Source organism: Rhinolophus ferrumequinum, chromosome 7, assembly GCF_004115265.2.
Source record: "Rhinolophus ferrumequinum isolate MPI-CBG mRhiFer1 chromosome 7, mRhiFer1_v1.p, whole genome shotgun sequence".
NCBI lineage: Eukaryota > Metazoa > Chordata > Mammalia > Chiroptera > Rhinolophidae > Rhinolophus > Rhinolophus ferrumequinum.
The window spans coordinates 51,757,686-51,864,695 of record NC_046290.1 but is presented as its reverse complement, the minus strand read 5'-3'; the positions used below and the strand labels follow the sequence as shown (position 1 = coordinate 51,864,695).

Sequence of the window (107,010 nt, the reverse complement as noted above, 5' to 3'; positions counted from 1 at the left end):
ACGAACGTCTTCCCAAATATTTTCCTATGTATATAAATGCACATAGACATTCAATTTTACATAAATAATATGATACCATACATCTGTTTTGCAGCCTACAGTATGTTGCAACACATACCTTTGTACATTAATAATGTTGATTCTCAGTGTCTACACAGTATTGTATGCATTCTTGTACATTAAGGCTTTTAATAATAATAGCATTTAATAATCAAATTTTGAAGTGTCTGTTCAAATCTTTTGCCCATTTTTAATTGAGTTGCTCAACTTCTATTTAAAAATCAGTTTATGGTTCTTCACAGATTCTAAGTATGAACCTTTTGTCATACATGTGTTAATAAACATCCCTCCTTATTCTCTTCTAAATGTTTTATAATTTTAGATTTCACATTTAGGCCTAGGATCCAACTCAAATTACTATTTGTGTATAGTATGAAGTAGGGATGATTTTTTTCCCATATGGCTATCCATTAAAATTTTACTTTTCAACAGAATATATTTTATAATTCTCTTATATATTTTTGTTCCTGAGAATACTTTAAAATATACCTTTAAATCTTAATCTAAGTGACACTCAGTTAATATATTTCTCAATATAAAAGAATTTTGCCATAAGACTAATAGTTTACAAAATATTATTAAGGGTAAGATAATCAAGTAGTAAAAATAATCTGGACAACTGAATTTTATTTTAAACTTCATTAAAATGCAGTTCACTTATAATTCAACTCTCTTTATAAAAGTATATCATGATCATTTTAGAAAATTTATAAATTATTCTTTGTCACAATTGTTAAAATTTTGTAATTATGAAACTACACCTTTTGTTTTTAGCAAACAATCATAAAAAGTGAAGTTTTAGTTACAGCATAAGGGAATATAGTCAATAATATTGTACTAACTATGTATGGTGTTAGATGACTACTAGACTTATCAGGGTGGTCACTTGTAAGTTATATAAATGTCTAGTAACTATGTTGTACACTTGAAACTAACATAATATTGTATGTCAGCTGTAATTGAAAAAAATCTTTAATATTTAAAAAAGAAAGTGAAGTTTTACATGTTGACAATATTGCATTCAGTTGGAGCTATAATTTAAAGTACAAATATAATTGTTTTAAGTATTCATATGTCTATAATGTTTCATGTTATATTTCTTACCTCTACCTACCTACCTACCTACCTACCTACCTACAATGGCTATGAGCACTTGCTACGTGATGAGCACTGAGCTAGATGCCTCCATCCATGTCCCTTAATCTTCACAACCCTACAAGAGAATCCTCATTTTCCCCACTATTTTATAGATAAGGAAACCAAGACTCAAGGAGGTTAAATATTTCCACAAATCTATGGCTAGTAAGAGACTGTAGTGGGGCTATAAGGGAAATCTCTCTGAATTAAAAACCCAAGCTCCTTTTTCTAAATAGAACTACTTTATTCTCTGGGAGAAAATAGTCGATAAACAAAAGGTAAATTACATATTTTAGGACATTCATTGGTAAATAATTTTTCAATAAAATAAATCAAAGAAGCAACATGTTTTCCTGAATGTCCTACTCAGTACTATGCCAGGTACCATAAAGGACAGTTCAGAATGTTCCCTTACCATGAAGGACTTCATGATCTAGTCGAGGAGATACAACTAACACATATGCCACAATTAGTGAACAATATTAAATAGTCAAAATTAACTGCTAAAGTAAGATCTAGAGACCACGGATGTAGGCATTTTTGAAATGAAGGGCTGTGTTGGAGGACAGCGAGTTGACTTTCAGAATGGGACTACATTACGAGTATATAAGGTCTTGAAAGAGTGAAAATCAATCAAGTTGAATGTAGGAAACTCCTGGAGGCTTTTGATTTGGCATAAAGAAAGAGGTGTTTTTAAAATTTTTCTTCAGCAGAAATACTCAGGGTATCTCTGAGTAGAGTGGGAAGAATGAAATCACAAAGAACTAGTTTTTAAAACTCTAGTAGCAGAACAAGTGCCTGGACTAAGGTGGTACTGGTGAGAAACTTGAAAATTAAATGATATGTTACCAGGATTAAAATTCTCCTCTCCAAAACTATTTTGTTCACTATAGAGAAGATATCATTGAAACAAAGAATACAAAAATACACACAGCTGTCACTATATTCCCAACAACATGGAAATTCTACATCCATCTGATTAAATCTATATTGTTTTCAGTAAATGGATTTGATTTTGTTATGAGAAAGCTATTCACGCCTGTGAAAGTTAAAAACTTTTTTAAGACTTCTTACTCTTTTGTAGTCTCTGAAATAACCAGTTCTTCAGGAAAAGGAAAAAGGGTGCCATGTTTCTGTGGAATCTCTGGAATGCAAGTGCCAACAAAATGTGATTTATACCTGTTTTATGACACATGGATGCTTTCAATTATCTTCAGTCTATCAAAATTATTTTTTATAAAGGGTTTTCAAGTATCATTTTCCTAAATTATTATTAGACAAGGCCTACTGAAATTTTTCTTTCCAAATCTTTTAGATAAGTACAGTATTATAAGAACATATGCCTAATACAGTGCGTATTGGTATTTTTTGATTGGAAGAATTGGAGCATAAATCAATCATTGTAATTTATATGATAATTAATTTAGACCAAAGCAGAGAAGGATTATGAAACCAAAACATGAAATAATTTAGAAGAATCCTCTTAGAGATTAACTTTGATTCCAATGGTTTGTTTAAATTCATGATTCTGCGGTTCCAAGATGTCATAGAAAACTTGCTTTCTGTCGAAATGGTTTCTAATGCAAAGTAAATCATCAATGGAATAGTTATCATTTTTTCCAGTCCAAACAGTCAGGCTGTATCTGCATTAAAACAAAACAATTATATAGTTAAAAGTGAAAGATAAGAAACAGTGATGATGAATTCCAATAAGCCTGAAAATAGTTACTCTCATTTGTCTATACCCCAAATTCACACAGATGAATAAAATCAATTAGCAATGGTGGAACTATACTTTCCTGTTTCATTCCTTCATCAAGTCAAATGGACTAGAGAGAAAAAAATTCACATTTCTGTTGCTTATCTGAATCGCAGGAAGGTTAAACGGCTTTAGAAACCCAGACTGGGTAGCACTGAAAAAGAACTGAGGAGATCACACTGCTAATCAAAGAATCTGTTCGCTACACAAAAACTATAGCTCTAACCTGGGTTTCTTCAGTAGCCTCACCAGAGTCAAAAGCACAACTGGAAAGGGCTGTGAAGAGACAGAAATTTCACTGACATTCCCAACATTCATATTCACTAATAAGTGGCTCCAATATCCCTTCTGGGGGGTTCTGTATGAGATACAAGAATGCCGAGAGATGCCACTAAGAATGCCAAATGGAATAAATTTAGATCCATTTTTGGAGTTAAAAAACAATAATAATATATGCAGATTTACTATGAATAGAAGAATATGCTCAGAATTTTAATGTTATTTAAATTGTATATTTTCATTTCTTCTAGTGACATTACTATTACATTACCCCTATTGCACTGGAGTCTAGGGAAATACAAAGCTATTAAGTAGTTTCATATTTATTTTCCCCATAAACCGTCAGACTCCAGGGGGAAATCTCCAAGCATTTTTTCTACTGCTAATAAAAAACACTCTAACCAAGGTACATATTCTTGTTGACACATTTCTGTCCTAAGGATGGTGACACTATTCTAGAAATGTAACAGAGGGAAGTACTTTGGATTTTTTCCCATAGAAGTAGTATGTGACAAATGAAAAAGAATTTTGAAACTATACCTGAGAATACAGAAAAGAAAAAATGAGAATTACTTTAAAAACCTGTATTTTTTGCTAAAATGGCAAACTATATTTCAGCACCATGGTGACAAACCTTATAAAAAGACACAGATACGAATTTAGGTTAAAAGAAGAGTATTCCAGGGGCCGGCCCAGTGGTTCAGGCAGTTAGAGCTCCGTGCTCCTAACTCCGAAGGCTGCCGGTTCGATTCCCACATGGGCCAGTGGGCTCTCAACCATAAGGCTGCTGGTTCAAATCCTCGAGTCCCGCAAGGGATGGTGGGCAGTGCCCCCTGCAACTAAGATTGAACACGGCACCTTCAGCTGAGCTGCCACTGAGCTCCCGGATGGCTCAGTTGGTTGGAGCGCGGGCTATCAACCACAAGGTTGCCAGTTCGATTCCTCAACTCCTGCAAGGGATGGTGGGCTGTGCCCCCTGCAACTAGAAAACGGCAACTGGACCTGGAGCAGAGCTGCGCCCTCCACAACTAAGACTGAAAGGACAACAACTTGAAGCTGAACGGCACCCTCCACAACTAAGATTGAAAGGATAACAACTTCACTTGGAAAAAAGTCCTGGAAGTACACACTGTTCCCCAATAAAGTCCTGTTCCCCTTCCCCAATAAAATCTTTAAAAAAAAAAAAAAAATGAGAAAAGTTAGAGGATCAGGAAAAAAAAAAAAAGAAGAGTATCCCAAGTGTTATTTTGCGTCTTTTAATCTTCCCTGTTGTATTTAAACTGAAATAGGAAAAATAAAATTGCCTAAGTGTTTCTTAAACTGTTTTCATTCAAATCAATTCTCAAGCTTTATTTTTAAAGCCCTTTTTATTGTGACATTATATAGAAAAAAATGCAGAAAACATAAATGTACATTTTAACTGATTATTATAAAATGAACTCCTGTGTAACCAAAACACCAATCAAGGAGAAGACCATCAAGAGCACTCGAGAGGCACCAGATGTCAGGGCTCCATCACCACCTTGCCTCTCCCTGGCATCCTCACAGCCGTGACTCTGCTGGTAGCCATCTTGTTTCTACACTTGATCTTAGCCAAAAGGCCGAGAAGCGATGCCATCTTGTTTCTTTTCTTTATTAACCACCTACATATCCATCCCTAAACAATACAGTTTAATTTTTATCTGTTAATGAATTTTATATAGATGGAATCATATGGTATATAATATTATGCTTGGTCTTGCTTCCTTTGCTGAATATTATTTGTGAAATTTATCCAAGTTAAAATATGTAGCTACAGTTTATTCATTTTTTTTTTTTTTGGAAAACAGTTTAGCATGATCTACTAAAGTTGAAACTATGGATACCCTATTACCTAGAAATTCTATTCCTAGAAATTTCCTTCTGATATAACCTTTGTAAATGCAGGCACATGTGGTCCATGATATGTATGTATGTGTGTGTGTGTGTGTGTGTGTGTGTGTGTATGAATGTTCAAAGCAGCAATCTTTGTAATAGCCAACATCATTAAACAATCTAAATGTCATTCAATAATCGAGAGAATAAATTGTGACAAATAATAGAATGGTAATTCTTTATAAATTCTGTATTGAAGCCCTTTTGAGTTACAAAAATCTTCCCCAAATCTGTGCCTAACCTGTTCATGTTACTGATGAAACATGACAACCAATGCAATGCATGTTCTTGGAGAGTTTCCTGAACCACAAAGAAGTAAAAAGCATTGTTGGAATGGTTGGTAAAATCTGAATGGGGTCTGTGGACTGCATGGTAATGCTGTGTCAATGCTGATTTTCTGATTGGGAGGCTTCATAGTAGTAATATAGAAGTGTATCCTTGTCTGGGAGGTACCCACTGGAGTACTTAAGGATAAAGAGGTATCATGCCAGAAAACATATTTAAAAAAAGAGAGAGAGAGAGAGAGAAAGAGAGAGAGAGAGAGAATGGATAAATGCAGGAAAATGTTAACAATTTAGGAATCTGAGTAAAGAAAATGTATTAGTTTTTTGCAACTTTTCTGTAGGTCTAAAACTATAAATGATAAATCACCTTTTAAAAAGTCAATAAAAATAAAACTTTTTCAAAGAAAGGATAAGACAAAGTTATTCAAGACAAACAAACAAACAAAAAAAAGACTAAATTTGGTAAAAAAAAAAAAAATCATTAAACAAGTCCAAGAAAGAGATCTTTTAATAATAAAGGTAAAATTCCTCAAGCAGATAAAACAGATATGAATATGCACCAAATAATGTATCATGAACATTTCATAAGTAAAAACTACAAAGGTAGAGGAGGAAACAGACAAAAACACTTTAATAGTTGGAGGCTTTAACTCTCTTTGTCTATAAGAGCAAGCGGCCAAATATTAAAGATGCCATATATTTGCACATATACAAAATGGCACACATTGTTTGCAATATCAAAGATTAGAAACATCCTTTATGTCCATCAATAGGAGGCTGGTTAAATAAATTATAGTACATATATAAATATGATGCACTTAGGAAAAGAAAAATGCAGAACCTTGGAAAGAAATTCAAGATGTATTGCTAAGTAAAAAAAAAAAAAAAGCAAAGAACAGAAGAGAAGAAAGGTATGTAATAGGCTATCTTTTGTTTTAAAAAGGAGGGGAAATTAAGAATCTATGTTTGTATTCACTCTTCTATGCATAAAGAAACGACTTAGTATGGTTGTATAAGAAACAAACAACTGTGATTAGAGGTTGGACAGGACTGGGTAGGAGAGAGGCTTTCCACAGTGTAACTCTATTCTTTGGTTTTTGAGTCATGTAAATGTAGAATCAAGTTAAAAATATTTTTAAAAGCAAACAAAAAGGCATAAAAGACTTATATAACATAACCAATAATGTATGTTAATGTGTCACCGAAACCTAGTTTACTCCAATATCCATTCTCCTTTCTTTCTTACATAACAAGCCCCTGAATTCTAACTAGGCAGAGGAGTGTACAGAATAACAGCTACATTTCCCAGCTTCACCTGCAGCGAGGTATAGGTACAAGACTAAGTCACGCCAATGAGTGTGTGCATGTCCAAGCCGTGCCCTTGAAGGAGAGGGCCAGGTCCTGAACTTCTCTTTTTCCCCTCCTTCTTACCAACTGGAACTCAGACACGCAGTAAGCAATCTGACCACACATAGATGAGGTCAATCTCCTAAGGAAAGTGGAGCACTGACATAAAAGGCATTTATCCCACAGGGCCCAACACTGTGGGGTCATCAAATCAGCCCGGAACTACTTTATGCTTTCCCAGTTACGTGAGAGGGAAATACTTATTTAAGCTATTGATAATTTAGGTTTCTGTTTATAACAGCCAAATAGTATCCTCAAAAAAATACATTAACTTATACAAATACCCATATATTAAGCCATTAATTAAAACCTTAATAAAGTCTACAAAGTAGAAATAATATAGACATTATCTGATTACAATGCAGTAAGCCTAGAAAACTATTAACAAAGCCAAAATAAAAAAAGTAATTCTACCACCTAGATCCCTAAAAAAATTTCTCTTAAAACAACTTTTGAGACAAAGGAAAAAAGCCACAACTGGAGAATATTTAAAACTAACAGTGATGAAAACCTACACATAAGTACAATGAGATAGAGCTAAAGCTGTGGTCCGAGAAAACAAGTATAGACTTGAATATTTATACTAATAAATATTAACATATTAATAAAAATAAAAACGAAAATAAATAAGTATCTAACTCAAGAAATGAGAAGAAACTATGTAAAGCAAAAATTTTAAAAGATAAAAGGCAGAAATTATTAAATCATAAACCAAAAAACTAAATAAATCCAAGATCTGGGTCTTAAAAAAAAAGGAGAGATATGTCACTGTCTAGTTTAATCAAGAAACAAGGGGAGGTACGGGGGGCAGCCGGATGGCTCAGTTGGTTAGAGCAGGAGCTCTGAACAACAAGGTTGCTGGTTCAATTCCCCCATGAGATGGTGGACTGCACCCCCTGTAGCTAAAGGTTGAAAACGGTGACTGGACTTGGAGCCGAGCCACGCCCTCCACAACTAGATTGAAGGACAACGACTTGGAGCTGATGGGACCTGGTGAGAAACACTGTGCCCCAATATTCCCCCAATAAAAAATTTTTGAAAAAGAAACAAGGGGGGAAGATCAAATTAAAAAAATTAGGATATTATTTTAAAAACACAGAAGAAACTAAAAGAATAAGAAACTATTTTAAATATCTGTGTATAAATAAACTTTCAAACTTGTATGAGATCAACAATTTTCTAGGAAAATGCATAAAATTGGCTCCCAAAGAAACAGAAAATTGAAATAGACCATTTACCATATAAGAAACATGAAAGGTTATATGAGTTAAGCTTTCCCCAAAGCATAAGATTAGAGGGCTTCATAGCTGAATTTACCAAAACTCAGGTATAGGCCATTTCAATGTTATTTTTAACATCTCAGAACACATAAAAAGAAGGAAAGGTCTCTAGTTTTTTTTTTTTAATGAAATGTACATGACATTGATATCTAAAACTGAGAAAGAAAAAAACCTCTAGATTAAGTTTATTTTCAAATGCAGAAATCCTAACTAAAATATGCAGCAGCATATTAAAAAGAATAATAACTCATGATCAAGTGGGGTTTATTCTGGAAATATGAGGATGGTTCACCATTACGAAATATTAACATATTTTACAAATAGATATAGGGAGAAAAATATGGTTATTTTCATAAAAAGTACTTAATAAAAATTCAGTATCCACAGAAATATGGATATTTCTTTAATGTATGTGTCTGTTTCCCTTACTCGCTACAATGTAGTGAATTATCAAACTGGGTCTTTCTCTGGATAATTTGTGAAAATTCTCTATTTGTTAGAATTCTTTACCCCCGTCTGACATATGTATTGAGGATAGCTTTATCAGAATCTTTCCATTTCTATATATTCAAATGTATCAAACTTTCCTTTCATAGTTTCTAGGTTTTGTGCCTTACTAAGAAAGGTCTTCTCCATTCTGTACCTATATAAAAACTCATCTCATTTTTTTCTTTATGCATGTAATGTTTAATGTTTGATGTTCAAGTCTTTAATTCATCTGGAATATATTTTGGAAGAAGGACTAAGGTACGGTGCTAGCTTGGTTTTTTCTACATTGTTGGCCTGTTGTCCCAATATGAGTTATTGGACTTTTGCTCTAATGACTTAAAATGCTAGCTTTTTCCTATACTAAATTCCCATGAATAGATTTGGGTTTATTTCTGGACTTTCCCTGCTATCCTACTAACTACTCTACTAAAAAGATAGTATCAAAACTGCTTTAATACTGTACCTCTGTACTATATTTTAATATTTAATAGGTGGCCCAACTAATTTTTATTACATATTAAAATAAAATGTTTATATGGAAAAGACTTCTGAAATTATGATCGAATTCAGAGGAAAAGTTTTATCCACTTACAACTTTTTGTGAATGTGGAACATAATGAAAACAGTGACAAAAACATTTACTGGCCATCTACTATGTGCAAAAACTACTGTGAGGAATAGACATTAAGGTAAGGTTCCAGGAGCTCCATTCTAGTGTGCTTACAGAATCCGTATTCATTCTTGCTCCTACATCTTGATGTATTCAGTATTCATCCTCCTTCTGTCTCTGTCTCTCACACACTCACATGCACATGCACACACTATACTGTTAAACTTATACATACCTGTTTGAATTCCTTAATAGCCAAAGTAACTGAGAACAAGACTGCCTGACTAATGCTGCTCTGACAGGAAATGTTACAGGCTGATTTAGTTCACTACATATATATTCCATCTCTTTTACCATTGTCCAACTGTAACCTGAAATGAAAAGAAATAAAATTTAACTTTTCTAATTGGAATCCTAAAAGTCAGTTAAATTAAAAACTAAATTACCTATGAATAGGTCAATTCATGGGTAATTTATAAAAACTCGCACTTGGATTTAGGGTGAATTAAAATACTACTTAATGCAAGAAAATGTTTCGAGTGGAAAATGTAGCTAAAAAATTAAATCTAAAATCAATTTACTAATCTCTCAAGTGAAAAAAACAGCAAATTTTGACCCTAGATTTACTTTAAAGAGTCTAAGGCTCTTAGGTACATCTGCAGCGTTAACATTCTCTATCAACTTAGATTTTGCATTTGTGATAAGTAAGTTTCCAAGAGAAAGATGGCTGCTAGGTGTTTACTAGCTGTTTAAGTAATAATTAACTTCAATTTGGGAGGGATTAGTCCAAATTTCTCATACATTTTATCTAAAATAGAAATAATGATAAAATTGACTTTTATGTATGTGTTTTAAATCATATTAAGACATTGTGGGAAAAAAAAAAGACATTGTGGAAAACACACCTGCATGTTTATAAACAACTTCAGAAAATAATTTATACTTTTTAAATAACCCTAAACTCTATCAAAAGCAGGTTGTAAAAAGGATTGGTCAGTAAAGGTGCATTTTACAGAAAAATGTTAGTTTAGCAGCCAAATTTCTCATGAAAGAAGGGAAATGTCTGCTTTCCTTTAAAATCTGGAAAATTCTATCTTTGTAATTAGAAAAAGGGGCTGCTATCAGAAGCTATACTTACGTTACTATAAATTTATAAACCCTTTTCTAAAATCTGTGGCATAAGAAGTAAGGGAGGATAAGGCGCATGTTGGCCATGACAAGAGGCCAGCGGGGGAAGAGCAGCCTGGAAACATTCAACACCGTGACTCAGGTGTGCTTTCATTCGGGCCAAGCCTGGGGATAAAGTCAGGGTGAAACTGTGACTGAAAGGATTTTAGAATCAGTCAGGAAGCTACTAAATTGCTTCTGGTTTACCTTCTTTAAATTATATGCTATATTCTTTAATGAAACTAATAAAAATTAAAATGATAAAATTAAAATAGAATTAAGTTAAAGCATATTCTTTTTTCTCTCAATCATATCAATTGTTGAACCAGGGGGTTATAACTTAAACGTCACTACTCACTAGATAGCAGTTTTTCTAATCTCATGTTAGACTTAAAAGGTTTACATCTAAAAATGACAATAGCAAATTACATTTAGATGTAACAGCAAATTACTACTAAAAGCAACACTAGCAAGTAACACAATGAATGCCCTGACACAGGATGAAGACTGACATCTCCATACCTTCTTAGTTCATTAGTTTTATCACAAGAACAGGTATCCCAAGAGCATCTGATTGCTTACTGGCTGTTTACCTGGGAATCACTACCTAGGGATGTATGAAGAAATAGAAAGATGAATCTAATAGTGTAATAAGTTTCAGCCAGGAAAAAGCAACTGAATATCCGTCCGTCCGTAGGAATATATTAAGGAAAGAAGGGATCCAGCCTGGAGGAGCATCTCAGGGTCACCCACTCCCCTGTCCAGCAGAAGAGAGCACGAGAGCAGCAAGGTTCCAGCAGCCAACGTTTGGAGGCCCTTCCATCGTCTAGAGAGCACAACTTGTGCTTTTCAGCCACACTCCCCTACTTCTGGCCTCACATCACATGAAAAGCTTTTATTACTACTTCTTTATCTTTCATCTGACATTGAGGATTTGCTCCAAGGTAAAAAGAAAAAAAAAAAGGCTACAGAATGTTTTACAAGTTCAAAGAGTCCAATATAGGATTTGTTTAGACCATGTAAAGAGGCAGTTTTCATTATTCTAGACCTGCAAATAAATATTTCCTATGGAAGCTTGGTGACTGAACATCACTAATGAATGTAGTGTGCATCTGAAATCACAAAAAGAAGAGTCATACACATATCTTCCGGGCCAGGCCTTTCTCTCCATCAGGCTCTTAGTTGTTGTGGAATGTGTTTTTTGTTTTATATTCAAGGTATTTACTTTTATATTTGGAGTATATTTAATTTGAACAATTTAAACATTTTGAACATTTTTTAAATTATTACCTTCATTGACTTTCTCAGGATGCCATCCTGTTGTCCAACCAAGGGAAAATGTCACATCTGGAAAGAAAGATGTCACAGTGTCTACAAAAGGTTTTGCATCCACTACTCTGCTATTTCCATTTGGACCAGGAAGAATATCAGCATTAATCCACACAGGACGCTTCAGATGCCTCTTCACATTTTCCAAGAGCAACATGGATGGTGCTACAGCTGCCAGACTGAAAACAGAGTTTGTTGTCAAATTAAAGGACAAAGAAATTCTTTTAGACTTTTAATGTTCTCAAATTAATAATAAAAGTATAATACAATAATGCCTCAATTAAACAAAATCAAAGCTCCCATTGCACCAGAGGGGAAAGTTAACATATGCCATCTCTCAATATGGTGGTTTGTACTTCTTATTCATGAAGGTATCTTAAAGGTTCTATAAACATATGAACAATGTCACTTGTGGACAGATAGAGGTTTCAAAATTCTGTATTAGGATCACTTAGTATAAAAACAATTTAAGAAAAGACACAAATAGTCACTCATCAGAGAATATACAAGTATAAATAAGATTTAAAAATGAGATACTTATAATCTGCAAATTCACATTTTTGAAAATAACCAAAGTATACTCAGGCACCATGTCTATAATACTCATGACACTGGAGAAAACAAAGAGCCTCTTTTCCTTCGTGTATTCTTGTGTGAGTCTGGATGCATAAAGACATTTCTAAAAATGATTGCAAAGTGTAAAATTATAACATTTCCTTAAAGCTTTTATAAACTTCATTTTTTCCCCCTTTATTGCAAATTCCTCTTCTGGAAACTAGAGACAACTACATTTTAGTTCCTTTTAAATAAAAAAGCAACTTCACTTCTTTTTACTTTCCAACATCTAATTGACACCTACAGATTATGAAACAATAAGGTTTTAATCACCCCACATAACTTTTACTTTTAAAACCTGTATTCTCAAACTTTACTGGAAAACCACGCTATTGAATAATTCTGAACCTTTAACGCCTACGCGCATTTTAAGAAAACTAGCTTTTAGTGAATACTGTGATGGAGGCTAAGAATCTGGAAGACAGATGTTGGAGGTTAAAACATTCAGCATCTGCTTCTCACACTTTCACATTTCTTCCTAAGGGACTGGAATCCTGCCTATGCTTAGATCGCTGTTCACTCCTCTTGGGCCCTCTACTTGCAGAACAGACACTCATTTCTTGGGTTATGTTTATTAGTGAGCAAGGATACTGCGATTAAAACAAGAGGAACCCAGCCTCTAGACTTTCACTTCTATTCCCATATCAGAAGCTTCTTTTTTCTCTCTTGACTAATGCTGGACCTTGCAGACTCTGATGGAGATGCTGTCATTTCTCCGTCTCACGTGCTTTTTGCCTTGAAGGGTATCAATACCATGTTAAAACCACAATTCTGTGACTCCAAAGTTTGCATGTCTGCAAGTCCTAGAGCAGCAGCCAAGTCCCTGGGGAGTTCTGTTCCTCATACATGAGGAAGGGGAAAACCCTCAAACTAATCCATGCATGTCTGTTGCTGACCTCTCTTTTTCCAAAAACGACTGATTTATTAAGAAATCTGGTGTCTGTAGAGGATGGGCTAAACACTAATTTCCAGTTTACATTCCATAGGGAACATTTTAGGCTTTCTCAATTTACTAAGCTGACATAGGGCTATTGAACATTTTTTTCTCCATCTGATAATATCTAGTCTCAGATTTTCTCCCCAAACTTGAAATCCCACCATTATATAAGTGTCTACTATATATTTCTTTTTCTTGCCTGACTGCCTTGGCTAGGACTTCCAATACTATGTTGAGTAACAGTGGTGACAGGGGGCAACCCTGTCTTATTCCTGATTTGAGAGGAAAAGCTTTCAGTTTTTCACCATTAAGTATGATATTAGCTGAGTGTTTGTCATATATGGCCTTTATTAGGGTGAAGTACTTTCCTTCTATACCCATTTTATTAAGTGTTTTAATCATAAATGGTGTTGCATCTTGTCAAATGCTTTTTTTGTATGTTGATATCATCATGTGATTTTTATCTTTATTTTGTTTATGTTGTGTATCACACTTATCTATTTGCATATGTTGAACCATCCTTGTGCTCCTGGAGTGAACTTGGTCACAACTTATAATTTTTTTAATGTATTGTTGTATTCAATTTGCTAGTATTTTGTTTAGAATTTTTGTTATCTGTATTCATCAGAGACACTGGTCTGTAGTTTTCTCTTTTTTGTATTATCCTTACCAGGTTTTGGAATCAGGGTAATGTTAGCCTCATAAAATTAGTTAGGAAGTATTGCGTCTTCTTCAATTTTTTGGAAGAGTTTGAGAACAGGTATTAAATCGTCTTTGAATGTTTGGTAGAATTCATTAGTGAAACCATCTGGTCTGGGACTTTTGCTTTTGGCAAGGTTTTGGATGATTGTTTCAATTTCCTTATTGTTGATAGGTCTATTTAGATTTTCCAAATTCCATGTATTTTTAATTAAAAATACCAGTGGCTAACATTCTCAATTCTTACACATATTTGTATTAAGTTTCCTATAAAGAACTGCTGAAAGGTTTGCCAATTTGATCATTTGAAGAGAGAAGACCTGATCAGAATATTATCTAAAATTTCTCTTTGCTTAGTACTTTTTTAAACCCCTAGGAAAAAAATATAAACTTAATTTTTATAAAGTAGGCTTTTTCCCCCTCAAGACTTACTTATAAGTCAAAATTCTGAGTTTCACATCCTATTTTCCTATTAAATCTCATTTAGAAATTGGGGATGACAAAATAATCATACTTAAAATTGCAATAAACTATTTAAAATTACATCCTAAGAGAAAATAATTTTTTGCCAAAACACAGGAGTTTGCTAAAACTCCACATAAAATTTAAAAATCATCATATATGACTTAGTTATTATTTGTTTACTAAACAAAATATCTTAGAGGTATAATACAAGAACGAGTAAAACCTGACTAACAGATTATGCAGCTACTCTTACACAGGTAAGTGGTAAGTGCAGAGTTCTGGTTCAGAGTATGAACTCTCTAGTCAGACTGGCAGCTCTGTTCAAATATGTTATGACCAAAGCCTGCAAATCTTTTTTCTGTGGCTCAGCCCTTTTAGATAGCTGTCAGTGTTTAGGAACAAACAAGCTGATTTGACTGGTGAGGAGCCAAAGAATGTATCACAGGGAAAGATTCAAATTACAACAGAAAACACAGAAAAAGCTAAGCACATGAAAAGACAAGGAGATCTAAAACTTTGAGTCAAGCATTAAAGATCAAATGCTTTGTTTCATGGTACAGAGAACTGGTTCCAGGAAACCTGGGATCTAGTCCTAGCTCAGATGTCAAGTTTAGCTGTTGTCCTTGGGTAAATCACTTAATCTCTCTGGGACTAAATTTCTTTGTCAATAAAATGGAATTGGACCATTCACCACTCTAAAAGCTTTTCCATTTTAAGTAGCTCTTTCATTCCCCAACAATATAATGAAGTTTAGCGGTATATTTAGCCCCACAACGAATGATTAGAAACATTTTAATAACCCTACAAGAAAGGTTTCCAAATCTTTATTAATTCTAGATAATTCAATTTAAAAATATTGTTCAGAGAAAACATTATTGTCCAAATCTTTATTAATTCTAGATAATTCAATTTAAAAATATTGTTCAGAGATGGGGTAGGTTTACCATAAATCCTAGATGTTCATACAAGTTGCCTTCAGGGGCTTATGGTTAAGGTTTTGTGGTGTCACAACATATTCCTAGGTTTACCTATAAGTTTTATGCTGCCAAAATACCACAAAAGTAAAATCCCCTATGATAACCACTAGGAGGGAAATGATACTTAAACTTGCTCTTCATCATCAATGCCTCCCAAATACTATTTTTAGGTAACATTTCAGGTATTGAAGAATTCTAAATGATTCCATGTACACAAATATGACAACACAAATCAAGTAGGATATGCATTAACCAGCCCAACAAAATGTTCTCAACTCTCTCTCTCCTGAACTACTTTTAATGAAAGTAGCATTTTAAATGTACTCTTCTGTTATCACAATAGTCACATATAATAAATTCTTTTATAAAACTTAATTTAATTTTAGCCTCAGATGATCCCCAAGAAATAATTCAAGCAAACAACTCACTGGTTCTTAGGTCCATTCCTGAAATATATTAATGCACAATTCCACTTCCAATTCAGATAAAAGTACAAAGTTAGTTAGTTAAGCACAGATATGTGAGGCTATTAATTTCTTTCCCCAAAGTTATTCTGTAACAACCAAAGATTGAACATATTTGACCAATACCTCTTGAAATCCAGCTTGATGCCTTTATTGCTTTTCATGACTTCAGTCAGCCATTCCTGCAGAGTATTATCACTGTGTGTTTCAGGAGGATGGGCCATGATTGGTTGGCCATGTTCTGATCCATCACTTGGAAGAAGGACATCAGCCTCTATCATGTGAGCAGTACCTGTCCAAATAAAAGAAGTTAATGCTAACAAAACAGGGACTGCAGGAGATGCCCTGCCAGTATCCTTGTGATAAAGATGAAAGGAAGGACAGAAAACTAACAGTGAGTAAGTACTAAGTGCCAGGTACTGTGCTAGGTCTTTACATGCTGTCATTTTTTACAGATGAGCAGACAGGTGATGAGGAGTTAAGTATCTTTCCCTAGATCACACAGCTCTTAAGCTATTGGCATATTGTTTACTTTCTTCCCAGTACATAGTAAAGTGAGTAAACAAAGGGAGGCTTAAAAACAACTTGTTTAAGTTTCTGAGAATAAAAATAGTCCTTTTTTCCTTCTCACTCCTCAAATTAGAAACTACAGCTATTTATTGCTTAAGTTTGAAATCCTATGTTACAGGTTCCATTCTGTGACTTAAAACTTAACTACTATTTAAAAATACACATCCCTGGACAAGCTAATAAGCCTCACCAGTCACTTAAGTGTGAATGTGTTTAGGAGGCCATGGTAAGCCGACTCCAAAGATGATTGGCAACGAGTCCTCCCATACAGACATATTTTTCTTCTCATGACTTTCTTCTCCCCTTGAGTCTGGGCTGGTCTTGTGACTTGCTTGACCCAAAGAAGGTAATGGAAACAAAACTGTCAGTAATAGTTCTAGTCCTTAAAAGGCCTAGCAGCTTCTGCTTTCATCTTCTGGTAAGCCAGCCACTATGCAAAGAAGTTCAGGCAAGATTACCGAGGACAGTAACATGAGTGTCCCCAGCCTACACCACACAGAACAGAAAAGAACGACCAACCAGCTAAACTCACAAAATCATGAGAAATAATACATCACTGTTATTTTAAGCCACAAAGTTTGGGGGTAGTTTATCACATAGCAATAGAGTACAAACAGAAATAGTTATCTAGAAGTAGAGCACTGCCATAAAAACCTGGAACATGTGACACTGGCTTTAGGATCTGGCGGATTCTAGAAAGGCAGGGGGTGCACTGTTAAGGCAGTTGTAAGAGCAATGAGGAAATTCTCATTGGAAGCTTGAGAACAGACCACCTGTTTTATATAGTGGTGAAACTTTTGGTAACATTTGCCACTTATAGCAACTGGTGAAAGAGAGGGTACCTAATGAATTTGTGGATTTGGCTAAGGAGGTTTCCCTGCAGAATGCTGCACGTGCCAACTGGCTTCTGTTAGCTGCCTATGATAAAGAATGGGAAGACAGCTGAGTTAAATAATTAACTAGTTAGATTTTAAGCAGGATATAGAATATTTCTTATTTAGGATTTGCATTTAGTTAGAAAATAAAACCTATCCTCTCCAGCTGGTAAAAGAATCTCAAAGTAAGAGACAGCTTCACTCCAAAAGTTAAATCCAGGATGCTGCCAGTAAGCTGTGGCCTCAGGGTCAAGATCAAATCAAGGGTGCAACTACAAGACCATTTGTTAAGACCTCAGAAAGATGGTGCCTCATATACCCATACATCTACACAAAAAAACTTCTAGAATCTGAAGGGTGCTACCCCACAACACCCTAACTAGCAGACCAAAGCAGAGAAACGCTTACCTCCAAGAGTTTTGGGGGTGAGGTTTTTGATTAATGGAACAGTTTATAATTTGACATACAGAAATCCTAATACACTTTTAATGGAACTACCCAAAGAGACAGAGGTAGTTCAAAATGAAAAGAGGTCTGTGGGTTTTTAAATTTCTACAGGCGGGAAACAAGCTGAAAAAGGCCACTCAGCTGCAAATATGGGCCATTACCCAATAAGCAAATGGACCATTTCCCAAAAAAATGAAGAGATGATCAATATCATTAGGCTTTAGGGAAATGGAAATCCAAACAATGAAATACTAATACACACACGTTAGGATGGCTATACTGAAAAGACAGACGGTAAGTGTTAACAAGGAAGTGGAGAATTCCAAACCCTCATTCATCCTGCTAGTAGGAATGTAGAAAGATACAGCTGCTTTAGAAAAGTCTGGCAGTTCCTCAAAAATTAAACATAAGAGTTACCATGTGACCTTGCAATTCCACTCCCAGACATATAATACAAGGGAAGTGAAAGCATGTGTACTCACAAAATCTGTATACAATTGTTTATAGCAGCATTATTTATAGTAAACAAAAAATGGAAACAAACCAAAATGGGTAATAAAAACATAGTGTAACCATACAATCAATATTATTCAGCCTCCAAAATGAATGAAGTACTGATATACAGAGGATGCCAAAAAATATATATATACAGTTTAAGAAAGGAAAACTGAATTAAAATTGTAATACTCAATATACACCAATAACAAAAGATGAATGCAAGTCACATTTGACTTCTGCAATTACAAGAGGTGCTCAAAGTGGTTACCATCAGCGTCCAGACACTTCTGATTACGGCAAACTACTGCTTGAGCAACGTTGACCAAAGTGTCCACTTATATACATTTTTTTGGCACTCCCGCTACGATATAACATAGATGGATCTTGAAAACATGCTAACTAAAAGAAGACCGTCACAAAAGGCCACATATGAAGGAAAAGTACAAGGAATACCCTTGAGTTTTGATTCTGGGGTCAGGAAGTCTTTGGGGAAGTGGCAATTCAGCTGATACCCAAGGACGTGTAAGAGATTAGCCAGGCAAAGTGTGGGGAGAGAACATTCCAGGAAAGCATATTTATGATGGCCCGAGGAGGAAAAGGACTTAGCCATATGAGAAACTATAAGGACAGAATATTTGGAATGTAATAACCCTGTGACAGGTAAAGTTGGAGAAGTAAGCCAGTCTATGCAGGGCTTTACAGGTTATTGAGGTGGTTTGAAGACTCCAATAAATACCGTGTTTCGCCGAAAATAAGACTTAACCAGAAAATGAGCCCTAGCATGATTTTTCAGGATGATATCCCCTTAACATAAGCCCTAATGCATCTTTTGGAACAAAAATTAATATAAGACCCGGTCTTATTTTCGGGGAAATATGGTAGCACCCATTCTGCACATGGATTCTGAGAAATAAAATAGCCATGCTGGCAGATGGGGCTCACAGTATTACCTTAATCACCTACAAAGCTAGGTCAGAGGATGCAGCTTGGTTGAGAGCTAAATGAGCGTGCCAAGTCCAAGTGAAGCAAAGGCCCAGCTTATACAAATACCCACTGTCCAGGTGGAAGAAGAGAGAGGAGCGCACTCCTTTGCCCAGTACCTTTCATACATCAGCTCCACCCAGTCAAAAGCACAAACCTAAACACTCTCTTTACCTCTGTGAGAAGAAAATAATCAGTGAGGAAGAGGCCAAAGCATTTAGGGGAAAATCTTTCCTGGAAGCCAGAGTGGTGGAACTAAATGAGTACCCATCTATAGTTATATTAAGGACTTTAAAAGGAATTAACATTAAAGGGTTTTGAGCAAAAAAAGGCCTGATGTATGTTTAAAAACACCACTTTGGAGGCTGGGTGGAAAATGAACTGGACAGGAGCAAAAGTAGAAGCAGGGAAAATGATCTGCCAAATTAGGATTGAGTCATGTATCTACTAGATGCTTCTGGCCACAAGCTAACAGAAATTCAGATTCAAGCTAATAAAGGAACTTATCATCTTATATAACTGGGAGTCAAGAGGTAGGGTGGACTCCAGGTGTGGTATAATCAGCAGCTCAGTGATATTATCAAGGTCTTTATGTCTCTATTTTTCACTGCCCTTATTTTGTGTTCACCTTATGGCTGATCATTCTATTATGATTGTAAGATGGCTACCGATGTCATGGGGGCTACATCCTTCATATTCACATATTTAGTTTAAGATAGACATCTTCTTCAGTAATTATAGGTTTCAGTATTATACTTTCCTTGGGTCTGACTGAGCCAGGTTAGATCACCTGCCTAACATGGAAACATGAATCATCAAGGGAATTCCAAGTACTGATTAACTAATTCTAATCAATCCTTAGAATAGAAAAGCGGTCAGCTTCCACACGGCTGTATGGGGCAGAGATGGATACCTCAATAAAACTGAGTCCTCTCCAGAAGAAAGGGGATGGGGTAAGCAGCCAATGGTGTCTTGTTATATCTCTCTTCCCTAGGCTAGATCATATTTAGGTTCTTTTGGTTATAATGAGATAAAGTACAGAATGAGATACGAAAGCCAACCATACTCCCTTTGCTCTGTACAAATGAAATTCTAAGCAATATCCAGGTGTTGTCCAAACAGCTTCTAGCCCTCTGCCAAAGATGAATTGTTCACATGGTTGAAGAAGCTTGTGTGGCTTCCTTTTTTCCATTTTTTAAATTGATATATAATCTATATACTATAAAATTCACCCTTGTAAATTTTACCATTTAATGGTCTTTAGAATATTCAGAAGGTTGTGCAATCATGATCACTACCTAATTCCAGAAAAGTTTCTTTATGCCCAAAAGAAACACCCTGTACTCATCAGCATTCATTCCCTGTTCCCTACTCCTGCCAGCTCCTGGCAAGTATGGATCAACTTTTTCCTGAAGCATTGCTTTTGCTAAAATTCACTTATTAAATAATCACTGTGCAGTGATTATGTGCCAGGTACTGCTTTAGGTATCAGGGATTCGATATTAAACTAGACAAAGTTCCTCCCTTTGAGGAAGAAAGAAAAGCAATTTAAAATAGTATCTTTACAATAAAAGAAATGGGAAGGTGAGGGGATTAGAAAGCACAGTCGGTAACCACAAGATGGCCATGGGGATATGAAAGTCAGTTTGGGGAATGTAATCGATAATGTTGTAAAGATTTTGTAGGGTACCTGATGGACTCTTGCCTCATTAGAGAGACCACCTCAGGGATGATGTAGATGCCTGATCACCGTACTGTACACCTGAAGCTGAAGTTGAACAATAATGAATGTCAACTACAATTTTACATATATATATATATATATATATACATATATATATATATATATATGTATATATATAGTTACAAGAAGCGGAGTACAGCATTAGGAATAGAGACAGTGGAAATGTATTGGCTCTGTGCGATGTCAGAGGGGTAGTGCATGGGGGGAGGGGGGTTGACACAGTGTGAGGGATATAAATGATAAATGTCTAACTATTACATTGTTTTGTGCACCTGAAACTAATAAAAAAAAGAAATACATATTCAGATACATTATCCAGATATATAATTGAGTTGGATGCAAAAGAAAAAACATACATTTTAAAATAAAACATAGGACTTCAAGGAATTTTCCTTGTTGGACCAGATCACTTCAAGCTATGACCCAGCCCTCTGGTGATAGGTTTTCCTTCTCCTCTGCTGATACAGTCAACAGGGGTACTTCCTAGGAAAAGGCTGAGAAAATGCTGTAATGTTCCTCTGTTATATAATGAGGGGAGATAAAAATACATGATTACAGAATGAGTTAATAAACCAAAAGGCTTGGTTTCCAGCCTAGGCCTCAATTTGGCCCACGGCAATTAATTATAAATTAGTACACAATGACTTCATCCAGCCACTCAACAAATATTTATTGAGCCTCTCCTTAGTACACTGTGAAAGAGAAAAATATGTAAGACACACAACCCTTAAAATTTTTACTTAAAATTTTTACTCAAACCACTACAATATGTAAGCAAATGTAATAATATATAAGAGTCTCAAATAAGGCATAGAAAAGGCAAATCACTTCTGGAAAATAAGAAAATTCTTCCATTATGCAAATTTGTTCATTTAGTAAACAAAATGAGATCCTTTATAAAAATGTTTATGTCAGCCTGAATTTACACTTAGATCATCTAAGTCTCTGGTACCTGGCAAACATGTCCAGATAGCAAAAAAAAAAAAAAAAAAAAAAAAAAAAAGTTGAATTCATCTAGTATCCCGTGTAAACACAAGTAACTGTACTGACTTACTTTTCAGTGCCTCCTCCACTTGTGCCTTGTGGTTGGCGGCGTGATACCAGGTGATCTGAGCGCCATCTTCTGTTGTGATCTGGTTATTTCTCAGAAAATATTCCAGTATATTTTCACTCCAAGATCCTAAAATAACAGCATTTATATTAAAAAGAACAGATTGTTTTTTATGGGGTAAATTTTTATTTTTTATAAAAAAGGGCACAGCATATACTGAGATAAAATAATAAAGTAATTTAACTGGGAAAAACACAAGCTCTTAAAAACTGAGAACAAGTATTATGAAGTGGCAGGCATTTAATATATATATATGTACAAATATATATAAACACACATATATACACATGTATATACATGTAAGATGTAATTAATAATTAGTAAACATATAGGATAGTATGAACCTCAGAAGCATGAAAAAGTATGCCGGAAGAAACAGACTGGTAAGAAGCAGATATTTTTAAAGCAGGAATTTCACATCCTCTCCAAGCCCCATAAATAAGTAAAATATATGTAAAACTAAAGCTATATTAAAAACTTTAAATTGTGTACCATGTAATCGTTTTCTCCACCTGAAGTCCCATTCTATATTTATATTAACAATTTAGAACCTTAAATTACACATTTAAGCATATTTACTTAAATTACACATTTAATTTAATTTAGAATCTTAAATTACACATTTAAGCATATTTACTTTCAGATTATGAGTCTCAGCAACATTTATATGAGTGACTAAGAAAACTCCTGAGTTAATATTAACAGATTTATCTAGTATGTACAAATATACATAATTCTCTATCTCTATAATATCTATCAACTGCTTTTTGGCAGACCAGATTTTCTCTTAATTAAGCATTAAAATATGTGACTGAGACTAAAACACTTGAATGTAGGTCTACTCAAAATTATGCCATGTCCCAGTATAACAATGAGAAAAGGCTGAAAAACAGTGAAAACAGTTAACCATAATCTTTCCTCCCTAATTCCTGTTCATTTATTTAAACATATATAAGTGCCTACCCAGTGGCTGCAAATTGCCTATGCATGAGATTGTGTCTTCTGTTAATCATTTGCTTACTAACTCTACCTTACAACAGGTAAAAACTAAAAATGGCCATCATTAACTGATGATAAGACATTGAGAAAAAGTAAAATTTAATTAGAGAATGGAGGGGCATTAAAGATAACTTCTAACTAATGTGCATGGAACTTAGCAACCACTCTCCATGTTGGGCTACAAAATTAAGAGAGAATCAGCCTGTAGCATCCACTATACCCCAAGCAGTCTCCCACCCAAAACACGTGGCCCTATTTAGCATGTACGATAGTCAGACTCTTGAATGAAAATATGTGGCCATTATTTTTGTCAGTATTTAAGTTAAGCATTTTTAAAAGACACATTAATTACTGGCTACAACAGAAATGTTCAACAATGGGAAAATAATTAAATCATAGTATATTGTCAAGATAAAATATGTAACTGATCTGGCTGTTAAGAATGAAGTTTTTGAGATACACCAAAAGACTCACAAAAATGGTAAACATGCATGTTACCAGAAAAAAACTAAATGTTAGCTAATGGTGCATTATGGATGTGTCCACAGCACCTTGTGGACACATCAAAATTTTTATAAGAGCATCTTACACATTAATAATAAAATACCATACCATGACTCCAGAAATTTAAAATTTTTAAGTGAAAAGTTCTCCTTGACCTGTTAATGAGTGAAACTGCTACCTTATACTTAGCCACAACTATATATATATATATATACATATATATATACACATATATATATGTGTATATATATACACACACACACACACACACAGAATTTAAGAAGACTCCAATTATCTAGGATTTAGTATATTATTATTATTATTTTAAGTAGGCTGCAACTCTAAAAATAGGACTAATAGAAAGGCAAAATTATTTGCAATTTTTCAAAGTAAGACTTTTGGGGGAGCAGTTTTAGGTTTACAGAAAAAACAATGAGCTAAACGTAGAATTCACATATTTCCCCTCCCATATTTTTTACATCTTTTTGTGGTGATGAAAATGTTCTGAAATTGACTGTGGTGATGGTTACATAACTCTGAATATACTAAAAACCACTGAATTACATGCTTTAAATGAGTGAATTGCATGGTATGCAAATTATCTCAATAAGAAGCAAAAAAGAAAAACGTTTTTTAAGAAGAAAAATATATCTACCCTGTGACCCAGAAATTCCACTTTCATAGGTTTTCATAAATGTATCCATAAACAGATATGCTTATATGTGGGACATGACATCTGATACAAGGATATTTATTGCAGTATTGTTTGTAATAGCAAAAGTGAAAAATAACCTAAACATCCACCAACAGTGAATTCACTAAATAAATTATGGTGTATCTATACAATGGAACATTATGCAGCCATTAAAAAGAGGCAAGTCTATGTGTAATGATATACTCGCAAAGATATGTTAAGAGGAAAAAAAAAGCAAGGTGGAGACAATATGTATAAGTACTGTAGCAGGAAGAATAACGATCTCCCAAAGATGTCTGTCCTAATCCCTGCAAACTGTGACTATGTTATATTACTTGGCAAGGGGGAATTAAGATTATAGATGGAATTAAGTTTGCTAATCTGCTGATTTTGAGGTGGAGATAGTTGCCTGGATTATCCAGGTGGGCCCAATGTAATCACAGGATCCTTGTAAGTGAAAGAGGGAGGCAGAAGAATGAGTCAGTGTCAGAGTGATGCAGTATCAGAAAGACTCAACTAGCCATTGCAGGCTTTGAAAATGGAGGAAGAGATCATGAACCAAGAACTCAAGCAGTCTCTAGAGGATGATAAAGGCAAGAACACGGATTCTCTCCTAGAGTCTCCAAGAAAATGCAGCCATGCCTACCGACACTTGGATTTTATAGCTCAGTGAGACCCACTTCAGACTTCTGACCCCTGGAACTATAAGATAATAAATCTGTGTTATTCTGAGCCACTAAAAACTAATGCTTTAATAAACTACTTTGTTTTTAAAAAATGGGAGAAAAATAAGAGATATATAGTAGTATATGGTGGCATATATACTATGATCTTAACTATATTTTCTTAAAAGTCAGAATTGTTAGAAAATATACCAAAAAGTTATTAGTGCTGCCTCTGAGTATTGACAATACATGAATTTTTGCCTACTTCAATATACTTTATAAATGTTCTATAATGGGCATGTATTGTTTACAATCAGGAAAAATTTTAATCTGAAAAAGGTTGAAGGATATAAGGTTAATATATGAAAGTCAATTGCTTTCCTACTTACCAGTAATGAACACATGGAATTTGAAATGAAAAACAATACCATTTACATTAGCACAAAAAAAACCCCTGAAATACTTAGGTATAACTCTAACAAAAGACGAGTATGTACAAGATCTATATAACGGAAACTACAAAACTCTGATGAATGAAATCAAAGAACTAAATAAATGGAGAGATATTCCATGTTCATGAATAGAAAGACTCAATGTTGTCAAGATGTCAGTTCTTCCCAACTTGATCTATAGATTCAAGCAATCCTAATCAAAATGCCACCAACTTATTTTGTGGACATTGACAAAATGATTTTAACATTTGTATGGAGGACAAAAAAACCCAGAAAAGCCAACACAATATTGAAGGAGAACAAAGTAATGACACTATCCAACATCAAGACTTACTATAAAGCTACAGTAATCAAAATAGTGCAGTATTGGTAAAAGAATAGACAGATCAGTGGAACAGAATGAAGAGCCCTGAAATAGAACTCCATAAAGAGAGTCAATTGATCCTTGACAAAGGACCAAAGGTAATACAATGAAGCAAAGACACTCTTTTCAACAAATGGTGCTGGGATAACTGGACATCCATATGTAAAAAATGAATCTAGAAACAGACCTTACACCCTTCACAAAAATTAACTCAAAATGGATCATAGACCTAAATGTAAAATGCAAAATTATAAAACTCCTAGAAGATAACATAGAGAAAACCTAGATGACCTTGGGTGGAGCAATGACTTTTTAGATACATACCAAAGGCAACATTCATGAAAGAAATAATGGAGAAGCTGGACTTCATTTAAATGAAAAACTTCTGCTCTGAGAAAGACAATGTCAAGAGTAAAAAAAGCCACAAACTGGGAGAAAATATTTGCAAAAGATACATATGATAAAGGACTGTTATCCAAAATATACAAATAATTTTTGAAGCTCAACAATAAGAAAACAATCCAATTTAAAAAATGGGTCAAAACCTTAACACCTCACCATGTAAGATAAATAGATGGCAGGCATATGAAAAGCTGTTCCAAATCACATGCCATAAGAAAAATGCAGGTTAAAACAACAAGGTACAACTACACACCTATTAGAATGGTCAAATTCCAGAATACTGACACCACCAAATGCTGGTGAAGATGTGGAGCAACAGGAAATCTCATTCATTGCTGGTGCAAATGCAAAATGATACCGCCACTTTGGAGGATAGTTTGGCAGTTTCTTATAAAACTAAACATTCTCATACCATATGATCCAGCAACTGCACTCCTTGATATTTACCCAAAGGAGATGAAACCTTATGTCCACATAAGAACCTGCACACAGATGTTTATAGCAGCTTCATTCATAACTGCCAAAACCAAGATGTTCTTCAACAGGTGAATGGATAAACTGTGGTATATCCACAAATGAAATATCATTTGATGCTAAAAGGAACTGAGCTATGAAGTCATAAAAAGACCGTAAGCATGTATTACTATGTAAAAGAAGCCCACCTGAAAAGGCTACGTAATGTATGCTTCCAACTATATGACATTCTGGATAAGGCAAAACTATGGAGACAGTAAAAATATCCCTGATTATCAGGGATGGGTAGGGGTGTGGTAACATACTTTGTATTCTACCATAATCGTGGCTACATGTCATTATACATTTGTCTAAACCCATAGAATGTAAACCCAAGAATGAACCCTGTGGTAAACTACGGACTTTCGGGGGTTATCATGTGTCACAATGCACGTTCACAACTGTAACGCTCTTGAGGGTCACTGATAATGGGGACGCTACGCCTGTGTCCAGCTAGGGGACATACAGAGAATCTATTTCTCCCCATTTCCCTATAAACCTAAAATATCTCAAAAACATCATTTTAAAATGGAGCACAATATTCTTTCAATTCTTAGCTGCACCAAACGCTTTTCTCTTAATGCCCACAGCAGCCAATCCAGTGTGGGCGCGCTAAGAATGCCGACCCCCAGGATCCGAAAAAGGGAGCTGTGCTGCCAGAGGAGTCTCTCAAAACGCCCCCCAAACACAAGCGCGAGGCCGGGGAAAGTGCGGGACTTCAAGCCAATCGTGGAGAGCCCAGCCCTAGCCCCAAAGCCCGGAGGGCGCTTACCCGGGCCCCCAGGGGTCGCTGCCATGGTGACGGAAGCCCTCAGCCAGCGCAGGCGCTGAGCAGTGGGCCCCCCGCCAGCGACCCGTCACAGGTGGCGTGAAAACCCGACTCAACAGACCACAGGCTGCAGACAGACGAGCCAGCAGACAGACGAGCCGCCTCCAACTGCTGCGTGAGCGGGAGCTTCCCAAGCGGAGGCGGAAAGGGAGGTGGAGCGGCGCGCAGGCGCGGAGGCTGTGGCTCGAGTTTCTCTCGCACGCAGACTCCGTGGTGGGGTCCGCCGGCCAAATATCGCGCTAATTGCTCTTGTACAAGGTAGTCAGAAAACAGGTAGTTCCCCCAAAAAGCCGGGTCACGGAAGACTGAGGCAGAAAGTGAGAGCCAAGATTGCAAGCAGTTGCTGGGGTGGGGTACGAGTTTCCGAAGTTGGACATATTTTCTTTTTAATTTTAGTAACATTCTGAAATGACATGTAATCATTTCTTCATAAAAATGAGGGTTTCTGCATAAGGATACTGAACTGATAACGTGAACGTTTTCTCTCCCCGTTCTTGTCTCCTTGCCGGGGTTGACTCAGAAAACACTCCCAGCAACAGGATTCTCCCACTGCCTTCTTTGCCCTCTACTACTTCCTGCAGGCAAGCTGGGGCTGGGTAAAGGGCGCCAGCCACGTCAGATTTATCAGAATTAGCAACACAGCAATGGCATTTTCTGGTTCTGTGACTAATAGAATTCACTCTGTCAGTTGTAAAATTAGGATAATAATACATCACCTGATACATAACGCAAAGTCTTCTCATCCAGCCCTTTAGGTTTTAATATATTTAAGTCTTTTCATACTTGAGTTGTAATTATTTAAATCTATCTTCAATCAGGCTTCCCTATTATCTGAATGTTCTCTAGCTTAATCAAAAAGATTCCTTGAGTTTCAGAAAACACTAACTTTTAATGACTTCAGTGGTATTTTCAGAAAGTTCTGTTGAGATAGACAATTGCTTGATTTGTATTTGATTTCATTTGATTTGCATTTCTTTAATGATTTAAAATGTCATACATTTAAACTGTACAATATATTCATAGTGTAGTCAAAATTGTGCAACCAGCACCACCGTCAACTTTAGAACATGTTCATCACCCCAAAACAGTCACTCCTCATTTCCTCCCCAGCCCTATGAAACTAGTAATCTATTTTCTGTTTCTAGGATTTACCTATTCTGCACATTTTGTGACTGGCTTCTTTCACTTAGCATAATATTTTCAAGGTTCATCCATATTGTAGTGTGCATCAGTACTTTATTCTTTTTTTATGGCCAAATAAAATTCCATCGTTTGAGTATAACACATTTTATTTGCCCATTCATCAGTTGATGGACATTTGTATTGTTTCCACTTTTTGGCTGCTAATGAATAATGCTGCTGTGAACATTCATGTACAAGTTCTGTGTGGAAGTATGTGGACGTATTTCTCTTGGATATATACACAGGAGCAGAACTGCTGGTTCATATGGTAGCTCTATGTTTCACTTTTTGAGGAACTGCCAGTTTTGAAAGCAGCTGCACCATTTATATTTCCACCAGCAATGTATGAGGGTTCCAGTTTCTTCACATCCTCACCAATACTTGTTATTATGTGTTATTTTTTTCTTTTATTGCAGCCATCCAAGTTGATATGAAGTAGTATCTCACTGTGGTCTTGATTTGCATTTCCCTAGTGATTAATAATGTTGAGCATATTTTCAAGTGCCTGTTGCCTATTTGTATTTTTTTCTTTGGAGGCATGTCTATTGAAATCATTTGCTCATTTTTACTTGGGTTTTTGTTGATTGTAAAAATGTAAAGTCTGACTACAAGTCCCTTAACAAATACATAATTTGCAAATATTTTCTTCCATTTTTGAAGATTGTCTTTTCACTTTCTCGATGGTATCAGTTGTAGTACAAAAGTTTTTATAGCCTATTGATCACAATAGTAGGTCAATATTTTCATAGATTTTATAGTATCTGATTCAATTAAAATTACTTTTTACTGTCCATTTTTTTTTAGAGCTGCATACTAAAGTACGTGGCATGAAATGATGATGAATGAGATTTGCTTGAAAATAGTCCAGGAAAGAAATATACAAGGTCTGACAATTATGTTCCCAAACTTGTTGCAATAATATTGCTAACCTTTTTTGATATCAAGAGGGATTATTCATTGTGAATTTGTACAAAGTGGACAAACAGTTAACCAAGTTTATTATTTGGAAATGCTGAAAAGGCTGCGTGAAAAAGTTAGACGACCTGAACTTTTCGCCAACAATTCATGGCTCTTGCATCACAACAATGCACCATCTCACAGAGAACTGTCTATGAAGGAGTTTATAGCCAGTAAACAAATAACAGTATTGGAACACCTTCCCTACTCACCTGATCTGGCCCCCAATGACTTCTTTTTTTACCCAAAGATAAAGGAAATATTGAAAGGAAGACATTTTGATGACATTCAGGACATCAAGGATAATAGGACAACAGCTCTGATGGCCATTCCAGAAAAAAAGAGTTCCAAAATTGCTTTGAAGGGTGGACTAGGCTCTGGTGGGGGTGCATAGCTTCCCAAGGGGAGTACTTCGAAGGTGACCATAGTGATATTCAGCAATGAGGTATGTAGCACTTTTTCTAGGATGAGTTCATGAACTTAATTGTCAGATCTCGTAGGTGTCCCACCCTTTTTGAAAGTTCACTTTACCCCACTTTGCTTTTACAAAAGACCTACGTTAGTACCTGTTTTCACTAACCTAAGGAAATCTGAAGAGGATTTTCACTTTTAAGGGAAAGCAAAAATAATGTTCAGCATTTGTTTTGCAGTGAGCGCTTACAGAGGCAGCACGCACCCCAAGCAGAGAGAGTGGCACCTCCAAGCTTCTGACCTGGAACCACACTAAGCATCTCAGCATCAAGCCATCATAGCTTTGAACTATGTCTGTGAGTATCTGTGCTTTATGTCAATTTATTTTGTGCAGCCATCAACAAGATGTGTCCTAAGGTAACTGATTCTTCGCTTTACTCTATTTCTGCTTATGAAATGTTTCATAGGAACACTCTACTTTCAGATAGTGGAGGAAACCTGCAAAGGGATCGATGAAGCAAAAGTGGAAAACCTGGATAATTGTTGAATCTGAAGATGGTTGTAGTACGAGTATACAGAATTTCATCATACTGTTTTCTCTACTTTTGAGTGTTTGGAAATTATTATTGCAAATATATGTCTAATAACTTTTCTTTTGGCACAAAGGGAGAGGTTCATATGTTAAGGATATTTGGTGTATTGAGGGAAGAATAGCAGATATGCAGAGTCTTAAGATTAGAATATGAAAAATGGGCATTGACCTGAGGTTTGGCGCTGCTTTTGATGATATATATGTAAACAGGAATAGTATATTCGTTCTGGTTCACCGAAACTGGGTAGAGGTAGTGAGATTATGTATTTTAGTGGAGTGGAATAAGATGCAGTCCTCTGTTAAAGTATGATCTTTGATTCAGTATAGTTTTTTAATTATTCATTTCTTTTTTTTCAGTTACAGTTGACATTCAATATTATTTTGTATTAGTTTCAGGTGTACAGTATAGTGGTAAGACATTTATATAATTTATTCAGTGATTCCTCTGATTAGTACCCACCTGTCACTACACAGTTATTACAATATTATTGCCTATATTCTCTAAGCTGTACTTTACATCTCCATGACTGTTTTGTAACTACCAATTTATTTCTTAATACCTTCACCTTTTTTACCCAGCTCCCCAACCCGCTCCCCTCAGTTTGTTGTCTGTATCTGTGAGTCTCTGTTTTATTTGTTCATTTATTCTGTTCTTTAGAATCCATATATAAATGAGATCATATGGTATTTGTCTTTCTCAGTCTGACTTATTTCACTTAGTATAATAACCTCTAGGTCCATCCATATTGTTGCAAATGGTAAGATCTCATTCTTTTTTATGGCCAAGTAATATTCCATTGTATGTATGTACCACTTCTTCTTTATCCAATAGTCTATTAATGGGCACTTGGGTTGCTTCCATATCTTGGTTATTGTAAATAGTGCTGTAATGAGCATAGGGGTGAACATATCTTTTTGAATTAGTGTTTTGGATTTCTTTTGTTAAATACCCAGAAGTGAAATTGCTGGGTCATAAGATAGTTCCATTTTTAATTTTTTGATGAACCTCCAAACCGTTTTCCAGAGTGGCTGCACCAATCTACAATCCCACCAACAGTGCACAAGGGTTCCCTTTTCTCCACATCCTCACCATCATTTGTTTGTTGATTTACTGACTTGTTTGTTGATTTATTGATGATGGCCATTTTGACCACTGTGAGGTGATATCTCATTGTGGTTTTGATTCGCATTTCTCTGATGATTAGTAACGAAGAGCATCTTTTCATATGTCTAGTGGTCATCTGTATGTCCTCTTTGGAGAATGTCTGTTCAGGTCCTCTGCCCATTTTTTAATTGGATTATTTGTTTTTTTGGTGTTGAGGTGTATGAATTTCTTATAACTTTTGGATATTAACCCCTTATCAGATCATCATTGATGAATATCTTCTCCCATTCAGTAGGATGTCTTTCCATTTTGTTGATGGTTTCCTTTGCTGTGCAAAAACATTTTAGTTTGAGGTAGTCCCATTTGTTTTGTTTTTCCTTTATTTCCCTTAGCTGAGGAGATAGATCAAAAACAAAATATCACTAAGAGCAATGTCAGCGAGTTTACTGCCTATATTTTCTTCTAGGAGTTTTATGGTTTCCGGTCTTACATTTAAGTCTTTAATTCATTTTGAGTTTCTTCTTGTATATGGTGTAAGAAGATGGTACAGTTTCATTTTTTTTAGCCTATACCTGTCCAGTTTTCCCAATACCATTTATTGAATAGACTTACTCCATTGTATATTCTTGTCTTTACTCCATTGTATATTCTTGCTTCCTTTGTCATAGATTAAATGACCATATAGGTGTGGGTTTATTTCTGGGCTATTTGTTCCATTTATCTATGTGTCTGTTTTTATGCCAGTACCATGCTGTTTTGATTACTTTAGCCTTGTAGTATAGTTTGAAATCAGGTAGTTTGATACCTCCAATTTTGTTCTGTTTTTCTCAAGATTACTGGGGCTATTTGGGATCTTCTGTGGCTCCATATAGATTTTAAGATTATTTGTTGTAATTCTGTGAAAAATGCCATTAGTATTTTGATAGGGACTGCTTTGAATCTATAGATTGCTTTGGGTAGTATGGACATTTTAATGATGTTAATTCTTCCTAGTCATGAACACAGTATATGCTTCCATTTATTTGTATCTTCTTCAATTTCTTTCTTCAGTGTCTTATAGTTTTCCAGGTACAGGTCTTTTACCTCCTTGGCTAAATTTATTTATTTATTAAAAAAAATTTTTTTTTTTAATGCAGTTGTAAATGGGATTGTTTTCTTCATTTCTCTTATTTTAATCATGTTCCATGAAGCAAAAGTAAACACTATTGAAATGAATAGAAAGATAGCAGTCCTTTACTATCTCATTAGGATGCAGTTTTCATATGTATTAGATCTATATACATTGAAATTCCCATCAGACAATGTTATGCATTTTTTTATTTCAGCAGTTATACATATTTTAACAAACTTAAAATGTGAAGAAAAAAAGTCTATTCTGTTTGCTCAGATATTACTTTTTTTGTTGCTCTTCCTTCTTTCCTGGCATTTCAGGGTTTTCTCTGCTGTCAATTCCCTTACCAGTGAACTTTCTTTAGCATTTATTTAAAAGCCGATCTACTGGCAGTGAATTCTGTTTTCCTTCTTTTGAAAATGTCTTTATTTCATTCCTGAAAGAAGAATTTTCTGATTAAAGGATTTTGGGTTGTTGTTTTAGGCTTCTAGATTGTTGTTTTTAAGCATTCAATATTTAGTGTCTCACTGTCTCTGGCCTCCATGATTTCTGATGAGAAATCTTTCATAATTCAAATCTTTGTTCTTCCACATGAACAGTGTTGTTTTCCTGTTTTCAAGATTTTTTTTTTTTTATGTTTGGTTTTGTCAATTTGGTTGTGATGTGCCTGGGTATGGTATTTGGATTTTTCCTTTATGTAGTTTGCTATACCAAGTAGACCTGTTATATAATTTTACGTAAATGTATACATTACATAATTCACAAAACTTTGGAAGTTTTCAGCTATTATTTCTTCAAATTATTTTTCTTCCAATCTTTCTTCCCTTCCTTTGGGACTCTGATGACATGAATATTAGACTTTTTGGTATTGTCCCTTATGTCTGTGAAGTTCTTCACTTTTTACACTTTTTTCTCATTTTATTTAGACTGGATAGTTTCTACTGATGTATCTTTAAATTCACTCACTCTTCCTTTGGTCCTCTCCATTCTACTATTAAGACTCTCCAGTAAATTTTTGTTATTGCATTTTTCAGTTCTAAAATTTCCATTTTTTTATAGCTTTATTTCTTTGGTTAGGACTTCTATCTTTCTATTCATTTCAATAGTGTTTATCCTTGCTTTGTGGAGCATGATTAAAATAATTCACGTTAAGTCTTTTTCTAATAATTCTAGCATTTGGGTGACCTCAGAATTGGGTTTTGTTCATTGTCTTTAACCTTGAGAGTTGTTTAGATTTCCCTAGTGTTTTGCATGTTGAGTAATTTTGGATTATTTCCTGAACATATTGAATATTATGGAACTTTCAGTCTTGTTTAAATCTTCAGAAGAATGCTATTTTGTTTTGTTTTGTCTTGTTTTAAGTGGAAGTCAATCCAGTTAGTTCAGACCACACATTCTGGCCAGCTTTCTGTGAGCTCGTTCCAATGATAATTTAGTTTTCAGCTCCCTTGCAATGCCGTTCTAATCTGCCCTATTTATGCACCACTCGATGGCCAGTCTGAAACCTGGATAATGACCTACACTGTAGTTCAGTGTCAAAACCTTTACTCAGCTGCTTCTGATCAGTTTCACACATGCACAGCAGAGGAGGGGGTTTCCCAGTATTTTATGCACAAATTGAGAGGTTCCCTTTCTTCAGCTTCCTTCTATTTATGATTTCCCCCCACACTCTGGTTCCAAGATCCCCCTTCTTGGTGCTCTGGCTGGAAATTCAGGGCTCTAGTCTCCCCACACCATTACTAGTGTTCTGCCCTGCAGTGTCTGCCACCATTGCACCAGTGGATAGAGACGGTGTTTCTGCCTTTTTGGTGTCTCTAGCTTGGTGTAGAACAAGGAAAATCTACAAGGCTCCACCTCAAAACGTTTACACATTGCTCTACAGGGTTTATATATAGTGGAGAGGAAGGAGTCTTGTTGCTTTTCTGCAGCTTTCCTGGAAGAAAGCAGGTACATTCAAAAGGATTCTGTCTCATAGCTGCCAACCCCTTCCTGGACCTTTGATGAAAGAACAAACTGTTCCTTGGGCTCTGACTGTGCCAGCTGGCAGTTCCTGTTTTCCTATTAAGTGTCTATGTGTAGATTCCTGTTTATTTATTTTGTTTGGGATATGTTCATCATCTTGAATCTGTGGAGTCATATCTTTCGTTTTGAAAAGTGTACATTATATCTAAAAATATTTGCTCTGTCCTATTCTCCCCTTTCCTTTTGCAACTAATTAAGCTTGTTAGGACTTCTCACTATATCTTTTATGTCTCCTGTTTTCCCATCTGTCCATCTTTTTTGCCTCTCCATGCTGCACTCTGGATAATTTCTCCTGATTTATATTCATTTATAAATTCTCCCCATTTGCTGGATTCTATTCTGCCATTAAACTTACTGTTTTAAAGTTCAGTTTTTAATAGTCTTGGAACATTTGTATTAGGTTCTTTCCCAATTAGCTCCACACTTGTTTCCCATTCTCTACAGGTACCTCACACCTGATTTTCTTTAAACACTGAAAGAAAAAATCTAATGCCTAAGTCTATATGACTTAGTTTTCATTGTTCCTATTAATTCTTGCTTCTAGAGTCTAGTTCCCATATGTGCTTTTATTTTTACTGTGTTTTAGATATTATATTTGAAAAGTCATCTGAGGCCTACGATGAAGTTACTTTTCTTTGGAGAGGATTTACATTTTTATTCCTTTAAGCACGTGGGGACATCACCAGTGTGGGATCACCTTAAAAGCAAGTTAAATGCTTAAGATTCTTTGTGTGATGTAGGCAATTCTAAACTTAGCTATGATTTTACATAATTTATACTCATCCAAAGGCTGAAACCCTTTGGGGGTGTCTCAGCTTATTGTGGGAAAGTTCTGTGAGATTCATGATTCCTGTTAGATTCACCACCTTGTGTGAGCCTTGATCTTTGCTACCTGTCCTCCTTACTCCATAAGGTTGTCATAACAGGGTCCTATGTTCACTTCTCTTTATACTTTTAAACTGGACATCCCTTCCTGTCTTAAAATCTCCTTTTTGTTTTACAGTGGCTTTTGTATTTTAATCAGCTTTGGTTTTCAGCAGGAACATTGGTCTAAATATCCTAGCATGTAATTTCCAGAAACAGGAAATTTCCCACAGTTGCATCTCTCTTCCCACATGGCCAAATCCTACTTTTTGTCTTGGTATTCTCTGCACTTAAGAACATACTATTTGTGACATGGAATCCATAAATCCTGACAAGAAATATGCTAATTCTGCCAGAGCAATTAACCATTTTTAGCAATATTTACTTTTAGCTGCTCAATGATATAGGTATCTTGTATTAGTTATCTAATATAAGTTACTGCAAATTACAAATCACTAGAAAACTTAGCAGTTTAAAATAGCAGATGTTTGTTATTTTACAGTTTCTGAGATTCAGGAATCTGAGAGTGGTTTAGTTGAGTAGTTCCCATAAGACTGCAAACTGTTGGCTGGAGCTACAATTTGAAGGCTCGACTGGGGTTGGAGGATCCACTTCCACGCCTGTGACTATTGTCAGGAGACATCAGTTCCTGCCTCTCCATGAGGCTGTCCACGCCTGCAACTGGCTTCCTCAAGAATGAGTGATCCAACAGAAAGAGAGGGAGAAAGGTAGGGGAGAGAGGGAAAAAAAGAAGAGAGCGGGGAGAAATGCACCAAAGATAGAAGCCATAGAGTCTTTTATAACATAATCTTGGAAATGACATCCCTTCCCTTCTGCCACTTTCTATTAGTCACAGAGATCTACAATGGTACACTGTGGGAGGGGACTACACAAAGGTGTGAATGCCAAGAGGTAGGGATCATTGTGAGCTATCTTGGAAGCTGTCAAGCACCTTATTTTACCCAAAGAAAGAGAAAAAATATCTTTATTATATTCAGAGATTCATAATAAAGCACTTGTATTAGACCTATTTCTTCATTTGTAAAAAGCATGAAAATGTTTGTAATTTTATCCATGCAAATGCAGAAAATATTTCCCAACAGGTGTTAATATTAAATTGTGTATCATTCCAAGCTAAATCCAAAATTCAGAATATAAAGATTTAAAACTACTAATAATCTGATGTAAAAAACTATCAATGTGTCAATTAAGTGGTAAAAGATAAATTTGGATGGTGTCTGGAGGCTTAGTGTCTGGTAGGAAAAACAAAGGTTTTAAATAGAGCTCAAATAAAAAATAACCTTGCAAGTTTCAGTAATAAAAATTTTGTCACGAGAAAAATAGTCCTCCTACTGAAACATATGGTCATAATTCCAATAATGGATTTTCTTCTTGCCGTTCTGCAATAAGATGCTTTTATCAATCATTGAGTAAAAGTGTTTGAGAAACAATGAAACCTAAGATTCTAAATATAAACCATAATTCAATGTAATTAAGGAATAACTGACAATGTGATCTTCAGTGTAAACAGCATGCTACATTTGTATAAAAAATGGAGGAAAAAATATACATCTTTGTATTTGCTGCTACTGCACCTAAACCTTGGGAAGATACACAAGAAATTAATTAAAATTATTACTTGTTGAGACTGGGGAGTGGGAAGAACAAGGTACATGCACACAAGGTAGAAGATAAAACTGACATTGATGAGTTTTTAATATTTTTTCTGATATTTGAATAATGTATATATATTACATATATGAATCTTTTTTTCTTAAATCACAAATAAAAAAATGAAAACCTAGGATGGTTTGGAGGTTTCTTATTTCAAGATATTTTCTTTTAAAATTTAAGTCAGGTTATCAAAGTTGTTATGCCTGCTATTGAAAGAAAGTTCTGTTATATACTTATAACATAGTATCTAAGTCCAGGCTGTTATAAACTTAGGCAATTGAGGCACCAGTCAGGCTACTACTTTTATAAATTATAAGGTAAGATATTCACACAACACAGAAGACTTTAAATTGCCTTAAAATGGAAAGTTGTCTTTTTACATATTACCTGCTTTTCAGATTTTCAGCTTTTGCCTAGACAAGTTTAATGCCCATTCGCTAACAGGTTCTCAGGCTGCCTTCTCATTATTGGTAAGGCTGGGTTGTTTCTCCACCACCTAGTCAAGATCCATATCTCGATTATAGCAATGACTTTTACTTTGTTAGATCTGCTTCCCACTTTCAGCTCCAAGAGGAGAACTACCTTATTCATCTTTCAACCTGTGAAGGTTAATAAAGTGCTCTGCATATCGCAAGTATATAGACATGAAGTTTGGTGGATGACTGCATAAAACAATGGCCAAGATTTTACTTCATTATTTCAAAATTTAAAGAAATAGAGTATTAAAAGGCATAAGACTGAAAACAGATCACTGCAGACTGAGTACAAAGAACCTGTAAAAATTTTAAATTTTAAATTAATGCCTATGTGAAGAAAACTACCAAATAAGTAACAAATGCATTCAGAAACATACATCTACAAAGAATACTTCAAAATGTACCTCCAAAGGCACATAATTCCAATTTTTATTAAATATGTAGATTTTTTGAAAAAATCCAAAGCTATCCCATCATTGGAAAAGCCCTCCATTTGGTTATTCTAAGCAAGCTTCAATATTCATAGACTGTGCAATTACTTATATTGCAAAAGAAACATTCTATATAAAGAAAAAATAAATTGAGTTTGATATATAATTGTTTTTACCTTATACCATTTCAATAAATTTCACAAATTATGTGTTGCCATTTAATATTTGCAACATTTTACATTATTTATGAAGTAGCTACTTCCAGAAGACTGATATTCTCTTCCATACTGTATCTCTGCCTAATACTATAGAAGTGATTCAGTAGGAACCATATGACCAATCTGATTAAAATTCTTAGTCTCTCCGAGCCTGAGACCTCACTCAGTTCCTGAGTTATAACGCTGACTTGGTCTTCAAGTTGAGATGCTTCCTAAATATTTTTCTTAAAACAGGGCTATTTAATGTGGTTTCTTCTTCTTAAGATATACAAATGTTTTTGATACAAAAACATATGTATTCCACATAAAACATCAAAATAATGATTATATTTTATATAATTTAAATGACAGAACTAAAATATGCCCATTATTTTTTTTAATGCAACATACTTTCTTATTTTGTTGTTTGAAGTAAATAGGAAACCTCTGTAACAGTTTTAAATGCATAGAATTTAACTTATGTTAATATTCTGTTATAAAAAATAACTACCATATAAAGAATTTAAAATATGCAAAACTAATCAGTTCATTAAAATTTATATTTAATACATTTGTGTTAATGAAAATATGTAGACTTGCCAAGAAACTTCTAAGGTTTAAAGGAGAAGTAAAAAAAAAAAACAAAAACCTGTTTCCGGCTTCATTTATTGCTACATAATAATGACTACTTCAAGGGTCGTCTGGCCTGTCGTCAATCACTCTTAGAAGTGGTAAATACAGTGGTATACTTTGGAAAGAAAGGAGGAAAAATAATGCACTGCAATACAAAAATATTACCTATTTATAAATTATTAAAGATTTATAAAACACATACTGAATCATGTTCTCGCTATAAAAACAATATACTTAAATATAGAAGCACAAAATCCTGAAGCACCCACAATTATTTTAAGAATACCCATTTAATCAAGAAAAAAACATATATGTGTGTGTGTGTGTGTATATATATATATATTTATACATACATATATATATATATATATATATATATAAAATTTGAGAAGACAAAAGGCAAAATTCTGATTTTAATTCAAACAATCAAGAGTTTATCTAGTCATGGAGGTAGGTCTCCACTCCAATTATACAAATAAGTTATCTGCCTTGTTTAAAGAATTATCATATTAAGTCTAAGATCTAGAAACTGGTCTGTGCCATTGAAATACATTTTTAAGACTTTAGAAACCAGTAATCTAACTGGCATATACAGAAAACAGATAATGCCATTACAAACAAGGTTACATCTGAAAAGAGCCTTCATTAAAATCCATCTTGGCATAAAGAGGTATACCTAAGAACAGATACTTTGGCATAGCATTTAAATAACACCGTAAATGCTACAAATTTCTTAAAGAGAGAAGAAATCCTTGTCTGGTTAGTATTTGTATTAAGTGGAAAGTTTCAAAAACTGGATCTCTTAAATTTTTAGAGATTGAAATTGTGCTAATGATTTAAAAAGGTCATTCCTGCCTAAAAAGCAAAGCTTATGTGTTTCAAACGTCAAACATATTTACTTTTAGTGTTTGTGGCATTTCAGGTTTAGTGCTGGAATTAGTTTTAATAAATCAGTTTGCAATATATAATATGACTCACTGAAATCTTTTCACTAAAAAAGATTTTCTATAATGAAAAATACTAATTCTATTTCTAATGGTAAACTAGTAGAGTTGGAGGTGCCACCATGGATCACAGGAATTAGAGCACTATCAAGATCATTTAGATAATGCTGAGGAAGAAGTTGGCCTTCAGATCCTGCCTGAAATTCAACCTGGAAAAAAAAAAACACCTTGATAAGTCATCTCTGGATAGTGAGCAATCTTGCTTAGCTCAGCAGATAAATATAAACTAAAAATATCATTCAGTTTAAGCATGTTAAGAAAATACTTTTTATATTCTCTTATATTTCTTTTATCCATCTACTACATAAATTATAATTGTCCCTCCCACAGATAGCATAAAAATAAAAAACTTGCCACTAATTCATACTTTAGGTTTCTTCTCAATGAACATGTAAACACACTGGAGGACTAAAGTTTTAAATGATTACTAACATGACTTAAAATCCCATGGTATTAAAAAAAGTAATCTACTTAAAATATTTTGAATTTGTTGCAGTAATATTTAATATCTGAATTTAATGTTGCTGGTGAAAATTACATTTTAATACACCTGACTAAAAAATATTAACAGTGCTTACTCAAATAATTATCAGATGCTTCCTTGAGAAAGGAACTTTTAAAAGTGAGATGAAACTATAAGTTCTTTCCCATAAGAACTATGAGTACAACACATCCTGGCTGAAGAAATGCAAACCAGCACATGAACTCATTCTTGTTTAGATAAACTATTCTAATGAAGAACCTGCTTTGAAATCTATTATACTGGATGTTGGAAACAGAAATGTACATTAAAATAATACCGGAGGACCATTTTTTCACCTATCAAATTGGCAAAGTTCAAAACTTTGATTACATACTGCTTTGCTAAGGAAGTGAGGGAAAAGAATGCTCTCACAAATTGTGGTAGAAATATAAATTGTATAATCTCTATTTGAGACAATATGGTAATACCTATTGAGTTCATACTTGGACCTGACAATTCTACTTCTAGGAATATTTCTTATAGACTGACACTTGCGCAAAAGTAAAATATTGTGGATAATCTAAATGTCAATCAGTACATACCAAACATGCATAAGAACTAGTTAAATTACATTAATATAACAAACTACTACTATGCAACTGTTAAAAAGCATATGTAGTAACATGAAATATCTGTAAGGTATATTAAGTTAAAGAAGCAAGGTAAATAAAAAAGAGTGTACAGGGAACAAAAAGGACACATATACCATGTTTCCCACAAAGTAAGACCTAGCTGCACATCAACTCTAATGCGTCTTTTGGAGCAAAAACTAATATGAGACCTGGTCTTATTTTACTATAAGACTGGGGATGTGATGTGATGTGATGTGATGTGATGTGATGTGATGTGATGTGACGGTGACGGTGACGGTGACGGTGACGTGAATACCGGGTCTTATTTTACTATAATATATAAGACCGGGTATAATATAATACTGGGTCTTATATTAATTTTTGCTTCAAAACACGCATTATTGCTGATTGTCCGGCTAGGTCTTATTTTCAGGGAAACAGGGTACTTATTTGCTTGTACATGCATAAAATCACAAAGCATACATAAAATGGGTAACATTGGATTGCCTGACCAGGAAGAAAGAATGAGAGGGAGTATGGAGGAGGACCTAAAGGGTTTGGAGATAAGGGTAGAAAGGAGATCTTTCCAAGTCTATTACTTTATAAAACTCTGTTAGGTACCATTTACATTGTAGCCTGAAGTTAAGGGGCCAATTACATAAACTACAGTGTGAATGCTGGAAATGTTCAGTGAGGTGGTCCTGTTACATACACTTTCAGACTTCTGTAATTTTAAATCATGTGAGTATAGAATCTGTTCAAAATAATAAATTTAAAAACCGACTTATTAAGCAGGATAATTGTGGAGCAAAGGTCAGCACACTATAGCTTGAGGGCCAGTAGCCTACCACTTTTGTTAAAAAAAAAAGTTTCATTGGAACACAGCCCAGCTTGTTAGTTTGCATACTGCCTACGGTTGCTTTTGCACTGTAATGGCAGAGTTGAGTAGTTGTGAAAGAAATCATACAGCCCACAATGCCTAAAATATTTACTCTCTAGCTTTTTACAAAAAGTAATCTGCTGACCTCTGTGGAGAGTAAAGGAGATAAAGTACATGAAGTGTGTGTAAACACTGATGATCTACAAATTTTAGTTGTCTTTGTCCCAAAATAAAAGGTTAAAGAAAAAACTTTTGATTATTTTAATATAAGATACATTCATTTCAAAAACACATCACAAAAACATGCCTCACCATATCAGTGTCAATGGAAACTCTGAGGCCAATTTTATTCATCCCATTATTCTTTAGAGTTTTCAAGTGAGGGCTCAGTGCAGCACTACAAGCCATGGCTATTTCTTTTGCAAACTGATAATGAGTTGCTGAAATAGATAAATCCTGGTCCTTTAGAAAGTAGAACACCTGAAAGGTATTTAATTAGGAAAAAAATCATGATTAAAAGTACATTTAAAAATGCAGTAATTGCTACTTTCAATTCAACTTTATTATTAAAATTCCAATGTTAGTTGCATGAAATTCACTAGTTAAGAGCACTATATATTTTTTACTTTAATACACACACACATACACACCCTGATCTATACTATAAGTATAGATCTTAAAACCAAAGGTTACAGAATTTGGAAATGACTGCTATTTTTGCCTAAAGTTAACCTGTAGCAATGAAAGCCTTGTTAACACAGTTTAGAGAAGGGTACTAATGAGCCCACCCTGTAAGTTCACCATCTTATAACGACATCTTAATAAAGTTAAGATCAAACAAAGAAATATTTTATCATTTCCATACCCTCTATAGTTTCTATCTTGTACATGCAGAAAATCACAGAAAATACATACGCAATGAGTAACACTGATTGCCTGACCCAGGAGGTAGAGTGAGTGGGGTGGGCGGGGTATGAAGGTGGACTAAAGTTTGGGAGTCTAGTTTCATGTCCCTTTCTTAAAAACAATGTAATAATTAAAACATGCAAAAATAACTTTAATATGTAAATGTTGATTATAAATTGATGTCAATAAAATATTTTTATTTTTGTAAATTAAGAGAAAATGAAAATAATATGGTCAGATAACATATGTATTACTGTATAAACACAGATGGCAATGCTACCAGAACTTAACTGTGGAGCTGGCAGGCATCATACAATAGCCTGAAATAATCCTATGGAATTCCAAGTCAGGTGTTATAAAAGGTAAGTCTGGGGTAGAAATATGTGTGTCCCAAGGTGTGATGTAAAAAGTGTAACAAGCTGCACTTAAACATTCAGAGGTTGAGTACTGCAAAATCTCCCAGTTAAAAAAACAAAAACCATATCGAAACACAGCATATAAAGGGAAGGAACCTTCTTTCTCAGTTACCTCAGTACACTTTACAATCTTGTCATCAATTTCAAAATCGGCTTCCAGTTTTATTTTTTCACTTGGAAATCCTTGTAATGATATTCCATCCACGGAACTAATAACACTACAGAATAAAACATAATACAACAGAATTATTACTAATAAAGTGCTTCTTATGAAGTGAATTATCAGATTTGAGCAAATGGAATAAGGAGAAAAATTATGAAAGTTATAAATTTATAGCAGCAGTAAGATATCTCAACTATACACAAAATAATTAAAACTGTAGTTTATGTTCATTTACCAAGATTTCTTGATTGTGTAGCAAATTATATTTACATTTTCGAATACCCAATTCAGACATGAGGTTTAAAATACACAAGTCTCTGAACTGAAAAGCTGTCTCATGAATTTCAAAAACTCTATTTTAGAATCCTTCAGCATTAGCCCTCTTCTTCCTTTTTTTGCTCCAGAGCCCTTAGCCATTCTCAAAAAAAAAAAGGTAACTGAAAAGAGGAATGGCAGTAATATTCTGTAAGACCTCTAATATGTATATTATTAAATTCAGTTGTTTGTATTTACAGTGCATCAATATAATACAAAATAAACATCCAAACGGAATCCTATACTTACTTGACAAAAATATGTACCATACAGCAGAACAAATGTCTTGTTTTTGTCAGCCCTGGCATCAAGCCCACACTGCTACACAATGGACATTTTGTCATTGGTCCCCTCCCAGCTGACCACCCTTCAACTCTGGCCAAGAAAACACACATGAGGCTCGTCATGTTTAAACAAACAGGCTGCATTCGTTAACTGGAGTATAAGCATTTAAATTCATGGTATAATTCTATGTTTATTCATAAAATAGTTCATTTTATTAACAGGATGTTTTTATTCTTCTCCCTTCCATCAAATCAATTACATTTTAGTAAGAAATTATTCCTACCCTTTGTTTCCTTTTTCTTCAGAATCTACCCAGCAGATATCCACATATTCTCTCAGGTCTACAGCATCAACTTTCCCACATGTAATTTTAAAGTCTTTTTGTTCTCGGAGAGCTAGCCGCAAGCCATCCATGGTCTCTGGAGTTATTTGCACCATCAAGCCATCTAAAAATAAGAGTTATGTTTCACATTTATTTTACTAAATATCAATTTATATGTCTAAGGCATAAAATTTGTATCAAAGTATGTTCTGTGCAACATATGTTTTAAGTGACCTTAATTTTTTTTCTATTAGGAGATAAGAAAACTATTTCACAAAGTTAAAGATTCTTTTTTTAATAGTAAAAACAGGTTATTTTTTTAATGGCAAAAAAATGTTAACAATTTTTAAAAAAATAAATGATTAAAAAAATTTTCCACTTCTGGCTATGATACCAAACTAGCTCTTTCACAACAACGAGCCATAAAACTAGACACGAGCCATAAAACTAGACACAATGTATGAGGCTACTGTTTCAGGTAGTGGACAACAGAAAGTACAATACTGTGATCCCTAGAGGAAAACTCAACAAGTCAGCCCACAATTGCCCAGGCTCTCTGCTTGGGGACAGTTTCTACAGTTTCGCCATGGTGATTCATGAAGCCTGCAATGACCCAACTGGGTTAAGAAGCCAGAAATAACAGTCTGAGGAAGCCTGGAATCTGGGGTCAAGATACTGAAGACAGAGGCACCAGAGGACTGTGCGGAAGGGTCCCTTTACATCCTTGGGCTAGACCTGGGCAAGGGGCCGGATGTTGAGTTTGATTAGCAATGGCCAGTGATTTACTCTCTCAGGCCTACACACTGAGATCAGCTAAACATCGGGATATGGAGCGCTGCCACGTTGGCAAACACGTCAAGGTGCTTAGAGGGGTAATGTGATGGGAGGGTGGTATGTCTGGAGAGGGCATGGAATCTCCATGACCCTCTCTCCATATGCATCTCTGCCATTTGGTCGTTCCTCAGTTTTATCCTTTACAAATGCTTTATAATAAACCAGTAAACATAAGTAAAGTGTTTTCTGAGTTCTGTGAGCCATTCTAGCAAATTATTGAACCTGAGGAGGAAGGAGTGGATCCTCTGATTTAGAGGCAGTGAGTCAGAAGCCCAAGAGACCCCAGACTTCTAACTGGCATTTGAAGTGGGGGTGGGCAGTCTTGTGGGACGGAGCCTTTAACTTATGGGGTCTGTGCTAACTCTGGGTAGTTAATGTCAAAATTGAATTGAATTGTTGGACACCTACTTGGTGTCAGAAAACTGACTGATGTAAGGACAAAAACCCACACATTTGGTGTCAGAGGTGGTGTGAGGAAAAACCTCTCATTAGGAGTATTAAATCACTCATGCTGAATCAGTTCCTTTTCAAATGCAGAAAAATGTTACTATTCCTTTCCTTATACATGCATATAAATAAGTTCCAGATAAATTAAGTGTTAAAGGCAAAACTTGAAATCTTTAGGGACATAACAGGAGAACACCTTTTTAACTATAGGATAAGAAAGATTTCTTTAAAAACATTAACCATAAAAGATTAATAAATTATACTGTATTAAAATGAAGAACTACCATGTTTCTCTGAAAATAAGACCTAGCCAGACAATCAGCGCTAATGCATCTTTGGGAGCAAAAATTAATATAAGACCTGGTCTTATATTTTATTATTATTATATTATATTATACCCGGTCTTATATTATAGTAAAATAAGACCCGGTCTTGTATTATAGTAAAATAAGTCCAGGTCTTATATTAATTTTTGCTCCAAAAGATGCATTAGAGTTGATTGTCCGGCTACGTCTTATTTTTGGGGAAACACAGTGGTAAAAAGACACTACAAAATGGTAGAGGAAATATACAATGTATAAAAAAACTATGTAACTATAAATCAGTTATAAAAAGATAAAACATGATAGAAAAATAGGCAAAAGATGTAAACAGGCATTTCACAGATAAAACATGTGTCCAGTGCATATGTCACAAGATGCTCTACTTATTAGGGGTGTGCTAATTATGATCGTGTTCAGAGATAACTACCAGAATGACAAACATTAAATAGTCTGACAAAACTACATTTGGAAAATATGTAGATCAATGTGTAATCTTACATATTCTGATGCAAACAATTCAGCAGTATCTTTTAAAAGTGAACATTTACTAATCTACTGGCCAAGAAATCCACTACTGGAAATATACTGTAGAGAAACTCTTAGACACGTGCCCAGTGTCAACACACAAACCAACAAGAATGTCACTAGCACCACTGTTCCTAACAACAAAAAAGAACCAACCCAGATGTACATGATCGGAAGATAATTGTCATACATTCACAAAATAAAATATTGAATAGCATTGAAAATGAATAAGCTATAGTTGCCAGCAACAACATGTGTAAATTTTAGAGACATCATGTTATGTGAAAATAGTTAAGTTCCATAAGACCATGTGAAGAATGATATCATTTTTATAAATCTTCCAAATAAATATAAACAAACAATATATTGTCTAGGCATATGTTTATAGAGAGTAAAAAGAAAATTAAGCAAGAGAATGATAAACACATTTTCTATTTTCTTGGTGAGAGGGAGAAAAAGGCATAAGTAGACCCAATATTGGTCATGTTCTCGTTCTTGGGCTGGGTAATTTCAGAGAAGTTTGTGGTACCCTACCTTATAACTTACATATATTCTTTTATATAAGTATCAAATACAGTTTCAAAAAGAAATGGAAAACATCTTTACATTAAAACAATCTTAAAGATGAAACTGATACCTTCAACGATGCTGGACTTAGCAAGAAATCCTGAAGATGTTTTTAGAGCTCCATTGAATACCACAAAACTTGCACCTGTCACTGATAAAAAAATACAACAGTTATGTTTTAACCTGCTCTATTTTATGTTATAGGATATATTTTAAATGCATAATGTGGAGAATGGCACATTTTAAGTACTTGATAAATGCCATGCCCATACCACTTACAATAGAAAGCTAATCAAAAAACAAACAAAGATAAAATATTACATAAAGGTAATTTAATGTTTGTATCTAACAACTGATGGACTATTGAGCTATTTAAAATCTTTGTGTCTGTGTCAGGGAGGGTGTGAGAAATTGAACATCGCTACTGGTGAGAGGATAAATCAGAACAATCTCTGGGAGGACGACTTGATAATTATCTGTTAAAATTACAAATAGGTCTTCAGTAGAATAGGTCTTCAAACTGAATATTATAAATAAAAGCAAGTCCACTGAAATACTTTTCTCTGGTATCCTTTGCACCAACTGCATTTTTAGGAATTAATGGCATGTATACAAAGTTATTCACAGTACATTTTTATAAATAGCCAAGGACTGGTAAAGGCTACATCCATCAATAGGAACAATTAAATGATGTACATATATAAAGTGGAAAATTATGTGTAATGCAAATATTCTTTATATACTAACATTGAATAATGTCCAAAGTATGTTAATAAAAGAAAAAGTAAGGTGCAGAATGGAACAAATGTTATGATTTGTTTAAAACAGTAGAAGAAAGGCTGTGTGTGTGTGTGTGTGTGTGTGTGTGTTTGCTTAAATATATATATAAAGAAAAATGTCTCAGAAAGGATATACAAGAAACTGATAACACTGGTTTGGTTGCCTGTGCTGAAGTAAGAGGGTAGCCTGAGGGAGGAAAGGCGATTTTGCGCTATAAATATTTGTATCTTTTGAATTTATACCATATATATACCAATTCAACAAATAAATATTAAATAGTTGTTAAATTTTAATGACAAAAAGTATCAATGACATGTTAAATGAAAAAAATCACAGAAACATAAATATCCAGTATAAAATCATCTATTTAATATATATTAACATAAAAAGGAAATATAGTAAAAATGTCAACAATGGCCATATCTTGGCATTTCTTTTTCTTTTTCTACTTTTTAAAACATATTTTCCAGCCTTACTACAAATGAGCATACATTACTTTTACAATAAGAAGAAAACATTTTATTAGCTGCCAAAATGTCAGTCTACTTTATTTAAATAAGTTATTTTATAACACTGTATTAATTTTATGGAATAGTTACTGCCACTTAACTTCGGATTTTATAGGCCCTCTACTGTAAGGGTTTGGTAATCACAGCAGTCACTGAGGCCATTTAGCCAGAACTGAGAGTAATGTCATTCAAATATGCTACTCCCTTTACCACCTTTATCATTTTTATAGTCACAGTTTTATAAATCATCCTACATTCTTATCTACCCTGTGCTCCCCTAATTAAGAGGGATGGAGCAAAGAGCAAGCAAAGGTGAAAAAAAAACCTCATTCTAGAAAGAAATAACTGAAAAAGTAAGACTCCCACCATATGGGATATACTAAGCCTGAAGATATCTAAATACAGTGTTCCAAGTCTTTAAACCTAATATAGCCCAAGAGAAAAACACAAATTAGAAGCAATTTAAAAATGTTTGTATAGCTGAAATTTTAAGACATACTGTTTTATCACCATCAATTCAGCAAATAAGTAAAATATATATATTTCCCTTTTGAAAGGAATTCTATTTATTGAGGTGGTTTAATGGATTAACACCAGGAGCCAACACTCACCTTTTCTAGGATGGCCAGTGGCACTGTTGGCCTGTGTTTGATAAACTCCGTCATTCTGTACACAGACTAGATGAGAATCTGCTTCTGTACTAAAACTAGCTCCAATACTAATGACATGCTCATTAGAAGAACTTATTACTTTCATTACCTGGAAAATAACAACAGTCATTTAGAAACACTTTTAACATTTTATGACTTCATCAGTTACAATAATTCAGAGTCACATTTCTGACCAGCTTCATAATTATCAAGCTTTGGTCTGGACAACTCCCTAACAATGTGATAGAAACAAATGTATTAAGTAAAATCACCTCAATTAATAGATAAAACAGTTAAGGAAAAAAGATGAAAAAATAGGATTAAACAAATGCCTTATTAGGAAACAAATCTAAAATTTCAAATATATTTTACCATTATACAAAGGGTGCCAAAAAAATGTATACACATTTTAAGGAAGGAAAAGTATATTAAAATATTAATACTCAATATATACCAATAACAAAAGATGAATACAAGTGATGTTTGACTTCTGCAATTATAAGAGATGCTCAAAGTGGTTACCATCAGCGTCCAGACACTTCTGATTAAGGTGAACTGCTGCTTGAGCCATGTTGACCAAAGTGTCTACTTGTATACGTTTTTTTGGCACCCCTGGTATATTAGATAGTCTGATTCAAAACAAATTTAATTTGACAAACTTCTAAGGAAATTAATGTTCAATAATTATCTTCAAAATTTGAATAGAGCTATTATACTCACATCGCTGTATTTTTTCCGAGGTATTTTTATGCAGCTTTTCCCCATTTCCATATGAATCAACAGCTGATCTATGTTATGCAAGGTATACTGGTAATTTCGAAGGTCCTACATAAAATAATGACATTTCCATAAACCTTAAACTACTATCCATGCACATTGATCCATTCAATAATTCCATTTTTAAGAGTAGCCATCATTTTAAGACTTGTGATACCTAACTGCCAAAATGCCATCCAGAAAGCAGTATCAACTTAAAAAAACCTACTAACCCTTCCAGCTACTTCACAATAATAAAGAATATTCTCAGGAAGAACGCTATAGTAATCTCTTTCTAGTTATACATCTTCCAAAATAGAATAGGTCTTCAAACTGAGTATTATAAATAAAAGCAAATCCACTGAAATACTTTTCTCTGGTAATAGGTAAACACAAAATTATAGAAATTACAGGTGGAAGGGAACCTGCAACATCATCTAATCCGATCCTTCCTATTACAAACAAGAAAACTGAGGCTACAATTTGGTCACAATCACCAAACTTAGTGACTTTACTAACACATTTTTCTAAAGCACCAAAAGCTTCAACATTTGTGTAAATCTCACATTACCTAAATTTGTAAGCACTACCGCAGAATGAATTGAAAGGCAATTAGAATCGTACACATAAATTAGAAGATGTGTTCTATTATAAAAAGCAGTTCATTAAAAACAGAGCCCGTTTATGTTAAATGAATTAGGATTTATTATAAATAAACTTTCATTATACCAAATATACCAAATTAAAATAGGAAAATATAAGTGTGTAAAATTTAATAAATATGTTTTTTAAGTAACAATATAAGAACACTGAATGAAGTAGTTCAATTACTCACAACAAGTAAGTTCATGATAGTGTGTCCTATTTCTCCAAAGAGAGGTTTTCGGCCTCTGATACTTGTTAGAGGAGCAGGGTATGCTATACATAAGAAAGGAAAACTGGTTACTGTCCAAAACCCACCCCAAAGTCTTGAATTTATTACCATTAATTCTCATTTTTCAAACATTATGGATGAATACCACCTAATCATTACTTTGGGGAAAGTGAGCAATGCCATGAGCCCATACTGTGTATCTACTAGATGCTACACTGAACTGGGAACTTTACATACATATCTTACTGAAACCCTATTAAGAACCTGATGAGGCAAGTATGTCTATCCCTACTTTACAAGTGGGAAAGTAGAGACACAGAGATGAATAAACTTGCTTATGGCAACTCAGTTAATAGCTGGTGAAACAGATTTGAAACTAGGCTTGCCTGATTCCAAAGCATTTAGTCTTTTCTTTATGTTTCCATAGTTACAACAGTTGGGAAATTACAATAATTGGCTAGACCCTATAAAATTCTGATAAAGTAAAATATGAAGAATTAAAGATTCTTAAGGCATGTATAATTCTGTTCAATTATGCTAATTTATGGATGATTAGTAAACTTTCACAGTCCTTGGGTCAGCAAAATAAAAGGAGCATGTAGAATCAGAGAAATCAATGCTGAGAAGAAGAAGGGACATTGAGTCTGTCACCTAACTACTCTTTTTCTTTAGGGCACTGTAAATATTGTGCACCAAAAAGAAAAAGATACATTGCTGGCAATGCAGCAGGGCCTCTGGAAGAAAAGGAAGGTGAAAAAAGGCAAGTAAGATTATTTCTGTGATGATAAAAAGCAGATACACTTTTAACCTTTAGCTTAGGTCATAAGCACACAAACCTCTCTAATACTTGTTATATAAATATACAAATATACTTCCTTAAAATTCTAAGAAAGCCATCTGACATTATCTATTCTAAAAACGTTAAGTCACAGTGACTCACATCTTTGCTGTAGCAAAGATACTTTGTAGTTTTAAAAAGGATAGCTAAGTTATTTGGAGGACAGAGGGTGTAGACTGGAAAAAAAAATAAGACAGTAATAAAAGACATTAAAATGATAAATGATATGATTAAGGTAAATGCTGACTTTTTACTTCATCTTTTATGAATGAGGGAGCATCCTTGTAACTTGATAGAGGTAATTTTATTTAAAATACTATTTTCAAAGGTTACGGCTTAAAAGGACATCTTGTCAGAGTTACAAAATGATCTCATAAGCCATCTAATCCAACATTTAATAATATTCCAAACAAATGGTCTCAACATAAAAGCACAATCTCCATTTGAAAGTTACTAAGTTTAGACAGTTACTTTTAGTTTTTAATCTCAGGACTCTAACTTTTACCACTAACTTTTCCATATGTACATTATCTCTGTAACAAAATAAATGCGCACATGCACGTACGCATGCGCATACACACACAATCACACTTCCAAGGTCATGTCTAAAGAGGCAAGGGCACCAGTAACACCAAAATGCTAGTCTATCTAAAATCCAGCAACATGAAGAACTCAGAAAACAGTCAAGACTGTTGACTAGTTAACTTCTATGTATAACTGCTGATGTGCCCTCATCACCATTAAACAGCTATCATAGCTTTGCAGCTCCAACCCCTGTGATCTTTGGAGAAGTCCCTCATGTTGCTCCATGATTTTCCTAGTTTCAGTATGAAAACAACGTAAGTATCTGGAAGTGATGCTGGCCAAAAACTGGCCAAACTTACAGATTATATGTTCCATAATTACTTAAGATTAGCTAGCATACTGACCTAATCTTCCATAAAAATAACTCATTAACATCAGAGACAAAATATTAAGTTGAATGGATGTAACACTTGGCTCAGAATGAAATTTTCTAAGTTCTTTGGCACAAAACTTGAGATGAAAGGTACATTTTATTACTTTTTAAATATAATACTTTAATAGGATCACATATTTAAATCCTAAATAGTAAGACCCCCCCATCAGAGTTTAATGTTTAATAAAATTTGCCAAATAGAGGGATTTAAATGAGTATCTTTTTCACTGAATTTGTTCATTTTGAAATAGTAATGGTCACTTTTATAACTTCCTTACATTTAATTTTCCTCCAAGAAAATACCTATTAAATTATATTAGAATCAAACGCATAAAATTTAATTAGATGTGATGTACTTCACATGCAATACATAATTTCTTGCAAAAAGGGATAAAGGGTAGGAATTCAAAAAAGCTTAATACTAGAAATAATTTCAACTTAGATATAACCATATATATAAACCTGGACCATTATTTAATAACAGCTTTAGAATCTCCAGCTGTATCAAGGGTAGGTATGTAAACACATACAAACATACATACTCACATATACACTGTATTATACATAAGTGATAGTCTGCATCACTTTGGGATGATAAGCTAAATGTGAGGAATGTAAAAATAAGAAAAAAAGAACCTTAAGCTTAGAAAAATGGCAACCACTATTTTTAAGTATTTCCCTCTCTAAAAATAGTCAATTTTTTATTATAGTCAGTAACTGTAAACTGTAGCACTGATAATCCAAAAATCCTTTATGTTTGACTTCATAATGTACACAAATTGAGGGGGTAATAATTTACCTTCTTAATACACAGGCAACATGACATAATGAAATCCCTACAGTACATGCTTTTAAGAAAACTTCTCAAGGTTTTGTATGTTTTGTTCTGAAATTTAAAAAAATATTTTTAAAGGTAAGTTAACATAATAATTATGAACATCTAGAAACTTCATGACATACCAAGGTTGTGTAGACTAATTTCGTAGTCAAGGAGGGTTGTTTTGGAATTGTAAAAGTACAGTAAAACAAAAGTGGTCCTATTAATCCATTAAAACATTGATTTTAACAATATTCCGAAAATTCTTATTTTACATTCAGTATATTTCAACTTATGTAACTTATTTATTATTCTAAAACTCACCTTTATATTCTGCACCCAATCTCAACATTAAACGCATAGGAAAAACCTTTGCCCAGGGAATCTCTAGCTTCTGGATAAGAATTCCACAAAGAAAAGGATTACTAGGTAATGGGAGATCATCAAGTTTCTGAAAAGTAGGTGTAATAAACAGAAATCCTCCGTGGTCCTTGCTACTGAGGAAACTCTCAGTAAAGGTAATATTGTCCAAGTTTTCTATGTATTTTCCTGGAAACAAAATCAGGAATAAAAAGAGTTTGAGTTGTTTTAAAGATATATTCTGAGTCTGAATGTCCCAATATAAACTTCTTAAACAAAGGCAATGTAGAATATATTTTTTTCTTATTTCCACTCTTGAAGAAGCATCTATTAAATACTTTGTGTGCACAAAGCTGTTATTCCTGGAGACGAGGGAATGTGAACAAAACTTTGAAAATGTTTCTAACCCTTTATTTAAAGACTTTTCTCCTTACTGCATGGTCAAGTGAAAAATTATCATGTCCCCCCAATCTTATACAGGCAGTAAGAAAAGTATACATTTTTTAAAAAATTAAGAAGGCACATACATTTTCACTTTTAAAATAAGAAAAAAATCTGTGTAAAGACACTGATCACATAAAATGCTAGATTTAAGGTGACTGAAAATGATAATTAAGGTCCTTCTAAGAAATCAATCTCTTCACAAAGTAAATCTTTAATACAGTTATCATAAATGCCTTTAACTTTTTTTAATTAATTAAAGCATAAACGCCCTTAATTAATTTATCCATCCCCTAGTCTGAACAGTTCAAAATAAAATGCTATACCTTTTAGAGCATCCTTATATATGGAGATAAATAGTCTGAAGATGTCCTTAGGAATAGTATCTTCATTTGGCAAACATAACAATAGAATAATAATTTCTGCCTGTCCCAAGCCATGCAATCCATTGGTTGAGAAGTACCAATATTTGTCTGAGGAATCTTAAGTGATAAAAGCATACAACTATGAATGTCAACTTCTATTAATCAAGAAAGCTAAATATAATTCTCCTTTGCATGAAGCACAATTTTTCAAATTCGCTAGTTTTCCAGAGTTCTCCTCACAAAAACTTTAAACTGAATTGTATAATATTAATGCAAAAAAGAGAAAGGATGAAAGGTTATTTTATGGAGTCAATAAATAATTAACACTAAAATAAAAGATGCACTAATATGCTAAAATGCAGTGGGTAAGAATCAGGTTAGTTTCAAAGAGAATGAAAAGCTGAGAAGAGCATTGTTGAGTATTGAAGATTATTTATTACTGAGGATTCTTAATTTCCTTACTTTTTATGAGGTCCCATGTGATTTACTTTAAAACTGTCTTTATTGCTACTAAATCAGGATTCTTGCTTATTTCAATTACCAAATTTCAACTTATCTAAAAGTTATATGAAATACAGTTAATTATATCATGAGCATCAAAATACAGCTCAGCTATGAGCCCATGACCTTAATTAACATGACTGAGAGATACTAGTAAAAATCTGTAAATTTGTATTTCAAGTCCCACTGAATACAAGTTTGCAAAATTTATTTATATTCATATTTGGCTAAAAAAACAATATCCAATGCTACTTATTTTTCATGATTACCAGTCAAAATCTAACCTGAAGATGTCATTAAATAAGAAATCCTGCTTACCAATTAGGCAAAGAAAGATTAATCATTACTTACAAAATACTAACTTGACATTCACAAGTAGATTAGCATTTAGGACAAATGTAACAGGGTGAAAACCTTCGCCTTCAAGAAGCAAAATGATCTGCTCATGAGATGGATGTTCTTCTACTACAGGCACTAAATCATGAAAATGACACAGTTAGAATAAACATGACTTCCTGTTAAATATGTTTGCAGTGAAAAAAACATTTATAAATCCACCAATGGCTTGAGCAAATTTAAAAAGAAAGCAAACACGCTTCGTAAAATGAATCAACATCCTGGAAAACTGTTATATACTCATTTTTACTTTTCTATTTATGCAAAGATATTAATACTGTAATACATATAAATCCTGATGTTATACAGTACATATGCAAATATGTTAATCAAATAGCATATTTATACAATTTTAATACCTTTAAAATTTTAAAACAAACATGTTTTTGTAAAGTGGATTCCAGTCTGCCAGCCACTCCAATTATAAATTCCGAAATTTACAACTCTGAAAGTAATCTAGACCCAAGTTGCACATATCGCTTGCTGACATATGCCCTGTATTAGTAACAAGTGGCAAAATAAAAAGAGCTTGACAATCAATAGGAAAATATGCATAACATGCAAAGAACAGGGCTTAAGGTATTTTTACCACAATAGCCAGGTTCATGAAATAGCTCCTACTGGCAGAAAGAGATCCTAAGCTCCTCCCTACATTATCATGCACAGGGCATGATCACTTCATGTTGCAGGAGGCGGCATAGTGTATCCTAGGGAACCACTAGTAGGAGCTGGCCACAGATCTCCAGCTTGGAAAAGACCGTAGAGATCATCTAGGTTCTCTTCTTTTAAAAGGAAACTGAGGCCCAAAGAGATTACATATAACATGCTTCAAGTCATACACATTAAGTAGTAGAAGAGAAACTAAAATTCCTAGTTTTATCATCCAATCCAATACTCTTTTCTTTACACACTACGCTCCCTTAAAAAAAAATGACATGGAGTCAAAAACTCTAGTACAATGGAAATATTTTCAAGGCTAACAGTCTACAATTTCCCTGTTGTATTGGACTTTCTGCCTCACTCTAAATTAGGGAGTTAGATAAATGAATCATATTGAACTCAAAAGTCCAGATCTTTTTAGAATTTGTTTTTATATAATAAGAGTTTATGTAAACTAAAGTTACCAAGCCATAGTACATATTTCAACCAAATTGTCTTAAGTTTAAAATAATGCATTTCATACAACACTGACAAAATTCATCAGTACAATCTTTTTTTAAAAAACTTCTTCTTAAAATGTAAATAACTGCTATCTGCTATCCTACCTGATCCTTTTTCTCCAGATGCAACCAGAAGAGGGGGCAAGCTGTCCTCATCATCAGGTAGAAGACTAATCTTATTGCAAACATTCTTGTCAATGCCACACAATAACCTATAACTTGAAGTACTAGTGACAGGTAAATTGCTGTTAACTAAGACACTAGTAGGATCAGATGGCTCCGCAATTTCTGCAAAAACATCATCATCTAGTGGAAAGGAACCAGAAGTGGGTAACACCTCAGTTCCTGTGCTGATGGGCAGTTTTTCTACCGATGGAACCTGAGAAATAGGACTCTGAATGATCTCGTTTCTTGTAATATCTCCTATTTCATTGTTTGGCTGTTCCACTGTGGTAGAATGAGCATGATCCACTGTGTTTACCATCTGTAAAATACAAAATAAAAAACAAATCAGTTCATATTCTCTGTGGAACTGTGAAATGTTGATCTCTGTAGCCAAATATATCTTTTAATAAGAATAAATAAAACCACAATGGGCTCAGAAATTCTTCAGAAGCCAAATTTCCCAAGAAACAGTACCGTTTTGCTTCTTTCAATTCAGGAAGGAACATAAGGTTTAGCTTTACTGTATGCCCAGGGTAGGTATTAATGACTTTAATTTTATAGACTGGAAAGAGGAAGAAAGGAGAACTCCAGGATCCTGTACCACATCACACAGGAAGCAAGCTTAGTTCAACTTAAGCCTCTCCTTCTCATGATAGCCAAAAAAGCTTCCGGCAAGCAAGGGAGAGAAAAAGGGGGGGAAACAGGGAGGAGAGTGGTTAGGAAGCAGAGTGGTAAACATAGTCCACAACAGTAACCAGCTAGAATAAACTACACCTGAAGTCTGCTTCAATAAAGCCCCTTTCTTTCTAGATTGGCCAAACCTGAGTCAGTATTAAATGAAAAATCATTTATAAACTCAAGTAATACTTACTACCGTATTTAGAACTTTCACTTTGTTAAAATATTGATTTTGTTAAAATATTACTAAAAAACATACTTTCAGTAATTATGATATTTGTAAAATCCAGCTCATGGACTCTTACTGACAGACAGCACATATGGTATGTGAACTGGAACAGAGCATTATACACATCCATCTTGTCTAATGTGTGTACCCAGGATAAACCAGGTAACTGGCACAGAGTAGATGCTCAATAAATATTTGTTTAATGAATAAAAACACTGCCACTTCAAGGATTAATACTTGCTTCTATGAGTATTTAGCTACTTTACAATGAGAATTCTTAGTGGGCTGGGATTCTATACTATGTATCTTCTATTTAACACTTAGCACACTTCTGTCAATGCAAACAAATACCACCATCAGATACTTTTCTAAATGTTTGAAAATCATTAAACACACATTAGTCTAAATCTCAGTTCTATTTCAAGGCACCAGTAGTTCTCAAGATGTGGTCTGGGGATCCCTAGGATCCCTAAGACCCTTTCAGGGAGTTAGTGAAGTCCTAGAATTTTCTTCATATAATTTAACCAAAACGACTGAATATAGAAGCAGATGTGAGAGTCTGTCTTCTATTAAGCCAGACATTAAGCCAAAAATGTAGAATGTTACTCCTCTCACTAAACTTTTGTTTTGGAATTTTTTCCATAAAAATATTATTTGTATTATAATGAGTTTATTTTTAATTAATTAAAAAATTAATACAGTAATTATCAATAGGTGTAAACCACATAACTTATAGTACTTTGGCATTCTCATAACTTTTAAGAGCATAAAGGGGTATTAAGAAACAAATTTTTGAGAATCATTGCCTTAAACTGACATTGAAAAAGGTAAAATCTAAAATATATTCACTACATCATATATTTCTCATTTTAGGAAGCTTGCAGCATTAAGAAAAAGCACTCTAATAATCACACAAGGAATTATCTACAAAATAAAATTTTATTTAATTAACAAGTCATTCTTTAGATTCCTTACCAAGGGCAGATCTGGTAAGAGAGGACTCAGAAAGTCTTCAGAACATCTTTTACTTCCAGATGATAATTTTGCTGTATCTGCAACTTCACCATTAGGCAATATACCATCTGCAAACCATACTCTCTTCTGTTCTTTGGAGCATAATCCTAGATTCGATTTAAAAAGTAAAACATTTTAACTTGACAATATTGCAATGATTTAATACAAAATCGGTCAGGAAATGTTTTCCAAAGCTTTTCCTATCCACTGTCAAGCCCTGCATCCTCAGGGTTGCAAAGGCCTAGAGAAATGGTCTTATGTAATTCATCTACCCAGAGTGGAAGTCTTTTTCTAATTCACACAAAGGCAGGGTGACCCTGGGAATAACATACTCAGAAAAGGAGTGGACAGGAGAGGTTGAATCTTAAAAACACACAGGTCAGGTTTAAAACCTATATTATTATAAAACTACGTTTGTGAGTGTGGAGTGGAGACTGAATAAAATTTAGGGACTAAGGCACAAGAGGGAAAAATGGACTAGACCAGAGCATGGCAGATAAGCAAAGAAAAACATATGAAGCACAGAAAGAGACAAAAAATGTCTAAAAAAGGAAACAGGATCACCTATGCATCAGGGGTCATTTCTTACTTTTAATTTATTTAACAAGAGATGTGTAATATATTTCATTCTTATAAAGTAGATACTAAACTTTATTAGCATTTATATTTTCCACCCATATTTGGAAGAAATAACAAGATATCAGCATAATATTTGTTCTCTTTTGTTATAAAGCATCTATAGAGGCAGGTTATGAAAATTGCTGCCGGAAGATTTTAGAACAACATAAAAATCAAAAAGATCTATATCTACCTTTCAGAAGATAATACAGAAGACAATGGAAAAACCAGAATCAGATACAATCTTTGCAATATGGGTGCACCTATTAAATAAGGTATCTTTCTTATATCTGCAATTCTTTTATAATTTAATAATTCAGGACATCAATATAACAATATGTAAATATTTTTAAAAGAAAATTTATTCATTTGCTTTTTTATATACAACCACATATATTGCATCTCCTTATTTAAGTTATAATGACAAATGGAAAATAGCTATTAAGTGAGAGATAAAGTCCAAAAAATTGCTAGAAGTATCTGAATTTGCCTTTAACCAAGTTACAGTTATTTTCTAGCCTGTTATAGACTAGTAGTTTATGTTTAAAAATGTGCATGGGCTTATAAAAAAGAATTAAATCTTGCCATTTGCGACAACATGGATGGACCTGGAAGGTATTATGCTTAGTGAAATAAGTCAGACAGAGAAAGACAAATACCATATGATTTCACGTATATGTATAATCTAAAAAACAAAATAAATGAACAAGCAAAACAGAAACAAATTCATAGATACAGAGAACAAACTGATGGTTGCCAGATGGCAGGGGGGTTGGGGATATGGGTGAAAAAGGTGAAGGGATTAAGAAGTACAAATTGCCATTATAAAAATAGTCACAGGGATATAAAGTACAGCACAGGGAAATTGGCAAGAATATTTTAATAACTATGTATGGATTCAGATGGATACTAGACTTAACAGGGTCATCACTTTTTAAGTTATATAAATGTCTAATCACTATGTTGTACACCTGAAACTAATATCAAATTGTATATGTCAACTGTAATTGAAAAAGTAAAAAAAAAATTTTTTTAACGCACACAGGCTTGACTCAAGATCCTAAACTACAACAGGTTGTAAAAAGGAACACAGATTTAAAAAAACATTTTTTGTTGTGGTAAAATATACATTTAAAAACATATTTTAAAGGAAAGGAGATATGCCAGTTATTTACCCACTGTCTCTCAAACCCAATGGTCTCTTCTCCACCATGGTCTGTCTCTGATGCCAGGCTGGAAGTCTGGAAAGTGCAACTCCCAGACCCCCTTGCTAGTTGGCTCTAGTCAGGTTCCACCAATGGCAGGCACTGGTGGGAAGGTGGAAAGTGGGATGAGAAGAAATTCTTTCTGTTTCTAATTCCTGCCAGGATTCTTGAAGCAGCTGCACCACCAGACATACGAGTAGCTGCATGTCATACTCCTTTACCTCCACCCTGGAACACTCCTCAGTCACCTGAGTACTAACTCTGTCAGGCCCCTGATGGTTCTAGTGTTTGCCTCTTGGTGTTCCCCCAGAGACAGGTCACAGCACCAGCCACATGGTACCCCGAGCCCTGAATTCCAGGTCTGAGAACCAGGCACCTCCTGATGCTCTGTACTGCGTGTGCCCCCATTTTACTGCCTCTCACTTTTCATTCCACCAGCCCTGAGGTGGGGGTTGCCTCCTGCGATTACTAATCTCCGAGTCATCTTCAGTGTGCTCCTTTGGTCTTCCCACCTTCTTACATACGTGCATAACCAGTTCCCTGTATTAAATTCCTTCTGGTATCTAGTCTGGTTTCTCTTTCCTCACTAGACCTTGTCAACACTAGAAAATTTCTGTTTTAATAATTTATCTTTAGTCTAAGACACAGCATTTTCTTCTACTTACCTTCAACATTTGATTGTTTAAGTGCTGAGATTGGTAACGTTGTGGGTGAAGGTATGGTGGATGTTTGGGTCTCCTGAAGAGGCTGGATCGTGGCACATTCATCAGAATGATTAGCTTTAAGATTAGAACTAGTTGGGCTCATCATCCTTTCAAATGCATGAGCTATTATGGAGGAAAAAATAATATTCAAATCTCAGACGTTTTTGAACTTTGTATGATATATATTCTATTGTTCAAGTTGTAAGGAGAAATCAATGGCTTAGCCAGAAAAAGAAGAGGCATTTGAAAAAGACGATGTCTTGACTTTAGTTCACAGCACTCCAGTTCAGTATACACTACCCATTAGTTTTTTCAATATTATAGTTAGCTTATGTTCGATATCTACTATAGAAAATCATTGTTAATGTGACTGTTTCTGCCCTGTACCCCTAGAGTCTATTTCTAAAGTAGTTCAGAGTGATTCTTTAAGACATAAATCATATCATATTGTCCCTCTGTTTAAAATTCTTTAATGATTTCCCAAGTGGAGTGACAATTTAAGTTGTTACGATGGCTCACAAGACCCCAACAGTCTGCATCCCAGCCTCCTCTGCCTTCCCAGATACTGACCTCATCTCTCATTACAACTCTACTTGCTCATTATGACCCAGCTACCCAGGGCTCTCCTGGCTTAGGGTCTTTGCTCTTATTTGTTCCCTCTGCCTGGAATGTTCTTCCCCTAGATATTCACATAGCTTTCTTCTCTTACCTCCTTCAAGTTTCTGCTTACATGTCCTATTATCATAAAGCCTTACTCTGGCCATCTTATAAAAACACTGCCTCTTGCCACCAACCTGTTACTATCTTGCATTCTTTTATTTTCAATTACGATATTATCATCATCTGATATTCTCTTTGCTTACTGTCCATCCATTTCTCGCCCATTAGTAAACTCCATGAGAACAGGATGTCTATTTTGTTCTCAGCTGGAACTCCCAAAATGCAGAATAGTGCTTGAATATTGCTGAATGATTTTTTCACCTAAATAACATAGAATAGCACTGGCAGCTCTCCGTGCAACATATCTCCAAATTGATTTGCTATAAAAGCTACCACTACCAAACTAACCTTCTTAAAGTAAGACTAAATGATAGCACTCTCACGAAATGGCTTCCACTAACCAAGTGAAATCCAAACACCTTACGCTGGGTTTTAAAGTAATTTCCAACTTGCCCCTAATCAACCTAACAGCACTCACTTGCTTCCTTGAAATTTACAGTCTCATCACACCTTCTCATTATCCACAATCTCTATTCGAACTATTTTTCCTTCGAATCCTTCATGGAATGTGTCTCACAACCCTTAAGCCATCTTTCTTCTCTTATTTAATAACATTAAATGATCTTTCATTTTCAACCCTAAAGTAGATGTTAAAGTAACTTTTATTTATGTTTTCTTGTGGTGTGTAAATTAAGGACAAAGAGAACCATAAATGAAATTATATGCTATAAGGTATCAAAATAGAATAAAAATAAATAAACAAATCCATTTGAAAATATTTTCTCTGATAAATCAAATAAACTCAGTACCCTACTGAGTCTCTTCAATGACTCTATCTTCTCCCCTTCTGGAGTCTTACAGAGTATGTTTTAATGTTCACCTAAAAATCTGACCTGTCAACTCAAAACGTTTCAAAACTTCACAGCTGTTTTCTACTTATTTAACTGGGGAGAGATAATTTTGTGGGAGCTTGCTTTAATATTTCTGAATTCTTACAGGCTGCATTGGTTAACAGCATCAGCAGAGGTCTTCTAGGCTATTGAAATAACGTTGAGAAAAAACAAAACAACTATAAGCACTTAAACTAATCTCTTCATACAATGGTGGTAACGGAAATATAAAAAGATTTACACTCTATTATCTTCCAGAACAGAGGTCAACAGCAGGGAGTAAAGCAGCTTACCTCAGGCTAACAGACTCACATCAGAGCTTTTTGGAGAACTGCTGAAAAAATTTATCTTCATTCAAAAGAGAAAAACAAATCATTATCAGGTATTTATTCTCCTGGCTACCAGGAAGCAGTGCCTGAGCTAGTGCACAGGCCTGGTCTTAAAAAGTCCCAAGTAATATTTGCTGGGAATTAAACTGTCAACAAATTTTTGAAAATGCCACCAAGAAGTACTCAAAAGAACAAACGTGTATTTGAGGGAAAAAACACAAAACACACACATACACACACAACTGTGAGAACTCAAATAAGACCACTAAGATCACTGCTGATAATGGTAGCTAGCTAGGGAGCCAGAGAAACAATGGGAACCACATACAAACAAAATTCGAAAATTCAGAAGGGAAAAAAATATGAGACAAAAATGGGCAAAAAGTGTGGCAGTCCTATACATTTATCTATAAAGTCATAGATATTACTACCTTATCTTTATTCCCATTTTACGTTGCAACTTTCTAAAGGATGGGAACTATTATCTTGCCTGTGCTATTGCTATGTAAGATTGAACACTATTTACTGGTAGGTATTCTATGAACGTTTAGATTAAAATGATGACGATGACAATGGTGATGGCAAAAACAATAGGCAGATGAAATGCAGCATTTAGGGACTTGGTACCTGTTAAAAGTTAATGAACTGCCACTCCAGAAATTGTATGCTTCCTTTCCAGACTGGGAGTATTAATTGTGACAGTGGAACAAAAAGAAGAGAAACCAAGCCTTGGGATGTCCCACCTAAGCCAGATAAGTCAACACTAGGTCCTCGCCTTAAGAAAATAAAGAAGTTTATCTTTGTCACAATCCAATTGTTTTTAAGATATATTCAATTACTGAAAGAAAATATGTCAGGTTACTACTCACCTTTACTAATAGTCTCATAGCAGACGACACATACTCTTGCTTCCTTTTCTAGATACTGTAGTTTACACTTTCTATTACAACAGACACCACAAAATACCTATAAAGAATAAAATATCAAATTTGATTCTGTTTCAAGCATTCTTATACCTACTGGAGGTAGGGGGAGGGGACACCCAAAATCTCATTAACCAAAAGCCATTTTTTCTCATTACATAATTTTTTTAATCACTATAATCATAGGCAGTTATTAAATTTTATAACTTAAATGAGGTTTCTGCAATTTAAAATCATACCTGACAAGGAAATTCCTTTAAATCCATTCTGTTCATTGGAAGAGAACAAAATTGTCTTTAATGAAAAAGTTCATAATTTAAAACGCTTTCTGTAGTTCTTAGTCAAAACTTTTAAAAGTACAATATTATTAGTTTTCTAAGAGTAGGGTTCATCTGGCACCAACATATTATTAAAAAACGCTGACTAAAGAATACCATTTTAATTTTATAGCCAACTCTTGGGAGTTTATAGACGATTACGGCAGTTTTAATGCAAGTGAGGTCAGCTTCAGTGTTTTGACCCTTGTACAAGGCCATCTGCTTTTCTGTGAGTGTTTCCCTGAGTACAGACCACAACACTAGAAGCAGAGTGGTCTTGAAATGAAGCACTCAAGGACAAAGGGGGATCCGGCTGAATTTGGAACATCTGATGTGTCAAGGTTAGACAGGTTAAGGACACGTAATCTCAGATTTCACAAAAATTAGTAATTAGTGTTCCTCATTTCCCGGGACAGTAGGTAATACCCATGACAACGTGACATGTATTCAACTCTCACCCAATCTGTAATATGACAATGTTTTATATATTTCCATGTAGGTGAAAAACCATCATTTTAAATGAACTGAATCTTTTAATCATCTATTAATCAGCTTTTCTGTCACATTAAATTTCATTTAAAATGTCTCAAAAGAATAAAAGACTTAAAGATTTGTATAACTTACTTTCCCACATGCTCGGCAGTGGTGCCGCCGTTTTGTAAAAGTAAATTTGACTTGGCAATTCATACAGTTGGGAGCTTCTGAATCAGGAATCCAAGTAGGTTGTTTCTGGCCCAAAACCAGGCTTTCTTTGCAAGTGTTTGCAGATAAAGATTCTTCATTTGTAGTTAGAAGACTGGATCCACCTTCAAAATTACTTTCTATATCAATGTAATTAGAGTTGAAGCTAACCTGAGGATCCGTTGTAGAATCTGTAGTACAAGTATTTCGATCAATGGTATTTGTTACGCTGGGGTCACTTTCAGGCATATCTGGAACATCCAGCTTATTTGGTTCCTTTGAACTCCTTGTTCTTGATGGAACGTTAAACAACTGCTTAGGTCTGGCTCCTCCAACATGAACAGATTGACTGTTAATATCAGAGACTGATAATTCATTTGTAATCTCAGACTTACTGCTAGGTAACGCTTGTTCGATTGGAATTGTACATTTTTCCCCTAAAGAAAGGCCACCGTTGTCTTTTGTATTTTGTTTATCAACTGTTTCACAAATCATATTAACACCAGGACTTTCCCCAGTAGCTCCTGCTTCATCATCCAGGCCTTTCAGATCTATCTGATTCATTTCAGATTTTGAGTCATTTACATTTTCTTCAAATGACTCTACGTTACTGGTCTGAAGATACTGTTCACTCAGAAAGGCATCAAGTTCGGCATCACTAACTAGTGTGCCACTTTTTATGCCTTCATCAATATTAAAGTAATCTAAGTCTTGCCCATCCACATCATTGCTTGAAAAAGTGTGACTTTCATAATGATCCAGAGACTCTGGAGCATTAGCACCAGAAAGCTCCACTTGAGATTCTGCAACTGTAGAAGAAATAGTGTTATCAGAATAATCCAAAGAGTCAACTCTGATTACCGTCTGGTCAAGATCTACCTTTCTATCTCCTATCTTTTCAATTAATGGCTGAAGAATTATGCTTTTACATTTTTCCTGTTTCAAAAGATCAGTCTCCTTCAATGGTTCCGCACTTAGAATATCACTCTTCTGTATTTCTTCATGCACAGTCACTGCTTCTTGCATATTATCTTTATGTTCATTCTGAGGTAAATTATCACCATGCACTTTACTTTCGTTTGATGACCCACACAAAGACCCAGGCACTGGAAGAGAGGACAGTGAGGAGTGTGTACCTTCACTTGAAGCATGTAAAGTCGAAGGGAAATCTTGGATTACATCTTTATCTTTAAGATCTAAATTTGAGTCTTCGTTTGCAGATTGTTTTATAAATACAGCAGTCCTATCTTCTTGAGAGAAGTCAGGTAATTGGACATTTTTGTCTCTTGAATTTGAACCATCTAAACATAAACCTTCATTCTTTGGAAGACTGCAAGCCAAAGCACTTGGGCTGCCTCTTTCTTTTAAACATTCTGTGGCAGCGATGACAGCCACATGTACCTCCTCTTTTCCCACACAGCCATCAGCTTTTACTAATTTACACGGCTGGTTCTTGTGCTGTGGGTTATCTTTGGCATCAAGCGTTTTGGAACTTTGTTGAGTCAAGGCAGATGGCATGTTCAAATCAACAACTGGTTCTAACAGATTAGAGATCTTTACATCCTTTAAATTTTCTTTTCCATCATAATTACATGAATCTGAAACTGTTGTATCTACATTTATATCCAATTCTTTAGTTCCACTGATTTCTCTATTTTGTAATTCAGAGTTGCCATCATTCTGTTCCTCTCTGACAGTATTATTACCTTGGTCTGTTGAAGAAACACAAACAGTTTCTGACACTGAAGATAGATCCAATCCAATCAAAGAGTCTGTACTAGACTTAAAGTCATCTGGCAATAATTTTTTAATATCTTCTTCATTATTAGTTACATGAACTAAGTTACCCATGTCGCTTATCAGATCACAGACAGGTTTACTACACCGTCCCATATATAAAGGCTGGATTTCATCGGAGGTGCCACCATCCACAGAAGAAAGGAGATCAAGTCCTGTGACATTTTTTTCATTTTGTATAGAAGTTAGTCCCTCACGTGCTTTTTCGTTCACTGAAATATGATTTGTTTCATAGCATGTTTCTGATGAGGCACGACAATTAATGCACTGTTGATCCTTTGGTAGCGGTGAAGTTAATTGTGAGGAAGCCAACTCTGAAGAAACCGAACAGTTAGAATCATATGCATTTTGTGCATCTTGGAGATAATCTTGTTCATCTAATTAAAATAAAGATACAATGTCATTCAGGAGACCCAAATCAAAATTATTACAAAGATGTTATGTTTTCTAAGACTTTCAAGCTAACTAAACCTTTTTTTAAGAGTAGAGATACATTGCTCTTGCAAAATGATAACAACATCCAAAATTATCTTTATTTTGATTTAAAGACTTGGGGTTTTTACTTTTGACTATGGACGTCATAAAATGACAGAAATTCCACTCAAAATAACTCAGTTAAATATAAAAACCAGACTAAGGAATAGCTGAAAAGCAATCTAACTTCTTTGTTCTACCCTCCAGTTTCCTAGTCTTCATTCTAAGATAAGCAAAATACCATTTCTCATGGTAATGAAATACCAATTTATGTAGAGCTTTCAAGTTGCTTTTAGCTGGTTTACGTTGGTTTCAAATGTCTTTCTTTTAACTAAATTTGTATCTGGCGAGAAACTTCTAGGTTCCTTACTTCTATTTCTAGCTATTGGTTCCATTTAGCATAACAACAAACTAATATATTAAAATGAAACAAGTGAACCTTTTACAGAAGATATAACCATGTAATCAAAATTGAAACCTAATTTTGCTAAGAGTACTCTATATATGAGATAACTGAATTAAAGACATTTTAAAATTCCATTAGTGACAAAAACGAAAACCCAACAAACCTGGATTCTGTTCAAAATCATCAAGGAGTTTGTCCAAGTCACTGACTGCTGCTTTAAAATAACTATCCATCCTACTTGTAGGCTTATTCAGAATTTAATTCTTGTGTACCTAGAAAATAAAAAGTATGATAGTTCATTTAATTCTCTAACATGTAAGTATTATGCCATCTACTGCATGCCAAAAAAACATAGTCAGCGAATACACACAAATGATTTTTAAGAGTATTGCTTTGAGGCATCTACAATTTAGTTGGGGAATTTTCCTCTCTCTCTCTCTCTCAATCTCTCTCTCTCTCTCTCTTTATATATATATATATATATGTATATATATATACGTATATATATATACGTATATATATATATATATATATATATACACATATATATACAAAAAAGTGACACGAAAACCAACTCTAACAACATAATATGCATATATAAACTATTGCAAATTTTAAAACATGTGTCTCAGGGGTCAAAGAAAAATTCATAATTGAAAGCTAAAAATAGTTATAAGTACCATGTATGAAATAATGTAAAATATATTACATATAGATAAAAATACTGCATATAAAAACTTGTGAGACCAGTAAAAGTGGTACTCTCACAAATGCCTAGAGCAGGGGTGTCCAAACTTTTTTCAATGTTTTTTACCAAGGGCTGTATGCGGTAAAATACACAAACAGCCGGGCCACTCACGCGAGGTGAAGTACGTATTGCCTCACCTGGTTTATTTAAGTAAACTAAGTATATTTTTGGAATTTGCTGGGCTAATTAACAATGGATTGTGGGCTGCAGTTGGCCCGCGGGCCGCAGTTTGGACACCCCTGGTCTAGAGCCTTAGATGCTTACACTAGAAAAGAAGACTGAAAACTAAGGCTAAGAGCAGAAATTAAAGAAATAGAAAACAAATATACAAGGGAGAGGTACAAGAAAACTAAAAGTTAGTTTTATGAATAAAGTAGAAGAACCTCTGATCTGTGGCAGGAACTCCACCAAATGAGCCCGAGACACCTTGAAGGAATCTATCAATGACTAAAGGAATAATATCGAAAGGGCACAGGAGACAGACAAGTTGAAGGGCTCCTACTGGCTTAAATGGGACAATTGAACTTCAAATGAATGAAGGCTGCAGAGGATTGAATGAAAATCAAATAGACTAAAAAAACAACGACAACAACAACAATAAAAAACAAGAGATCATAATGATACTAAAAGCACAAACAAAAAAACACCACCTATTGGAGTGTTGTTAGAGCACTAACTCATTACTCTGAAATTGATACATTAAGGGAAAAGTGCCAAGAATTTATCCTGTCCTTTATTTTAAAAATGTGCTTTAGGATAACAAAATAGTTGTGAAAGCAAAGTTCTTTAGAAAAGAATGCCAGTTAATAAATATAGGATATTAAAAATCATCTCTTTGTAGTTCCTAATGCAATAAATGGAGTAGGCAATAGCTATGAATGGATGTTAAAAACGTTATATGAAAGGTTGGAGAGTTATAACTATAATGGTGGAATGAATACAACACATTTGAATCTAGTGATCAATTTCACCATCAATAAATATGGACAAACCAAACATGTGCATCATGTGGAAGATACATCATCATGTATAAAGTATTTCTAGCAAAAAAAAAAAAAAGAGAGAACTGGAATCTAATCAAGCTTTTAGAACTAAATGCATGTTTATAGGAAATTCAAGCATAGAGGGACAAGTTAAATGACACCAAAAGAAAGTAATCAGCTAAATCCAGAAGGTGGAACACTCTACTCTACAGCAATGTTCCTCAAACTGTCTATGGTGAATCACTGTTTTTTCACTTCCAATCTCTTGCAAACAGTTTTGTAACACACACACACACACACACACACACACCAAATTTTGCAATAATACATACAAACAAAAAAATACATTATTAATACATTTGAATGGTTGCCTGGAGTGATGAATAGGAGTAAGAAATGACAGATAAAAGACAACAAACAAATGAGAGAGCTTTACACTTATGATAGTTGCCATGAACTGAGAACACCTGCGGTCCAGGAAAAATAAAGGATACTTTAAAGGTAAGTTAAAAAGATTAGACAGAGCTTAAGAGAGAACTGAATGTATTGGAAGATCTATCCGAAGAAATTACTTACAACACAACCCAGACAGATGAGGAAGAGGAAAATATGAAAAAGAGGTAAAAAGACATGGATCACAGACTGAGAATGGAGTTCCATAAGAAAACAGAGAGCACAGAACAAGTATATTTAAAAAGGTAATGCTAGGAATTTTTCCAGAATTGATGAAAAACACAACTCAACAAATACAGACACTTCATTATAACAAGAGAAATAAATAAAGAGAAATCCATTTAGACACTCTACAGTAAAACTTTTGAACTCCAAAGACAAAGCAGCCAGAGAGAAAAGGTCACCTTCAAAGGAACAATAATTCTGCTGACAACAGGTAAACTTCACAACAATTTTCAATAACAATAGTATGCCATTCTAATTCAATAAAGCATATTACTTCTTTTATTTCATTTTTAAATTGTAGTTATACCATACATATACAAGAGTGCACAAAACATACACACAAAAACAAACAAAAGGACCTTGAGGAGAGAGAGAATGCAGAAAGCAGAAGAAAACTTCAAAGAAACTAATTAATATTCAGATAAAAAGCAACGCAACTATGAAACAAGAGGAGGAAGACATCAGTAAGGAACATATGGAGAAGAAAAAGTGATCACGAAAATTGATAGCAGAAATCACAAACTTAAAGTGAGGCTTTAGGGTGCAGTGAAAGGAGTGCTTAGAAGGATATTTACAGCATTAAGTTATATATTAAAAAAGAAGAAAAATCTAAAAGTCAATAATCTAAGCTTCCATCTTGGGGGACTAGAAAAAGAAGAGCAACTTAAGATCAAAGCAAGTGGAAGGAAAGATAAAGATTAGAACAGAAATCAATGAAATTAAAAACAGGAAAACAATACAGAAAATAGTTGAAACCAGAAACTCTTTCTTTGAAATAATCAATAAAATTGATAAACGAGGCTAATCAGAAATGAAAGAGGAGTCATAACGACTGATGCCATGAACACTTAAAGGAAAAGTAAGGAATATTATAAACAATTCTGCCTACAACTTGAAAATTTATATGAAATGGACAACTCCTTGAAAGACACAAACTACCAAAATTCCCACAAAGATAAATAGATAACCCAAACAGCCCTACTTCTATAAACAAAAATTCAACCAATAATTAATAACTTTCCACAAAATAAATCACCAGGTCCAGATGTCTTCACTGGTAAATTTTATCAAACATTTAAGGAAGAAATGATACCAATTCTCCAGAAAAAAAGCGGAGGAAACACTTCCTAATTCATTCCATAAGACCAGTATAACTCTAATACCAAAACCAGATAAAGACATTACAAGAAAGGAAAACTACAAACCAATATTGCTCACAGACATATTGAACTCAGACATAAAAAAATCCTGAACAAAATATTAGCAAGTTGAATACAACAATGTACAAAAAGAATAATACACAATGGCCAAGTTGGATTTATCCAAGTATGCAAGGCTGGTTCAATGTTTGAAAATTAAATTAATCTGTGTAATCCACATCAACAAACTACAGAATTATCACATAATCATATCAGTTGATGCAAAAAAAAAGCATTTGATAAGACCCAACACCTACTTGTGATAAAAACTCCCAGCAAACTATGAGTAGAAGGAAACTTCTTTAATTTGATTATGAACATCTACATAATACCTACAGCTAACTTAATGACGAAAAACTGGATTCCTTTCCCCCAAGGACTGGGATCAAGGAAAGAAGAATGTCTTCTCTCACCACTCCTATTCAACATAATACTGAAAATCTCATTAGTGCAGTAAGACTAAAGAAAATAAAAGGTAGACTTTTTGGAAAGGAAGAAATAAGACTGTCTCTACTTACAATCACTGGTGTAATTTCCAGTGTATAAAATCCCCAAAAGTTGACTTCCAAAAATAGAAAAGTACCATATTTTGCCATGCATAATGCACTCTCATGTATAATGTGATGTGCAACACCCATGTTTTTGGCCCAAACTTTCAGGGATTACTTTTAATTTTTTTAATTCAAATTTTTAGGTACTTGTTTTTGTATTATAAAGGAATTTTAGCATTTACATTTTAACATATTATGGTACAAGAAATTTTATGTAACAAATTAGAAAACACAAAAACAGATAGATACAAGGTACAAGAAATTTTATGTACTGGTAACAAATTTACAATACTTACGCGAACTCTTCGTCATTGCAAGTTCATCGTAAGTTCAACAAAACCGATTGTCATATTCCAGGATATTATTTTGCACACGGCTATCGTTATTGATTTCTAGAGTTACACTTTTAACTCATAAGCATAAATAAAAGAATTAAAAACATTTATATAGATATGGAATTAATACTACCCATGTATAATGTGCCTCCTTATTTTTCCCTCACAAATTTGGGCAAAAAAGTGTGCATTATATATGGCAAAATATGGTAACTATAGCAAAGATGCAAGATACATGGTTAATATACAAAAGCCAAATGCATTCTTGTATATGAGCAAAGAACAATTGAAATGTGGAATTTTTAAAAAATATCATTTACAGTAGCACCTCAAAAACATGAAATACTTATGTATAAATCCAACATAACATATATAGGACCAGTTTGTGGAAAACTACGAAATGCTGATGAAAAAAATCAAAGAAGATTTAAAGAAATGGAGATACAGTCCATGTTCATGGATAGGAAGACTCAATATTGTTAAGATGTCAATTTTGCACAACCTGATCTCTAGAATCGATGCAATCCCAATCAAAATCCCAGCAAGCTATTTTGTAGGGCTCAGGAAACTGATTGTAAAGTATATGTGGAAAGACAAAGGACCTAAAATAGCCAACGCAATACTGAGAAAGAACAAGGTTAGAGGACTCACACTTTCTGATTTTAAGACTTAAAATATGGTTGCAATAATCAAGGTGATGTGGTATTGACAAAAACATAGCATATATCAATGGAGCAGAATAGAGAGCTCAGAAACAGACCTACACAAGTATAGTCAACTTATCTTTGACAACGGAGCAAAAGCAATTCAAGGGAGAAAGGATAGTCTTTTCAACAATCGGTGCTGGGAAAACTGAACACCCTTATGCAAAAATATGAACTTAGATACAGACCTTACACTTTACATAAAAATGTATACAAAATGGATAATAGACCTAAATGTAAAATGTAATAGTATAAAACTTCTTGAAGAAAATGTAAGAGAAAATCTACATAACTGTGGGTTTGGTGATGAGTTTTTAAATACAACACCGTGCCATGATCTATGAAAGAAAAATATTGGTAAATTGAACATTATTAAACTTAACTTTTTATTTCATCTACTCTGAAAGAGACACTGTTAAGAGAATGAGAAGACAAGCCACAGTCTAGGAGATAATATTTGCAAAACATTATCTGATGAGGGACTTGAATCTAAAATCTATAAAGCATTCTTAAATTAAATAATGAGAAAACAAACAATCCAATTAAAAAATGAGCAAGGCAGGCAGTGGGTTGCTTCAGGATGAAGCTGAACATCTCTTTCCCAGCCACTGGCTGCCAGAAACTCATTGAAGGCAAACTTTGTACCTTTCATGAGAAGTATATGGCCACAGAAGTTGCTGCTGATGCTCTGCGTGAAGAATAGAGGGTTTTGTGGTTCAGATCGGTGGTGGGAACAACAAACAAGGACTCCCTATGAAGTAGGGTGTCACGACCCATGGCTGTGTCCGCCTGAGTGAGGGGCATTCCTGTTATAGACCAAGGAGGACTGGAGAAAGAAAGTGCAAATCTGCTTGGAGTTGCATTGTGGATGCCAACCTGAGTGTTCTCAACTTGGTCACTGCAAAAGAGAGAAAGATATTCTTGTCTCACCGATACCACTACGCCTCATTGTCTGGGACCCAAAAGAGCTAGTAGAACCCACAAACTTATCAATCTCTCTAAAGAAGATGATGTCTGCCAATGTGTTGTGAGAAAGACCCTAAACAAAGAAGGTAACAAACCTAGAAACAAAGCATTCAAGATTCTGAATCTTGTTATTCCACGCATCCTGTGACACAAACATTTCCATACTGCTCCGAAGAAACAGCGTACTAAGAAAATAAGGACAAGCCCTCAAAATATGTTAAACTTCTGGCCAAGAAAGAGAATGAAGGAGGCCAAAGAAAAATGCCAGGAACAGATTGTGAGGAGACATAGGCTGTCCTCTCTGAGAGCTTTTAATCAAAATGAGATTTTCTAAGAGTAACAAATAAGATCAGACATCAGGAAAAAAAAAAAGAAAAAATGAGCAAAAGTTCTCAACAGACACCTCACCAAAGAAGATACACCGATGGCAAATAAACATGAAAAAAAATGTTCAACATCATTTATCTTTAGGGAACTATAGACTAAAATAATGAGATGCCATTTCACATCTATTACAATGGCTAAAATCCAAAAAAAAATGACAATACCAAATGCTGCAAGTGTGCCAAACAGCAGAAATTCTTATTTACTGCTGGTGGGAATGCAAAATGGTACAGCCACTTTGATAGACAGTTTGGCGGGCTTTTACAAAACTAAACTTAGTCTTACCAAATGATCCAGCAATCATACTACTAGGTATTTACCCAACTGACTTAAAGATTTATGTTCATACAGAACTTAAATGTGAATGTTCACAGCAGCTTTATTCATTACTGCCCAAATTTGGAAGCATCCAAGATGCCCTTCAGTCAATGGATAAATAAACTGTGATACAACCATCACTGGAATATTACTCAGTGATATAAAGAAGTGAGCTATCAAAGCTACAAAAAGACATGAATAAACCTTAAATGCTTATTGGTAAGAGAAAGAAGCCAGTCTAAAAAATCTACATACTGTACAATTCTAATTGTATTACATTTTGGAAAAGATAAAACTACAGACACAAACACACCAGTAATTGCCAATGGTTTGGGGTGGGGGAGGGCTGAACAGGTAAAGCACAGTGTTTTTTTTAGGGTGGTGAAATTCCTCTGTAAGATACTTTAATGGTTAACACAAGTCACGAAGCATTTGTCAATAGCCAAAGAACTTAATAGCACATAGAATAAATCTCAATGCACGCAAATTTTAAAAATTATTTAGGTCAGGGGATATCTGAATGGAATGCAGAATGTCACAGAAGAGTCTAAATGCATTACAAATGAACCTTACTGAAGGGAGCGGAGGAATAAAGTATTACCTTTGGCAATGAGTGGTCTGTAAGACTAAAGGCAAAAGGAACATTAGCATTATACTCTAGTTGATAAAGGTGTTTCCCATGAGGGTACAGGTTAACAATTCTGAAACCACCATCCATGTATACTGGAATTGCAATTAAGTAATTAATTGGATAGCTGACGGTGGAGGCCAGGTTTTTCACTGTCGGAGAGGAAGGTTATAGATAAGTAAGGGAAGGAAGCTAGAATGATCCATGTAGTAATGGATTTGAGTTGGGGGGGTGAGATATCAGTATAAACTCGTGTTTAGCTTAATATGGGCACAGATGGTTACACACAGGAATATTTATAGATATTAGTATATAGATAGTATAAATACATATATCTCTTGCTGTGTCAGCTGAAGGGCCTAGAAGCAAGCTATCCCAGTGGCAACAAGCACACTTAGTGCCCAGATCTTGGTTTCTACAACAAACGGAACCAAGGTTCCTCAGAGAAATGGTTGATTCTAGGACTGGGGCAGGAAATATATGAGCATGGAGCATCTTATAATACCAGAAAGCAAGAAAATGCAAATGCACATGTGTGCGCACATACACACACAATGTAGAAAGTATGTCAAAGAGATAGAGAAGCCAATTGAAAGACCTCCCAAAAGCCAAAGCTGGAAAAATTTGAACAAACTAGTACTGGATTATAACTCAAAGCATAAAAAAAAAAATCTATGAGATAGACGATTAAATAAATAAATGATGGAACAAGGCAAATCTCCCATGCAGAAAGATTCCTAATAATTTATGTAGATACTTTGCTTTCCAGGAAGTGGAATATAACTCCCCACTCCTTAGGTGTGTGCTGCATACAGTGAGTTTCTAAAGAGTACAGTGTGGAAAGGGAGAAAAAAGAAAATAACTTCACTATGGAGAAGCCGGACAAACACTACCTCAAGCCAGAGGATGAAGGAAAACATCAAGAGGGCTAAGTCATGTTGAGAGTATGATGTGACAAGAATGGAACTTAATCTCTATTGTCTTCCTCCCCGAACATATCACCACAATCTAATCATGAGAAAAACATCAGACAAATCCCAAATGACATCTACAAAATAACTGACTAGCAATCCTCAGAACTATCAAAAGATCAAAAAAACAAAGAATGTGAGAAACTGTCACAACCCTGACAGCAGCTGAGGAGACAAAGCAGCTGAGTGTAATGTGGGATCCTGGAACAGGAAAGGCGTATCAGGGAAACACTCAGGAAATGTGAGTAATGTATGGACTTTAGATAATAATAATGTGTAACAGTGGTCTAGTAATCATGACAAATGTTCTACATTAATGTAAGCTTACAAAATTAAACTGGTTATTGGGTATATGGGAACTCTCTGTACTACCTGCAAGTAATCCTGTAAAATCTAAAACTGTTCTAAATAAAAAGATTACCTTAAAAACTGAAATCAAAGCATTGGAAATAAACTTGAGAAAATATTCTAGAAAGTAAAACAAAAGAGAGGGATGGAAAATAGGAGAAAAGATTAGAAATTAGAGAATCAATCTACTAGGGTCCAGCGTTCAAAAAACAAGGAGTCCAGAAAGAAAGTCCGGGGGAAAAAGAAAGTGTCAAATAAAATACCCCAGAACTGAAGGATATGGTCCCCAAGTGGAAAGGATCCATTTAGGGCCCAACACAAAGAGTGGAAAAACCCTTACCAAGCCACATCACTGTGAAATTTCAGAATACCTGAGTGGTTTAAGGGAAGATCCCATCATTTCATAGGGCAATCTGCATCCCTCACCTTTCCTTTCCCCAACACTCCATCCCATCCTGCTCTCCTTTTTCTCTTTTCTAAAGCACTTACTTTACAGCCTTCTAATATTCTGTATAATGTATTTATTACATTTGTTGTTCACCATCTGGAACTCCCTCTGTGAATTTAAGCTCCAAGAGGGTAGGGATCTTGTGTTTTTGTTGTTGTTGACCCATATATTCAAAGTATCTTGACCAGTGCCTGCCACATAAAAAATGTTTAATACATTCTTAGTGAATAAGCATAAATGCTTCCAGAGAGAAGTAACAGGTCATATACAAAGGACTGGCTATCATTCTGGAACGAGACCTCTTGGTAGCAACACTAGAACTAGAAAACAATGGAACCATGCCTCCAAAATTCTAAAAGTAAATTATTTACAACCTGGAATTCTATACTCAACTATCAATCAAGTGTGAGGGTAGAATAAAGAAACATGCAAGAACCCCAAATATTTGCCTTCCACTCAGTCTTTCTTAGGAAGCTACCAGAAGATGTCCTCTGCCAACATGAGGGAGACACCAAGCAAGAGGACTACCTAACAATCCTGGAAACAGGCCATCCGACACAAGGGAGAGAGAAATGGATTCAAAGATCGCAAATGGACACTGGGGGAAAAGGGGTGTAACAGGCCTAGAGAGCGAAGCCATTAGCATGGACACAGGGTGACAGACAATTACAGGATAGACAGTTACAGGAAAGATCTTGCAAAACAAACACACAGATTATCTGATGTGTCTGAATCTATAAAAGAAAATTTATATATCTTGTCTGAATGGATGTTAATGTATATATAAAATATATAAAAGATAAGTTAAAAAAATATAAAACATTATAAGTAAGAAACAGTAAAGATAGCTATATAAAAGAACTAATAATTATTAACTCTAGGAAAAACAAACAATCATATAAGGACATATCATCACAATACATTACCAGGCTCAGCTGTACACAATATTATATAGTTAAAGGATGTCAACACTTATTATTTAACTAAAAATTAACACATAACTAATCTGTGAATACAGAAAGGAGGGGAGGAGCAGTGCAATGCAGTGTTAAAGGTGGAGGTTGGTGTAACAAACCTAAAACTCCCATCTTCTATGATAGAAAATTGGAAAATATTAAAACTGGGGGAGGATAAGGGTAGGGAGGGGAGAGAGCTGTATAAGTAAGCATGTTACTTAAATATTAGAGGTGAAAAAAAGAGTTGAATAGTCATGACTCTGGAGCAGCCTTGCTCAATAAAGATTCCGTGAGAGAATTAGGTAAGCTTTAAAGCCCTAAGCATCCACTTTACGTAATACATTAACTTCTCTCGTGTGTGTCTAAAGTGTTACTAGTTATATACCATCTTTGGGGGAATTGAGAAAATAATTACTCAAATTATTTTCTGTGTTTGTGATTCCGATGAGGAATGCTGATTGAGAAAGGCTGCTCCTGGAGAACAGGATTCAGGGACAGGACTGGAGCAAGAGGACGACTACTTTTCATTCTAAAGTCTCCCTAATATTATTTATCTCTTTAAATTATGTAAGGGTATCCCTTGATAAACATAAACATTATATTTATATATTTATATAAACATTATATTAAAATAAATATAATAGTAAAATGTAGTAAAGGAACTCTGAATATAGAATGTATAAAAAAATACAGGAACTGAAAGGTCTAGAAATAGTTTCTCATTAGAAAAAGCCAAGGTTTTTTTCCTAAAAAATTACAGAATTTCAATAAATACTGTTCACAAGTATCTCTGTCTATATAGCAATGTACTAAGAGTTGTTATTTGACATGCCTAAAAAGATACAAAAAAGGTAAGATAATTACGAAATAAACCTAATCCAACAATTTTTAAACGATATGATAATGCAAATACTGTACACTGAACTTTTTAACATGAAATCTTATTAAGCTGCACATACCTCCCATTTCAATCTAGTACAGCAGAAGATACAAAAGAAATATTCTAAACAAGTTTGATATGATAACCTGTTTTAAGTAATATGTTTACTCACTTGGCTATGCATATGCACTCTCAGATTTACAAAGACAATATTTACGAAAAATAGTTTTTAAAATCTCTTCATGATTTAAAAAATTGGCAGCGACATGGAAGATTAATCAGAAAACCAACAAAACCAGTAAGAAGGAATCTCCTAAAATAGTTGAGAGAGGAGGAGAACCTCTACTGAGACAGGGCAGTGCAGACAGAAAGGAGCGAGATATAAATACAAGTGGCTAAGAGTAGGAACTATTGGAGAGTGAAAGCAAGGGTGAGTTCCCGCTAGGATTACTGCCAGGTTTCTATTGCAGGGACTGTGTAGACCATACCACTGACCATGATAGGTCGATACAAGAGGAGCAAGACTGAGGGAGAAACATGAGTTCACGTTTAGACTGTTGTTTGATGTACCTTGAGAACATCCTGGGGGAGAAGTCCACTAGGCAGTTGGGTATAAGTATCTGGACTGCAGGAGAGAATTCTGAGATAAAGAATTGGGAATTGGGCAGCACATGGCTTGTTAATGGATGAGATCACCTAGGAAGAGAATATAGAAGAGGACAGGAGCCTGATATCAGATACTAAAGATCACAATGAATGTTTCTAAAGCCACTTCAGACCAAACTTTTCCCAGAGTTATATGGGGTAAAAATGTCCAATATATAATGTTAAATTACAAAATCAAATTGGTCAACTTCATGCTTAGTACAAAACCATTTTTACAACTTATAAAAAAAAATAGTGTTAGCAAATGCACAGGAAAAAAAATAAGGAGGAGCAAATGCCAAGCTGTTAATAATGGTATCTGAGATTATGTTAAGCCTTTCACATCTACATTATATATCTCTACAGTATTTTGCTTTTTTTTTCTTTGAAAAATGTACTAATTTTGTAAACAGGAAAAAAAATAATTTTGTCCTTACGCTAAAAAAATTATAGCATGTATCCCCTACGATATAAACAAATAATAAAAATCTGTTAGAAAAACACTTGGACATGACTATACTGGGCAATAATATGAACAAACTAGTAAGCTTATGAAAAAATGTTCAAATGCACAAAATCTACACTATCAAAATGCAAATTAAAACATACACCATTGTGCTTACTAAATCAGAATATAACTTTTTAATAATAAAAGTACTCAATATTGGTAAGGGTGTGATAAAAAGAGCATCTGAGACACATTGATAGAAGTAAACTGATAACACTCTTTCAGGGAAAACAATGTGACAATATGTATCAAAATCTCAAAGATTCCTAACATTTGATCTAACAGTTCTCTTTTAGAAATTTAATTGTCCAAAAACAACTGCAAATATGCCAAAGATATTTCATCAAATCATTAATTAAAACAATCTAAATGCCAACATAGGACGCCAGCAGAAAATTTACACAGGCATCAAAAGTAATGTTCATATCTATCAAAAACTTTAAAAAGTACATAATCTACGACCTAGCAATTCTACTTCTAGAGAAAAACTAGCTAGCACTTGTGCACGAGAGCACATCCCAAAGAACTTTCAATGTTGCAATGTTTGTAATAGTGTAAAACTGCAAAGAACCTAATAGCCCATCAAGGCAAGAATGATTAAATCAGCTTTCTCAAACTGGGGTCTAAGGACTCCTGGAAGTCCCCAAAAGCTTTTTAGGGGGTCTGTGAGGTCCTTCTTTTTCCAAATTATATATCTGTGCAAAACTGGATTTTCTTAATATGCTCCAGCCTCAGCAAGATAGCACCCAAGAATGAACAGAGAAGCAAATATGAGAACCCAGCTGTCTTCTATAAAGCCAGACATTTAAAGTGATCTGCAAAAGTGTAAAACAATGTAAACAATTCTCACTAAATTTTTAAAAGAAAATATAGTTATTTTTCAACAATATTACTTAACTTAATCTATAATGGCTTTATTATTGTTATTTTCAATGAATAAAGTTTTAAAAATTTTCTGAGTAGTTTTAATTTGTAAAATGGTTAATATACCGCAATGAAAACCAAAAACTCTTTTGGTCTTCAAGAATTTTTACATAGGGAATAGAGTCAACGGAATTGTAACAGCAATATACAATGTGGGGGGGCAGTAGATTGGGGGAGGGAAGTTATCACTTTGTGAAGGGTATAAATGTCTAACTATTACATTGTTTCATACACCTAAAATTAATTTTTTAAAAAAAGAATTTTTAGGTGTGTAAGAAGTCCTTAGAACCATTTGGTTAAATAAACTGTAATACCATTATATTATGTAACATTGTGATTGGGAATGATAATTAAATAGGAATTTAGCTTTATCAATAATGTAACTGTTTCAAACAATATTCTGCTCATGTAATTATGTAATCAAAAAATCATAAAGTTATGTCTATGAAGTTTTTTTAACATTTTGGGAAATGCTTAAAATTATATTTTAAGCAAGAAAAGCAGGCAATCCAACTGTATATATATAAAAAATCCCTCATCTTAATTAAGAAAATACCATGGGAAAAAAAGACTCGAAGGTGAAAAGACAAAATATTAACTGTGGCTGATTACCTTTAGATAATGGAATTATAGCTGATTATTTTCCTCATTCATTATTATATTTATAATTTTTGACACTAGCATGCAGTTTAATATCCAGGGAACAAAAAAAAAAAGGAATTAAGTGGAAAATTATGCAATACTTCTACTAGACTAAACCATGAAACTTCTGCCAATTAAAAAGACAAGCTGAAAATAATAAAGGAACCTAACTCGGCCGACAAATTGCCTATTTTGTTAAATAAAAACATTAACTTATCAAATTTACGGGCTGGTTTTCACTGAGTCTAACAAGAACATCCTTAATCTGGAATATAATAATTTACTATCACAGTAATACAAGTAAGTTACTAGTTTAAAAGTTAGTTCATCTTTTATAATTTTCCAACGGTGCCAAAGAAAAGGTATTGTGGAAGGAACACTACCGCATCCTTCTGGTCTAAAATGATGAGAAAATGCCTCGGTACGGGAATGGGCTGTTACGAGAGCACCCGCGGCGATGACAGATTCGTTGGCGGGGGCCGAGTCCTTTCAGAGCAGAGGCTACCACTCCGCGGGAACGGCACTTCCCTCTACAGGCGCAGCCCCTACCCAAGAGAGACACACAGCCCTGGGGGCGCTTCTCCCTCCACCCGCCCCGGCACCCCGGAGGGCTCCCCCCCGCAGAGCCGAGCACTCCAGGCGACCCGAGTAGGTGGCACCCGGCAAACAGCCGCCGAGATTCCCCTCCTGGCGGGATCCGGCCTTCCAGGCTTTACCGAGAGGACAAGAGGTTTGAGGGTCGTGATTCCCCGAGCAGCTCAGGGGGATCGGAAAAAGAACGGGTCCAGGGCCCAGACTCGGCCCCCGGGAGGAAGAGGGCCGGCCAGACCCAGAGCCTAGGGGCAGAGCGTCCAGCAGCTACTACCCCGCCCCCTCCGTGAAGGCAGCAGGGGTGAGAAGAGGCCAAGATGCCTATTACGAGGGGCTCTTACCTCCCCACACCCGCGCGGAGCTCTCTGGGGACTCGACGCGACGCGGCGCTGAGGCGTGAAGAGCAGCCCCGACCCGGAGTCCCGGGAGTAAGCGACGCCGGCTTCAGATTAGTTTCACGGACCTGGGAGTGAGCAGGCCGCGCAGGCGCAGAGGAGGCTTTCCTACGGCTCTCACGCCCCCTCCCTCCGCGTCCGCGGCCTCCCTTGTCCGGAGGCGCCTGCGCGCTGCGCTGCAGGGTCTGAGCGGGGGGCGCCGGGCTTCCAACCGGAAGTGCTTGAGAGGGTTCTAGGATGACGGAGACAGCTGAAGATCGGCCTTAGATCTGGACTCGGTTTCCCACTAGATGCTTTGGAACCGAGATCGGGAGGCGACCCGCGTCAGTGTCCGGCTTCCTTTGCCCTTCGCTGACCTAGATGCAGCTTCCCCCGCCCCCAGCCTCCTGCAACCTCGGAGCCCACGCAGCGTGCGGGTCTTTACCCGCCTGCCAGACTGCAAACCTGGCCTGCTCCCCGCGTTGCTGTCCTCGAAAACCCAACTTTTTACTTCAGACTTGTTTTGCAACGCCCCCTCCTTTCCCCTGCGACAGTGAAAATGCTCCTAAGCCACCGAGCTTCCGAACCTCCAGCGGACTGGCTTTTCCCATCTCGTTGCTTTAGTTCTGCTTTTTGAACAGTGGCCTCAAAAACAGCTGCCTCTCCTTTCTAAAAACAAAAGCTAACTAATCTGATGAAGCAAAAATGTCACTCATGTGATGCGTATTTGTGCTTGTTGAGCTTCACTATTTTTAACCACAAGTTTGTTTCCTATAAATTTAAATAAGGACTAAGAGACATCTCTATGTGGGGTCAGGATGTGATCACAGGCTGGGGGAAAAGAATCCATCAGCTGCCAAAAGTTATACCAGCCCCAATTTCATACGGGTCTATCAAAAATGTCAAGAGTTACAATATCTCAGAAGTATTTTAGTCAGATTGTGATTTGTGGTGAAAGATTTAAGATCAATGTTCAAATCCTAAATCTGCAATTTACAACTGTAGTTTCAAAAAGATAATTCATCTTGATTTTCTTTGTCTCATCTTGATTTTCCAAAACTCTGAAAGATAAGTGTGTAGTTTTAATTCATAGTGAAACTACTGATGGCTTAAAATAATTTATTGAACATCTGCTATGTGATAGGCACCATGTTAGATGCTGTGCTTGTTATATTATCCTAAGTAAGAATAATTCTACAAGTACAGTATACATTTTGTCTACTATGTGTTATGTATTGTATTGTTCACAGATAAAATGGGATCATTGTCTTTATTGGACCAGAGTCTAATAACAGAGACTCACATATTCAAGTGCATATTTGGGATAAAATTATATAGTACAGTATAACGACAAAGAATAAAAATAGAAAACACTAAGACCTTAAATAGATAAATGGGAAATGTATATACATGAATAATCAATTAACAAAATAGGAAATTTAAATGCCAACTATATATTTTATTAATATTCAAACTCATTAATGAATGAAGACAAAAGAAATATTATTTCCCATGGATCTAATTAGTCAGTTTATTTAAAATATGAATAAACTCCATTGGTTAGGGTAGAGTGATATGGACATTCATATCATGTTGGGGATCTAAATTAGGACAAAGATTTTGGGAAGGTATTTGTCATATTAAGAAATGTTCACATGACAAAATTCAATAATTTTCCTTCTAGAAATTATAAGGAGACATGCCGGAATACAAAGATTTATATGGAATAACATTAAGGAAAGTAACAAGTTACCCAGAACACAAATGTCTTTCATATACAAATTCAATTATACTTTGTATCACACTTATTTTTTTATGGGTGTTTCCTCTGTGTAGTGCATTATGCTAGCAGTTGTAAGGATTATAAAGATGGATAATTCATGACTTTTGTCCCGGAGTTCACAATCCACAGTGTCATTCTTTTATTTACTAGCATAAATAGTTGAGAGATTGCTGTAATAAAATAAGATTACAAGATCTTTGTGTTGATTCTAGATCAATTAAATTTCTGTGACTTCTTTTGTTGAGTGGAGTAGAGAAGAAATCTACACATCAAATGTAGTATCGAAAAGAGTTCTTGGACTCATGCAACTCAACAACAAAAAAACAAACAACTCAATTGAAAAATGGGCAGAGGACCTGAAGAGACATTTCTCCAAAGAGGACATACAAATGGCAAATAGACATGAAAAAATGCTCAACATCACTAATCATCAGAGAAATGCAAATAAAAAACACAATGAGATATCACCTCACCCCAGTCAGAATGGCTATCATCAACAAGACAAACAATAACAAGTGTTGCAGAGGCTGTGGAGAAAAAGGAACCCTCATACACTGTTGGTGGGAATGCAGACTGCTGCAGCCGCTATGGAAGGCAGTGTGGAGGTTCCTCAAAAAATTAAAATTAGAATTACTGTATGACCCAGCAATCCCTCTCCTGGGTATCTACCCAAAAAATCTAAAAACATTTATCCATAAAGACATGTGTGCTCCAATGTTCAGTGCAGCTTTATTTACGGTGACCAAGACTTGGAAACAACCAAAATGTTCTTCGATAGATGAATGGATAAAGAAGTTGTGGTATATATACACAATGGAATACTATTCGGTGGTAAGAAAAGATGAAATAGGACCATTTGTGACAACATGAATGGATCTTGAGAATATAATGCTAAGCGAAATAAGTCAGACAGAAAAAGCAGAGAACCATATGATTTCACTGATATGTGGTATATAAACCAAAAACAACAAAAGAACAAGACAAACAAATGAGAAACAAAAACTCATAGACACAGACAATAGTTTAGTGGTTACCAGAGGGTAAGGGGGGGTGGGGGTGGTAGATGAGGGTAAAGGGGATTAAATATATGGTGATGGCAGGAGAACTGACTCGGTGGTGAACACACGATGGGATTTATAGATGATGTATTACAGAATTGTACACCTGAAATCCATGTAACTTGACTAACAACTGTCACCCCAATAAACTTTAATTTAAAAAAAAAGAAAAGAAAAGAGTTCTTGGAAAAGTTTGAGTGATAATTGCTGAAAAATTCCATGTATCATCTTTAACCTCTAAGGATCCAATTTATAACTAAATGGTTTCTGGACTTGAGGAAATCATCCCAATTGTATTATAAGGTTGGTGCAAAAGTAATTGCAGTTTAAAAGGTTAAAAATAATTGCAAAAACTGCAATTTTGCACCAACCTAATTACATATTTGGCTAATTTATTCCCTAGACTAAATAGTCATTACTTGGATCATCATCAGTTTATTATTTTGAAAGGTAACCAGAATCTTGATGATTTTAAGAGACTTAAATTCCACAGTAATATGAACTTCCAAAGCTGCTCCCTTTTCATAAGTAATCTGGGTAGAGAAAATACCAGAAGCAAATGAAAATAACTATTACAATTATTCATTTGTTTCATGGCTGGTCTTATACTAACAAGCAATTTTAGAACTAGGGATTTATTGCTCCAAAACACAGAATGTGACCTGGAACTGTTAGTTAACCATTAGTATTTAAGTGCTACATGACCATGTTAAAACATGTTATGGGGAAAAGGGCGAAAATATCTTTTTAAAAAATTATCTGCTGGCCAGGGCCAGTTAGATCAGTTATTTGGAGCAATGTCACTAATGAAGAAATGGTTATAGTTTTGGTAACCATGAAAGCTAGTTTTTTTAATGCATAAAAAAGTTTAGAAGGAATCCACTAAAATGTTAACTGTGATTATCTTTCGAAGGTGATATTATGAGTGATTTCTCCCCTTTCCAGCTTTTCATATTTTCCAAGTATTTACAAAAACATATTACTTTAATAAACCAAGAGGGAAAAATGGAACACTTTCTAAAAAGTATTGCTGAATTCATAACTGAGTCAAATAATTACTTTACATTCATTATACAATCTCTACATACAGTGTATTTATTGCAAGACTGTGAGTCATAAGAGAGAAATAACTTGTGTCTGGATACTGTCTTAGAGGTGGCAACAGGTACAGTCATTCCCAGGGCTCAAGTGTGATACAGCTTCAACATTATGACACAGACGGTCTTAGAGAAGTCACATGAATACTCGCCAAATATTTCCAGTTCTCCTCTCTTCTGGGCCTATGATGCAATGTACTTTATGGCCCCCTTGTGGTTGAATCAGGCCATGTGACTGATTCAGGAAAATGAATCGTGAGAAGTGATATGTGTCATATCTGGACTGGATCCTTTACTCACCGATGTGAGATGCTTCACAGCCTCCTTTCCCTCTGGCTCAGCAATAGGCAGGGCTTGATATTGTGGCTGCTCCATCAGTTTGAGTCCTTGAGGGATTCCAATGAACAGAGCACTTCTGGAACAAGAAATAAACCTTGTTATATGCCATAGATTTTTTGGGTGATTTCTTACTGCAATAAAACTGAGCCTGTCTTGGCAGATAAACTTTGTTTTATGCCTCTGAGATTTGAGGGTGGTTATTCTGCATTATACACTAAGGCAATGCCTCAAGGAGCCTATCTGCTTAGCATTGTTTCCTAATGTGTTTTTCCCTCACAACAGAAACTCTATACTCAGAATTATGATTTGCCAGATAAATAAATTTATCTCATTGTCAGTGCATACTTACTTCTACTTCTCAGGGTGATAGAGAAAATTTTTCTTTTAATTTTTTGTATTGTGGAAAGTGTCAATCACATATAAAAGTGCAATAAACCATTTATCTACCTCTCAGTTTTAACATCAACAAATGGTCACGGGTCTTATTTTATCTATAGATTCACCCCCTCTACCCCTCCCCTCATAGCTGGATTATTTTGAAGCAAATCTCATGTATTATACTTTTCACCTCTAAATTTTTCTACAGGTAAATTTAAAAGATAAGCACTTTACAAAGTAAAGATGGTAATGCGATGAACTCCCTTGTATCCAATACCTTCACCCAGGTTAATATGGACAATTTTGTTTCATCCATACCCTTACCCACCCATATTATTTTGAAGCAAATTCCATGCGTCATATCACTTAATTCATAAATATTTCAATATGCATCTCTAAAGAAAATAGCTTTTTACAAAAGCATAACAATACCATTATCACACCTGAAACATTTAACAATAATTATTCAATAATGCTAAGTATTTGGGCACTTGTGTTCATATTTCCAATTGTTTCAAAATGTTATAATTTTGAAATACTTTGTAGGAGTCAAAATCCAACTAAAGTCACACATGTTGAGATTGGTTGGAGGGTGTAATAATATTACTTTCTTTTTTGTTCCTTGCAACTTAATTTTTGATAAATCATATCTTTGACTTGTAGAATTTTCAGTATTTGGATTTTTCTGCACCCAGCTCCCCATGGTATCGTTTAACATGTTTCTCTTGCCCCTATGTTGCCTATAAACTATTAGCTAGATCTAGAGGCCTAGTTTGACAGGTTCCATTTTTTGGCAATGCTACTTCATAAGTGGTCCGGTAGTCCTCCCCTTGTCCATGTTTCACTTTACACAGTTTCAGTTACCCACGGTCAACAGTGGTCTGAAAATATTAAATGGAAAATTACAGAAAGAAACAATTTATAAATTTTAAATTGAGCACTGTTCTGATAGCATGATGACATATCGTGCCGTCCAGTTCCATCCCGCTTGGGACATGAATCATCCCTTTGTCCAGCATATCCGTGTTGTATATGCCCGTCAGTCATATACTATGTTTTCCCAAAAATAAGACCTAGCCGGACAGTCAGCTCTAATGTGTCTTTTGGAGCAAAAATTAGTGTAATACCCAGTACTATATTTTATTTTATTATATTTATTATATATGTTATATTATATTATATTATATTATATTATATTATATTATATTATATTATAAGACCCGGTCTTATTTTACTATAATTAATTTTTGCTTATTAATTTTTGCTCCAAAAGATGCATTAGAGCTGATTGTCCGGCTAGGTCTTATTTTCGGGGAAACACGGTAGCTACCATCTTGGTTATTAGATGAACTGTGAAGGTATTGCAGTGTTTGTGTCCAAGTAACCCTTATTTTACTAAATAATGGCCCCAAAACACAAGAGTGATGATGTTGACAATTCAGGTATGCCAAAGAGAAGCCATAAAATGATTCCTTTAAGTGAAAAGGTGAAAGCTTTCGACCTAACAAGGAAAGAAAAAAATTGTATGAGGAGGTTGCTAAGATCTATAGTAAGAACGAATCTTCCATTAGTGAAATTGTGAAGAAGGAAAAAGAAATCTGTGCTCGTTTTGCTGTTGAACCTCAAACTACAAAATTTACGGCCATGGTGAGTGATAAGTTGCTTAGTTAAGATGGAAAAGTCATGAGATTTGTGGGTGGGTGACATGAACAGAAAACATGTTCCAATGATGGCAAAGTGTTGCACCAGAAAGCATTGAGCCTACACATTGGCTTCAGCAAGGGATCCCCCGAAACTAGTGACATGACACCAAGCCATGTACTGCAAGTAAGGGATGGTTACACAGATTCAGGACTAGATTTGGACTGAAAAATATCTAAATTACTAGAAAGGCTGTGACTGCCTATGAAGAAGCTGCTGCCCCATTCCTGGCAGTTTTGAAGAAGTTGATTAAGGAGAAAGAATACCATCCAAAGTAAGACACAATTGTGATGAAACAAGGCTCTTTTTGAAGAAGACGTCCAATAGAACCTACATTCATAAAAGTGCAAAGGAGACTCCGGGGCATAAAACATGGAAGAATATAAAACAAACAAACAAACATGGAAGGACCGATTATCTGGCATGATGTGGCAATACTGCAGAGCTTATGATAAAGCCAGGTGTACTGTACAGAATGAAACACCCACTTGCTCGCAAAAACAAAAATTATCTGTCTGTGTTCTGGCATCATAACAAGAAAGTGTGGGTGACAGCCATCTTATTTATGGAATGGTTCCACCGATGTACCTCAAGAAGAAGAAGGGTGAGTATAGTACAATAAGAAATTCCCTCAACAACTATTTAGTTTTCCTGAAATATTGTTCATACAGGAAAAGGGACGTTAAATCACTGACCTTTTACTTTACTGACAGTTTTCAGAAGAATGTGTTGGTTCCCTTTTAGCCTCGAAATAAGACCAATGGTGGTTGGCGGGATGTATATAATGTGTATATACGATACTAAACCAGTTCACGCGTCCTTTTGTTATTTTTGTAAACAAATTTAAGAATTTTCACCATTGTTAATTCCATTGTTTAATACCATAATAAACCCGTGTCATATCTATTGCCATAATCATAATTCTAAAAATATTATTAAAATAGTCAAAGGAATCATAATTAAATTTAAATCAGATTAGGATTTACTTACAATTCTAATGTTAGATTTCTACTTTTTTCTATCAAGTCATAAAACAGGTCAGTAAGAAATGTTTTTCAAAATTAGTAGTCGCTTTTATATATCTAAGGATAAGCAAAACTGAAATCATCTACAAAAATTTCAAAGATACAGGCATATCATATTCGTACACAGTCACACCAATTTTGTGTTTGGAGCTGGCACAAGAAAACTCACGAGAGAGCAAATGTGTTAAGATGAAATTGACAATATCAGTCAATTTATAGAGAGAAGAACCAACTGTTAGTGATCTAATTCCACTGCCAGTTAACATGTAAACTGGAGCCAGAAAAAGAACCGAAATTCAAATCAGTGAAGTGAAACTAATTATTTTACTTGTTACTCACTTGAATCACGATATTTTGTGAGAACAAGCTCAAAACAAAGGTTAACATCCTTTCTGAGTTACGTAAGTTTAACACTGCATAATTAGGAGGGAAAAATAAGAACTGGGGTTGTCATCTCCTTTCCTCATGTATATTCAAAAAAAGAGATCATGTTTCCAAACATTGGGAGAAAGAGTTTTAGCTTTCTTCGGCTGGGGAAAAGACAAGGAGTCCACCACTGGGTGGCAGAGACCAAGGCGCGCAGGCATGCAGTGACCCTCTCTGGAACTTGGCACTGAGAGGTACAGTCTGAAGTCAGTGGGAAGATCCCCTGTGAGATGTATCTCTGAGCCTGCCTGATCTTCAGTGCCCCAGAGGCAGGCTGCAGGGCTCCACAGCAGCATCCTGCAGTCAACAGAGCAATGGCAAAGATGGCAACCACGGAGAACAAAGGAGAGCTCAATGTCCTGATTTTGACGTTACAGAAGCCCAGGATTGTTGCAGGATCTCACCGAGAAAGAGAAGGGAGTCCCAAAAATGATTGGTTGAAGTTTCCCTCCAACCTCAGAATAGATTACATTTGTTGGAGGAAATAAGGGAATGTGATATTTCTTGTCTCCTGGCATTGTGAAATAAATTCATGTCCGTTATATGTAGTTATATAATGGTGATCTCTCAATAAAAAACATATAAATAGAATGGAAATCCTGTTCTCTATTATCAGAGATGATGTGTTTTTATCAGCTTATTTTTTGGTAACAGATTTTTTTCAGTCAGTTTAAAGTTGTATTTTCTTTCATAAAATTTTCTTTGACTTCTGCAAATCAAGAAAGAGAAATAGTGATTACCAGAAGAATCTTTCCTGCATGCTTTACAATTTGCCTTAATATTAAAAACACAAACAAACAAACAAAAAACCAATAGAACCATACGGACTCTTGTGATATACATACTACATATAGTTAAGATTTACACACACACACACACACACACACACACACACACAAACAGGTTCAAAGAAGGTATAAAAGTATACATTAGATAGGAAAAGGGAATAATTATCTGCCTCAGCATTCCTCTTAAGGGAAAGCTTTCAAGAGTAATTGACCAGTGATGTACAAGGAAACTGGATAACATGGGACCATATTTCCTCATGTGGCATTTTCTCCCTATTATGGTCATTTCCCTGGTCATTTCCTTCTCAACATCAAGGACTCCTGGACAGTATCCCTGGTCTTAAATTAATGCCTTTATTTTTCCTAAATAGAATTTTCTTCGGTGACTTTTAATCTGTTTTCATTTCAATGATGATTTGTCATTTCTATTACAGTCTGGGCTTTTCTTGCTGTCCTTCTATATATTAGTTAGATTTAGATTTGGCTAAGGGTGTTAGTAGCCCCCAAAATAGCAACAGATTAAACTAGATGCTTATTTTTCCTTGGCATTAACATCCAGATACAAGTGGACTAAGGCTGTCATGGAACTCTGTTTTATGAAGTCAACACAGACTGCAGATCCTTCTAGTTTTTCGCTCTATCATCCGTGGCCTCTATTCTCGAAGGTCACCTCGTGTTCCAAGTTGACTACTTTAGCTTCAATGATCAGGTCCATATCTCAACCAGCAGGAAGGAGGAAAGAGGCGTCGTGGGTCAAAGGATTAGTGTAAGCTGTTCCTTAAAGGGTCTCTGAAGCTGCAACAGGATACTCTTCCTTACATCCCTTGGTCGAAACTTATTCTCCTGGCCACATATAATTGCAAGGAAGACTGGTGAACTGTCTTTATTTGGGCAGGCCCTGTGCCCAGCTGAAAATTCTAATGGGAGAATGGATACTGGGAAGAAATAGTTTCTGCCACACTCTATTTGAACCAAGGTGTGACTGGGAGAGCCCTTGTTGCAAGAATACAGTACTATTTCATCAAATAGCCTGGATCTGAGCAGGCTCTGCATGATTATTGTAACTCCAGAATAAAGGCAGACTTTCAGCCACACGGGAACACATTATGAATGATTACATTGTCAGTGTATAATCTATAATCTTCACCTTCAAAGTCAAAGACAAAAACCACCCCGCTTCCCCTCCCTAGTCATGTTTTTTAGGAAGACTGTCTGCTGTAGCCAACTCACTTTCTCAACGCCTTTTTACATCTTCAACCTTATCCAGAATTTCTTCTCCTTAATTTTTCCACTTTTCTTGCTAAGGCCAACAGTGACCCCCATGAAACTAAACTAATTAGGCGTTTTTCTGTCATCTTTCTTGGCTTCTCAGCATCTAGCAAAGAAACTTCCTCTTTCTTGAAACCCTCTCTTCCATTGGATTCCATGACACACCGCTCTTTCAGAAGCTCCTTATAAATCTCTTTTTAAGCTTCTGCTCTATCAGAACACAAAATGATGGATCTTCTAAGAGCTCAGTTCTAAACCCTTCTCTTCTCCACCACTACAATAGATGAATTCACTTATCTACGAATTATCAATTGTCATCATATGCAGAGGATTCTCAAAATTACATCTACAATGTAATCTTTATTATGTTTTGCAGTATTTACTTTTTCTTTCATTGCCTGAGCAAGCAAGTGACTAACTTGTCTTTGATTAGCCAAAGCTGCTTTTTCAATTATTTATCTGAATGCACAGACATTTTTTAAAAATGTGTGCACTTGTCAGTAAACCACAGACTCTATTGCTATATTTAGAGAGAAAAAAATTATTATTGCTTATCATCATAATGTTTAATCTTTCATTCTTTAAACTGTCAACCAACATAAATAATTAGGGTTTTGCTGTTTCTCAGACACATTCCCTACATATTGAGGATTTAAGAAAAGAAACTAAAGACAATGTCTTTTATTGAGAATTTTAAAATATAGTTGAGAATGAATATACACCTCATCTGTATAAATATGCACATGTATTCGCAACATGCATAATTATATGTACACAAATAGCAACTTCAAAGCCTTCTAAGGATAAGTATAAGTTGATATAATGAGTCTTAGTTTAGTCATTTATAAAATAAGGATAGTGATACCTGCATGACAAGATTGTTGTAAAGATTAAATGACCAGTGTAACAAGGAAGTACTTCAAAAGCTTCAAGAAGAATTCAATATACCACAGATACCTTAATAAAACTGAGATATATTTGAGCTATCCCTCTCAGAGTTTTATTCTCCATGGGACATTATTGACATTTGTCTACATTTGGTATGAATTTCTTTTCAGACCAAAATGATTGGTTGTGCGTGTTCTGGTGTGGAACACTGAGATAGCAAGTGATCATTAGAGGAAATCCAAATTTAGTTTTTAAGGAAAATCCCTGCCTTTGCCTACTGATACCTATTTCTATAACCTACTAATATGCAGACACGACAGCCTTTTAACATGCCCGTTCCCAATCAGAACCCATGGGCCTTCCAAAGCTTGTGGCTCTGCATTCATCTCTACCAGCAGCCCTGGGTCTTCCTCCGAATTTATTTTTGAATTTTCTGCTGTTGAACTCATATCAAAACCTTAGCTGAGAGAAGAAGTTTTTGAGGAGTCATTTAAGGTAATGTTTTCTTCCTTGGATTTAATTAGATTCCGAGAAGGCAAACTTGAACTACATAGTCCACTGCAAAATCACCAATATTGAATTGAGTTTTAATGTTATACGCCCAGCTTTGATCAAAGTTATTACAAGTAAAAGTCATATAAAATTTGTGCTTATTTTTGTTATTAAGCAAAACAAAGTCATTTTAGATGTATGTCTTGAGGAATAGGTATTCTTCTTTTCTGAAAGTTGTGAAAACTCTTGGTTTTGTCCTATTTGGTTTGGTCCTGATTGTCAAGAAGTTAAATTTGCTAAGCAAATCAAATGATCAACCACACTAAGTATTAATATATAGGCATTATGATTATCTTTTTACCTTTTTTCATGGTTATCTATTTTATTGTATCTAAACATATAGATGATAGATAGATAGATAGATAGATAGATAGATAGACAGACAGACAGATAGATAAATGATAGACCTCTTTTTGGATAAGCCACACAAAATCTTTTAAGGAAAGATTTTCTTTTCTTCTTCTGCATTAATGTATTTTTTTTAATGGTAAAGGAAATTTATCATTGCAGAGAGTCATTGTAAATACATAAAAATTTTGGAGTTAGGGTTAAAAGAAATTTAATAAGATATTTAGAATTATCTTCTCAGAATTTGAATACTATAATAGCAAACATTTAAATATATTCCAAATTTCAGTTTAATCTTTCTTGAAAATGATCAATGGATAGATTTAAATTGTGACTTGATTTACATTACTAATTTACACATCATGTGTTCTTTGAATAAAGTAAAATTGGTTTTGTGTATTGAAGACTTAGCAAAAAACAAAATCTCTAAAGAATATGTCCTGCTTCGTTTAAATTGCAAGACCTCTTCAATTGTAATTTTATTCTCCCATGCTGTTTTATATTTTTCTTAGGAAATGTAATGCAAAAAAGCTTTGCCATAAAATTACCCCCAAAATTGCCATAAAAATTTGGTAGGTTTATAAAGCTGAAAGTATTTTTAAAAGGTCTATTTCATGAAAATGTTTTAAAATTAATTAGACTTTATGTTTTAAAGCAGTTTCGATTTAAAGAAAAATTGAGCAAAAAGTACAGAGAGTTCTTATATACTCCTTCTTCTCCTACCTTTAGTACTATTTCATTTTTAATGAGAATGGTTTTTTTAAAAATTTAAGTCAAGATTATTTTCTCTCAGCCATTAAAGTTCCCTCCAGAGTCTCAGTACATTCAGTACTGGCTAAACAAAGTAGATAAATAAATTCAACTGTGGGTTTCATCACCATTATCAATATTATTTCTTTCTGAGGAGTTCTCTTTAAATCATCTATGTCTTTTGTTACTTTTTCCCCACTAAACCTGGCATTGTTTGCATGAGGCAATAGAGTATAAAGCAGTGATTCTGTTGTTAATTTGAAAAGATGATTTCATTATTACAATAGGTCATTGGCAGCTGACCTCCAATGACTTCCTTTATTATTCTACCCATAGACATTATCTGGTTAAGTGGATCACAATTGTATGTGAAACATAATCGTAGCATTGGTTAAACTGAGCACAACTGAATAAACATACTTATGTTTAATGATAAAAATATAAAAATTATACTTTATCATTTTCACTAGAATAATATTTTACCACCCCCTTTAAGGTGCCACTAATTTATCTGTTCTGGTTTTCTTTCTACACATTTCTTCCATTTGTGCCAATTTTGATGCCTTGTTCTTTTTCTTGATCAATTATTGCTCAAAAGCAATTTGGAGAACATCTGCCATTATATAAACTCCTCTTTACTCTTCTTCAGAAGTTTCAAGTGTTTTCTTTCCCTAACTGTTTTTTGGTTTTTGTTTTGTTTTGTTTTTACCATCTGACCCATTTTTAAGGGTACAGGTCACTGCTATTAAATACATTCCATTGTTGTGCAACCATCACCACCATCCATCCCCATAATGCTTTTCATCTTGTAAAATTGAAACTCTATACCCCTTAAAAACTAACTTCCCATTCTCCCCTCCTTCTGGTCCTTGGCAAAAACCATTATGCTTTCTGTTTTTATGATTTCAACTATTTTAACCACTAAGTCATTTAAGTGGAATCTTACAGTATTTGTCTTTTTTGTGGCTGGTTGATTTCACTTAGCATAATGTCCTCAAGCCTCTTCCATGTTGTAGCATATCCTTCCTTTTTAAGGCTGAATAATATTTCATTGCATGTGTGTACAACATTTTGTTTATTCATTCATCCATCGATGGACACTGGGTTACTTCTGTGTTTTAGCTATGGGGTGCATAATGGGGCTATGAACTGGATGTACCCCAAGTGTTTTTGAAAGAATGTTTACCAGGAGTAAACATTCTTGCCTGAATTTTTGCCTGAATTCTGAGGCTGAGGAGTAATTGGGGTCTCCTGGCATCCAGTCTCTCCCAGGACCTAACACTGGCTAGGGTAAGCCTGTGATTTTTAACCGTACATTCACATATAATTTGTGAAATGAAAAATATGATGGAAGTGTGCATGGTCAGAGCTTGGAAACTTGTAAGGAATTACTTTGGAGTGATTGTGGACTCCGATGTTCCTGTGGAAAATCTCTAATTATTAGTATCTGCAGGGATTTTTCTCTTGAGCTAGTCAATTTCCCCAGTGAGTAGCATACCAATCTCTTGGGGCTGGGGAAAGGGAGGAAAGGGAGGAAGTAAATCTTGGCTTCCATCTTCCTCAGAATCAAAGGAGGGAAGCAAGATGGGGTTTCACATTAGATGTGTAAGCTTTCACTTAATAATTTCCCTGGTTTCAGCACTGACCCTCCTGCATTATGTAATAAACAAACAAACAAACAAAAATGGCAGTTTTAAAAAGAGTTTTTGAAAACAAAATGTTCTAAAATTAAGCATATCATAAACCAAACTCTTGTTATCCTCCCAAACCTTCTTTTTCAGTTTGCTCATCTCGATAAATGGCAAATTTATTCTTTTGGTTCCTCAGGATAAATTTGTGAATCACCCTTCACCCTTCTTTCCCCCCACCCCACACTTACAATCAGTAAATCCTCTTGGCTCCACCCTTAAAATATATCCACTTCTCACCATCTTGTGCAAACCACCATGATCTCTAGTCTACTGCAGATTGTTTCACTAATATTGATTTTTGATCCATTGCCAGTAAAGAATCTATTTTATCTGTTTGGACTAATAAACCATTACTTGCCTTTGTTTTTTTCCTGCCATAGTTTTCTGTTCTGGACCTGACCACAGTTCTCTGAATTGTGGTACCTGTGAGCCTCCTTCCGGTCTAATCACAGTTTTGGATCTCACTACCTTAGAACTGCCCTTCACCAAATACAGGGAGGGAGGGCACTGACCGTGAGAAAAAGAAAAAAGCAAATGCAATAAACTCTCTGCCAACAATTCTGTCTCAGGCCATACAAATAATTTCTCAGAAAATAACTGAATGTCACTCTGCTGGCTGTTTCCCCATTTGTCCTCGGACCCATTCCTCGCCCTTCCCCTGTTCTGCTCTGTACTACAGGGCTCTGATCCCTCTAAAATCCCGTCCCAGGCTCTTTAACAAGAGCCTGAAACAGCATTTACTGGTTTCTAATTAGGATGGACCACTGAGGAAACAATGACCAGAGACTGAAGGGTGAGAAGTGGGAAAACCAGTATATTTCTCCTCCTTTCTCTCTGTGGGTTGTGTGACATCTCAGGCAGGGGTCCATCTCTATCATGGTTCCATCTCTCTCCAGGCCTCCTAAGCTCTGGTTCCACCCCTTTGTCCCTCTGGCTGTGGGAGCAATATCTGTTTCCTCTGTTGCTAAGCTCTATGTTGCTTCACTGACCTCTGATTGCCTTCTCAGGTCTCCTCTCATGTTTAAGATGAGTCTCCCCACGTTAAATTTTCTCTATTAAAATACACCAGTTCTGTTTTCCTGCCTGGACCATAACAGTAGTGCCACGTTTCAAATTCCCACCTTATGCTGTTAATACTTGCTCTAGGTTTATGCTTATAACCAGACTTTACCCCGCAATGCATTGCTAATATTTGTTTGCTTTCATATCTACTCTGAAAGTTTAAAATAAAATTGTCTACCTTCTATAAAAAGTGAAATATTTTTAGAATCACGTAAGAGCTTATTTTTCAAGAGCAGACATAGCAGCTTCTGTTTTGGCCAATACCTATGGAGTGTTGCATACTGAGCGAGACACTTCACCAATATTTTCTCAAATCTTCACAATAACCTGCAAGATAGTTTGTGGGGACAGAGCCAGGAATGCAGTTTCCAGGCTCTCGGCCTCACGTGGAAAGGTGCTGGCTCAGGTAGTAAATGGCCATCAACTGTGATTGGATGGCCATCAGCTGTGGCTAGTTGGCTGTCAACTGTAACACTGTAACCAGTGAGCCATTGGCCACTAATATAACTGCCGTGGCTACGCTAGCAGCAGATGGGGGCTAGCAAGAAGATGGGGGCTGAGCTACCAAGCGGTGGAGTGCAGTTAGCACAGCGGATTGCAGCTGGTAAGTGAGGTGGGTTGGCAGAGAGACAAGTGGATGGCAGGTTGTGGATCATGTGGCTCCTGCTTCCTGTGTCTCCAACCCAGCCTCCAGCAAGACTATAGTGGTGTGACTCCTCTATCTATGGCTCCGTTGGTGTTCCTTTTTGGCCTCACTGTGTCCTGCGTTCTTGTGTTGGGAGCGGGAGCTGAGACCCAGCAGGCCGCTATGCGTGACATAGTTACTACTCCCTATTTGTCAGAGGAGAAAACTGAAACACAGAGAAGTGAAGTAACATGACAAGATTATGTAGCTCCTAAGTGGTGAGACTTGGCTTCACATTTATATCTGTCTGTTAAGAGCGCTTTCCACTACCCCACTCCATTTGCTAACACACTCCATGCCGACCTTCACATTAGTCAGTATTTGCTAATCCTTGTGATGTTCATAAACACAAAAAGCTTTTATTTTATACCTACATAGTGCTTTTAGGACCACATGAAAGATATAGGAATGTAGGAAATACTATGTACAAGCATAGGGAACTGACTGTGTCTTGATTAGGTACGTTCTTCACATATCATTCCGACTGTTATTTATAAACTTGAACCATGGAAACAAAATCTAATTAAGTCGTTAATTCTATCATGTAAAAGCAATCATGTGTTTCAATATCCCTTGAGCACCACAATGAAGTTAATCCAGAACAGGTACTTCCATTTATTCCACAAAATACGGAGAAACAAAACCAAAGCAGCTGTTTTGCCTAATTACTGAACCTCTGTTTTGAGTAGAGGAAGCTGCTTCCTAAGAGAAGCCGCCACTTTTAGCAAAGGAACATGGGCTATAATGGAGTCAGGCCCCTGGCACCACAAAATTTAAATCCAAACAGCATCCCACTGCCTTGTTTGCTCACAAACATGAGGGCGTGCACACACAAGTTTGTACATTATTTTCCAAGCACCATGTCCAAAGAAACTAAAATGGAAACTAAGTATGAACCAAAGAAGTGCTGAGGCTAGGATTTCAAGTGAGAGTTAACAATAAATGAGGAAAGAATAGATTTCATTTGGAATAGAAAGTATAACATGATCCTACCTTTCTCCTTTTTGCTGCTAAGTCCTTGAGACCTGGCATTCATCTTCAGTAGGTTATAAATCCTCAGTAGGAATTTGGCCTAATTTCACAAGTAACATTTGGGTATGTCCAGATGTAGATTTGTACTTTGTGGATTTTTCTGTGACAAATTAACATCCCATTCTGGTTTCTCATTGCTGCCTGACATTCACTGTTGCTAATTCCTTCCAGTATTGGCTGCTATATGTTAAGAAATGACAAGTGAATTATAATATATAGTTGAGTAAAAAACAAGCACCCTATGATTTCACCCCCCAATTGAAAAAAACACGTCACAATCAACAATCTTACACATTTTTTAATACAAAAAAAAAATTCTTGGGTCATCTCCTGTTCTAAAAATACCTGTGCTCCTGATCCCTATAGTAGCATAGATGATCAGAAATAAATTTTATATCATTGCTTATCCCAATGCAAAGTAAAGGTACTTGGAGTTTAGGCCTATAATATTATATGTGCCTATTCTCTTTATTGATATTTTAATTCAGTGGAATGATTATTGATATGTACTAGTCCAAGCTTGAAAAGCATGCATAAAAAGCTGTATTTTAAAAAAATTTAGCTATGTTGTGAGAAACATTCTTTCAAATAAAAATTAGCATGAATCCCAAATCTTCTCAAGTTATTTAGCATCAGTAGTTTAAAAAAATATGTAAAAATAAAAACAGGAGAGCAGCAATCACTACTAGTTCATCATTTAAATGTACAATTTAAAATAGAAATGCCTAAGTAATTATGCAGTGCATAATTGTGGAAAGTATTACATTCACCAATCAAAATTGGTCCTGGACCACCAAAACAGTGGTTCTTAACTACCTTCATTTATTTACATGGTGCTTTTCAATTCAAGGTGCTATGTAAATATAAGGCATTGATTTTATACTAACAAACACACCACCATCAGCATGAAACAGACCTTGCCTGTGAAACCTAAGAGACCCCAGCAACAAATGTGGATTCTTTGCCTGATGATCTGAGTATTCTAAGTCTCTGGTTCTCAGACCGAGTTCTGTAGAATCTGAAGTTTCTAAAGAGGCTCTTTAGGGGCTCACAAATATTTGACTAGAATTTCCCCTTAAAACTATGACTATGATTTTTTCAAAAAATCTGAAATGGTATAACCACTATATAAAACAGTATGGCAGTTTCTCAAAAATTTAAAAATAGAATTACCATGTGATTCTGTAATTCTACCTCCAGGTACACACCCAAAAGAATTGAAAGCAGGGGTAGAGATATTTGTATATCCACGTTTATAGCAGCATTATTCACTATAACCAAAAGGTGGAAGCAACTCGTGTTGTTGAAGGATGAATGAATAAACAAAAGATAGTATATACATACAATGGAATATTATTTAGCCTAAAAAGGGGGGGGGGGAATTCTAACAAATGCTACAATACGGATGAATCTTGAGGACGTTATGCTAAGTGAAATAAGCTAGTCACAACAAGACAAATACTGTACGATTCCACTTATATGAGGTACTAGAGTAGTCACATTCATAGATCCTGAAAATAAAAGGGTGGTTGACACAGGCTGGTGGGAGAGGGAAATAGAGACTTGTGATTTAATGAATATAGAGTTTCCGTTTTACAAGATGAAAAGAGTTCTGGAGATTGTGTGCGCAACACTGTGAATACACTTAACATTTCTAAAACTGTACACTTAAAATGCTTAAGATGGTAAGTTTTATGTTATATGCATTTTACCATAATTTTTTAAAAATCTGAACTTTCAAATGTATTATATAGAAATATCTGGAGGTCATCAACAAATTGATACCTGTGCTACCAGATAATTACTTTTTATATACATTTCAGAATAAATCTTCCCCTGACATTTGTTTAATTTCAGAGTGTCCAGAATGTCGAGCTATTAAACACCTGCCAGGATGTGGGTGAATCAGAATGTTTTCCACACTTTATAGACCAAACAAATCCAGGCATAAATTATATGTTAAGGCCATCTATAAACCCTGATTTCATATTTGGGCTAATTAAAACAGCCTCCTTGTTCTTGCTGATTGACTTGCTAAAAATAAATGCTATAATTTGACATTATAAATTAAATTCACACTATAAAACAACTCATCAAAAGATTTTGTTTGGGAAAAGGCAAACAATCCCATGGCTAAAGTGTATGGAAAGTGTTTTCTCTTAAAAAAACTATTGAAACATGTTTAGGGTAGCAAACAAGAGGAAGTCCATTCTATATGTAGAAATTTTTCATTGAGGAAAAAAAGTATGAAAATGAATACAATAGGAAAATATGAGTTGATAGGATGGAGAAAAATAAGAAGTTAATAAAGCTTACAGTTAAATCATCTAGGGCAAATGTCTATAGGTATAGCTAAATATATGTGTGCGTGTGTTTGTGTGTGTGTGTGTGTGTGTGTGTATATTATCTACAAATTAAAAATATGGAATAATAGCTCTCAAAGCTTTCATAAATGGGGTTCAAGATTCCTCTTTTAAAATCTATTCTGTTCAAATTCTATTTCTCACTGCAAGATATTTATTTACTACAGAGAGAAAATATAACCTCATGGAAAATAACCATTGATAAGCTAATCCAATATGCATGACTAATTGAGGAAAAAAATTTAATGACCAGACAGAAATGATATGGAGCAAAAAAGAAAATAATACTTGCTAACACACATTATTCTATCACATTAGAGATAAACATCTCTTGAAGCCTCAATAAAGATGTTTGTCAATGTCTATAATATCAGACTAAAATTTTTAAATTGTTTAGTAATAAATCTTGCAAAATTGAACCAAGAAAATACAACATGATATACTCATCCCTCACTCCTACAATATCTTTTTAAAAGTCTGTGGGCTTGGTGAATGATTTCCCCAGTAACACGGAAAATTAAAAGTTTAAAATTATTCTTTACTTATTTGTGGTTATGGTGAGGTATTAAGCAATCAAAAGGAGGGATTGTTTTTAAGAGCTAGACAAACAGAGGGAGAAGGGAAACGAACCAGAATTCCTGGACCATGAAGCAAAACAGCTTTATGATGTGGTTTTAGCACACTAAGACCTGCCTGTTTTATTTTTCCTAAGAATAGAAATGGAGTGCAGTGTCAGAACAGTAAAAGAGGAAGTACATAGCTTTAAATATGAATTGTAGCTATTTTTTGCTTATTTACAGAGAGGAATGTTAAGATTGATTTGAGCACCAAAACTTAACGATTTGAAATAAAACATTAAATACACAGCCATCTGACAAAGATTCAGCACACGATAATTATCCACCCATAAATATAAAAATATCATATTCCTTTTTTTACTAGTTTCAGGTGTACAAAACAGTATAATAGTTAGACATTTATGATTTATACCCCTCACAAAGTGTTAACCCCCTCCCCCAATCTACTACCCCTCTGACATTGCACACAGACGTTACATTTCCACTGCCTCTATTCCTTATGCAGTACTCTGCTTCTTATGACTATATATATATATTAAATTATAGTTGACATTCATTATTATTCAGCTTCAGCTTCAGGTGTATATCACGGTTATCAGGCATCTACACCGTCCCTAAAGTGGTCTCTCTAATAAAACAGATGTCCATCCGATACCCTATAAAATCTTTACAGCATTATTGATTATATTCCCCAAACTGACTTTCGTATCCCCATGGCAATCTTGTGGTTACCAATTGTACTTTCTAATCCCCTCACCTTCTCCTTCATCCTCACTCCCGCTCCCATCTAGCAACCCTCAGTTTTTCCTCTATATCTCTGAGACTGTTTCTGATTAGTTTGTTCATTTATTCTATTCTTTAGATTCTGCATATAAGTGAGATCATATGGTATTTGTCTTTCTCCATTTGACTTACTTCACTTAGCATAATGTTCTCTGGGTCCATCCATGTTGTTGCAAATGGTAAGATTTCAATCTTCTTTATGGCCGAGTAATGCTCCATTGTATAAATGTACCACAGTTTCTTAATCCAGTCATCAACCGATGGGCATTTTGGTTGTTTCCATGTCTTAGCTATTGTGAATAGCACTGCAATAAACACAGGGGTGCATAAATTTTTTCGAATTAGTGTTTTGGATTTCTCTGGATAGATACCTAGGAGTGGAATTGCTGAGTCTCAAGGTACTTCCATTCCCAGTTTTTTGAGAATCCTCCATAGTGATTTCCATAGTGGCTGCACCAGTCTGCAATCCCAGCCGTGCACCCTTTTCTCCAATACCTCACCAGCACTTGTTGTTTGTTGATTCATTGATGATAGCCATTTTGACTGGGGTGAGGTGATATCTCATTGTGGTTTTTATTTGCATTTCTCTAATGATTAGTGAGGTTGAGCAAAAATATCATATTCTTTGAGGAACATTCTACAATGGATTGGAAGCAAGTCATATGCTACCAGCCTTTGAATGTCCTTTAAGTCGCAAGTTACTAGAAATATGTGATAAGCCCAGAAACCATGGATCATATTAAATTGAAAAGTGTCTAGAAGAAAGGCATTCATAATGGAATTAATTAACACTAAAAAAGAAATTTTTTAGAAGAAAAATAATACTGGGAGTGCCAAGAAAATGTATACAAATGGACACTTTGGTCAACGTTGCACAATAGTTCGCTATAATCAGAAGTGTCTGGACACTGATGGTAACCACTTTGAGTACCTCTTGTAATTGCAGAAATCAAACGTGACTTGTAGTCATCTTTTGTTATTGGTATATATTGAGTATTACAGTTTTAATACAATTTTCCTTTCTTAAAATATGTATACATGTTTTTGGCACCCTCTGTATTTAAAGCTTAGCTGCATTAAACAGGACTACAAACAAAAATCTGCTTTAAAATCGTTACCCATAGAGTTATGTATACTGCTATAAAATTTGAGAACTATCATCCATGATAAGGGCAGGATACAAATGGATCCTTCATTTTTATAAAATATACTAAAAAAATAATAATATTTAGGTCTCATAATGACTTTCATTCATTCCTGAAGATCCTGCCACTAAATAAAGGTATTGCCATGCATTTAATGGGGAAAAAAAAATGGTGATATAGTTTATCCCATCTCAAGATACCCAAACAATTTTCACAAATGGAAAAATCTATTAACAGAACAATGAAAACAAGATCATATAATAAATAAAGTTTGAAAGTAAATAAACACAGTTTGCACATAAAGTGTAGTAAATGAAAGTATGTTGTAGTCCTCAAAGGAGGAAGATTCTTATTTTGATGGAAGAGGGATATGAGGAAGTTTTTCTTTGGGAGGTGGTGGAAGAACAGATGATTGATTTTCATGCAAACAACTCTTTGATGGCTAATGGTTATCTGGCATGCAAACTGCTCATAACCAATTGAAGAGTTATAGTCATTATTGTGAAAAGTTGTTTAAAATTTAGAGAAATATACATAATATGTTGCACAAAAGTTAACAGTTTTGTTAAGAAACAGGAGTATAAGCTACTTTCACTTTCTATACTATATTTCATAATATTTAAAATTTACAATGAGCATGTATTTTTATTCATAGAAAATAAAAGCTGAAGAAAACATTGTTTCGTTTTCCTTAAGAAAAAAAATTGTAATATGTAGCAAAGGTAGATAATGTGGTGATATATAAAGCTAATACAAATTGACAGGACCGACAACATAATTTGCTGAGCCCAGTGCAAAATGAAAAATGTGGAGCCTTTTGTTCAAATTTATTAAGAATTTCAAGATGGTGACAACACAGCATTACACTAAGGGTGAGGCCTTTCTAAGTGTGGGGACCAGTCTGACTACACAGGTTGCGTGTCCAAAAGCCCTGCCCTGTGAACTGATAAGAAAAACACTAAGGCTCTAGTACAAGGTCTGACAATGAAGTTCGCAAACTCATCCTAAAAAAAGTACTGCATACCTCATTGCTGAATGGGTGGACTACAGTCACCTTCGAAGTACTCCCCTTGGGAAGCTATGCACTGATGCCATCACCTAGTCCACCCTTCAAAGCAATTTTGAAACTCTTTTTCTGGAATGGCCATCAGAGCTGTTGTCGTATTACCCTTGATGTCCTGAATGTCATCAAAATGTTCTTCATGTCAATATTACCTTTATCTTCAGGTAAAGAAAGAAGTCACTGGGGGCCAGATTAGGTGAGTAGGGAGGGTGTTCCAGTACAGTTATTTGTTTACTGGCTAAAAACTCCCTCACAGACAGTGTTGTGTGAGCTGGTGCATTGTCATGATGCAAGAGCCATGAGTTGTTGGTGAAAAGCTCACGTTATCTAACTTTTCCACGCAGCCTTTTCAGCACTTCCAAATAGTAAACTTGGTTAACTGTTCGTCTAGTTGGTACAAATTCATAATGAATAATCTCTCTGATATCAAAAAAGGTGAGCAACATTGTTGCAACATGTTCATGAACTTAATTGTCCAACCTCGTATAAAACAGACAAAGGATATGAAAAGACAATTTAAAAAAAAAAAAGATGTACTAATCACTAAGTCAATGAAATGTTCACTATCACAGAAATACAAATTAAAATAACACACCATTTCTTCCCTATCAAATTGGAAAATATATATTTTTAATGATAACACTTAATGTTTAATTGGATGGTAAAATGGGTTCTAAATTGAAATAATCTTTTTGGAAAACAAATTAATGCTATGTCTCAAGAGATCTCAAGATTATTATACCCTTTGAATGAGTAGTTTTTCTTTTAGTACTTTAAGGAAATAACATAAAATAAACACAAAGCTACATGGACAAAAATATTTTCACCAGAGCATTTGAAGCCCAACATTAAAACCATACAATAGATTTTAATTTAAACATTAAAAACGTCTACTATAACAATAATTTTCATACTTTATAACCCAGAAATTCTATTTCTACTTATTTACCCTAAAGAAACATATATCAAAGATATGTCAAAGAAAGTTCGTTGTAAGAATGTTTGAATAGGAAAATAGCGGAAGTAACCCAGGAATATGACTAAATAAGCAATGGTATTTTCATGTGCGGAATACTGTAATCAGGAGTGGTGTTCAAAATTAAATTGAAAAATGAAAAGCTTTTGCTTTGTAAAAGACAATGTCAAAAGAATGAGAAGACAAGCCAGGCTGAAAAAAAACATTTGCAAAAGACGCATCTGATAAAGGACTGTTATTCAAAATATAGTGTGAAGAACTCTTAAACCCAACAATAAGAAAACAACCAGAATTTAAAAATGGGCCAAAGATCTTAATAGGCACCCTGCAACAGAAGATATACAGGTGTCAAATAAGCATATGAAAAGACACTCCACATTATAGGTTATTGGGGAAATGAAAATTAAAACAACAATGAGATACCACTACACCCCATTAGAATGGCTCAGATCTGGAACACTAACAATATCAAATGCTGGGAGGATGTGGAGCACAGGAACTCTCACTCATCGCTGGTGGGTGCAAAATGGTACAACAGCCACTTGGGAAGACATTTCAGCAGTTTTTTTTACAAAGCTAAACATATTTTACCATATGATTCAGCAATCACACTCTTTGGTACTTACCCAAAGAAGTT

General features: G+C 34.9%; 2 protein-coding genes across 4 annotated transcripts; both read right to left on the bottom strand.

Annotated features, from left to right (window-relative positions):
- Positions 1-931: 931 nt before the first annotated feature.
- FAM151B (family with sequence similarity 151 member B) lies at positions 932-27,698 on the bottom strand. Its single transcript, XM_033111110.1, has 6 exons — positions 27,464-27,698; positions 22,042-22,167; positions 15,999-16,164; positions 11,677-11,894; positions 9,455-9,590; positions 932-2,840 (listed from the first exon to the last, which is right to left on the bottom strand). Exons 1-6 carry the CDS (start codon positions 27,486-27,488, stop codon positions 2,681-2,683), a joined length of 831 nt encoding a protein of 276 aa, XP_032967001.1. The 5' UTR covers positions 27,489-27,698; the 3' UTR covers positions 932-2,680.
- Positions 27,699-39,634: 11,936 nt separating this feature from the next.
- Positions 39,635-99,636, bottom strand: ZFYVE16 (zinc finger FYVE-type containing 16). 3 transcript variants are annotated; one of them, XM_033111103.1, is made up of 19 exons: positions 99,427-99,636; positions 86,832-86,946; positions 67,976-68,084; positions 65,079-67,309; positions 64,084-64,180; positions 61,237-61,398; positions 58,710-58,855; positions 56,768-57,146; positions 55,458-55,580; positions 54,567-54,722; positions 53,764-53,988; positions 50,788-50,870; positions 49,917-50,021; positions 49,158-49,305; positions 47,328-47,408; positions 44,523-44,685; positions 43,589-43,694; positions 42,467-42,634; positions 40,167-40,328 (listed from the first exon to the last, which is right to left on the bottom strand). In XM_033111103.1, exons 3-19 carry the CDS (start codon positions 68,043-68,045, stop codon positions 40,167-40,169), a joined length of 4,605 nt encoding a protein of 1,534 aa, XP_032966994.1. In that variant the 5' UTR covers positions 68,046-68,084; positions 86,832-86,946; positions 99,427-99,636. The 3 variants fall into 3 exon arrangements, with proteins under 3 accessions (XP_032966992.1, XP_032966994.1, XP_032966993.1); XM_033111101.1 differs by lacking the exons at positions 86,832-86,946; positions 99,427-99,636 and adding an exon at positions 82,561-83,397 and having other exon boundaries at positions 39,635-40,328; XM_033111102.1 differs by lacking the exons at positions 86,832-86,946; positions 99,427-99,636 and adding an exon at positions 79,480-79,602.
- Between the last annotated feature and the right edge of the window lie 7,374 nt (positions 99,637-107,010).

Excerpts from the sequence above, each read along its gene's own strand:
- FAM151B (XM_033111110.1), bottom strand. The coding sequence starts at position 27,488 with ATGGCAGCGACCCCTGGGGGCCCGG. Across the intron at positions 9,591-11,676 it reads TCCTGAGAAAGTCAATGAAG|GTTACAGTTGGACAATGGTA; the intron begins GTAATAATTTAA and ends TTTTCATTTCAG. Across the intron at positions 2,841-9,454 it reads CTATTAAGGAATTCAAACAG|ATACAGCCTGACTGTTTGGA; the intron begins GTATGTATAAGT and ends GTTTTAATGCAG.
- ZFYVE16 (XM_033111103.1), bottom strand. The coding sequence starts at position 68,045 with ATGGATAGTTATTTTAAAGCAGCAGTCAGTGACTTGGACAAACTCCTT. Across the intron at positions 50,022-50,787 it reads CTATCATGAACTTACTTGTT|GACCTTCGAAATTACCAGTA; the intron begins GTGAGTAATTGA and ends TATTTTATGTAG. Across the intron at positions 49,306-49,916 it reads CTCGGAAAAAATACAGCGAT|GTAATGAAAGTAATAAGTTC; the intron begins GTGAGTATAATA and ends GTTATTTTCCAG.